The sequence below is a fragment of the Quercus suber genome, unplaced genomic scaffold (assembly GCF_002906115.3).
Source record: "Quercus suber isolate HL8 unplaced genomic scaffold, Cork oak 2.0 scaffold_183, whole genome shotgun sequence".
In the NCBI taxonomy this organism is placed as follows: Eukaryota; Viridiplantae; Streptophyta; class Magnoliopsida; order Fagales; family Fagaceae; genus Quercus; species Quercus suber.
In genome coordinates, this window is record NW_027069641.1 from 746,429 (window position 1) to 883,570 (window position 137,142).

A 137,142-nucleotide genomic window follows, 5' to 3' on the forward strand; every position below is an offset into this window, starting at 1 on the left:
CACCATAGATCATGTCTTTCTTCCTCCTGTGAAATTGGAGGAGGAAGAGATCAGAGGCCTAAAGTTTGAAGTCCAAACTATTCTCACCTTAACTCGTTCACTTCCACCTCTTCGTGAGGTGCTGAAGTCTACTCGATTTTCAGCTTTTGTAGTCGATCCTTTTGGGATTGATGCACTAGATATTGCTAAAGAACTCAACATCTCACCCTACATTTTCTTCCCCACTAATGCTTTCGCGTTGTCTTTGATTTTTCATTTGCCAAAGCTGGACAAGACAGTTTCATGCGAGTATAGAGACCTACCAGAACCATTGAAGCTTCCGGGATGCATACCTATTCACGGTCGAGATCTTTCAGAACCGGTTCAAGATCGAACGAGTGAGTTGTACAAAATGTTTCTTCGCAACGCAAAACGGTTCCGATTAGCTGAAGGAATTATCGTTAATACCTTCATGGAATTGGAAAGAAGTGCCATAAAAGCTTTGTTAGATGAAGAAGCTAAAAATCTCCCACTTTATCCAATTGGACCAATCCAAAGTGGTTCAAGCAATCAGGTTGACAAATCAGAGTCAGACTGTTTAAGATGGTTGGAAAATCAACCACATGGTTCTGTCTTATTTGTTTGTTTTGGGAGTGGTGGGACTCTCTCATATGATCAAACAAATGAGCTAGCCTTGGGATTGGAACTGAGTGGCCAAAAGTTCTTATGGGTTGTAAGAACCCCAAATAATGAATCAGCTGATGCTGCATACCTTAGCGATCAAACTCTCGACAACAACCCCCTTGCTTTCCTACCAAAAGGGTTCGTAGAGAGGACTGAAGGGCAGGGTCTAGCGGTGCCCTCTTGGGCACCACAAGCCCAAGTGCTTAGCCATGGCTCTACGGGTGGGTTCTTAACTCATTGTGGTTGGAATTCGATCCTAGAGAGTGTCATGCAAGGCATTCCATTGATTGCTTGGCCGCTTTACGCAGAACAAAAAATGAATGCAGTATTATTAGCTGAGGATCTAAAAGTGGCACTGAGACCAAAAACTAACAAAAATGGTCTAATTGATCGAGAGGAAATTGCAAAAGTTGTGAAGGGTCTCATGGTTGGAGAAGAAGGGAAGAAAGTTCGTAATCGTATGAAAGATATAAAGATCGCTGCTGTGAAAGCATTAAGTGCAGACGGATCTTCTACAAAGGCACTCTCTGAATTAGCATCCCAATGGAAAAATCATCCTGGCTTTTAGTACATGATACTTTTCTTTTAAGTTGTTTGTTCTTAATTTCTTATTTTGTAACTTTATCGTGTATTGCATATTTGACTATACCATGCCTTTATAATTAGAAATTGATTCAAGTTATTCTTGGTGTAACTTTTTAAGAATTACACATTTTTTAAGTTATAAATTTCCAAAAGATCTAACGGTTAAAAAGAAAACATCACATTCTTTATATCATTAAATACTTATCTAATTAATAGTATCCTCATTATCTCTCTCCTTATTAAATATTTCTTTCTCTTTTTTTTTTTTTTTTTTTTTTCTCTCCACTTTCAATGCTTTGTCCTTTTTTTCTTTTTTCTTTTTTTCACCTCAATAAAACTTTTATCACTTTCCTCATCTTTTTTTAGGAAGATATTCACAAGTCTTTTGGCTAAAAATTGTAAAAAAAACAGAGTTTATTGGTGTTATAGATACTGTTCAAAGTAATTTGGCAAAATGAGGAGAAAGACTGAATTTCGGCAACAGCGTTGCTGAAATTGCAAGAAAAAATATAATGTGTCGGGGAGAGAGAAAATTGAATTACCAAAATTTTTGTCATACCCATAATGCCCGAAATGGAAACCACTTATGGCAATAGCATTGTTGAAAATGGTGGGAAAAAAAAAAAAAAAAGAATTGTGGCAACTAAGTTGCCGAAAATGGAGGGGGAAAAGAAAAAAAAAATGCTACGTTTATAACATTTTTCACAACAAATGGTTAGTTGTTATTGGTTCAAATTTGAATCTAACACTAAGATTATTTTTTTACCCCAATAATAACAATCAGCAACAACTTGCTACTTAGGATTTATTGTTAAAATATTGTGAAAATATTGTAGACGTATCATTTCTAAAAAAAAAAAAAATTGTGGTGCTAAAATAGAAGGAAAAAAAAAGTGGCAAATTGATTTTTTTTTTCCCTCTATTTCGGCAATGCCATTGTTACAAAACAATTTGTCACTTTTTTTTTCCCCTTCCCTTTCGGCACCACAATTTTTTCTTTTTTTTGAAGAAATGATACGTCCACAACATTTTCACAATATTTTTATAACAAATCCTAAGTGGCAGGTTGTTACTGATTGTTATATTTGGGGCAAAAAAGTAATCTTAGTGTTAGGTTCAAATTTGAACTAATAACAACTAACCACCTGTAATTTGTTGTGAAAAATGTTGTGGACGTAGCATCTCTTTTTTTTCACATCCATTTTCGGCAACTTAGTTGCCACAATTCTTCTTCTTCTTCTTCTTCTTCTTCTTCTTCTTTTCTCCCATTTTTGGCAATGCCATTGCCACAATTGGTTTCCATTTCGGGCAATGCGGGCAGGACAGGACAAGAATTTCGATAATCTCATTACCGAAATTCAATTTTCTCTCTCCTTACTTTTTCTTGCAATTTCGACAATACCATTGCCGAAATTCAGTCTCTTTCCTCATTTTGTCAAATAACTTTGAATAGTATCTATAACACTAATAAACTTCATTTTTTGCAAGTTTTAGCCAAAAGACTCAGATATTCACCATGAGCTGCAAATCATTCATTATTTACTCTGTATGTTTTTTTTTTTTTGGGGTTCATACAAAGTGCGAGTTCATTATTTCTTCTATCCATCTAAATTGAATTTTTTTATTATTTCATTTCATTTGATCCTCTACTCGTACATACACCATAAAAACAAAATAGAACAAAACAAACCAACATTTTAAAACTACCATTTGCAGAAGCAAAAAGAGTATCCAACCACACTTTTTTCTTTCCATCACCTCAGTCCGAGCAATTCTTCAAAATTCACGCAAACCTTTTTTACTTTCTTTGATTTCATTGTTCTCGATTGGATTGAATTCAAATTCAATTCTTATGATCACAAAACAACAACAACAGCAACACACAACGCGGAAAAAAAAAAAGAAAAAGAAAAAAAGAAAAAGAAAAAAAAAAGGCATAAGCAACAACCATGCTTAGAGCATTTGCAACAGTGGAGCTAAATAACTATAATGCTATTTTAGTTCCACCAAAATACCAAAAAAGCCATGCAGCAGTGGAGGCATTCTTATAATTTTTAGCTGAATTGCTACAGTGCACATCTATTTATAGATGTCATTGTAGCAGACATTTAAAAAAAAAAAAATTTTATTCATCCCGGATAAAAATAACACTACTTGGTTTTTTTTTTTTTTCATTTCTTTTATTCTTATCTCACTGTGCTCTCTCTCAGTGTCACTCTCAAGCTCCCATATGAAATTTCTCTTAAGCTCTCACCTCTTTGTTACTGCTGCCGGCTCTCCCCACCATCTCACCTGAAACTCAAGCTCTCACTCCGTTCCCCTCTCTCTCTCTCAGCCTCTCAACTCTCATCCTCTCCCAAGACTCTCTCAATCTCACACCGATCGCTTCACCATCACTCTCTCAAGCTCCCTCATTCACCATTGCCGACACAAGGCTTTCCACTGGTCAAAGTGTTGTAATTCAAGAGTCCAGTTTTTTAATAAGGGTCATTTTAACTGTAAGTTTGGGTAGTGGGTGGTTAATCATTTATTTTAGAAATTTTTAACCTCATTTTTATAAAAAATAAAAAAAAATTATCAAAATATTAATTTTTTTTTCATAAAAATTTTCTTTAAATAAATTATTAACTATTACTTTAAGTGTATTCATTAGCATTTTATTTTTAATAAAAGTGTTTTTGTTTGGTCTTTTGTTCAATAAAAGCATCAACGTAACATTCTTCTTCTTTTTATTTTTTCACAAAAAATTTATTTACGTAACTTTATTAATCATTTAAAAAAAGATTGATAACAAAGATGTTGGAGAAGGTCAGCCCATTATTCTTTTTTTTATAAAAAATGGTNATAACAACTATACCCCTTTTCTTTAAATTGTCCGCTGTCAGAACCCTACCCAAGACCGCACACCAAGATAAGAAAGCCATTCTAGGTGGGACGCAAACTCTCCAAATACACTTCTAAGAAAATTCTGTAACCCCCCCCCCCCCTCCCCCCCCCCTTTTTTTTTGGGGGCTTATGCCCATCAAGTCTGATGGGCTATTGTTCATTCTTCAAATATATTTTTTCTATTATAATAATGATGTGTTAAATAAAAAAATGTTGGAAGATGTATAGTTGTTAAAAAAAGAATAAATAATGAATGAAAAAAATAATATTTAAATGAGATAGAGAATGAGATAGAGAATCTATTGGAATATGTATTTGAAAAAGTAGGTAGATAAAAGTAAAAGTCACTATTCATTCTCCAAACAGTACAAAAATTTGATTAATCTGTTGAAAATACTCCTACCATCTATCAACCACCTCACACTAAAAAAGGGATCTCTCTCTCTCTCTCTCTCTCTCTCTCTCTATATATATATATATAGAGAGAGAGAGAGAGAGAGAGAGAGAGGTAAAGATAGTAGATAATTTTGGACAAAACTTAAATACAGTATCTTAGATACCTCTTTTAATTTTTTGACCTCTGTCTAATTAAATAAGAAAACTAATAGACGTTAACACCGTCTCTTTTCTATTTTTCTATTCTTTTATTATTATTTTTTTTCACCATCTCTTTCAGTAAGAAACCTAATAGTTTCATAACTCTTAGGATTTTCACCATTTCACGCACAATCTCAGAAGAACCCAGGTGGCTATTAGGATTCTCACACCCAAACTCTTAAGTTCTAATCAAAATCAAGCAAAGAAGGACAAAGGGGCTGGTTCGTGCACTTCATATCATCAACAAAACTCTTGGATTTCTAATGCACAATTTCAGAAGATCTCGTTGGCTTTTGTAAATTGAGAAACCTTCAACAGCAGCGGGCTTCTCACACTCAAACTCTGAAATTTCTTATTGAAATCAAGCAAAGAAGGATAAAGGGGTGATTTTCTCCATTAAGCCCATTATTTTCATTTTAAAACAAGTCGATTTGTTCCTATGCTTGGTTCACACAAGATCAATGAATGATTGGCCTTGGTTCGTGAGGTTCCATTCTTCTCCATTATATTCTTTATTTACATTTGAACTCATACTGTGTGTTTAGCCAAAAAAAAAAAACTCAACCTATGTGTATAAAAATCAGTTTTGCTCTCTATAGAATTCTAGGTTCCAAATAATCTACTCTTTGAAACCTTTATTGAAGCTAGATCTCATCTTGTTTGAGTGTAAAAAGTAGGAGAAGTTGGGGTTCAAGGGTTTTCTTGTGGGTTTTATAAATGGATTTTAACGCATTTGTGAGAAGTTTGATAGATCTGAAAGAGATGATGAACCAGAAAAAGAAAAAAAAGAAAATCGAAAAGAGATAGCGTTAACACCGTTAGTTGGCTTATTTAATTAGACATATGTCAAAAAATTAAAAGGAGTACCTAAGGAATAGTACCTAAAGTATTGTACCTAAGTTTTGCCCGATAATTTTGATATGATAACTATAATTGTCAATATCATACAATTAGCAATAGGCGAAAACCATATTTTCGTCCCTACATTTTCACATGATTCCCACTTTAGTCCCTAATTTTTATTTCCACCACTTTTAGTCCATATCCTAAAAAACACGTCTTGTTTTTGTCCCTGCCGTTACATCAGAAACGAAAAATATACACGTGACAAACGTAGTGCACTGTTGGCATACTAAAAGCTGACGTGGCCATTAAAATAATAATATTAAATGTTATTTGGCATTAAAAAATGCCACGTCAGCATCTAAATTAAAAAAAAATTAATTTAATAATTTTAACTAAATAAAAAAAATTAAAAACAGAATTAAAAACTAAAAATCACATGAATTGAGATCTAAGTGTGTCTTGAACAAAAACAACAAGAACACAAACCCAGATTTAAGAACACAAACTGATAAATTAAAAAAAAAAAAAAAAACTCTTTTACTTTATTTTCACTTTCTCGGCAACCAAATGGAGATTTACCTAGGGTTTTGGCATTTCAGAACAACCTTTTTGAAGAAAACCCATTTCAGAACAATGGGTTTCAATCCAAATTTGCAGTTACACATAGAAAAACAGAAAAGTCAAAGAAAACCCAGATGAGAAAAATTGTTTGAATCCAAAAATCACAACCAGAGATTGCAAAATGAGACTTAAAAACCTTTGCTGGCACTAATGAGAAAGAACCCATCCAGAGTGGTTGGACTGCAGAACAAGTCAACGATAGGTCGTGAATGGCCATGGCACACAAGCAGTACCGCCTTCTTCTTCTTCTCCATCTCTTTTAGTGTCTCAAAAACAAAGTTCAACAATCCCCGAAACGTTACAGAATATTTTAACCCACAAAAAAAAATAGAAAAACACAATCTTCTTGCTAATAAAAACAATGGGTTCCAATTCAAGAACTCTAAAGGAAACGAGAATCACAAATTCACAGCTTAGCTACACAAAAAATTTGTCTAAAGCTGTATTGAAATTTGAAGAAAAGGGTATTCTTTATTTTCTTTTATTTTAAATTTTTTTTTGGGGTTTTTTGAAGTGTAATGGTGTTTTATTTATTTATTTATTTTTTTTATAATTTCTGGGTTTGTGTTCTTGTTGTTCTTGTTCAAGACACACTTAGATCTCAATTCATATAATTTTCGGTTTTTAATTCTGTTTTTAATTTTTTTATTTAGTTAAAATTAATATATATTTTTTTTAATTTAGATGCTGACGTGACATTTTTTAATGCCAAATAACATTTATTATTATTATTTTAATAGCCACGTTAGCTTTTAGTGTGCCATCAATGCACTTCATTTGCCACGTGTGCATTTTCTGTCTCTGATGTAACGACAAGATAAAAAACGAGACGCATTTTTAAGGATAGGGAATAAAGCGGTGGAAATAAAAGTTAGGGACCAAAGTGGGAATCGCGTGAAAATATAGGGATGAAAATGTGGTCTTCGCCTTAGCAATATGTATTGTGTACAAAAAGTTTCGTATTATTAAGATATATTGGCAGTGCTCATGAATAGTACGATACATAAGTGTGTATCATATGATTCATATCATATTGTAAAATCATACAATACATGAACATATGGGTTTAAAATAAGTTTTTTTTTTTTTTTTTTTTTTGGGGGTTGAAATTTGTACTGTTTTTAGAGTTTAACAAGTTGTTAGACTTGTTTTAACAAAAAATTAATTGGCTACTTGATTGAGCCCAATAAAATAACATGTTTAGGAGTTTTTTTTTCAACAAAATTTGTATTGCACACTTGACACTTCATTTTTATATTTGTAAATTTCTTTTATATACTATGATTAAGGTATTAAATGACAATATAATTTTTTTATATAATATTGTTATAAGTCTAATGAGCTAGAATGCCAAAATGAAATATAAAGATAAAAATGATTAAAATAAAAAGAATGATAAGAGGCGGTTAATGTTGATCACAACGAAGAAAATGTTAAAGAAAAAATTATTTTACAAGATGATAAACATTTTGATAGTACTGGCTTAGATGGAGTTGATTAGGTAAGATGGTAATTGTATGATGAAAATAAATTATTATTTTGCCTCATATGTTATATATTATCACTTTTAAATTTAATCAATTTGAATGTATATGTTATAAACATATTTTATTTATTTATTAATCTTGTTAAATATTATTAAATAAATTAATAATTAAATTATTCATTACACTAAAACATTGGTGTACATTTATATGCCATCATTTAAACATTTTTTTTGGAGTTTTAAGTTTGTAGTTACCTCACACTAGCATATGAAAGTATTTTAAGGCCATTATTTAATTTAAATAATTTATAATAACAACAAAATTAAGAAAGGCTTGTTGATATTATTATAACACTAGTTAGGGCTACATGTGCAGCCCTTTGAGTGAGAAAATTTAAGATAGATAATTTTTTTGAAGTAGTATGAAATTATGTACTTAAATTTAGAATAGTTATTTAACATATGACTCTCTATTTAGAGCACTTGTAGCAGTGGAGTTAAAAAGATAAAAAGTTATTTTAGCTCCACCAAAACACAAAAAAACCCATGTAGTAGTGGAGCTAAACCTATTTTTTTTAGCTTCATTGCTACAATGCACATCTATCTATAGATGTGCACTGTAGCTTAGAGCTTAAAAAAAAAAAAAAATTTATTCCCCAACCAAATTAAAATAATATTTGTTCCTCACCATGTGTCTCTCTGTCTTTTATCCTCACAGTGCGTCTCTCTATCTCACCTTCTCTCAAAACTCTCTCAAGCTCACTCTCTCAAACTCTCACCTCTTTGTCTCACCGGTGGTGGTTGTGTGGGTAAGTCAACGTTGGTAGGTGGTTGGGTTCGTCAACATCGGTGGGCTGTGGTGTGGTTGAATAGTCGCTGGGTTGTGGTGGGTAGATCGGCGTCACTGGGCTTGTGGGTAGATCAGCATTGCTGCATTGTGGTGGGTAGATCGGCGTCGTTAGGCTTGTGGGTAGACTGGAATTGCTAGGCTGTGGTGGATAGATTGGCGTTGTTTGGCGTTATTTATGGTTTCCACCAATACTAAAGGAAAAACTTAACAAATCATTCATCCCAAAGAATTTCTAGTTTTGAGCATAATCTTTCTCCAAATTTTTGATTCTATAAGCGAACTAAAATCTCCATAATTTGACAAGGTTTCCAATAAATGACCACAAAAAAAATCTTTTTCACTTCTGCAATTTTGCATTCATATAAAACTTTGTAATTCTTTTGGATGTCTCACTTGCAATAGCCATTGTCTCCGTTGACACTCCAAAATTGTAACTTCTTTGTGTCTAACCTGAGGAATTGCACAAGGATATTAATTTAGTAGAAACAACATAGGCAATTTGGTTGTAACATATAAATGTATGGATCATAACTTGAGAAGTTGGTTGAATTCGATGCGCTTCTTCACATTGGGGTGCTAGCTGACTTTGTGTTGTGGCTTTTCCTTTCCTAGTCTAAAATATGTAATAACTTTGTGTTGTATTAAACTCCATAGAAATAGGTGGTTTCTTGTTTTCATATGAGACTAAATAATATGAATATGTACTTGTTTTCATTTGAGGCAATAACTCACAGGTAGTTTTTCATTATGTTGGTTTGCATGTGCTTCATGGCTTGTTTGTGATGGATGTGTTGCCTCATTAGTAGGTTCTACATGGCTTGAAGATGCAACATGATCTTGGTCTTCCAAACTCTGAGTTGTTACATTTGGATCTCTTACTTGTAAATGTTATATCACAACTAAGTAGTGCATTGTCAACAAGGGAAAAAAAATTCTAACTATTTCAAGTCTTACTCTTTGTTGTTTGTTAGCTTGAGTTGCTGATTTATTCGTAGCAGGATTGCACCTCCTCTTGTTATGGCCTACTTTCCCACATTGGCTGCATTTAACATGGCCAATTCTCCTCTTCATCTTATATGGATTGTTTAGCTCACCAAGTTCCTTTTTTCTCTTCTTTTTAGGCCTACCCCCTTGTCTTATTTTTTTAGGAGGGAGTATGGTTTCTCTACCACTTTGTGGCCACAACTTGGGACCATTAATAGGGTATACACATGGCCCATATGTTTGGGCTAAGGACTCCATACTATAGCAATGATGCACATAATCTTCAATCGTGTGACCCATATATCCCAATGTAGCTATAGAATGTGCATAAGGAATCCCAGTTAGGTCCCATGATCCACATGAGCATGTATGCTGCTTTATGTCAACTACATACTTGTCAAGCAATTTTGATACTTCAAACTTTGACTCATTGCTATCCCCACACCAAATTGGAACCAAATTTGTACTATTAATTTTTTCTGTCTCTACTTGTTCTGGATTCTAGGACATATAGGACCATGATACTTGCCATTTTCTCCTTCTTCTTAATATAATAAGCCATTAGATGCAATCTAATCTCCTCCAACATAGCGATTATTGGTTTATCCCTATACTTCAATATTTGAGAATTAAAATTTTCACATCCATTGTTGGTTAATGCATCACACCTAGGATACCTTCTAAAAGCTGCTCTTGTCCAAAACCTAGGTTCCTTTCCTACCAACCATTCCCATGCCTTTGTGTTTAACTTCTTGATCTTCCCCATTTCAAACTAAAACTCAGACATGTTAGTGGCCTTAGCAGCTGCCCACATGCGATCCTTTAGTAGCTTACTTTTATAATCCTTACTAAAGTTATTATATAAATGTCAAACACAAAATCGATGGTCCACACTTGGCATGAGTTTATGAAACATTTGTGTTAATCCCTACAACAAAGACATAAAATACAAAATTATTGGATGTATTAGAATACATTTAATTTGGTGTGAATTTATAGCAAGGTACATCATCCAAATCTAAAGAATAAAATAAAATGAAATTTCAATTCACCTTTTGTTGGTCAGACATGAAGGTTTACCTTTCATCCCTTAAACTTCCAGTATCATCAAGCAACCTTTTCATGAACCATGTCCATGAGTCCCTTGTTTCTGCCTCAACCATGGTAAATGCAATTGGGTAAAACACCATTATTGCCATTCTTGCCAATTGCTGTCATGATTTGTCCTGGATACTCACCCTTCAAATGACATCCATCAACACCAATGAAAGGCCTACAAGCAACTAAAAAGCCTCTCTTACAAGCATCCAAACATACATATAATCTCTCAAATTTTGGTTGCAAGTGTAGTTGAGGTCTATTGGTAGAGATTAGTATAGTAGACCCAGGGATGCTTCTCAACAATTCTTCACAGTAATCTCCCAATTGGGCATATTGTTCTGTAAAAGTTCCGTGTACTAATTCTTTAGCCTTACCTTTGGCTCTAGATGCCTGACACCTACTAATATGAACCTTAAACTTATTTACAACTCTGTCTTTGATAATAGACATCTTCACATTTGGGTCACTCCTCACATCATCCACCAGATGCTTCCCAAGCCAATTTGAAGATGCAAATCTATTCCTAAATTGCCTTCCATAATTATGTTCTGGATTCAAATTCTTCACTATCCAAGTATCTTCATCTTTCATCTTTCCACAATACAACTCAAAAGGACATCTATCTGTGCATTTTACTCTAACCCTTACTTTGTCATTTAAAAAAAAAAACTTTACAAGAACCCCTTTGAAAATAGAGTAGAGTTTGATAGCATCCATGACATCCTTTTTGGTGGCAAACTGCATCTCAAGTTCAAAGTGAACCTTAGAAAAGGATTCTGGTGGATGGTATTAAGGATACCTAGGATTAGTTTCATCATCAGATGAACTAACCAGACTTGCAGATGTCTCTTACTCCCACTTATCTTCATCCCTATCAGCTCCAAATGTAACAAGTGCACTTGCACTAGGATTAACCCCACTTGCATCAACCCATGTAGGATCAACACCTCTTGCATCAATCCCACTAGGACCAACACTACTTGCACCAACCTCACTCTGACCAACACTACTAGGATCAACCCTACTACCACCAACCCTACTAGGACTAACCCCACATGCACTAGCCTTTCCTTTTCTCCCCTCTTTGAGTTTCACCTGCTTATCTTTCCTAAGACACAAGGTCTCATCAGGTAAGCCTTTTACTTCGGATGCTATTTCACCACTGCTAATATATTGTGCAAACATATCATCATCATCACTTTCACTGCATCCAAAATGAACCCTATGAGCATTATCCTCTTCACTAACAGCTCCATTTACTTTATCTCCCTCATCAAGATTACCCCCTTCATTATCACCATCTTCCCTATCTCCCTCATTACCAATAGCATTCTCATAATCATCTAAGAACATAAGTACACTTCCACTTCATTATAACCCTTAATACACTTCACCATGTTCATTACATCAACATCATTCTCCAAAGGTTTTAAACCACCTGCAAATGGCATAGTAGGCACTCTATACATAAATACATCATTTTCACCATACCCAAAATTTTTGGCCTTATTCCATATCTCAACAAGTGACATTTCATCAGAATTATTATCTTCATACATCTTTATCTCCCCTGCTTCATATCTGTATGGATTATTCTTAATCTTCCCCTAGTAGTAAAGGGTGATTGTGACCTTAAAGTCATCCATCCCTACAACAAGAGCAAGGAATTTACCATTAAAAATAGACATAGCAAAGGGCTAGATTATTTTTAAAAAGTTACTCTACAATTTGAATACAAATTAAACAATAAAATAAAGAATCATTATTTGAGCTGTAAAGTTATTTTTATGTATGCAGGCCATTCTGTTGGATACTTTAAGGGATAAAAATTGAACCAAATTAAAATTTGCCTCCTAAGTCCTAATATTCACAACTGGTAACACTTTTAGACAAAACCAAATTAGATTTGCCAAGTTATATAGGTATTACTCAAACAAAACCAATAGGTAATATTCTTCTATTAAATTTAACAAGTAAAAATTTGCCTCACGTGCACAATACATTTATACTCAGACAAAACCTATGGTAACATTCACAACTGGTAACGTTTGGATAATTATACTCAAATAACAAATTTACACAATAAAACTAATTCTGTCAGACAGAAAGTTTCAATATTTCAGCACAATATAGAAAAAACAACAAAGCTGCAAAACCTCACACACTTCCTCAAAACAAGTGATTATAATACCCTATTTAGTAGTATTTAAGAAACCAAAAACCATGGAATTCTAACTAATACTATGCACGAATACAACATTTAAACAATAAACAATATGTGGTCCTTCTCCTTGTGTGATATTATTTGACTTATAGACACAAATGGGTCCACCATTACTGAGACGTGGTATTGATATGTATATATTTATTCAAAATAAACTTTTCTGACCTACATAGCACATATAATCACATAAAATAATCTGACACTTTATAATTTCAAAATAAAGAGGAAAAATATAAAATTGTATGCACTTGGTGATAATTTTGTTTGACCTGAAACAGAAAAACACGTGAAGTTTCATATATGGCCTAAATGGGTTGCACAACCATATTTACAAACACATGAAGTTTTATAATTTGGTGATAATTATGCATCCTACATCATAACCAAATTTGTTTCTCATACCATATAATTTTGTATTATGAATCTAACACACAGATACAAACATAGGGGGGGAGAAAAAATTTTTACATGGACCTTAATTGAGGTGAGATGTCATAGGAAAAAGTCTAATACCTGAGATGGGAGGATGAAGGTGTGTTAGTGGTTGTGCGAGAGGAGGAGGGAGGCGGGTCAGTGGCTATCACCGGCGGTTGCTAGGGCTTGTGTTGTCGCTAGCGACAGCTAGGGCTTGGGCTATTGCTGGTGGCAACTAGGGCATGGGATTTCAGGCGGCGGTCAGGGCTTGGTTTCTTCCCTCTCTCCCCGTCTTTCTCGTTGTGGGATTTTACAATAGGAAGAAAATAAATTTTTTTTTTATTTGGTACCAGTGAATATTTTTTCTCACATATAAATTTAGTTTGTAATTTTTTAATTAAAAACAGCCACGCCATTAAAAACAAATACCAAGTCATTATTCTGTTAGCCACGACACGGTTAACAACAGTTAGTAAAAGGACTAATACAACTCAGTTTTAAAACTTAAGGGTCTAATTGTGCTCGCTTCAAACTTGAGGGATAAATTGCGCACACATAGTAAACTTGAGGGAACAATATTATAGTTTCGTCTAAGATTTATTGTGAAAATACTATGTATGGATGTATCATTACTATTATTTTTGTTGAATTCAAATTCTTGTGATTCTCAAGTCATGTTGTTTAACATTTTTATTAGGATGGTCAAAATGAGTTAATATAGTATATAATATATTTTTTTTTGTAAGTATATATACACATTTTTTTTTAAAAGTTTGTTGAGGTCCAAAATTTCACAACAAAGCCCATTCCATAAAAAATAAAGAAGGCCCAATTCGTGCAGCAAGAAGAATCGACATCAAGGCCCTATGTAAGTTCAGATTTTTAGCAAAAAAGGCCACTAAAAAGTCTAGCAAAATCCAGTGAAAGAACTAGGCCAGGATCCCCAGAGGCTGCCAAAGGCTCGGGATCCTCGGGACGTGCAACATAGCTAAAGTGGGATTGAGACAGCTCAAAAGGAGTACCACGATATACAAAAAATGAAGAACAAATATGTCCCTCTCAAACACCCAGTGGTGCAGCAAAGAATTAGAAAGCTTGGAGAGTGACAATTCATGAACAAAAGGCTGGTACCCCGAGGAACCCAGAATGAAGAACTATAAAGGGAAGTGGCTAGGAAAACCTTCAACCCAGCAAGAATGGATTCTGCTCACTTCGGAAAAATGACAGCAAGGAAGACAGCCAAAAAGCTAAGTCTAAGAGGTAAAAGGCCTTGCAAGAAAAGAGGGTAAATGTCAGCTATCCAAAATGGAAAGTCAGTAAGTGGCTTTTAGGAAAACAGGACTAAAAGATGAAAACTATGAGAAACAGAGAAAGAATCAACGGCTAGAATGGTTGGCATAATAGGGGCTCTGGTACCCAAGGAGCCAAAGGGGGAGAATTAATGGTATCCAAACCCTAAAATGACACTATAAAAAGGGGGAAGCAGCCAACATTAAGGGGAATTATGTAGAATAGAAAATCACAACAGAATTATGCAAAAACTTTGTCAAGATTCAAAGAAAGTAGGGAAACAGCTCCTGGTATCCCAAAACAGCCACTATAGAAGGTACTTGGATTCAAAGGGATTCAAATTTTGCAAGTCTTAGAGGCTTAGATAGCCATTTAAGTCTATAATTTTTGATCTTATTTAGACCTTGTATCACATTTTAGTGAGCATATTGTAATCCACAATTTAAGAAAAATAATGAAATACCTCATATTGATTTGAGGATCTCTAACAATTATTTGGTGTATTTCTTCATTACATTGTCTTCCTTTACTGTTTCTTGCTAAAATCCTTCTCACCTAACTATCTTGGAAGGCAAAACCCAAGCAAAGCCACTCGGACTTGAGTTCCAAATCCTATAAGTCTTGTGCAAAAGCACTAAGTCTGTGAGAATTGGGGCCAGGATCCTCGTGGTTGAATCATTCTCATGAAATTCATTTATATATATGTATATGTATTAAAATGTATATCCTAATCTAATAAACTAACAATTATTTGAAAATATGTGTATTGTATAGTGTATTTTGTGTAGCACCTATAGAGGTAAAGGGAAAGGACAAAACTCTATTGCATAATAAACATGGAGAAAGATCATATAGTTCAGAGAACCAGCATTCTGGGTTCTTACAGGCCTAGTACGCCCTGGGATCCCATGACAGTATGCCAGGATCCCACGACAATACGCCCCGGGATACTAAGCGAAGGACCTTTTTTAAATGTTTATACAATAAAAGATAAGCCTTAAATATTATAGTTCAATCTCTTTCTCATTAAGAATATTATAAATACTTATTTTACTTATTTTGTAAACGTAAATGGTCATTTTATGACACTAAAACACTTAGAATAGTATTTTATTGCTTAGGAGGAATCGTATTTTTGCCTTGAGGAGATTTATGTGACTTGCGCACAACTTGGTTCGTAATCAGTCTCCATTTAGCTGCAGTGAACCAAGTCTAGTTCACCAAACAAAAAATATTTGGCTCGGGATCCTTGTTTTCTACTCGGGTCTTTGTGCTAGAAAAACAGCACTCTCACATTTTGGCGACTCTACTGGAGACTGGGAAAAAAGAGAGGAAAGAAGTAGTCCCTTCGTAAGCTTGGCTCCAAAGCTAGGAAACACCAAGAGGAAGGAAAGTTCCTTTTAGTGTATTCAACATCAAGATCCCAAAAATGCGGGTTCTTCCAAACGTCCCACTGAGGGACTCTATATGGAATTTTGGGGAACTTCCCAACACAAGATAAGTTTTATGCATCATTATTTTCTTCATTTTATATTTTGTACATAATGGTTCATTGCTCTACTCTTTATAAAATAGGGGTAAAAGGGGTCGTGTAATAATATTTTAACAATCAAAACATTGTCTCATTGCTAAAAAAAAAAAAAAAAAAGGAGAAGTGAGCAAATAAAAAAAAAAAAGATTGATGGAATGAAGATTGTATGAGCTACATAGTAAAGCAATCGCCTCAAGTTTGGGGGCTGATTTATTTTCTTTAAAAAAAAAAATTCATAATATTGTTTCATTTTTTTTTTAAAGAAAACAAAAAAAAGTAAAAGAAAGAAAGAGAAGTCAGCGAATCAAAGAGGCTTAATGAAATGTAAATTACATAGCAAAGTAATCGCCTTACGTTGTGGGGCTAAATAATTTTGCAGCAACTTGATAATAATATCATATGGTGCAAGTTAACAAAGTGGACAAGTTTCTTTGGCTCCACCCATGGATTTGGCAAAATGGGGTAGTTCCATGATCCTAGCAAAGCCTAGGAGATCCTTGACTCCAGGAAGCAAAGATTGGGAGATCCTTGATCCCAACAAAGTCGAGGAGATCCTTTATTCCAGCAAGGCTGAGTACATCCTCGATTCCAGTAAAGCCTATGAGATCCTTGACTCCAGGAAGCAAAGCCTAGGAGATCATTGATCCCAACAAAGCTGAGGAGATCCTTGATTCCAAATGAGATCCTAGATTCCATAAAAAAAAAAATTAAAAATTAAAAAAAAAATTAAAAAAAAAAACTACTAAGTAGTTCCCTGTGTCTAGACATGAATCCAACAAAAATAGAGTAGCTCCTTGATTTCAAAGAAGCTAAGTAGTTCCTTGGTTCCAGCCACAATTCTAGCAAAATGGAATAGTTCCTTGGTTGCAGAAAAAATTCGAGTTGTTCATTGATGGAATAGTTTTCTGATTCTAGCGAAGTGGAACAATTCTTTGGTTCCAACAAAGTTGAAGTACCTCCATGGATCTAGCAAAGTTAAATGGTTATAAAAAAAATGGAGGCATAAAAAAAATTGATAGATGTTCCACAATAACAATAGAGAAGGTAGATCAAGCATGGTTCAACAACTACCTCATGTCATGGGGGCTAAAGCCTATTGTGTGATGGGCCTTGAATATATTTTGAAGAAAATTAATAGAAACACTATATTGCAAGTTAGCAGCAAAATCAACATTATTGAAAGCTCAACAACTATACAATACATTTATCATTTCTTATAGCTCAACAATTTGGCCCACCCATGGAAATAACAAGATTTGGAGGAGATACAGAGACCACTGAAGGATACCTACAACTAGCTCTAAAGGCCAACCATGACATCACAAGTATTGCCTAATCCTCTCAGTGTACCACTAGTACATGAAAGAGGGATTGAATGGGAAGTCCACAAAAGTCATTGCCAATCCTAGTCCTTTCATCTAGCACAAAGTAAACTTTGTGGAAAATATATTTTATGATGAATCGGCTCCAGCTGAAGAATATCCTATTGTTAGGATCCCGGGGGCTCCTATCTCGAGGATCTCGAGGGGCTCCCATCCCAGAAGAAGGAAACAATACCCATGGTTTGAGGGATCCCTTGGACTGAATAAGATAGAAGGAGGAAGGCTAATATACTGCTTTTGAAGATCCCGGAGAAACTTATGGATATGAAAAGGAAGGCATAAATCCTACCAAAGGAAAAACTAGAAAAGGTGAACTTGGGGGCTAACCCAAGGAACCCGAGGCCTATCATAATCAGCAGTCAGTTATTAGTACAAAAAAGAAAAAAGAAAAAAAAAAGAGAGCAACTAGTGGAGCTATAGAAAAATATGAAGATTTAGTGGTGTGGACTCCTCCAAATTAAATAAGGCACATCCAAAGGATAAATTTCATTTGCCTAACATCGATCTCCTCATAGATCCAACTAAGAAAACAACAATATCAACCATGAAGAGGCATACCACGATCAAGAAACTTAAGAGCTTCTTGGAAAGAGTTTCATACAATAGGAAGTTCACACCAAGACCAACCTTGGTCACTAGTAAACTATCCAAACTGTTGAAAAAAAGAGAATGTTTTCATATGCAGAGTTAAGCAACCAAATGCCTTTCATAAAACTTCAACAGATCATGAGTCATTTGGCTACCTTATAAGTACTAGTCCATGGCAAAATCACTATTGTTGTACTTGGGATCTTGATCCCAAGCATACAGAGCATTGAAGGACACCGAAATGAGGTATCCCAACATAGAAAAGGCGTGTATGGCGGTCATGCATCTCAACAACTGAATCATTACTTTTCATCCTACTAAATCCTATTGGTGACAAGCTCTCATCCAATAAAAGCCCTCATCCATCAGCCCTTGCGATCTTGAAGAGTAGCCCAGTGGTTAATATTAATTTCCCAATATAGTATTGGTCGGAAGGATCCCAGAGCTGTCAAGAGCTAAGCTGTAACAAACTTATTGACCTAGTTCCCCGAAGAAGAGGAGTACCTATCGAGTGAGAAGATCTCTAAAAAAACAGTAGCAGTAGAGATCCTTGTAAAGAAATAGACTATAAGGTTTGTGAAGACAGCCTTCAACGAGCATGCTTAGAGGAAGCCTTCCTCTTCCAGGATCCCTATAAGAGGATCCTCCACTTGAAGAAAACACCATGATAGAATCATCTTGGTGGAGCTCCTGGCCACCAGTTCACCAGTGAGAGCAACTTTAGATGACTCATAAAAGAAGTTTATTTCCATAAAGGATTTGTTCACAGGCAAGAGAGGATATTTTAGAAGATCCTCAGAGAAGGAAACAAACCCTCAACCCTTTAAAGAAAAGAAAAGAAATCAGTTCAGTGAGTCCACTTGAGAACGAGGGGCAACGAAGGAACTTTTTTTGAAAATTGAAAAATTCAATGGTCATGAACAAATTTTCCAAGTGGCATGGTCCAGGACTTGGGAAAGGGAAAATTTTCCATGTACCTAGCCCAGAACTTGATCATAATAGAAATTTTCCAAGTGGCATGGCCTAGGACTTGGGAAGGGGAAAATTTTCCATGTACCTAGCCGAAGACTTGATCATAATAGAAATTTTCCAAGTGGCATGGCTTAGGACTTGGGAAAGGACAAACTTTCCATGTACCTGGCATAGGACTTGACCAAAACAGAATTTTTGAAGTGGCATGGCCTAGGACTTGGGAAAGGGAAAATTTTCCATGTACCTAGCCCAGGACTTGATCAAAACAGAAATTTTCCAAGTGACATGACCTAGGACTTGGAAGAACAAACTTTCCATGTACTTGGCCCAGGACTTGGCCAAAACAAATTCTTTTTCAAGTGACATGGCCTAGAACTTAGGAAGAGTAAACTTTCCATGTACCTAGCTCGAGACTTGGGCTAGAACAAATTTTCTAAATACATGGCTCAGAAATTGGCCAAGAGCAAAAGTTTCCAAATATGACCAAGAAAATGGTCAAAAGCAAAAGTTTATGGGTACAAGCTATAGCATGTACCAACAATAGGTACAAGTGCAGATTGTAAGCATATCCCAATCATGGCTACAACTTGTAGCACGTACCAGTAATGGGTACAAGCTGTAGCATGTACCAGCAATAGGTACAAGCCGTAGTACATCCCAGCAAAGGGTGCAAATTGTAAGCCAGACCCAACAAGGGGTACAAAGAGAAAGAGCCTCAAGTGGGTATGAAAACCCAAAAGTGGGTGTATAAAGTACACAAGATTGACCTCCTTGAAAGGAATTGGTTCAAGAGAACCTAAGGAAGCAAGGAAGGCATAACTAAAATAAAAATTCTAAGAGTACATCACTCGAAGCCGCAAAAGCATGGATACTTTTGCAAGTCGCTATACAAAGAGATTAGTCAATGACATTGCAAACCAGCTAGCGACATTTCCCTCCTCTTACAAGGTGCAAACTCACCAAAGGCTTGGAGGTACTTTGACTCAACAATAGAAAGGTACCCTTTTGGTAAGCCCACTCATTAATACCATGTTTGAATATATCAAAACATTGCAAAATGTTGTGCAAGAGGTATCACCCATACACTAATATTTTATTCATGTAGATTAAAATGAAAATGCTAATATTTTGGTCTTCTTGCTAGACCAATTATCAAAAATCAAAATTTGGAATTCTTGTGTGGTTGAAATCCTCACATGGTTTCATATACATGAAGTAATTTTTATTGCTATATCTTATTTGGCAATTGGCTTTTCCAGTGCATACACTGGGGGCTAAGATAAGATTAAAAATTTTCCTTAGATATATCTTTCACTTGATAAAATTGAGAAGTCTAATGCAAACTTTACTGTGCATAAGTTTAGCCACTGTTATTTTCTTTGGGTCATGAACTATATGGTATGTAGCAATTCAACAACAATATAATTGGTGGCATGATATGTGAATAATTCACTGTAATCTGAAATATTATACAATCTCTCACAATTTGGAAAAAGAATAAGGCAAAGATCAAGAACATCCACAAGAAGAACAAGGTCTTTAGCTAAAGCAAGTCATGGAGATGTTCTTAAGCCTTCTAAGCCATGTCCTCAGGAAAGTTTCTATCTCTTAATACATTTTGAGAAGAATAGCTAGCCTTGATTAGACTTTAAATCAACATGTTTATATGATTCAATGACTTATGATATCATGGTCTCATTGGTAAGTCACTATTCATGGACTAAAAATCTCATGTGGCAAACATCTGGGTGTTATTTACCTTAGCCATAACAAGCATGTACTACAATGCAAAGAATATCTTTGGCAAAGTTCATGGGGGCTGCCCTCACTCAACCTATTTTGTAAAAAAAACAAAATTTTGTTGACAAAGCAATGCTATCTGATATTGAGATTTAATTTTTGTATGCTACTTTCAAAAAGCATATCCTAGAATTACTAGCAAAAAACACTAGTGCTAGAAGTATACTCATGTCATCAAATGCAATACCAATTTAATTTTGGCTATTTATGAATACTTCATTGGCGGCCTGACAAAATTGATTTGTTTTATGGAAAATTAAATACCAATCTACAGATTAATACTAACTTGAAGGTGAATTCTAATCTTTGGCAACACGTTAGTTCATTCCATGAAGGAAGTGTACCAGTTCATTTGAAGTTTTCCTCAAGAATTATTTAATCTCCACATTGGTTCTACAAAGCAGGAAAGTGTCCAAAAACAATTTATTTTCTCGCGCGTGGGCTATAGGTAACCCACGAGCTTGGGGGGCTAATGTTGAGGTCCAAAATTTCACAACAAAGCCCATTCCATAAAAAATAAAGAAGGCCTAATTCGTGCAGCAAGAAGAATTGACATCATGGCCCTATGTAAGTTCAGATTTCCAACAAAAAAGGCCATTAAACTGTCCAGCAAAATCCAGTGAAAGAACTGGGCCGGGATCCCCAGAGGCTGCCAAACGCTCGGGATCCTCGGGACGTGTAGCACAGCTAAAGTGGGATTGAGATAGCTCAAAAAGAGTACCACGAAATATAAGAAATGAAGAACAGATATGTCCCTCTCAAGCACCCAGTGCTATAGCAAAGAATCAAAAAGCTTGGAGAGTGACAATTCATGAGCAAAAGGCTGGTACCCCGAGGAACCCAAAATGAAGAACTATAAAGGGAAGTGGTTGGGAAAACCTTCAACACAGCAGGAATAGGTTCTACTCACTTGGGAAAAATGATAGCAAGGAGGACAGCCAAAAAGCTAAGTCTAAGAGGTAAAAGGCCTTGAAAGAAAAGATGGTAAATGTCAGCCATCCAAAATGGAAAGTCAATAAGTGGCTTTTAGGAAAACAGGACTAAAAGATGAAAACTATGAGAAACAGAGAAAGAATCAATGGTCAGAATGGCTGGCATAACAGGGGCTCTGGTACCTAGGGAGCCAAGGGGGGAGAATCAATGGTATCCAAACCCCAAAATGACACTATAAAAAGGGGGAAGCAGCCAACATTAAGGGGCATTATGCAGAATAGTAAACAGGACTAAAAGATGAAAACTATGAGAAATAGAGAAAGAATCAATGGTTAGAATGGCTGGCATAACAAGGGCTCTGGTACCTAGGGAGCCAAGGGGGAGAATCAATGGTATCCAAACCCTAAAATGACACTATAAAAAGGGGGAAGCAACCAACATTAAGGGGAATTATGCAGAATAGAAAATCACAACAGAATTATGCAGAAAACTCTGTCAAGATTCAAAGAAAGTAGGGAAAACAACTCCCGGTATCCCAGAACAGCCACTATAGAAGGTACTTGGATTTAAAGAGATTCAAACTTTGCAAGTCTTAGAAGCTTAGATAGCCATCTAAGTCTGTAATTTTTGAGCTTATTTGGACCTTGTATCACATCTTAGTGAGCATATTGTAATTCACAATTTAAGAAAAATAATGAAATACCTCATATTGATTTGAGGATCTCTAACAATTATTTGGTGTATTTCTTCATTACATTGTCTTCCTTTACTGTTTCTTGCTAATATCCTTCTCACCTAATTATCTTGGAAGGAAAAGCCCAAGCAAAGCCACTCGGACTTGAATTCCAAATCCCACAAGTCTTATGCAAAAGCACTAAGTCTGTGAGAATTAGGGCCAGGATCCTCGTGGCTGAATCATTCTCATGAAATTCATTTACATATAGGTATATGTATTAAAATGTATATCCTAATCTAATAAACTAACAATTATTTGAAAATATGTGTATTATATAGTGTATTTTATGTAGCACCTATAGAGGTAAAGGGAAAGGACAAAACTCTATTGCATAATAAACATAGAGAAAGATCATATAGTTTAGAGAACCAGCATTTTGGGTTCTTACAGGCCTAGTACGTCCTGGGATCCCACGACAGTACGCCCCGGGGTACCAAGCGAAGGAACTCTTTTAAATGTTTATACAATAAAAGATAAGCCTTAAATATTCTATTTCAATCTCTTTCTCATTGAGAATATTATGTATACTTATTTTACTTATTTCGTAAACGTAAATGGTCATTTTAAGACACTAAAACAGTTATAATAGTATTTTATTGCTTAGGAGGAATCACATTTTTGCCTTGAGGAGATTTATGTGACTTGTGCACAACTTGGTTTGTAATCAGCCTCCATTTAGCTGCGGTAAACCAAGCCCAGTCCACCAAACAACAAATATTTAGCCCGGGATCCTTGTTTTCAACTTGGGCCTGTGTGCTAGAAAAAAAGCACTCTCACAAAGTTAGAGGGACCAACGAATAGATTAATTTAAACTAATTATTTATATATTTTGGCTTTTGGCTTGTTATACAAAAAAACAAAACTTTGAATAAACCAAAAACAGTGTATCTACTAACTATATAAAAAGAGTGAAAAACTCTATCTACAGTATTTTCGTTTATTCAAGTTTTGGATTTTACTCATCGCCGCACACTTTTGATGTGATAATCATGCCATAAGTATATATGTTTGTGGGGTGTAAGAGGTAAGGGTCAGGATATAAGTCTCTAGGGGAGAGAGCTTCACACACGTTATAAAATAAAAAAACAAAAAGTTTTGGTTAGTGAGACAATGTAGTGCTTGAAGAAGAGAGAGGCTAGCAGAGGAGAGAGAAAGAGAGAGGAGGCCTGGTGAGAAAATACAAAAAGAGTGATCTCACTCTCTTCTTAGGACAGATCTGAGAGATAGAGAGTGGGGTGGCTTTGGTGTTTTTACTCAAATCACACTTCAGGTATTTTTTCTCTCTAAAAAATTTATATCTTCTCTATGGTCTGCTTCTTTTCTTCTTTCCATTTATTTTTTTTGGTTTCGTTTCTTAAAATTTTAACTATTGAATTATCATATGAAGAAGATGTAACGGTGGTTTTTTTTTTTTTGGTGTATTGTATTAGGGATTTAAGTTGGGGTTTATATAGATTTAATTTTGGCGTTTGATTTAGAGGCATTATCTGGTAGTTTGATTTGGGCGTTAATTTGGGGTTGCTTTTTTAACAGATTTTTGACATTTTAGTATTCTATGGAGTTAGTGAAATACCAGAATTTGACATTATATCTTTCACATAGACAGACAAATTAATGACTTTCAATTTTCTCTAAATTAGTGAACTAGTTCTCTCTTTGTATGTATGTGTAATTGTATGTGTGGTTGTATATATATAGAATGAGTATTGGATCAACATAGGAAGATCTGGCTGTAAATAATAAGACCCATAAATGTTTTTGTTTCTAGTTTTGTGTTTTTCTACTATTATTTTGAATTTCTTGGAGTTTTCAGAGGTTATGAAGTTAAATAGATCAATTCTGATTTGGATTTTTAAGAAATACAATTTTGCCAAGTGTTCAATTTTTATGCTTGGTATTACTTGTTGGTTCATTCTTGATCTTTTTATGATTCGTTTTCTTTTTCTTCTTCTTTTTTCTTAATGGATTTGTAGAAAGTTTAATTCTTGATGTGTATAACACATTCAGGTGCCAAGCTTTGAAAAGTTCTTAGTTTTTTCTTTGCTTTCAAGGCCTGAGTAAAATTCTGATGGTATTTGGAACTTTGGATGGAGTTAGAAGAACATTCATGGATGTAGACGGATTGAGATGAGTAATTACACTTTATCCTTTCCTCCTTTTAGTTCTATTAGCTGAATCTTACTAATAATTTAAAAAAAAGTTATGATTAATATTTAACTTACAACTTTTTAGTATTCTATATCTCTCTAAATTTCTCTTTGGTCTATACATTTTATAAATCACCGGTGAGTCTTTTACATGAAACAAATACTTTGTATTTTGTCTTTTTAACCAAGAAAATCAATTCTATACCGTACCGGCCGGTATATACCGTAGTGGCCAGTGCACCGGTATAGGTACACCTCTTGTTTTCTACCGAAAAAAATACTGGCCTTCCTGGCAAAATCCGGTTGTTTCAGCCGGTAAAGATGTTTCGGACCGGTACAAACAAGAAGAAAAAAGAAAAAGAAAAGGAAGAAGAAGATGAGAAAAATAAGTCTATGACTCACTGACTTGGTGCCTAATGACTAAGATCTGTGCTCCAAATCTTTCATTTTTTTTCCCTTCTATACCCTTTTCTAGTTTAGATCCCATTCCTCTCCATTGTAGTTGCCACTGTAACTTCTTTATTCTCCTTCTTCTTCTTCTCTTTTCTTGTGTCTTTGGTTTCTTCACTGCTAATGCACTATAACTGTGTGCTTTCAGCTTTGTGTCTTTCAAATTTTCTTATCTAATATTTAGTCAATAATGTCAAATGGTTAGGTGGAAGTGATGTGGCAATTTAATTCACTTACTGTATATTTTTTGCTATTTTAGAGTCATCACGTGTCCATCTTTCTATCTTCTTTTTTTTTTTTTTTTTTTTCATTCACCTTTCTTTCTTTCTTTTATTCATGTTTTCTCTCTTATCTTTTTTCTTTCCCCTGTTTTTTGCTTTCTTTTTATTTTTTCTTCGTGATCCCCTGTTTTTCAATCCTTTGTTCTGGGCATGGCAAGGGTCTTCTTATAGTGCCTGCCATGACCATATTTTACCATTTTGCCCCTTAACCGCCTTTGTCGGGTCTGAGCGTACTTGCCGACCACCAAAGGGTTCGTCTGTGTGCCACCCACCCTCACCAGACAAAGGCAGGTTTGTCTCATTCATTAGTCTGCCGTGGCACCCTTTCTTGCCACGGTGTAAGAGCTTTCTCTCTCTATCCCTCATGGCATACACCTAACGGTTCCGCCCTCAACCTTGCTTTTTTTGGGCAATCTGTCATCCCAGCAAGACGTACCCCCCAAAAGAGCTTGGGCAGGAGCCGCAAAATATGTCTTTTCCCCTCTCCCCACCACCAAACCATACCCCCTTACCTCTTACCTTTGACCCATGACCCCACCACGTCCCATATTGGTTGGGTACAGGCTGGTGGCGCCTGGGCCTTGCGCGTGCTTCCCTTTCATGTATGTCCAAAATTTGTTTGCTGCTCATGCGTTTGCCGCAGTCTGGAGCTGTGTTTGTACAATCTGCCGCTCTTCTTCGTCCTTTTGTGTGGGCCATTTTATAATTCACTGTTCCCTTTAGGGGCTGGGCCTTATTTGATACTGGGCTTCACATTTCTTCCAACCTATTTCTTGATTGCCATCATGTCCTGCCATATTACTTTGTCATTCCTGCTGTATTGACTTGATCCTGTAGGGCCCCTTTTTAGGCCTGCCGTGTGTTCTTTCGCATGACTATGGGTTTTCTTACTTATGGGTTCCTGTGTCCCTTTTTCCCTTGGACATTCTTGGCCCATTTGCTTGACTTGGGCTTCCTCGGCCTTTTTTCCTAACTTTGTGTTCTTATGGGCTTTTACTAACTTCATGGGCTTCCTCGGCCCAATTACCTCATTCTCATCTTTGGGGTTTGTGGACTTGCCATCAATCCCCTACTCTCTTTGTTTAAATTGCTTTCGGCCTGCTGCGGCCCATTTTTACTTTTCCACATCGTATGCTGCCCATGGGTTTGTTATTCGCTATTTCTCTCTTTCCGGGCTCTTTTGAGCTCATTTGCTTTCTCAAGGCCCATTTATTTATTTTATGGACTTGTGATCCATTATTGCTGCTGCTTGGAATTAATGGTTTTTGTTTTCTATCTTTTTTGCCAGCTTTTTTTGGGTCTGTGTTGTTAGGCTTCTTTCTTTCTTTATGATTCTTAAAAAATGGCCCTCAACAGTTCCTAAATATAGTTAATGCTTACTTTTTGTTTTCTTGACCAAAGGTTTTGTTGTGGATTATTGATATGTGAATTGTAATAGTTTTAGGATGCATTGAGAAAGAGTTTGGTAGAATTTTTTAACTAAGAGGGGTAAAAAGAACAACTTTTGATTGGGTTCATGTTTGGGTGTTTTGAATCATTGGTTTTTTTACTGTAATTTTTTAAATTTTGATATTTTTCTCATGTTGGACTTTCGGTTGGTAAAGTTTTTGTTATACCATCATAAAACCAACTATGATTATGATTGTTGGGTTCAATTCAGGTGGCACGGCGTATCACTTGGTAAGATAAGAGATTTATGGTGGTGACAAGTTTTTTGGTGAACTTCAAAATCAAACATTCAAAATTAATCCTTTTAAAAAGAAATATTGGATCAACTTTAGCGTGCAAGGACAAACTGGAGAGAACTATAGTGCTTTGCTGTTATCATTAAGAATCTCTTGGGTCAGTTTATTGAAGGAATATATAATGTTATTATCATGTTGGGAACCATTTTTTGTTGGAGCTTCTTAATGATAGATGTAGTAAGTAGAAGTTGTTACCTTTTGTATAAAAATATTAATATGTGGGGTAGAGCTTTCGTCAGTGTATGGTATAAATATGTTAATAGGGAGGCTGTTGGATGGAGTTTATGGGTTTCCTTGGGAATAAACTACAACATTAATGTATTTTGAAATGGTTCTTACTAAACTTATTTTGTATCTATGCTTAGTAATTTTTTTTTTAGTATTATTTTATTTTTAAAAGACAATAAAGGAAAGGCTAGATATCATAGTTCTTATTCATGGGTAAACCTTAAAGTCATAAGTTGGGATTTAAACAAGTGAATTGCCTTATGTTGCTATTGCATTAATTTCTTGGGAGTTTTTTTTTTTTTTTTTGGTGTCCAGTTGAGTCATTTCATTTCTCAGGAGTTGGTCAAGCTCTTGCAATATAATGGGTTGGGAAGGCTGTACACGACTGGCAGAAATAGAAATATATTGAATATATGTATCCGCAAAAGTATATTACTTTGTATTATCTTCAAAGTATGAAATAGACATTTTGAAATGGTTCAAAACATACTTCATCCAAATGCAATGTTCTCAAATTTGAAACACATTGTTTCGCCCAAAAAAAAAAAAAAACTTTGAAACACATTTAAGCTACATTGGGTGTAATTATATTAAACCGATTACTATTATTATTATTATTATTTGTGTGTGAACAATTTATCAATATTTCTTTAAACATTGTGTTGAATGGTTTGACTAATATGGCATATCACAAGTTGTTAGGATATGTTAGTAATTCTCATTAACAAAATAATTTAAGAAATTTGGAGTATAATAATTTTTAATAAAAACTTTGATAACATGTGCTTTAAAAAAAATAGATTTCATTAGAAATTAAGCTAAATGAGCATGTCAGTCAAACTTACAAGTTACAACGTAAAGGCATTATGAAAAGATCATAATTTATAACAAAATTTTCATTGTGCATGATTTTAAGTATTTGAATAAGAAATTTCAACCAAAGCATAGCACAATGTTTTTTGTGAATTTAATTATTGTTTTCTAATTCAGAGCCAAATTATGGTTTTTGTTATAATTTTTGGAAGTTTTTAGAGAGTGATTAGGTTATACCTTTACATTGAATAGCTCTAAAAAGATAACTTAATTATATGATGGCGAAAACACTATTTTAGTCTCTACATTTTGGGGTTACGGTCAATTTGGTCCCTACCTTTTAGTAGCACTTAATTTGGTCTATGTTATTTTCAACTTATAGTTAATTTAGTTCCTACCATTAATTCACTAACGGAAAATGCTTGCATGGCAAACGGTTTACCTTATTGGCATACATGTGGCTAATATAATAATATAAAATCAATTAATTAAATATTATAAAAGCCACATCAACATTTTAATAATAAAAGAAATCCATGTCAGACAAAAAAATTCTGAAAATATTAATTAAAAGAAAAAAAATAAAGAAAATGAATTTTTAAAAGAATCCTCACTTTCTTTTATTTTCTTTAGAATTCCTGCACTTTCTCATTTTCCAAACACAATATACCCAGCAACACCCAACACCCAGCAACACCACAATATGAAATCAAATCCCAATACCGAGTGTTTAGCCAAAAAAATCCCAGTGCCTAGCAAGGAAGGAAGAGATGATCTAAATCCCCTTCTTCTAAGTGACACAAGACACACACCTTAATTATCTATGACAATATACCTTTTCTCGATACACAATATAATTGGAAGAGAATTATTCAGAAATTTCCACAAAAGGATAATAAGTACAAATGGAATTTTCAACCTCCATAAATTCTTCCAAATCCATTCACTGTTTATACTTGTGTGAATATTATGTTAAGTGCCTTCTGCAAGAAGCTGATATCCGCTTTTAACTTTAGAAACTCCCCTATTATATAGAGGCCAAATGAGCATATCTTCCCCACATTCCCTACTCTCCATTTAGCCTGTATCAGAGGGGAATTCAGACATGAGCAGATACTCTTCCAAATCCAGGAGTCTTGGGATTTGAATTGTCCCTCAAAGGGAGATAATGGGTATTTAAAGAATTAAACTTAATTTTAAATTCATTCTAAAGTGCTTATTTAGTGTTGATGTCGATATTGGGATTTTTTTTGGCTAAACACTCGGTATTGGGATTTGATTTCATATTGTGGTGTTGCCGAGTGTTGGACGTTTCTGGGTATATTGTGTTTGGAAAATAAGAAAGTGCAAGAATTCTAAAGAAAATAAAAGAAAGTGAGGATTTTTATAAAAATTCATTTTCTTTATTTTTTTTCTTTTAATTAATCTTTTCAGAATTTTTTTGTCTGACATGGATTTCTTTTTTTATTAAAATGCTGATGTGGCTTTTATAATATTTAATTAATTGATTTTATATTATTATGTTAGCCACATGTGCGCCAACAAGGCAAACTATTTGCCGCGTAAGCATTTTTTGTTAGTGAGTTAACGGTAGAGACTAAATTGACTACAAGTTAAAAATAATAGAGACTAAATTTTTTTTTTTTTTTTTTTTTGATAAGAACAGAGACTAAATTGACTATTACTAAAATGTAGAGATCAAATTGATCGTAACCCCAAAATATAGGGACTGGTGTTTTCACCTTATATGAATATATCCATATCTTACATAGTTATTCTGACCATGTAGAAAAGTTTATTAAGATTAAGAAATTAGTATTACCTATGCATACAATTTTTAGTGCAAAATTTTGTCGTTTTGTGTTATCTAAGGAAAAATATAATTTTTTTAGTGAAACAAAAAAATTTTGACAACACTTTTCCCAATCAAGTTTTGACTTTGAAGGATATTTTAGAGCAATCTCTTACGTGGTCCTAGAATCTTCTCAAAGATTTTTTTTTTTTTTTTTTTTTTTGAGAAACAATCTTCTCACATATTTGGGCATTGATACTTTATTTTTTTTTTTTTTTTTTTTTTTTTTTTGAGAAACAATCTTCTCACATATTTGGGCATTGATACTTTACACTTTTTATTTTTTTATTTTTTATTTTTTTTGACTTAGGAGTAACCAAAGAGAGAATCTTTTTGATCTGGCAGTTAGAGCATCCACAATGGTTTATGTCATTTTATCATATTTTATCATCTCAAAAAACTATTTTATCAATTATACTACACCATTTTAGAATACTCCCAACATCTCAACTTTTATTTTCTTATACAATACATTAAAATAATATATTTACACAATAAAATATATTTATGCCTCTCTCTCTCTCTTTCTCTCTCTCTCTCTCTCTAACACTCATCACCTCTATCACCACTGTGAAGACCCAAAACCCCAGCATAGAAACTTAACCAACCATCAAAATTTCCACCCACCGATCCACCCAAAATTTCCAATCACCACCCATCGATCCATCATCAACAACACCATCACCCACTGATCCACCATCAATAACAACTAACAACCACCACCCACCATCAATAACACAACCAACAACCACCACATCATAGAGCCACCACGGGAAACACCAAGCAAACCCACTTGACCACATCAATCCCACGGCCCACCACTTGACCACACCGAAACTCAACCCCAAACCCACGGCCAAAACCTATGAACAAACTCGCGCCAGAACAAACCCACACCGAAACAAACTCAACCTCAAACCCACAGAAGCCCATGAAGAAACCCAAGCCGGAAACCTATGAACAAACTCAACCCCAAACCCACAGAAACCCATGAACAAACCCATGCCAGAAATCTATGAACAAACTCATGACCTCCACACCTCCACCGCAGAAGATGATCGAGCCTCCAACACCCTTGCCTCCATGTCAATCTGAGAGAGAGGAAGGCAGAGGTTTTCGGTTTAAAGAAGAGAGAGTAGAAAGAAAGAGAGAGAAATATAATGAAAATTATGAAATAATGAGAGAGGAGAGAGAAGAACCAAACCGATTAAAAAATAATTTTTGTTTATACCATTGTGCTACAATGCAGTCCTACCTTTAGGATGGTATTGTAGCACTATGGCAAAATTTTTTACAAGTTTACATGTTTAGCCGTTCCATTATTGAGAGTTATTGGGCTTGAATGCTAAAATAAACTTACATTTGGCATATAGCCTTTCCGTTGTTGATGCCCTTACGGGTCTGTTTGGAAATGATTGTAGTCAATTATAGGTGGGGTTGTTTGTATATGCTGTCCCACATGTAGTTTTCAGACACTCTAAATAATCTAAATACAAATCCTAAGTTCAAACACTATATAAGCTATATAAACCATCCATCTTTCCAAAGTCTCAATCATAAAAATTGTTGGGTTAAAATGAATTGACTCCTTGCCAATTAATTAATTACCCAAGTTAATTAATTAGTCAAATTACATGCAATAATGTGGTAGCACAAACAAATCACCAAATAACTAAATACAGCAGAAATTAAATTTGACACAAGTGATTTGTTTATGAATGGGAAAAACCACCGCGACAAAACCCTACCGGGTGAATTTAAGGTCACCACTCCCGAGAATCTACTATTATCAATCACAAGCGGTTACAAGTATAAACAATCTTACCAAACCCTTTCGCCTATTCCAAAATACTAACCTACAGTTGAACCCTTATCTCAATGCCTAATTGGACTTATATTGTAGCGACAATCTCTCCGTTCAATGCACGAATCCTAGTACGTGACTAATCAATGATGCACGGATCCCAGTACGTGACTAACTCAGCAACTTGAAGAAGATGTTGGCTGCAAAGTTCTTCAGTTCATCAATAATGAAGATTAGGAAGCTCCTTAGTCACAAAACCCTTTGCATAAAGGCGTAGTAGCTTCTATAGAGAGAATGATGAACTAGAGCAATTTCTGCCTCCGGTCACACAATGCATGTATTATTCTTTTGCATCACTTTGTGACGGCTCTTAAAATAATCCCTATATATGTCTAGGGTTGTGAGAAAAGAAACCCTACACAAATACATAGGAATATGCGTGTAATCAGATCTAGAAAATCTGATTTCGTAATTCTCGACAGATACAACTTTTGTTAAGCTTCTGTCGAGCTTTAACATTAAATCTCGATAGAAGTCTTTCTGTCAAGATTGCTGTCGAGTTTTAAAGAGTAGTACTTCCTTCACTTGTTTCTTGGTCAGACTTGCATGGCTTCAATAGTTAAACACTTGTTTTTTGAAATATTAAACTCATCCTAGATCTACCTAATTACAAGTAAAGTGCGTTTTGTCAAATGATTAGCCAATTACATAAATACGTTCCTAACAAAAATCATACTATTCTCTCTCAAAACCCATCTCTTCAAAACATTATTGACTTCTATATTGTCCAAATGGAACAAAAACCACACATTGCTATTCTACCAAGTCCAGGGATGGGACATCTCATCCCTCTTGTCTAGTTTGCCAAGCTACTTATCATCACCACGACTTCAACATCACATGTATCATTCCCGGACTTGGGTCTCCATCCAAAGCCATGAAAGCAGTTCTACAATCCCTTCCCACCGCCATAGATCATGTCTTTCTTCCTCTTGTGATATTGGATGAGGAAGAGATCAAAGACCTAAAGTTTGAAGTCCAAACTATTCTCACCTTAACTCGTTCACTACCACCTCTTCGCGATGTGTTAAAGTCTACTCAATTTTCTGCTTTTGTAGTCGATCCTTTTGGTATTGATGCACTAGATATTGCTAAGGAACTCAAAATCTCTCCCTACATTTTCTTCCATACAAATGCTTTCACGTTGTCTTTGGTTTTTCATTTGCCAAAGCTGGACGAGACAGTTTCATGCCACTATAGAGACCTACCAGAACCATTGAAACTTCCGGGGTGCATCTATTCACGGCCGAGATCTTATGGAACCAGTTCAAGATCGAACAAGTGAGTTGTACAAAATGATTCTTCACAGCGCAAAACAGTTCCGATTAGCTGAAGGTATTATCTTTAATACCTTCATGGAGTTGGAAGGAAGTGCCATAAAAGCTTTGTTAGATGAAGAAGCTAAAAATCTCTCACTTTATCCAATTGGACCAATCCAAAGTGGTTCAAGCAATCAGTTTGACAAGTCAGAGTCAGACCGTTTAAGATGGTTGGACAATCAACCACATAGTTGTGTCTTCTTTGTTTGTTTTAGGAGTGGTGGGACTCTCTCATATGATTGGCCTAGGGATTGGAATTAAGTGGCCAAAAGTTCTCATGGGTTGTAAGAACCCCAAATGATGAATCAGCTGATGCCACATACCTTAGTGACCAAACTCTATACAACAACCCTCTTGCTTCCTTACCAAAAGGGTTTGTAGACAGGACTAAATGGCAAGGTCTAGTATTTATTAAGTAGTTGCAAACTGACTACAGCTAGCAACCACGACTTACAAAGTTACAATTATATATATACAACACTTCTTCTCTATTACTTCTACTACCGTTGCTCTTTACAAACTCTTCTTCCTCAAGCTAAGGTATCTTTTTAATTGAAACTCTTCTTCTTCCTCGAGCTAAAGGTATCTTTACAAACTCTTTTTCCTCACAATTTTTCACTTGATTATTATTTTTTAAAGAGGTTAAATTTTATAAGAACGTGATGTAAAACTCATGTTTTACCCCTCCAATCTCAACATGCCACATTATTTTATCACATATTTAAGAATAAACACAATCACACTCAATCAATTCTAATACCCATATATAAATCCACCTAAATTGGGAATCTATCGAGATATTATTAGGTGTGGTAGAATGTATTAAATTTTAAGTAAAATACTGATGTGGCAATCACTTATTGGATGATGTAAAACATGAGTTTTACACCCCATCCTTATAGAATTTAATCCCTTTTTTAAATTGACTTATTTTCCTTTATTATTTGTTTAAAGACTCGATCTAAATTATTTCTCCAAAAACCCTAAACCTAATGCATCAAGCTTCTTCCCTGTGTCTCCAGTACAATCTCTCCTCAAACAACGTATCTAATGTGTTGAATATGTCACAAACGTTTAAATTGTCATCATCATTAGTTTTAAATTATATATATTTTTTGTGATCTTATATTGAGTTTACTTGAGTTGCTAATCTATGTTTTGATTTTGTATAGGCCTTGAGTCACTAAAAAAAAGTATTAGTCAAGTATTTATTTATAGGGTACTTATATTACATGAATTTTAATACATTCTAATACCATAATTTTGCAAATAATTTTTTTTTTTTTTCAGATCTCACTTTTAATAGTTTTGCCGTGCATTGCACGTGTTAGCTACTATTAGCTACTAGTCAAATAAAAAATAGAAGCTAAACCGAAAGTACTGAAAAAGGGTGAAATTATCATCAAAGAAGGGAATCCTGTTTGTTTATTGGCCAGTGAGAGAGGTAGAGCTAGCTTACCCGACTAGTTGTTTTGACTTTTGAGAGAGGTATTGGGTCATAGTCGGCCCATCATTTTTATTTATAACCATTAGGCCCATCAACTACATTCATCAAACCGAACATACTCTCGAGCCATAGACAACATTCATCAAACCCAACTCACTCTAAATTTGTAAATACAACAACAACGGCCCAACTCAGTCACTTTAAGCCAACCTTTCCACCTTGTCGGCTCACACAAAACAACAACCAGCCCAATCCAAAATTGATGTACCCAATTGAACTTCTTAAGGGTATAGTAAGCACCTTTAGAAGCCCACAACTGTCGAACTTTTTGGTCAAACAAGTGAAGGTAAGGAAATTAATAAAACCAATGCAATCTTTGGTCAGAAATTAGGATCATTTAAGGTGCACTTACAAATTTCTTACAGAACTTGAGGTATACTCATTTTGGCTGCCTAAATAGCACCTGGACAAAATTATTATTTTCCCTTTATATTTCTTTCTCAACCGCATCAAGCCCTTTGGCCACTCTAGTGAGATTAAACTAATTTCAGCTCATTCTATCACATATTGAGAAAGGTAAATTCCATGTCAGCGGTGCAAGGGGCTCAAGACAAAGTAAAGGTTCACTGTCCTCAAAATGCCCATATTACTTCAGGAAAAAAATCTGAACTTTAGACTGAGGAGTAATTACATTACACTTGGATTGAAAGAAAATGTTGTTGAGGTGTATAAAACACCTAGGTCCAGCCCACAAGGTGAAGGCTCAATTGTATGGAAGTGTCCTTGTAAGTGTAATTTTGGAATTCTATTTCAAATAAAACTAGTTGTAATTTTGGAAAATTTTTGCGTACATTTATAATATTATAATTATTATGTTTGTCTTAAACTGAAACAAATAAAATTTATTTATATAGACTTCCTACCTTCATTATTTATACTAACTAAAAAATTGGTAGTCAAGAAAAATCATAAAATGTTGGCTTAAAAGAGGATTAATATGGTTTCTCAAAAAATAAATAAATAAATAAAAAGAAGAGAGGATTAATATGCTAAGCATTACTCTTTTATTTGTTTATAAACATATGCAATGCATTAATTGTTTCAAATCTATATGTATATACTAGACTCATCACATATGCTTTACGCGTGTAATAATTTTCTTTTTTATTTATTTGTTTTATAGTTATCAAAGTGTTACACTGACATATAACAATACAGCATGATAGTTTAACTCCAAGAACATATCATTCGCCCAAGAACAATTCTAGTTAAAACAGCAGCCTTGAGTAAGAGCATATAAAAGAAATCGGTTATCCTTCCCCTAAACAAGTTCTCTTCATGGAGCTTTTAGAATCAATGTTTTCTAACATCAAAGCCTATTTGCCTTCCATATTTTAGCCAAAATTCCCATGTAGCTTCTGATGTATCAAATTCCATACCAACTCTAGGATTCAAATTTGCATTGGTATCCATGTTTTGAGAGAATTCTCTCGCCAACCTATGCAATGGATTAAGGACTACTCCTGTAATTAATAAACAAATGTACAAAATATCTACTATTATAAATATAGAAGAATGAATGTTTTTCATTGAAAATAAAAGCTGAAAATTTGTGTACCAATGTTGTGCTTATCATGTATAAGAATTACAACAAACCAATATATGATCATGCGAGATGATGACCCAATTGATAAAGGACAATTTCAAGTTAAATTTTTTTAAGAAACTGTTAAAGTGTATCATACCTATACAAAGACACATTCAATTATCAAAATTTTATTCCTCAAAAAGTATTATCTAAATTTTCTATCCCTATGACAATAAATTTTTATTACTAAATTCTGACTGCAAACTTGAAAGGCAAAGACTAAAACACTACAGTTTAAACATAAACAAGATCTAAAAGCATAGAATCCAACCAATGTAACATCTAATTAAGTAAAATAGGGGTCTTATCTACATCCCTATATCACTGACCATCCATTTCTTTAATTTTTCTAAACCATATTTCACATATCAATTTGAAAACGTGCAAAATTCAAGTTGCAACAAAAAAAAACTACCCAAAAATATTCCTTAAAACAAAAACTAAATAAGGATTCAATGGTGAAATATATATCACTAGTAGAACTAAAATCAAACCCCAACTATCTTGGGGATTTTTAGACGATACAATGGCCCAGTAGCATCAGAACCATCGATTTGGCCAGTGGCTGCGTCGCTTCAGAGAGACCTTCACTCCATGAGAGTTGAGACAGCTTCACACACTTGGTGACAGAGAAAGAGGGAGAGTGTGTGTTTGGTTTCAGTTTTTTCTTCGCTTTTGCTAATAGGTATGAGTTGGGGCTGCTGTGACAATGAGTTGAAGGAGAGGCAGAGAACGAGGAGGAGGACAGTTGTGCAGGAGAGAGAGAGAAATTTGATTTTATGAACTTAGTGGCAGATAAAAGATTTTGCCAAAAATGGCTGCTCTGTCTTCTTTAGTTTTTGGCTTACCTGGCATTGCTTGATTCGTGAGAGAGAGAGTTAATTAAAATGGGTGACGTTGTTTGGATTTGATTTTTGATTTTGTGAGATAAAGGATTTAGACTCTAGTTTGAGAGAGTTGGGAGGAGCTGAGTGGTGGAGATTGAGTTAGTTAAAGTATCACATTTTTTATTAGGATTGAGATCCTGTGTAGCACCTAGGGTAGGTATTACACAGTGTTCAATAGCACAAATTCCATCCCTTCATTTAATCTAATGACTCAAAACTTTTACACCTCAGCAAATAAGAAAAAGACTACTTCACCCTTATTTTTCAAAGCCCCCCATTGTTTATTCTTACCTGATGGGTCTGAGTTCATAATTTCATAAAATCAAATTTCTCTCTCTCTCCTGTGCAGTTGCCCTCCTCCTTGCTCTCTAGCTCTCCTTCAACCCATTGTCACGGCAGCCCCAACTCACACCCATCAGCAAAAGAGAAGAAAAAACTGAAACTTACCATTAAAAACCAAACACTCACACTCTCCCTCTTTCTGTGTCTCCAAGTGTGTGAAGCTGTCTCAACTCAACTCTCATGGAGTGAAGGTCTCTCTAAAGCGACGCAACCACTGGCCAGATCGATGGTTCCAACGCTACTTGGCCATATTCATCGGAAAATCCCCAAAATGATAAAATTAGAATATGTACCTTCTGTTTAAAGTTGAAGAGTGGTGGCAATGGGCGATTATTTGGTAGGCAAGCGTTAGGTTCTCGGAGTTCATCAAAGAAAGGGTGTGCACATGCTTCAAGCTGCAATAACAAAGGTAATCCTAGTAAGAAAGGAGTGCAATCATAGACACATGCTTGCGCACATGTACACACACTATATAAAAAATATCCACAAACACTTGCATATATGAACAAATTTACATTAAAAACACAAAATAGCATAATAGCAATACTCTTGACACCAAATAATCCATTGGCATGTGAGTATTGACAAACTAACTTCACATGATTATTGGCTACACCAAACACAAGTTGTAATCATATACCGATATTAAAATAGCACAAACTAGTGGCAGAAATGAACTTATCGCTGTGCAGTGAAGATTAGGAGAGTATTGAAGCAGTCGTGAAGCCAGATCAATTGCTTCCAGAGGAGGCATTCTTTTGTGGAAAACTTAAATCTAGAAACTTAAAACTTAGCTAAAATGTATTTGCCAACTTCTTTTTTTAAAAAAAAAAAATTTACAAGTGAGGTGTATTGCTGACTATGATAAAGGACTAATATAATTGGTATTAGAATAATCAAGTTAATGTTTGCATCATCAAGAGCCTTACGTTTACTAGGTGAGCTTTTATCTGTGGAAACCTAAAATCACTATAATTGGGATTCATACAACGGGTTTCTTCACGAGTAGGTGTACCAAGAACTTGTACAAATAATAACATTAGAAGTTAACACATGATCACTAGAATTGCATGCATTGAAGCATTGACAATCAAATCAAACCTTGATAATTTCTACTAGCTGGTCCACCGCATTTTCTCTAGGAAACAGTGGCTACAAAAATTATAAAAGAAATAGGTCAGATATAAGACAACTTACAATAGAGAAAAACTTACATTGCAAAGACTGCTGGAAAGTTAAAATTGGGAAGGGGGGAAAAACCTAACCTGCCCTAGAAGAAGCTCAGCAAGGACACAACACGCTGACCAGATATCTATCAAGGTTGTATATTCTGTGGCACCAAATATAAGTTCTAAAGCCCGATAGAATCGAGAACATATGTATGACATGTTTGTTTCACCTTTCACCTGATCACACAAGTAAAAGTTATGGTGAATAATAGAAAACAGACTAAATAATAAAAATTATATTTGGTAACATAAAATAATAAGCAGTCACACAAATCATCTCTCCAAATACAGAAGTCAAAAATTTTCCAACTATAGTCAGAAAACCCAAAAATCGCCCTTCATTTGAAACCCAAAAATCCAAACCAAAGCTATAACCACAACACATATTTACACGAAGGACACACACAAGCTCACCATTAAACAGAAATTCAATCACAGCACATTCACCCATACCCAAAACCTCCCATTTTTCAAACCCAAGCAAAATCATACAGCTTTAGTCATCAAAATAATTAAAACTGCAATAAAAAGAAAAATAAAAGAGAAAATAAATTTGAGAGGGGAGACCCGATAGCCACCAGTGGTGGTGACAACGGTAATAAGCACCGCCAACGGCAGTGGTGTGGGTGCAATGAGAAGAGAGAGCTACGAGAAAACCTTGAGAGATGAGAAGACTAGACTGGGAAGCATCAGCGGTGGTGGTGGTTATGTGGGACGAGCTGAAGCCCATCGAGATTCGGCCATGGATTTACAGTCTCCAAGAGTGAGAGTGTTTTTCTGACTTCCAAATTTGGGGAAGCTGAAAATTGCTGAAGTGAAAAGAGAAGAGTCTAGAGATAGGAGAGAAATTGAAGCACACGGATTGCCAACATGGAAATATGATGTGACACTTTTCTAACCATTAGATTTAATCCATGGCTGATATTAAAGCTATTGAACCTGTGCAATACCCTAGGTATTGCACGGGATCTCAATTCATAGTTTCTGAGTCTTGCTAATAGGGATCCATATCCCGTGCAATACCTAGGGTATTGCACGATGTGCAATTAGTAAATTCTTAGCCATAGATTTAATCTAATGGTTTAAATCATTGACAGGCGGGTACTCAACCCGAAGGCTTTTAGGCAGGTTGAATGGAAGCTCGAGTTGGGTTTAGGCCAAATGTTCGAGTCTCGGGTCCAACCTAACCCACTCAATTAAGAAAAAAATAAAGAAAAGAAGAAGAAGAAGAAGAAAAGAAAACCTAAAAAAAAAGCCAACCTAGCATGGATATGTTAAGCAAATTTATGAGCTTGGATACTAACTAATAAGTTTTTGGGTTAGAGTTAATAGAGAGAGAGAGAGGGGTTAAGGAAAAAAAAGCACAAAGTGGAACGAAAAGAGTCCTTCTTGTTCTTCTCCTTCTTCCTTCTCCAATTCCTATGTTTTGCTTTGCTTTCTCATGAAAGTTTGATTGAGTGAAACAAATGGATCTTAAAAATGAGTGGGAGATGAAGAGGTAGAATCTTGGTATGTAAATGTCATGCAATAAATTTAATTATGACTATAAAACTCTTAAAATGAACAATAAAAAGAGAGTAATTTGATATAGGAATGAGTGAAATTTAAAAAGTCATTAATTTTTAAATGCTCATAATTATTGGATTTAGTTTCTCTCATTAATGTCAATCACTAAACTAGTAAAATAGCCAAAAAAAAAAAAAAAATTGTTTAATCACATTCAATCATTAACTTGATAAAGAAAAAAGACATTAATATTTGTTACCATAAAGGGTGGAGATCCTTCAAAAGCATGGGAATTTGAAAATAATGACATCTATTAAAGGGAAAGTTTCAAAACAGAGACTTGAATATATATATATATATATATATATAGAGAGAGAGAGAGAGAGAGAGAGAGAGAGAGAGAGAGAGAGAGAGAGAGAGAGAGAGAACGAGACTTAGGTACAGTACTTAGGTTCCCCTTTTAAGATTTTGTCATGTGGATTTTTTCTCATGTGGTGGAAGTGTATTTTTAAGTTAAGTAGTCACATAGCTGAATCTTAAGAAAGGAACCTAAAGAACAGCACCTAAGGTACTATACCTAAGTTTTGTGTGTGTATATATATATATATATACACACTTTAAAAAAGATTCTTTCATATTCTATTCTCTATTTCTGAGACCCAAACAAGTTGTAAAAGGCATCATTACTTTTTTTGATACAAGATAAAAACTCTCCTCTAGTTTAATCTAAGTTTATATATGTGTGAAACTTCTTTTTGGAGACTTAAACTCTAGCCCTTACCCCCCACATCTCGCAAGCATTACTATTATAACTCTTCGCAATCTCTCATATAATCTAGATCAAATAATGCTATAGTCACAAACTATTTTACAATATTTTTATAAACTATTGATGTGTCCAACTTCTTATTAGTTTTCATCTAGGATCACCATTGGCATCACTTTTTCATTTACTAATAACTACTCACCACATCAGCAATTTGTAAAAAAAATGTATAAAAAAGTTTGTATCTCTAGCGTTACTTAATTTAGATTGTCTTTATATAGGCTTGATATAGACTTACAACTCATGCATAGGCATCTACATAACTTAAATCCACACAAAAATTCATTTAATCAGGGGTATTACTTACAAAACTAAGGGTCTGTTTGGAATCCGCTTATTTTGCTAAAACTGAAAACTTTTTGCTAAAAGTACTATAGATAAAGGTAAAAGTTAACTAAAATAATACAGTGGGACTCAAGAATAATACCAAAAGTACAGTAGGGCTTATAAATAGTAGCAAAATAAGTTGAATAGTAAAATAAACTGGAAAAAAAATAAGCTATCCAAGTGTACACCGAACGTGTGAAGATACTATTAAGAGAAATTTGTTTGTTAATTGGTATTAAAATGACATGGTACACTTAAACCTTAAATACCGTAAGAAAGAGAAATTCAAATTTGCTCTAATATGCGGAGAAATTCATGAGGATAGTCAAAAGTCAATGCATTAGCTGGGCAGTACTAAAGCCTAGCTTTTATCCTTGAGACTAGTTTACGGCCATATATGATCACACCAACATAATTGTGCCCAGTCCATCCAATTTGGCTCCCCTAAGAGCATTCACATCAGCATATGGATAATCATGTATAATACAAAATTTTCCTCATTTTACACATTTTGGCCAAAAATCCTCCCACATCAGATTGTGTAAAACCGTGTAAATTCATCTAAAAATTTCCATGAGCTACAGTAACCGTGTATATATACACGGTTACTGTAGCTCATGTATAGATTATTTTAATATTTTAATTTCGCTCTTTTTTTCTCTCTCTTCTCCATCNAAACATTATAATGAATCAAGGCTTAAGATGAGATTTATTACTGGCAAAAGTGACAAGAAATGAGATGGTGTTGGGATAAGTTTTAGGTTCAAAATCATGCTAAGAAAAAAGATAGAGGAATGTTCTACTTGACTTTGCTAGTGAAGATTAGAGATTGGTGGGAGGAGTGCTTTGGTTTGTAATTAAAAATGGTCAATTCAAATAGGGCCATCCTGATTCCTGATCCTCTCTTTTAAGGCAATCTACATCTCTCATGCCTTTCGTGAAAAATAATAATAATATGGGCAAGGAGTTATTTGATCAATAATTATGCACTTTGAAGGAAGAGTGTGATGGCTTCATAAAGGATCATCAGCCTTCATTTGTAATAAAGTCAGCTGCCCTTTTGGGACATCCAATGTGAGGAATAAACCTAAGCAAGGACTTTAAAAGCCCAATCATGATTTTCCTTATCAAGGCCTATTTCGGGTTTCAATTTGGGCCTCAATACCAAAGGAGTCTTTGATTCGACAGAATGGCCACATTGATCAAGGCCCGACCAAAACCACTAATCCACGCCTACTGAATACATCTTCAATGCATGGCATTATATGTAAGTACACCTTGCATATTAATTAGTTTACGGTATTAAAGTATAATTTTTCTTATTTTTAAATGGATGGGAATTTTGAAATATTTATTCTCTATGCTTGCCTAATTTCGAAATGATCAAAGATTAATAGCTAGATAAACATAGTTAACACTTCAAGTCTTTTAACAGGATAGTCTAAGACTTTAGGAGCTCGTCTGGATTGAGGGAGGAAAGAGGGAGAGTGGAGTAGAGTTTGCTAAAAATAGACTAATTTTGAGTCAAAACTACTCTGCTCACCCTCCCTCCCCCTCAATCCAAATGGATCATAAGGTAATCAAAAGACAACTCACGAAAATGACTAACCATAATTTAACTAGGACTAAGTACATAATGAAAGGCTAATTCAAATTAAATTGTTATTTGCAATGAGTATCTTTTTTTCTTTTATAGGTTCTTCTTGCCAATGTATTAACCAGGTTTAGTTCAATAAAGGAAGTGGCTGTTACCGTACTTAGAGCATTCACATCAGTCCGTGTATTTTACACGCCCATTTTTACACTAAAAACCTACTTTTTCTATTTTACACATCCTCTTTTACAAATTACCCACATCAATTCATCTATTTTATCACCACTTTTATTTAAATAATCAATTTCCTCCATTTTTTTATTATTTCCTCAACTACCTTCTATAAGGCGCGCGCTCTCTCACTCTCAGCTCATTTTTTTCTCAACCATCATTTTTTCTGATTTTTTTTTTTCTCTCTCTCTCTCTCTCTCTCTCTCTCTCTCAGCCCATCTCCCTACCCATAACCCATCTCAATACCCATGAGCTCCGCTGCGCAGCTCCGATCCGAGCTCCGCTGCGCAGCTCCGATCCGCAGCTCCGCAGCTCCGATCCAAGCTCCCACAAGCTCCGCGGCGCAGCTCCGATCCGCAGCTCCGCAGCTCCGATCCAAGCTCCACAAGCTCCGCTGCGCAGCTCTGATCCAAGCTCCGCTGCGCAGCTCCGATCCAAGCTCCGCTGCGCAGCTCCGATCCAAGCTCCCACGAGCTCCGATCCAAAGCTCCGCTCCGCAGCTCCGATCCGAGCTCCCATGAGCTCCGATCCGCAACTCCGCACCACCACTCCGCTCCGCAGCTCCGATCCAAGCTCCCACAAGCGCCGATCCAAGCATGCCGATCGGTTTGGATTTTGTCTGTGGGTTATTTTGTAGTGTCTGTGGGTTATTTTGTTGTTGGTTTTGTGGTGGTTGATTTTTTATTTTGTCTGTGGAAGTGTGTATCGGAGGAAGAAGATGATGAGGGGTTGGTTGAGCAGATGGAGAAGAGAGAGAAAAAAAGAGCTTTTTTTTTTTTTTTTTTAATGATATGCATGGCATTTTCTTAATAAGTACAATAAAGAACTGAAAGAAACATTGAATTAAAAGGAAAGAGAAGCTTCTCTTTTCTCTCAGTTTTTTGGAGCAAGTTGTCCTGCATGCACACAATCACCAAAAAAAGATAGGTCTTTGAAGTAAAATATTGTTAAATATAATAAACTACTGAGGCTTTGTTACTGGTTTTTTTGGAGCAAGTTCTCCTCCATGCATACACTCACCAATTGAACCTAATATTCGAATTTTATCAAAATTAATTTGGAAATATTTTACCCATATAAGGACTTATTAGTTCTATACTTCTATTGCACACAGAAAAATTGTATTTCCTCTTCTAACATTCATTTCTATCACAAATTTAATGAAAATAGAGTTTACTATGAATGTGAAAGTGCGAAACACTACTCTCCACATTTCCATGTCAGCACCGGATTTGATTTTTGTACCAACCCAAATTTACTTTCAGCAAAAGTGATTAGGCCCGTGAATCAAATAGTTACCAGGACAAACATTATCATCTCAACCTTATCTCCTTGTATTAGAATTATTGAAGCTTTTCACTATTTCATATTAGTCCTACTTTTGACAAATTGGATTCGATCCACTTTTCTAGAATGAATCAGACAACTTAGCATTTATATATCCTTGTTGGCGGTATTCGGAAATTATTGCCGACATGTCACTATATCAAGAATGACTCAAGTTACTGTTCATCAAACATTATTTTGGATGTATCAGGAAATAATTGCCAATAGTCACTGCCCTGGATTGAGATGCAATTAACCTCCTCTCTCACACACTATTTTTTTTTTTTTACCAATCCTACTTTTTTTACTTTCACTTTTTCATTTCTTTTACTCAATGTTTGAGATTTAAAATTGCAACTTTAAATCTCAGCCACTCACACCAATTGTATCAAGTACAATATTTATTGCAACTGATCTCAATCTATCCAATCACACAAAATAAAAGAAAAAAAGAAAAAGAAAAAAGGTGAACATTATATGTGGTTTGGTCAGCATCAACAAAGCACAAAACCAAGAATTCCACAACAGCTAGCCTCAATAATTATGCCCAAAGAAAACATTTTTTTTTATTGTAAAACTTTAGATTGCTTTTTCTCTTTTTCTCTTGCTAGGGTCGTGTCAATATTATAGTATTTACAAAGTGGAAGTGGGGAACTTTGGGTCCATTTGATAAAGTTGTTCTAGTAACGTTGTTTGTAAATTTTGAAAATACCTATGGGTAAAAAGTGTGTAAAAATACGTGTAATCTATATATATATATATATATATATATAAAACCGAAGCTTTTGAAGCTTCCACAATTTTCCACATCAGCACAATATTAAAAAAATAATAATAATTAAAAAACCTTCCTTTAAAAACTCCAAAAAAAACCCTATTCAAGCTTGACAATAAATAGGTTAAAACTTCTCTCTATAAGTTTATCGAATCCTTCTTCTCTCTATACGTTCTCATGCCTCCACCCCAAGCCAATCCCTTCCCCATGAATTAGAGTCCCAAGTGAAGAAAGAGATGTGAGTCTCTAAGAATAAAGGTTGTTGCTTTCCCTCTCAACTCTCTATATGTTCTCTGCCTCCAACCCAAGCCAATCCCTTCACCATAAATTAGAGTCCCAATTGGACAGCTTTTGCTATGTTGCTTTGTCCTGAACCACACAATTTGCAACCAGCGGCTGTATCTCCATCTGAAGCAGCATATCTGAAGCAGCATTATTGCTAAAAGTGTGTCCTCTGATGATCGCTCCACTCTTGCACAGACATACAACCTAACTTCTGATAAATGAGAGCTTCTTTTAACGCAATAGACCAAACTAGACGTGGTAACTCATGATATTGATAGTTATCTTTATATATATCCTTTTGGAGCAACATTATTGACGTTATTGGAAACTCATAATACCGATAGTTCTTTTCAAGAATATTATGGTATACTGATAGTTCTCTTCAACAAGATTATGGTTCTGATCATAGGATTTGTTATTAGTGCAGTGAAGGTTGATCTCTATTGAGTAGTCACATATTTTGTTTTGTTTTGTTTTGTTTCAATAAATTCTAGGATTATAATCTTCTAATTCGTTATGCCTTTTGGAACTTCCAACAGTCATGGATTATTCTTTTGAGGGTATCTTCACCTACAACCATCGGCTTAAAAAATTTACACCTTATTATAATTTATTTTATTTTTTAAGTTCTTTAATTAGAGTGCAATATTAGGAGTTATTAGAGAGACTCATGTTAGGATTAGGATTTATTAGAGAGACTCAAGTTAGAATTACGATTTCTGTTATTTAGGTTATCAGTTTAGAATTGTCTTTTTTTTTTTTTTTGGTTTAATAAATTTGAATTTAGGATCTAGATGATGATGATGATGATATACATGTGTGTGTGTGTGTGTGTGTGTGTGTGTGTGTGAATGTATTGGTTGATCTAGGGTTTGGTTTGAATTCTGGGTTTTTTGCTACTGCAATTCACTCGAAATTTTTACTATATTTTCACTAGGGGTGACCAATCTTTTTGTTATATTCTATATTGTGAAGTTCTATATTCTTTTGTTTTGTTTCAATAATTTCTAGGCTTTGAATCATCTAATTTATTATTATTATTTTTGAACTTTTGGAAATTTTAACGTCTGATTCTTTGATTTCTCACTTCTTCCTTTTTTGCAAGATCTGAAATTGTCTAACAGATTTCAATAACTATATCCACAAATTATTCTTTTGAAGGTAACTCATCTTTCTCTGTGTAATTACATAGATATATATATTTTGTTTTGTTTCAAAAAAAATTTTGGCTCAAAATATTCAAATTCTTTAATTTTTTTTGGCATTTTGAAAGTTTTAACATTTGAATTTTTGGGTTATTTTTTGCAATAATTGAATTTGTCAACTATATAGCCATGGATTAGTCTTTTGAGTGTAGCCACAACTTTCTTTTATATTTCTCTATTGTGTGATCAAATATTTTCATTATGCTTTAATAATTTCAGCTTTGAATCTCATACATGATACATTATACATTTATGCAAAATTTTCCCGTGCATTGCACGGATTAGCGACTAGTATTATTTAAACACTCAAAACTATTGCTCAAAATATCATACCGCCCCGAGTATTTACTACTATTTAGTATTTACAGGTCATAGTGACTAACAGCCCAATCTCTGTAACTGAAAAAGGCCCAGCCCACTCGTCAGCAATGGGGGCCCACTGGGGTTGGTGTTTTTTTCTCCAAATGTCGTTTTTTGTGGGCTTGGAAAGAGTGGTGATTTGATCAAACCAACTGAATTGATTTGCTGTGAACTTTATTGCTGTTTAAGTAAACAAGTGTTATTATCTCTTTCTGTCCCTTTTTATTTGCAACTTTAGTGTGCTAGGAATTTTTCTAAATAAATATAAGGATCTTTTTGAAATATTATATAATTTATGTTATGAGTGATCTTCAACCAAAAAAATAAAAATAAAAAATAAAAACGTAATGTTTTATGAGTGATCCATGGGTTTTATTATTATTATTATTATTATTATTATTATTATTTGAGAAATTCGTGAGTTTTAATTAGCTCAACAATTTAAAATCTATTATCATTGTTTATTTGTTATCATTGAAGGAACTTCATAAATTTAAATCTATCATATCTAACCAAAAACAATTACAAGTGATAAAGTTTGATTAAAATTTTATTTCATTTCAAAAATAATAATAATGGGTAAAATAAGGAATTAAATTTTATACTACGGTCCATTGAGTCCACTGCGGCCCATTTGGTCTATATATAAAAAGATGGGTTACACCAAAGTTAGGAGGGCTATTTAGAATCAAGACACCCCACCCACCAGGGAAAATATACTATTTGCGTCGACGATGTGCTAAAAATGGGTTGTGTAGTTGTGTGCAAGACAATGAGACAGTCCTCACATTGTGGCAAGGTCCTTCATCAAGGGGAGGGTAGGTGGTAGGCCCAATAAAAGTACACAAAAGATGACAAAATACCCATAAAATATTTTTAAACTGTATTTGATAATGAGGTTGGGAACTGCAACCAAGAAAAGTTGGAGAGGATTGTTGTTCTTGCATGGCAGCTTTGGTAGTTGATACCATTGAATCACACTTACACATGGGGTTAGTGAAGTGCCAACATCTATAGGATGTAACCAGATTCTATGATGATTACAAAGCTCATTCCTCGACAATAACCTAGATACATAGTCATTCTCAAGAAAATGGGTTCCGATGTAGTCTGATAGGTACATAATCAATTATTGTATTAAATGGAAAAGGAAGAGAGAACACACAGTAAAAAAGAGACATACATCAATAGATCATCTTTTCCCTCCCTCTTGGCAAACCTATTCACTAGAATCCCATAAGTGGTAACAAATAGCCATTTAGGCTCATTTTCCAAAATGCACAATTTTGATGGCAGAAACCTATGACAAGGTTGTTCAAATTGGAGTTCAGGTTCCTTTTGGGTTTACTTTCTGCGGAAAGATTTGACACGACTTCGATTGCAAATACATATAATCTCACTCGTTAGAAACCATATTTGCTGTATAAGTTGTTCTACCGTGACATCTTTTATTATATTTGTTGTATTAGTTGTTCTGCGGTGACATCTTTTAGTATATTTTCTGTGTTAGTTGTTCTGCCATGGCATTTTTTATCATATTCGCTATATCAATTGTTCTGTCATGGCATTCTTTATCATATTTGTTGTATTAGTTGTTCTGCCCTGGCATCTTTTATTATATTTGCTGTGTTAGGTGGTCTACCGTGGCACCCCTTTTTATATTTGCTGTATCAGTTGTTTTGTTGTGTCAAAAATTTTTGCCACTTTACTTTCTTCTGTTGTAGCTGGCCCACCTAACCATAGTCCAACTCGCTGCTTTTTGTGCTTTGTTGTCTACGCCCTTGGAACACTCGGCTTACGCACAAACTGGCCTATAGCATGGTCCTGCTAAGGTATTAGGCCAGCCCCAACTTCCTGGCCTGACCCACGACTTAAAGGGTTTGAACATAGCAAAACGAGCCCAACCTATTCACACAAAAAGGCATCAACAATTAGATATCCCTAAAATAGTACAATTCTTTTTTCTTGTTTCTTGTCTATTTAGTACATATACTACAGCCAGCAGAATGTTTGTACATGCATCTCATGTAAAGATCTTAATCTTAGGAGAAACTCACATTTGCCATATTCTTTTCTAGAATGTCCTCTAACTGTGTTAGAGCTTTCTTCTAATACTTCCGGTCTTTTAATCCTACTTGCAACATGAGAATGGAAAAAACAAAACTCAGGTAAAGGGTTCTTATAACTAAGTTTTGAAAAGAAACCAAAAAAGCAGAGAGAGAAAGAGAAGGGTTACTGTAACTCTGTAATGGGAGAGGCTCACCTCTAGTTTAAAAATATCCAACTTCCTCCCATTTTTATATAAACTAGTTGCAGACTCATGTGATGTGCGGGAAAATTTGATATGATTATTTTTTATTGGATAATTATTGAATTAATATATTAGATTGTATGTTTTCAAAAATTCATTATGTATTATTTGAAATTATGTTTTAAATTAGAAGTTTTTTTGTAGTATAACAAAATACATTTTTGCATTCCAGCTGAGGAGAGGAAATGGAATTATTGTCCAAACTCCAAAGATGATTACTTTAATAGAAGCTGAGTAAGTGATTTGGAAGGAAAACAAAGCCAAGTACCTAAGTAAATGATTCATTAAGAGAGCACAAAAGAGGCATAACCCAACTACACTAGTACAAAAGAAGTATACAAGAGATTCACCAACAGATATCGGAGAAAATTGCAAAGATCGTGCTACTCAAAGATACTGCCCATGTCTGCCATCCATTCAAACAAAGATCCAAGGAATGAGAGTTTCAAGTCAAAACTGAAGTTTCCACATTTCGAAACTCTGAGCATTTCTCTCTCCAAATACCCACTTGAGATAATGAGGGATTGCATTCCAAATGCCTACACTGCAATTTCAGCTAAACCAACCCTACCAACAAGCTAATAAATCAAGTCAAATCTCAATTTTCAGCTCTTTAGAGTAGATATCCAAGGGTAGTCTGCCTGGTTTTATCCACAGTCATCAATCGGCAAAAATATGAAGAAAAACTGAGTACAAATAATGATAATGATGGTTGTGATGACAACAATAATAATGAAAACAATGATAATGAGCATAGCACCAAAAATAAGTCATGTGGGTTTCAGTTTCCTAGCAGTATGGATATGTATCAACTCCAAACCACAGTCCAAGTTATTTCTAGCATGTCAGTTGACAAACAATGAAGGGATACTTTAGGTTAAAGAAAACGCACACAAAATGAAGACAACAATGAAGGGCTGGTCTTTTACCTCAATAGTCTAGTATGTATCCATTATGTGTTTCTCACGTATATGCATCAGTTTCGTCCTAAAATTGTTCTGATGCTTTAATCCTGGTGTAGATGATGCAAAGGAAACTTTTGGGGAACTTGTAATGCAATTAGTGTGGCGTGCATCTTTTCTTCCTGCATGACACACAAATCAGTCAGAGGTCATGCCATTAATGCACAATAGCATTATCTACCATATGAGATGTTCCTCAACAGAACCTTTTCCCTGGCCCCATATATAATATGTATGCAGTTTGTATTAGATTTTTTTTTTTTTTTTTTTTGAAAAGTTGAGAGTCCAAGCAGTCAAAGTTCATCTCTTGCCATATGGGACTTTTCTGTTATTTTGGTGGAACAAAAAGGAAGGGGAGATACACATTCAGATTGAGTTGGATCAAAATGCAGGAATCAACCATCCCAGAAATGGTCATTATTTCATTTCATAATCAAGGAGCAAAGTCAAAGTGGCATAGACCTGAACTCAACTTACGTAGTCTTAAATCAGGTTGGTCTCGTTTGTAGGCAGAAGTGCTTTATTCTATTTTTCATTTGTGTGTGTCGAATTAAACCTGGTACTTTTTTGTGAGGGAGCTTTTATAAAGGTGGATATTTTAAACATATACTAACTTACAATATCCCTTAATAAAAGGAAATGATGCCTTTAATTTATGATGGTCATAACTCATCATCATTCTAGTTAAATCTTCCACAATTACACTTGGAGAAACTGATGAGAGAAGCAACATGAAAACAAAGGATTTTAATTCATAATTTCTTGACCACAAAGAAGCTCATGAGAAAGAAATAAGAAAAAGAACAACAAATATTTTCACTAACTAAATTTAGTTGCACAAAAGCATCTTCTAACACAATACTGATATGAAGTTATCAAAGTTAACTTAGATAGGAGAAACATGAAAATTAATGAGTGAAAACCTAGTATGGTGGCAAATAAGGTAGATTTCAATCCACTCTGGGATTAGTAAAATGTTAATTGACCCATTTATGTAGAATGTTAGCAAAACCATCAATCTGCTACTCAAGAAATTATCAGCCACACATTTTTCTTAATTTACATATTATCAGCATTGGATTTAAAAAAAAAAAAAAAAAAAGTGAAATTTCTGTCCGCATTTGAACATAAAATCCATATCACACATTGATGAAGAAATAGTTTGCCTACAATTCTGTGGGTTAGGAGTTATGAATTTAAAGGTTTGTCATGACAAGTGTACCTTCTAGGTCCAAAATATCTGGTTTAGAACAAATCGCATTCATTTTATTTAGTCTAGTACTTCACACACTTTATAGATCTTATAAAATTTTCAAGATAGTTGCATTGGCAACATCAAAAAAAGACTACAGATATAATAGTCTAGCAAAGACAAAACCAAGCAATATCCATAGACAACAAAAAATCTTACTATTCTACCACTTCATTGCCCTGCAAAGCTGCAAAGTGTGCAAGTCAAAATATTTCATTGAAATTGTTTTGACTAATTGCCTCTTTATCAAATATGGCATCAGATAATACAACTTCAGATGCTCCTTGGGTGATATATTTTCTGACTAAATCTGTATAAGATTAGAAAACAGATAACATCACACTGCACGCAGAAAATAAGAATGTAAAACATATCAACTTCACAAATATTTCTGATGATAATTTCTCTTTAAGTTCTCCAAAAACACATGTTCTAAGAATACTGCAAGTTTGAATTTTAATCTATGAAAAGTACACATGAATTAAGAAATATTATTTTATGCATGATTTTCATTTATTGAAGGGCTGATACATGCATTTAAAACATAATAATAACTTAAAAAAGTTTAAAGGCACTCCCAATAATGGAGAGTTAAGAATACAATTCCCAGATGAAAAATCATATTTTCTTTCTTAGTTTGGATAATAAATAGCAGAAGGGTGGAATTTTGAATCTTTCTTACTTTTGAGCATGAACGCAAAAAATTAAACTAGTGAGGCCTTACAAGCTACAGGACAGACACAAAGTGAACAACCTATTATTATGCCCTGAGAAGCAACCATTGAGATGTGATGAAAAGGCCTCTTGCACAACTGGTGGAAACAGGATAATCAAATAAATAATTATCTTCGCATTAATATCCATTTGTCTATGAAACATGGAATGCATATGGAATGGGACAATGACTACCATATGAACTGCCCCATCTTCAACATCATTGAACATGTCAAGACTTGCCTTTACAATTTTGGCACCAGAGTCATATGCAGACAATATCTGTAAATCACAATCAGGTTTTAAGTTTTCTTTCCAAGGAATATAGCTCAAAAGTTTCGAATCTCAAACAGAACGCTAGAAAACAAATCACTCTGAATAGAAGTGCCCAACAAGATAAACATTATAAGAAGTCAAGTGCTTAAAGAAAAATTCTAAAAAAAATCTGTAAAAGCTTAGAAATGAAAGAAAGCTTAAGTTTTAAAAGATGCCCTTACTTCTGTTGGGGTCATTACACCAGGTATGTACAAAACTTCACCACATTGGGCATCAACCATAATGTCCCAACAGCCAATGAGCACGTTTAGAGTAAACAGAAGAAAGGGTACTAATGATGTCTCCTAACAGGTTTGTTTAGGTTTTAATTCAAGATAGAAAGCTACAAGAACAGCATAGAATTGATAAAGTAGGTTTTAATGTATAGAATTGAAAAATAGAAGATGTGATGAATGGTAAATTGTAAAATGATATGTTAAAATTGATAAAGTAGGTTTTGATGCGTTAAAATAGCATTTGGCGCAGCATAGCTGATGAGAATGCTCTTAGTTCCACCTGATTTATCACCATTATATTCTGACAGGTGTTAGAAGAAGAAGCATAGCACGAAGAAAATGGATATGTTAGCGAACACAAATTTAGAAAGTAAAACACCTTTGATAGAGGCTGGTCATGGTGAAGAAGAAACTAAGAAAAGGTGGTGGCAGAAAGTGTTGGACGTGGAAGAGGCCAAGAAACAAGTCTTGTTTTCCCTACCAATGATTCTTACAAACGTTTTCTATTACTTGATCACCTTGGTATCTGTCATGACCTTGGTGTCTGTCATGTTTGCCGGCCACCTTGGTGAGCTTGAGCTTGCTGGAGCCACTCTTGCAAACTCTTGCGCAACTGTCACCGGCTTTGCTTTCATGGCAACTCTTATCTGTTATTGTAGTTATGTGATGAATATCTAAACCTTCTTTTTCCTCCTATGTTACCCTTTAGTCTTTAAAGAACATATGATTAAAAAAAAGGCAGCAAGAAAATATTAGTATATAAAGGATATCAAGGTACAAGTAAATACGATTTGGTATTTTATATGATCATTGATATTGTTAAACTTTCTTTTAGTACTTTTTTTTTTCCGGGGGGGGAAGGTAGATATGGATAAGCACGGCCACAATTTTTTTTTTTTTTCCAAACTGTTTTTTTATATGAATGAAAATCAAGTTAGTCTGTGGATAAGCACTGCAACATAATCATTGCTGGGAGGGAAAAACGGTTATGCTATCTAGTAAGGAGTACAAAGGATATCAAGGTACAAGTAATCTAAAATATGACAGTTGGGTCTATTTGGGTTTTGGCTGGGTTTAATTGGTGTAGGTTGCATGAGGTTTTTGAGTTTTTGTGGAGTGTTTTTTAGGTTTAGATTAACGCGGATGGGTCGGTTTCATGAGGTTTTTGGCTTTCTGTGGAGTGGTTGCTAGGTTTTGTGGGTTTAGGTGGCAGTGGCGGCGTTGTGGACCTGCAATTTATAGTAGTATCTAACATCACTCTTTCAATAACCGACACAAGCTCTCTCTTCAAAATTTTGATGTTAGGAGTTAGGACGCATAAGTTAATGCAAGTAACATTGCGTTAGTAGAGAATTCAAAGAAAATCTTAATGCAAATATCAGCCCAAAAGCATCAATATCCAAGCACCAATACCACCACATTAATTTATTCTTTACTTTCCAAAACTCCATTCATTCTCACTCTTCTCACCCCCAAAGTCCTACCTTTTTTCTCTCTCTAAACTCACCTTTTTTCTCTACGCTGACCCTGTCAACACCTAGGTTGCGTGGGCCATAAGTATCTGGATTTTTGGCAAGGCAAAGAGTTGTTGTCACCTTTTTTTTACTCCACACTCCACAAATCTTTCTCCTTTGGCCCCTTCTTGATTCTCGAATCAATCCATTTTAAAAAGGCGTAAATTTACCTTTAATCCCTACATTTTGAACCTTTTTAAAATGTGCTAAATCATCCACCATCACCTTATCAATGTGGTGACATGAATAATATTCATCATTGTTAAATTCACCAAAACTTGCAATAACGCCACCATCCACCTCATCTATCCTTAATACCCAACCGGAAAAGTTGATTCAAAGCTGGTTCTACAACTATTCCGTTCTGTCTCCATCTCATTGAATTTTGTTTTGACAAGAATAAAAATATTGGGATGTTGGTCCCTCACAATGTTGGGAGCTTCTTATAACAAAGGTTAACCCACACCGGATTACCCGAACCAATCTTCCAGTTATCCAAAGTAACTTGAACAAAAGGAGGATGTGGACTTAGAAACTAAGCCTACTAACCAAGCTACTTCATTTATAGCATCTCCTTTTACCGCCCACCAGCAATGTTGGAAAATGCCACAGTAATATCCATTCATTCTAGGGGCTTTATCTCCCCTCATCTCCTTAAGAGCTTTGACTATCTCATCCTTTTCAAAATCCTGTTCCAGCACCAATTTATCTGCCTCAGCTATGAAAGAAAAAGCCAACCCATCTTCTGTTGGCCTCCAAAACTCAAGTCTTTTTGTAAAGGAATTCATAAAGATTAACTATCTAGTTCCTTCCCTCAGAATCCTCCTAATAAACTGTTCCATTCACCTCATTGACCAATTGTCCTAATAACTTTTTAAAGCAAAAAATAAGATAGATCTCTTCATGCCTATAACTTATCCGTTTTGAAAACACTTTGTTGGACACAAGTTTCTTCCTGTACATCAACATCAAATTTTTCTAGAATTGGGAAATTCACAATAAATAAACAAAGCCTCAATTCTTATATTTAAGGGTAAAATACAGTTTACTCCATTGTAGCTCTACTTCATTTCAATTTAACACACTGACTTTCAATTGTTGCAAACCATTTTCTTTCAAATTATGGCGTCTGTGAGCTAAACCTTTAATGTCCCTGCCCAATTTGGTTCTGAGTCACCAGTTACTTCAGCTTTTGCAACTCCAATTTCCGTTCTTCACACTCTTTCTGCAGTTCCAGTAAAGAGTGTTTCTTCTTGTTCCACCATCTGTGAGAATTTTAAAACAGTGGAAGAAATTAAAATTCAGCTCCGGCTAAATTTTTTTAAATAATCTGTAGAGAAAAGCACAAAATAAGAAAGATCACTTCAAGCCTATGAGTTATCCTTTTCAGTGAACCCAATGACACAAACTTTCAATTGCTACAGTTGAACCACTAAGTTTGGATTAAAATGAAATTGTTAGGATTTCATCCAAATTAATGGATTTTTCATTTTGTTGGTAAGTAATTTACCCCCTTATGTTTTGATCCACTCACAATTCAATATCACAGATGTTTTTAATTGCTATGTTTTAACTCCTAAGGTTTGAACTGGAATGAAGTCATTAAGGTTATATATGTTGGATTGAATTCTAACAATTTTGTTTTAGTCCAAAATTTAAGGAGTCAATATAACAATTGAAAATTTGTGTAATAAAATTGTGGAAGGACTAAACCACAAGAAAGTAATTGTGAAAGGACTAACCCAGCAACCAGTTCCACAAAAAAACCCAAAACACTTCATTGTTTTCTTGAACTTTTCACAGACCAGAGTAACTCTCTTCACTCCCAAGCCCCAACTCAACTTTCTGTGGTTTCTCTCTGGTTTCTTCATTTCCCAAATTTCTCTCATTTTCACAAGCGAATCATGTCGATTGTCGCGGAGGCTGTTGCGGGGGCTGCTTCATCTACTTTCTTTGATGTGCTGTTTGACAACTCAAGCTCCCCTGATTTGTTGAAGATCTTTCGGCAAAAGAACGTTGATGCTGATCTCAAGAAGTGGAAGAGAACGTTGCTGAAAATCCATGCTGTAGAGGCAGATGACAAGCAGGTTGGTGAAGATTTGGCTGGATGAGCTGGAAGACTTGGTTTATGATGTGGACGACATCTTGGACGAGTTTGAAAGCATGGGTTTGCTTGTCTGTGATATTGAATTGTGACAGTGGATCAAAACATAAGGGGGTTTCTACGATAAAGAAAGAGAGAAAAGGAAAAGTGGTTTACCAGGTAGAACTGTGATGCTTCTTCTGCTTGCTCTCTCTCTAGTCTCTACTGTATTGTATTCAGCTCTCTAGTAGATACCCATTTGTGAAAGAGGTTAAAGGGGCGGGTGAAAACCTTTTTCTAATATCTATAGCCTTTTGAACCTAAAAAGTAACTTGTCAATAAAATTTAAATTTTTTAAAAGTTTTATTTTAAGGTATTGATAATTCAAAACATTGTATTATTTAAATAAGTTATATAACTTATTAAAAAAATTAGAAAAAAGTTATAACTTTATTTTTCCGCATCATAATCTGAAATAAGTTGTATAACTTTTGTTTTTATTGTAATTATTTATGTATAATAATAGTTTTTTGGAATTCATGGTCATCTTATTATGTCACTACTTGCATCAATTCATAATTTTTTTTTAAAAGTAAAAGTTAATAAAATCTCATACAAAAAATGCAGTCTGAAATTTCGTAAGAATGAACAAATTTTAGATAAAATGGTCAAAATTAGGCTGATATGTCCTGAATTTGCATTGAAACAAAATTAAGGGATGTGATTGTTATACCGGTTTATGTATAGGAACAGAAAATTCATGCCATTCCAATCAAAACATAACCACTTTCAAAACTTTAATATTAATTTTTTTTTAAAGAAGATAATCTTGAACTCTTAATTATAATTTACAACACTTCCACATCAATTTTAATTTGGATTGTCATCAAGGCATCCAAGTCAACATAGATTTCAGAATAAAATGGTGAATTTGGAAGCGAGATCTATATTTTCTAATAATTTTGGATTTAAAATAAATGCTCTCAATCCAAACTTGTCTTTTCTTATTCTTAAATAAATGCATCGAAATAAACCGAAATGCAATGTTGATGTGACTCAACATGAGCATAATAACAATAGATGTAAGACTTTGCTTTTAGATATTATATACATAGATTACATTTGATCTAAAAAATATAAGTAGTCATTCTTTTTTCTTGATCTAAGGGTGTTCATTATGGGCAATTGTGAGGTGAATGGAACAGTTTATTAGGAGGATTTTGAAGTGTTTTTTTGTGGAACAGTTTATTCGGACAATTGTATGATGTTTTTGGGTTTTTGTGGAACTAGTTGCTAGGTTTTGTTCAGGAATGGTTGGCTGTGGTGCAGTGATGGTTGAATGATTTGGTTTGGTGGTGGCTAGTTATGGTGCGGTGGTGGCTAACTGAATGGCTCAATCGTGGTTGATTGTGCTAAGAGGATAGTGAAAAAATAAATATTTATATGAAGTAAGAAAGTATTGAGTTTGATGCATATATATAAAAAAACACGGATAGCTAAACTGGAAAAAATAGTATTTTTTAGGTTAGTTTAACTAAAAATTTTAGTAGTCTGACTTGAATGCTCGCTTCTAGCAAGTTTAGGCTATCTATTAAAAAGTTGAACTCAAATACATTTATGTGTTTGTAAACAAGTCCACCCATTTCATAGTAAATAGTTTTTAACAATTTGATCAATCGTGGTTGACTGTGCTAAGAGGATAGTGAAAAAATAAATATTTAAATGAAGTAAGAAAGTATTGAGTTTGATGCATATATATAAAAAAACACGGATAGCTAAACTAGAAAAAATAGTATTTTTTAGGTTAGTTTAACTAAAAATTTTAGTAGCTTGACTTGAATGCTCGCTCCTAGCAAGTTTAGACTATCTATTAAAAAGTTGAACTCAAATACATTAATGTGTTTGTAAACAAGTCCACCCATTTCATAGTAAATAATTTTTAACAATTTGATCAATTGTGGTTGATTGTGCTAAAAGGATAGTGAAAAAATAAATATTTAAATGAAGTAAGAAAGTATTGAGTTTGATGCATATATATAAAAAACACGGATAGCTAAACTAGAAAAAATAGTATTTTTTAGGTTAGTTTAACTAAAAATTTTAGTAGTCTGACTTGAATGCTCGCTTCTAGCAAGTTTAGACTATCTATTAAAAAGTTGAACTCAAATACATTAATGTGTTTGTAAACAAGTCCACCCATTTCATAGTAAATAATTTTTAACAATTTGATCAACCTAATTTTTATATATTTATAAATACAAATTATTTTGTTTGAGTAATTCAAATAATATAATTTTAATTATAATTTAGTTTTTATTTATTTGCTTGATTTGTGAAGGAATAAAAAAAAATTAGTCATAATATTTACCATATACAAAAAAGAATAAGTCAATCAAGTAGTTTGTAAACAAGTTCAATAAGTATTAATCGTATAAGGTTATCTATATTATATGACGCCTCTCTAGAGAGAGAGAGAGAGAGAGAGAGAGAAGAGAGAGAGAGAGAGAGAGAGAGAGAGAGAGAGAGAGAGATTTGGTGGTCTTCATAAAAATGATGAATAGGATCAACCAAGCCCGATTCTCCCAACACCAAAATCCAAATCTTCTGTACCCATCATATCCAAAAAGACATATTATACCCTATATATCATCGTGAGGAACAATCCAAAATTTCCCACACATTCAGTACCTTTCTTCTATGTCTCAATCCATTTTATTGTCATATGGATCTCAAAGTCTCAATGATATAGAACAGACAGCACATGCATTCCTTGAACAGCAGGGGCGCAGGAAGTCACAACGCAAGATCAAAGGGGGTACCAGTAGGGGGCATCGGGGTAACAGTGTCGGAATTGCATGAAATTTGGCAGGTTAAAGGGAAACGACGATCTGATCCAGACTCATGTCATGAACGTCACCAAAATTTAGGCGAATTCCTTCATTAAGGCCCGATAACAGCGTTTTTGCTATTTATAGTAATATTTGTTTTTCCTTAATAACTTTTAGTTTAAAAGTCAGAATAAGGTCCCGTCTATTTTGGGACGACCCTTAAGGTCAGTAGTTTATGATTCTGTAGTTAACTCAATTTTGCCATTTTTGGTAAAATTCGGTAATTTTGTCCCCTAATCGCTTAATTAGCGCGAATTAGGGTTTTAAACGTTTTTTCTTAGTATTTATATGTTTTGTAGCCGTCAGAGGCAAATTAGACTATTATCAATAAACACAGACTTTTGTCAAATTTTCTTCTGGTGGATTCCAGTTTTATCTCCTTGTGGATTCAGGGAAACCCCTCGTGGATTCGAGGTTTACTACCAGAAACTAACAGTTTAGTTTCTGTTTCATCAAGAGAGCATCGTGTATGTTTCTCTTCAGGCTTCCACGACATCACTCAACCTGAATTTCAATGCTATAGAGCTGGCTTCTATTCTATTGAGCTAAATGTGTAACATTCTTTGTATGAATCACCTAGTGCTTTTGGCACTACGTCCACTCCTACGTACCTCTGTGTACTTCTGTGTCTCATAATCTTTCTCCTCTTTCTAACGAAATTTTTTTATCACTTATCAAAACAACAAGGGTCCAGTTAATGGCATATATTAATCATCTATATTAGAAAAGTTTTTATGGGAAATTGAAATAAATATTAAAACAATTAATTATTTTTTCATAAAAAATTTCCTAAAATAGTTTACTAATGACATATGTTAGCAAAACCCAAACAACGATAAGTCCTTGTCTTGTTACCTTTGAGAGCTTGAATTCTTGGCCAAAACAAGGTCAGCTTAGAAACGCCGTAGAGTGTAGACACCAACTTACAGCTTTATAATTTTTCAAATAATTTTTTTTTTCTATGAACTACTTTACAAATTAAACACAATTTTTGTCATCATTTCTTCCATTTATGATTGAACCTGTACTTTACAGAGGATGCAAATATTTTCCTTATTCTGGATAATGTAGAATAACTTAAAATTAGTATTGCAGAAAAAGTTTTTAGCATTATTTTTGCATTCCAGCTGAGGTGAAGAAATGGAATTATTGTCCGAACTCCAAAGATAATTACTTTAATAGAAGCTGAGTAAGTGGTGTAAAATTAGTGATTTAGAAGGAAAACAAAGCCAAGTAACCAAGTAAATGATTCATTAAGAGAGCACAAAAGAAGCATAACCCAACTACCCTAGTACAAAAGAAGTATACAAGAGATTCACCAACAGATATCAGAGAAAATTGCAAAGATCATGCTACTCAAAGGTACTGCCCATTTCTGCCATCCACTCAAACAAAGATCCAAGGAATGAGAGTTTCAAGTCAAAACTGAAGTTTCCACATTTCGAAACTCCGAGCATTTCTCTCTCCAAATACACCACTTGAGAGAATGGGGGATTGCATTCCTAATGCCTACACTGTAATGAAGACTAAACCGACCTTACCAACAAGCTAATAAATCAGTTCAAGGCTCAATTTTCTGCTCTTCAAAGTAGATATCGCATGGTTTATTCATAGTCATCAATCTGCAAAGATATGAAGAAAACTGAGTACAAATAATGATAATGATGGCTGTGATGACAACAATAATAATGAAAACAATGACAATGAGCATAGCACCAAAAATATTTCAAAAGTCATGTGGGTCTCAGTTTCCTAGCAGAATGGATATGTATCTACTCCAAACCACAGTCCATGTTATTTCTAGCCTGTCAGTTGACAAACAATGAAGGGATACTTTAGGTTAAAGAAAACGCACACAAAATGAAGACAACAATGAAGGACTGGTCTTTTACCTCAATAGTCTAGTATGTATCCATTATGTATTTCTAGCGTATATGCATCAGTTTTGTCCTAAAATTGTTCGGATGCTTTAATCCTGGTGTAGGTGACGCAAAGGAAACTTTTGGGGAACTTGTAATGCAATTAGTTTAGCGTGCACCTTTTCTTCCTGCATGACACAAATCAGTCAGAGGTCATGCCATTAATGCACAATAGCATTATCTACCATATGAGATGTTCCTCAACAGAACCTTTTCCCTGGCCCCATATATGATATGTATGCAATTTGTATTAGATTTTTTTTTTTTGGGAAAGTTGAGAGTCTAAGCTGTCAAAGTTCATCTCCTGCCATATGGGACTTTTTTGTTGTTATTTTGGTGGAACAAAAAGGAAGGGGAGATTCACATTCAGATTGAGTTGGATCAAAATGCAGGAATCAACCATCCCAGAAATGGTCATTATTTCATTTCATAGTCAAGGAGCAAAGTCAAAGTGGCATAGACCTGAACTGAACCAACCTAGTCTTAAATCAGGTTGGTCTCGTTCGTAGGCTGAAGTGCTTTATTCTATTTTTCATTTGTGCGTGTTAAATTAAACCTGGTACTTTTTTGTGAGGGAGCTTTTATCAAGATGGACAATTTAAACATATACTAACTTACAACATCCCTTAATAAAAGGAAATGATGCCTTTAATTTATGATGGTCATAACTCATCATCATTCTAGTTAAATCTTCCACAATTACACTTGGAGAAACTAATGAGAGAGGCAACATGAAAGCAAAGGATTTTAATTCATGGTTTCTTGACCAACGACGCCACGTTATGGTCAGGGTGTTCTAGGAACACCTTGACCTGAATATATATATATATATATATAATAATTAATTTTTTTTATTTGTTTACCCTTAAAAAGGGGGGGGGGGGGGGGGGGGGGGGGGGGGGGGGGGGGGGGGGTTGTGTTAGTGAATTCCTCAAATAGGAATTTATGGGGAGCCACAACTTAAATGTGCTCATTGCTACTTCGTCGTTTCTTCTGCCTATATTGTTATACAACTCCCAAAATTGATCATAGTAAGCACAAAGGGTTTCCCCCTTGCACATTGAATCGATATGAGAGAATAGATGGGCTGTGGAACTCAGTTGCAGGTCACGAAACTCAGTTGCAGGTCACGAATTTGGCCCCAAAAGCCTATGTGAGCTCCTCAAAACTATGGATAGAACCATTCTCCAGTCTATCAAACCATCTCATAGCTGTCGACCCTAGGCTCAATGGAAAGATCTTGCACATTAACTGTTCGTTTCTAGAATACAAAGCCATACTTTGATTGAAATAACTTACATGCTCCACAAAATCAGTCCAACCATAGTAGATCATGAACGTAGGCCTGACAAAGTGGTGCGGGACCCTCATCCTCCCTATCTTCTTGGAAAAAGGGGAATGTGAAATCTGCCATAGAGCTCGGCTCACTGCATCCAAGGACATCGGCCCAAAATTGGTCTAGACCAAATGTCATCCACCCACAATATATATACACACAAATTTATATGACATTTTTACAATTATCATGCATATGAAATATTTATAAGATTTATTTGTCTAGTGTAAAATGCTAAAGTTGATGCAAATATAGTGACCCCATGACTTTTATCCCTCCTAAAAAAAAAAATTGAAGTTAATATTAAATCCTAAAAAAAAAGACCAAAATCTTGATGTTGATTCACTCAATTTTTTCTAGCTCAGTTCATTTATCATTGTTCTCTTTCCCTCTCTCTCTCTTGTATTTTACACTTACGCATAGGAAATTTAGAGTCTATTTGGGAACAGCTTATTTAGCTGAAACTGAAATTTTTTTTGTTAAAAGTACTGTAAATAAATGTAAAAGTTAACTAAAATAGTACAGTGAGACCTATGAATAGTACTAAAAAGTGCATTAGGACCCCTGAGTAGTACCAAAAATAAGTTAAATAGTAGCAAGAATAAACTAAATAGTAAAATAAGTTGACTTAAAACTCTAATCCCAAATGCAACCTTAGTATCCACTAATTAAGGGTTTCTAATACAGGTACACAATGGCATTCATTGTGATCATTTTAATTCTAGCTGGGATCACCACATCCGCTTCCACCACCACCACAACCAACTCCACCAAGCTAGAGCTGCTACATAGAGAGAGAAATGGCAATTATAGCCATTGGTTTCAACAAAGAATGAAACGTGATGCCAAAAGGGTTGCGTACCTTATGAATCACATATCACTCCAGAAATGGAAAGACACTGATGGCATAACTATTGTGTTGGGTTGGCTAAAACAAGTATCAAACAAATCCACTCCGAGTGCTCGAGGGATGTCTATGGTTTGTGCAATAAAAGCATCATGGAATGCTTCATAAGCTACTTTTGGAAATCCACTCATGGTGGTCCCCGAGTCCATGATCACTCCTCCATCACCTGATTCTGTTAGATGAAAAATATCTTCGAAAATAGGCAGCCGAATGCCTTCGACTCCAAGCCCTATCATCTAAACATAGTAAAAACTTGGGTTATTTATGCTGGAAAGCAAAGGAACCCATACAGAACCTGTTGAGATAGCTTATCTTCCTATCACAAGTGATCCAGACACCTGGCTATCTCTGCTGGGCAAACAGTAGCTGAAAAATCCACCAACTGGAATCTCATACACAAGGGATAAGGGTCCAGCTCCGAATCCCATAGTCCCAGCTTGATGACTAAATGTGCCCTTCTTCGTATAACCACACCCTATAGCCATGTTTAGGATTCTAACATCCCCAAACACTATAGTTTTAAACACAAGGGTTCCTTTGGACTCAGACCGATCACCATATGATGCTCGGTATGAGCAACTACCCTTATGATCACAATCCTTCTTTCCATTGAGTCCATCACAAGCTGAAGATTCACATGGTATTTCTGTGTAACTAGAAGATCGTGTTGGATCAAAAATAGGGTCAAATTGGCTATGGCATTGCTGGCACTTTTGGCTTTGTACCCAAATTAGGTCACTCCCAGTGTCCATGATTACATGTTGGACTATTGGTGGGGAACCTATCTCTATCGAAATGATGTACTCACCAACTCCTTCGTTGATTTTGTGGGAGAAGTTGTGTCTGGTGTGAACAAAGGAGTTGGTGAGTACATCATTTCGATAGAGATAGGTTCCCCACCAATAGTCCAACATGTAATCATGGACACTGGGAGTGACCTAATTTGGGTACAATGCCAAAAGTGCCAGCAATGCCATAGCCAATTTGACCCTATTTTTGATCCAACACGATCTTCTAGTTACACAGAAATACCATGTGAATCTTCAGCTTGTGATGGACTCAATGGAAAGAAGGATTGTGATCATAAGTGTAGTTGCTCATGCCAAGCATCATATGGTGATCGGTCTGAGTCCAAAGGAACCCTTGTGTTTGAAACTATAGAGTTTGGGGATGTTAGAATCCTAAACATGGCTATATGGTGTGGTTATACGAACAAGGGCACATTTGGTCATCAGGCTGGGATTATGGGATTGGGAGCTGGACCCTTATCCCTTGTGTATAAGATTCCAGTTGGTGGATTTTTCAGCTACTGTTTGCCCAGCAGGGATAGCCAGGTGTCTAGATCACTTGTGATAGGAAGAGAAGCTATCTCAACAGGTTCTGTATGGGTTCCTTTGCTTTCCAGCATAAAGAACCCAAGTTTTTACAATGTTCGGATGATAGGGCTTGGAGTCGGAGGCATTCGGCTGCCTATTTCCGAAGATATTTTTCATCTAACAGAATCAGGTGATGGAGGAGTGATCATGGACTCGGGGACCACCATGAGTAGATTTCCAAAAGTAGCTTATAAAGCATTCCGTGATGCTTTTATTGCACAAACCATAGACATCCCTCGAGCACCCGGAGTGGATTTGTTTGATACTTGTTTTAGCCGACCCAACACAATAGTTATGCCATCAGTGTCTTTCCATTTCTGGAGTGATATGTGATTCATAAGGTACACAACCCTTTTGGCATCACGTTTCATTCTTTGTTGAAACCAATGGCTATACTTGTCATTTCTCTCTCTATGTAACAGCTCTAGCTTGGTGGAGTTGGTTGTGGTGGTGGTGGAAGCGGATGTGGTGATCCCAGCTAGAATTAAAATGATCACAATGAATGCCATTGTGTACCTGTATTAGAAACCCTTAATTAGTGTATACTAAGGTTGCATTTGGGATTAGAGTTTTAAGTCAACTTATTTTACTATTTAGTTTATTCTTGCTACTATTCAACTTTTTTTGGTACTATTCAGGGGTCCTAATGCACTTTTTGGTACTATTCATGGGTCTCACTGTACTATTTTAGTTAACTTTTACATTTATTTACAGTACTTTTAACAAAAAAATTTCAGTTTCAGCTACATAAGCAGTTTCCAAATAAACCCTAAATTTCCTATGCATAAATGTAAAATACAAGAGAGAGAGAGGGAAAGAGAACAATGATAAATGAACCGAGCTAGAAAAAATTGAGTGAATCAACATCAAGATTTTGGTCTTTTTTTTTTAGGATTTGAAATCAACTTCAAATTTATTTTTTAGGAGGGATAAAAGTCATAGGGTCACTATATTTGCATCAACTTTAGCATTTACACTAGACAAATAAATCTTATAAATATTTCATATGCATGATAATTGTAAAAATGTCGTATAAATTCGTGTGTATATATATTGTGGGTGGATGATATTTGGTCTAGACCAATTTTGGGCCAATGTCCTTGGATGCAATGAGCCGAGCTCTATGGCAGATTTCACATTTCCCTTTTTCCAAGAAGATAGGGAGGATGAGGGTCTCGCGCCACTTTGTCAGGCCTACGTTCATGATCTACTATGGTTGGACTGATTTTGTGGAGCATGTAAGTTATTTCAATCAGAGTATGGCTTTGTATTCTAGAAACGAACAGTTAAGGTGCAAGATCTTTCCGTTGAGCCTAGGGTCGACAGCTATGAGATAGTTTGATAGACTGGAGAATGGTTCTATCCATAGTATTAAGGAGCTCACATAGGCTTTTGGGTCCAAATTTGTGACCTGCAACTGAGTTCCACAGCCCATCTATTCTCTTTTATCGATTCAATGTGCAAGGGGGAAACCCTTTGTGCTTACTATGATCGATTTTGGGAGTTGTATAACAATATAGGCAGAAGAAACGAAGAATTAGCAATGAGCACATTTAAGTTGTGGCTCCCCATAAATTCCTATTTGAGGAATTCACTAACACAACCCCCCCCCCCTCCTCACGCACCCCCGAAGACATGCAATAGCTCATGGAATAGATAGAAGAATATAAGAGGCTCAATGACAACCAGCTCCAAGTAAGGGGGAAGGGTCATGTCGTTGTGCTTGACAGAAGGGAGACTAGGACAGAAAATTTTCCTCCAATGCAAAGAAAAGATCCCAGATTTTAGAATCCTAATCCTTGGGAGGAGGTTGTGAACTTAGCTTTCAAGGAGCTGATGCATAAAATCTTGGAGACGATAAAGCATGAGACTTTCCTTCGTTGGCCTAGTAAGATGAGCGGTGACCCTTCAAGAAGAAATCAGAATCTTTATTGCACTTACCACAAAGACAAGAGCCATATCATCGAGCAATGCCAAACTTTCTGAGATCACTTAGAGTAGTTGGCCAAAGCCGGGCTCTTGAAGTAATTCATGATGACTGAAGGGGTTGGACCTTCGAAATCCAATTCGGGTAGTCGAGAAAGGCTCGTGCCACCTTTCCTGGGAATCATTGAGGTCATTCATATTGTGCCGATGAGTGGCAACCATGGTAATGGGTGCTGAGGGATCTTGACTAATACCCCTCAACAAGATTAGGACATTAGAGCTTGGCAGGAAAAGAGACGAAGGTCGACGGAGGAAATGATCGGGTTCAATGATAAAAATCTGAGGGGAGACTCAAAGGTAACCTAACCTCTCCCTTTAAAATTGCTATTAACGAGATGAACACATTTTTTGGTCTCCTCCTAAGCGATATGTCACTCTCTTGATGGTATTCTATCCCTACGTCGTTAGGATCCCCATATTTAGTCTTAAAGGCACTAAGACTTTTAGGATTATTGAGCAAATGGGCAAACCCACCCATAACTAAACTAGAAAGTAAGGAAGCAAACAATGGGAAGAAGATACTTACAGAGAGAGTGAACGAATAGTTTCGGGAGGCAACTCTTTATATAAGGGAAATAAATGGAGGAAAATGGGGATTAGAGCCTCCAAAAAGCATTTATGAAGATAGAATGAGCAGGAAAATTCGTTGCCTCCTTTACCCTTTAAAATTTGCACCCCTTAGGAACCAAAAGACAATCAATCATAATTGTCGATATTGGACAAGTGTTAAGAGGTGAGTGAAAACTGAAAGGTCGAATCCAACGCAATTAATTCCTAACAACTAACATCATTAAGGATTGACAACTATGACAAAACATGATCCAATGTGCCAAGAATTAAACCACGATCCCACCATCAGACACAACGAAAGTGGAATCGTGGGGAACTATTGTGGGTGGATGATATTTGGCCCAGACTGAATTTGGGCCAATGTCCTAGAGGCGGCCCAACAGGTGACGTATAAAAAGTCCCGAACAAATCCATAACACAAAAAATCGTGTTGAAGGCCCACCAACCTCACTATCCCTACTAAGGAATGAAGAGATATGACGCATTGGATGAGTCCACCATCTGGGCACAGGTTTCAATGCATGGCACAAGTTACAAGGAAATTGCTACAATGGTGGTATTAGGAGGGCCCACCTTCTAATTACAAATTAGATATGTTGGAACAGTAGACCAGACCCAGATGGCCACCTAGATTCTAAAAAATGGTAGGAACAATGCAAAGGTAGAAGATTCCCATTATTACCGACCGCTAACTCAAGAGTATAAAAGAGGGGAAATTCAAAGGGGAAAGAATGAAACATTTTTGGGGAGAGAAATAGTGGAGAAACAAGGTTTTTTGGGATAGTTGGAAACACAAAACCTATTCTAGCCCATGCACGCATCTCCAAAAATCAAAGAACCACCTCGTGGGGCTTGATAAATAGGTCTTAATAGTCTTAGGAACTGATCCATCCGTCGATCCATCATTTTAACCCTTTCTAGGGTTTCCCGTTGCTCTGCACCCTCAATTTAACCTACAACTTAGTCGTGGTACCTGTCTAGAGAAAGTATTATGGATTTGGTCCTCCACACACACCCAAATATATATAGGGCTTAGGTTCATACATTTCTCTTATATAATATCTAATTCTAATGATTTATCTGAGAATGCATACGTCATCTTTTGCAATTTTTTTTATTTTGTTTTTAATGCATGCACAAAGATTCAAGACATTGTGAGATACTAAGATTCAGTTTTAAAATATAACAAAAAGTTGTGTCCCACTAAAAAAGGTTCCCTTTTTCTATACTGCCATTTTAGTTTGGTGTTAAAGCAATTAATATTATATCATGAAAATACCAAATAAAATAGAATTTGCACTTGTACATATTGAAAGAGTAAAAATTTCTTGTCCAAATAATGACACCTAGAGTAATGACAAAATAAATTAAACATGTATATTATGTCTATCTCTTACGTATATCCTCTTATGGCAAAAATTATACTAGTAGAAGAGCTGAATTTAAATATTGAATAAATAAACAAATTACAAATCACTATAAAAACTAATTGATAAATACTGAGATTCCAATTGCTTGCAACTATATATGGTTCAGCACAAAAAATCGATTTTTCTATGCAGGCTGCTGTTTTTGTACTTTCTGACTGACTTTGACCATCATTGACACAATTTAATTAATTAATTAGGTAGAAAGACAAGAAAAGAAGATAGACCATACATAAAATGTCCAACCTATTACATACTAGCATATAACCCACACTATGTGCAGGGCTTGTATATATATTTTTTTGATAAACATACTAGAATTTTCATTAAATCAAAGCACAAGATACATCATGAAGAAAAGCTTGTTCAATAAAACAAAGGATTCTCTTCAATCCAAGCTAAATAGTCATAAATGCCTAAAACATATTTTGCTAAAAGATGAGCAGGCCTATTGCCTTGCCGATGAACATGAGAGAAATGAACATTGCGAAAGTCAAGACTTGCAGCTAATATTCCATACACCACAGGTGCCACTGAAGATGGAGCCGAAACATTCTCACACAAAGATTGAACAATATAAAAGAGTCACCCTCCAAAACAAAGTCCAAAATACCAACTTTCTTTGCAAACAGCAAACCCAATTCAAATGCTTTAGCCTCAACTTCAATAGCTCCCAACAGTGCCTGAATTTTTTTACATAAACCAACAATGAACTTATCTTCATGATCTTGGATAACAACCCCTATCCCAGTAGCTTTTTGAGAAGAAAAAATATCCTTGCTTAAAACCACATTGACCACAGACCCACACCATCCAATCTCTATCTGATTTTGTGTCCATGAGGAAGGCAATTTTGGGCTTCTCTATCCTAGCTACCTTCTTCAAGGCATTAACTTTACGAGGGTTCCCAGCCATCCGACAATTCCAACTTAAAAGACTCATTGTTCCTAGTGGGGTTGCTTAGCAACCTTTGCCGATCCCAAATGTGTAGCTAAAAGAACACTAAGCTTTTTAGTTTCCTCAACAAACTTCACCTTCTTATCTGTAGATGAAGAGGACACACTCCCAGTGAGTTTTCTATTTGAACTCACTTGAACTTTGGAATTCTAGTCCAAGTCCAAAGTTTACCAATACGAGTTTTCCTAACCTTATCCTGCTTCTCACAGCCCATATTAAAATAAACTCCACTATTAGCCAACTCATGCAAAGGAATGTGCTTATTTAAATGACTCTCCAAATCTTGTATAACCACCATATTCTCGATAGGCTCTTTATCCATCTTTTCTGGCATGCTAATAGATGATAAACTACCAACAACTTCCACTTCTGACTCACCAACATTTAAATTTGAATTTAGGCCCCAAAACCTTCGGATAATTCATTATCAATCTCTCTCAGAGTATTCTCAAAATATATTAATTCATTAGTAGGCTACTAATAGTCATTTTTTTGGGGTGAATTAGTAGGCATTAAGCCACCCTACTACAAATTAACTAAAATACAGTCAAACTGTATTGTTCAGGGGTAAAATAAAAGAAGCTATAATCCAAGGTCTAGAGACTCTAGACCACTTCTGTTGTTTAGGTTTAGTGTTCTATACTTCTACTACGATTGTACTAGCTTTTACTACATATGGTATTGTATTTATATGCTATTAGACCTAGATTTTTTTTATAGCAAAATTAGGCCTAGAACTTTTGGGCTTATGTATAGGCTACTATATGTATAGTTTATACGCACAGTTCCATTACTATAGAATGTCTTGTTTTTTAATTGAGAGACAACACTAGGAAATAGTGTTTATTTTAATCCTGAAACAAAAATGAAAGGCAGGGGTGAAAAAAAAAAACAAGTAGGTTGGAAGTTGTGCATATTCAACTTGTCAAATTCCATGGCAATGGCAGCTATGTATCTGCTTCAATTTTTGTTGATCTTGCTGTTGTTTAAGGTTTGTTTATGTGAGAGAGATAGGCAGATGGGGTTTGTGGGTTTGGGTTCAAGTTTACAGATTTGGGGGATTTAAAGTTTCAAACTTTGAAATTAAGAGATTGTAATTGTGCGTGCCAGGCCAATAAAAATTGGGTTTTTTTTTTTGTGTGTTTTTGTTGACGGGATGGGAGTGACAACAAAGATTGCTGCAAGAGGAGGATGAGATGGAGAAAATGATAAATGATATCAGATTCTCTGAAGGATTTTTTTTTTTTTTTTTTTTTTTTTTTTTGAGAATGAGAGAGAAGGAAGGTTGAGGTGTCGTTTCTCAAAAGAGGGGTTGCTGGGTTGGATAAATTATTGATTGATGGGGTCATGGGTCATGAAGTTGAAGTAGGTGGTACCGTGGAGGCGAGGAAGGTCCAGCATATTCAACTTCTTTCTAGTCACTATTTTAGGAAACCAAAAATTGGTAACACAAAATCATAAATAAAACCCTAATCAATTATACACTAATCAAGTCTAGGGTTCATGGAAAAATTGAATGCTATTTCAAACAAAATTAGGGTTTTTACAACAACCTAGTCTAAGTATAAGAGAGAGATCAGAAATGCGGAGGAGTGAGCTTTAAGAGAGAGAGATATTTTGATTTACCTGCAGATCGGAACAACTGAAAGCTTTGATCGTTCACTGTTTCTTTCTGGGTGAAAGTTTGTTGAATAGCTTCGCGCTCTCTCTCTCTGTCTCTCTGTCTCTCTCTCAGCCTTCTCTGCTCAAATAAATCTTCTTTCTTTTCTCTCTCAATCTGCCTATAAAAAGAGAACTGATAGCTGCTTCTTTCTCAAGAAATCTGCACATAATAAATAAACGCTCATCTGCTTCTTCGGCCTCTGCTTTCCCTTATTCTTTTTCTTTTTCTTTTCTCTTTTTCTTTTTCCTTTCCTTTTTCCTTTTCCTTTTTCCAATTGTAGTATGAAAACCTTTTCTCTTACTTTTTCCATTTGCAGTAAGCTAAAACGGTGTCTGATCACTGGGTTGAAGAGGTGGATGTGTTTTAGTTGAAAAGTTGAGTCTCCACTCCATACAGTGCGAGTGAGATACTAAGATTCCAGTTGCATGCAACTATATATGGTTCAGTACAAAAAAACAAAAACAAAAATCGATTTTTCCATACAGCTGCTGTTTTTGTACTTTTTAATTGACTTTGACTATCATTCATACAATTTAGACACAAATATTTTTACAATTTTATCATAAATTTTATTAATGTGTGCTTAAGGACACACATTAATTTTTATTTTTTTTAAAAAAAAAATTCAAAAATTAAAAAAATATTGATAATTTTTTCAATTTTTGAAAAAACGTTTTTAAAAATAAAAAGTTTAATGTATGCCTTTAGAGCACATATTAACCGAACATTTTATCATAATTTTGCTATGTTTTGATTTATGATTATTATAAATAAAATAATAAATTTATGTAAATTTATAATTTTTTCACTCATAAGTCATAGCAAAGTTATGGATAAAAGTGTAGAAAAAATTGTAACATTAGACTTGCTCGTGCATAAAAAGTACAACCTATTACGTATTCTTCCATTGTACGGCCTAAAGTTCTGGCACAGCTACAAATGTAAGTCTAAGTGTAAGGGGAGATTCCAAAGTTGAAGGGTAAAAGGTTACTCAAGGTTCGTGAGAGAAAATTATACTATTTTATTCAGGGAAAGAGAAAATCCAGAAGGGAGTGGGCCATTAAAGGAAGAGAGACAAAAGTTATATTATGATCTTGAGAAAATGTCGACATGATCTGATTCAAAATATTCGATCAGGTTGGTGTTTGGGTCCGGTTAATATGTGCTCTAAAGGCACACATTAAACTTTCCATTTTTGAAAATTTTTTCTTGAGAATTGAAAAAGCTGTCAATACTTTTTCAATTCTTGAAAAAAAAATTTCCAAAAATGAAAATTAATGTGTGCTCTAAGGGCACATATTAGTAAAATCCAAAGAGAAAAGCCTACATACATTTCCATCTCAGGTAGAAAGAGAACACTGTCCCACATGTGGCCACAGCCTTAAGGATTTGGATCCTCTCCATTTCTCTTTGAAATGGAGAGTGTCCATTTCACAGGATCTCTTTGAAATAAATCAATGATCTAAGAAATGCCACGTCAATTAAAATACAAATACCTAACTCAACAAATGCAACTGTAGTTAACCATACAGTTTACTTGGCAAACCCATTTTTTCTGAAAATTTCAAAATCTCTCTCGTCTCCAACTCATCTCCAAGCTTCACTCTCTCTCTTAACCCTGCCCTTGCCGCTGCCACCATGACCCCTTGTGCCTAGCCACCGTTATCGCGCAGGCCAAGTCTCACACTAGTCCAGCCTCGCCGGACTGCTCCGTCGGCGTAGAAATTGCCTAGTAAATTTTCCCTCTCTATGATTTTTTTTACTAAAAAGCTTTGTTTGGTTGCTGAAAAAAAAAAAAAAAAAAAAAAAAAAAAAAAAAAAAAAAAAAACTATGATACTGCTATATATATATTTTTTAATGGTGCTGAATTTGGTTTCTCTTTTGTGTGGTTTTATTAGTTGTTGGTTTGAGCTTCGGGATTAAAATTTGTCAGAAACTCAGAATGCTCTGCCATGGAATGATTAAGTTTGGCTCTACTTTGCCTAATTTCAAACTCTTGCTGCTCATTATCATTACAAATCTTTCATCATCAAAATCTCATTTCCTTTTATCATTTTAGCTTTTAGGCTAAGTTAAACCTTTGCTTTCATTGACAAATATGGTTGATTTGATGCAAAAGGTGCTTCTTTGAATTTCTGTCCAATTCCTGGCTGAACCACTTGAATTTTGTGCAATAACAATTCTTTTTAAGTTTTACTTACCTTGCAGAAATTTCTGTCCTCAATAGTACTTGTGTATCAGTAGTATTTTGTAGAATTGTCAACCAAATTTGTATCATAACATTTTTTGCAGCTTGGCATCATATTTCTACATTGCACCATATGCCCAGTGTATCATAGCTATCTAGTGCTTGACTTTTTAATTAACATATTACCTATCCATTTCGGTCTACTTTATATGATTTCAATTGATCTTGTAATGTTTGTATGCATCACATTATTAAATGGGCTTTTGAGTTGATAGGTCAAAATGCTTGTGTGAAGAGGGTTTGAAACATTGAACATTTGGCTTTCTACATATAAAAGCAGAAATATGTGTCATCTAAATTTTTATTATTAAATGGCCTTTTTCATTTTGTAAGTTTCAATAAATACTATAATTTTAAAAACTTTTATTGGATCTCAAGGCTCAGGCTTGATGCAATGTGCATGAAGGAACAAGCCTTTTTGAACTCATGTTCTTTTTACACAAAAGTGTCTGGAATTTTGCTTAGCTACTTACCCTATTCCCTTTCAAATAGAAGGTATGTTTGATAGAAGATATTGCTTTTGTTCTTATGTTGGTTCAGTTTTTCAAATAGAAGGTATGTTTAATAGAAGATAATGCTTTTGTTCTTATGTTAGTTCAGTTTCATGACTAAGAATATGGACCACTTGAAGTTTGTCAGTGTATTTGCTAAAAAAATGTAGAGCTTTTGACTTGATGGTATGGATTTTTGAGAAATTTTTCTTTGTGGATTTTTTTCCCTTCTGATGTACATAATTATCGCATTATGAATTCAGGTTCTGTTTTCAACAGTAATCTTGGTCAGCAAATTGCTTAGTTCTTGAACTTCAATAGTAATGAATAGGTTAACTGTTAACTGTTTAGTTGGATTATAACAACTGATTGTGTATAACTGCTATAGCCTATTTATCCAGAGTTACCTTGGTACGTGACTTGGGTCAGGCATCTAGTCTTACATTGGCTTAAAAGTTGCATTTAAAAGTTCTAGCATGTGATGGTGGCTGAGTTAAGAATAAATTTGAAAAATATATAATTGAAGCATATAATACAAACGCTAGTTAATTAATGTGACACCTCCATTCTTGTAGCCAATTAGCTAGGAATCAATGCTTTGTCGAGTTGAGTCAAACCTTTGTCCAAAGTTACATTTTTGGACATAATTATTCCATGTACAAAGAGTATTGATGATGTTGTTGTTGCTCAAATGAGGTTTTAAAGAGGTCCAATGTCAAGTAAACTAAATTAGCATAACAGATTCCGATATCAAGATAATTGTATAAGAGTTTTGAGTATCAGTTGTAGCATTTTTACAAAAAAGTTGAACAAATTGACACTATATAGTCATTATTGATATTGGATAAACCACAACATTTCAATAAGGTTTTATTTCTGTTGTGGAAAAAGATATGTTCCCATAATATCACAAATTCTTAAGCACTTATGCAGTATCTACCAACTATAAGCTAGCATTAGGTTGGTGTCTGATCAAACCTACATTTAATATAATTTATGCATTTTTTAAGCTCTAAGGACTATCAAACACCTTGTCATTGCTTTATTTGTTGGACTATACGAAAATGTATCTTTGTTGCTAACACCTTGAGTTTACAGGTTGTCGAGAATTTTCCCCAGGAAGGTCTTTCTACTAAACCATGCACTTTTGACTCTAAAAGCAAATCTCCAGATAACCCCTCTAAAATGGATAGTTGTCCTGGAATTGAGGCAATTTCTAATTGACGCAATCTCCAGATAATGCATTTGATTTTTCTTTTTGTAGAAAATGAGTTGGAGCAGCCTAACCTTGAAAAAGGTCTAAAGACGGGTACAAGTGTTGTTCAAGAAATCAAGTGCAAGCTTTATGCAATGTTCCATGCACTAATTTTTGCCCATTTGTTTTGAAGAAAAGGCTTTGAAGTATCCCATGAGTCATGACTGATTGAAAAAAAATGTATCTTGAAGTTAGCAATGCAAAATTCGCTAATTTTCAGTTTAACTAAAGATTGAGATTTGATATATTCTAGCTTGTAGGGCAACTCAGACAATTATTTGTGAAGTTTGTAGCAAATTTTTGATATTTTTTGTAATTGGCTTAGAAGACAGTTAAAGATGTTGGTTTTGTGTGTACGTGTTTGAGTATTTTTTTAGTTGAACAGTGATCATATATGTGATATATTATTATCATTATGAAAATACGTTTAATGAATTTCTATTTTATGTGTAATTTCTTAGTAGTATCGTTTGAGGATGGTTGGGCCATTTTTAACTCTATATTTCGGCAAATTTTTCATTTCTCCGTAAAGGTAATTCCATATCTTGTAGAGTAATAGTATAAAAAATAGAAACATAGACATATATAATAAGAGTTTTATTGTAATATACACTTGATTACAAAGGTCATAATATAATGATAATTCTGCACTTGGTGTGTCTCCTACTTCTTGACTACACATTCCCGCCATAGTCTGCGATCCAATTTTCAGTCATAGACTCACAGCTTGATCACTTTGACTTGTCTCATGATATTCAACTTGCCCCACCCTTTCCTAGTATGATGTCTCTTCATTATATAAGTCCTTTTGATATCAAAACTCTAGAATCTGAAGTTTCGTGACACATGAAATGCAGTCCCCTAGAATACCTGACACTTCGACAGTCTTTCCCCTCAAGTAATTGATGATTCAAAATAACACAGGAAGTATACCAAGGATTGATGAAACCTACAGGCAATATCCAAAAAATGCCAATCCTGCATATTATAAACTTCCCCATTATTTCCAACTAGTTGAACTATAATAATTAAGTAAAACAAAGAGCTTGTATTTTGATGATTGCTCACAACCCAATAACATGTTTTAAGGGGGTAAAAGAAAGAAAATAGTTAACAACAGATTGAAAGCCAAATTGAACATTCACAGTATCTTACATCTAAGTCTATGCATCCTTAAGCCAATATAATTCACCTTATAACTGACAACACTCTAAGCTTTTAAGGTGAATTAGTGCATTCATGCTTGCTTACTAGATAAAATTGTCAAATTTTTCCTTTTCTTTACCCCTTAACCGATTAAAAATCAGATTAAACGTCTGCAAAAAACTTAATGAATAGTTATGATAACATAACAAATTGGAAGATGAGGCACGATAAAAGGAGAGTTTTCCCTAGTATATGCATAAACACTGATGATACTTCCTCCCTTGTAATTATTTTTCATAATAATACAAGGCTAATCGTACTAGGTGCTTAAAAAATCACTCATGCCTTTCTTTTATGTGGTCATTTTCACGTCTTTTTTCTTAACTTATGCAAAGCATATGGAGTATTTTGCAATAATTATTTCTTCACTCATCCTTTATCTTAAACTTGCTTTGCTTCAGCTGTTTATTCTTAAAAAAAAAAAAAAAAAAAAACTTTGCTTATGGTTTTCCTTTTTTGTGTTTCAACCTAGTCTCAAGAAACTTGGGCGTGGTATCAAAAATATAACCCATAAATCCCATCGTTTTAAGAACAAATTCAGATAAAAAAAAAATCCATAAATCCCCCAAAAATCTGAAACATCCCACCAAGCTTAAAACCAAAAGCTTAAAAAAATTTAAAAAAAAAAAAAAAAAAAAAAAAGAAACCATTCTATCAAAAAAAAAAAAAAAAACCAAATTCAGCACCAACAAATCAATCAAAAAATAGCGGTATCATAGTTTTTTTTCCCTTCATTTTTCCAGCAACCAAACAGAGCTTATCAATAAAAAAAAAAATCAGAGAGAGAAACTTACTGGGTAGTGGCTGTTCCAGCAAAGCAGTTTGATGATGCTGGGCTATGAGATGTGGCCACCGTGACAAAGGTGGTTTGGAATGAGGGTCATGGTTGCAGCGGCAATGGCAGGGTTGAGAAAGAGTGGAGCTTGGAGATGGGTTGGAGAAGGACAGAGATTTAGAAAAAAATTGTTTAGGCCGGGTGGGTTTATTGAGTAAAGGTTAACCATAGGTGAGTTTGAGCATTTTTGGTTTTAATTGACATGACACTTTTTAGACCGTTGATTTATTTTAAAGAGATCTTGTCCATGAAATGGACGCTCTCCATTTCTCTTTGAAATGGAGAGGATCCAGATCCGAATTCTCTTCTTTACTTTTTCGCTTTTTCTTTTTCTTTGTCTTTATTCAGTCAAAAAAGCAATCATTGAAGGTGATTGGGCTCGAAGGAAAAGGAATGGGGGACAGGACAACACTTGCATACGCATCAACATAACTTATTATTATGGGATATTACAAAACTAAACGCGTGAAGATAGATTGTTTGTGAATTCAATTGGTATTAAGCTGGCAAACAAAAAGTATATCAACTTGTAAGTAGACATGGCAAAATGGGTTAGAATTTTCTGACCCGACCCGAAAATACTCAATTCAAACTAGATTTTTTTTACTTGAAGCAAAAATGAGTTACCCATGACTTGACACGAGTGTTTTGCGAGTCAACCCGACCTGACCCGTGACCCAAATTGAACCATTTTTTTTAAAACTTTTTTTTTATACAAAAAATAGTAAAATTAAGACAATATTGGTTTAATTGTTTATTGTAAGTTTTATGGAAACAATTGATACATTTACATAACTACATACAAATTAATTAAAAGATAAATGCACGTGGTTGAGCATTCTGTAATAAGTAAAGATTTTTAGATATCAAATAACAAAATACATGCCAAGATAATCTGTAGAGTTAAAAACATAGATTTAAAATTGTAAATATGTGTGAGAAATATTCACAAGTGTGAAAATAGTGAAGCTAAAGTATCAAATTAGTATAAATTATAAATGCTTAGACCTATTTTTTAACAATTTATGTCCAAAATAAATAGTTTTTCAATATAAATTATAATATTTCCTAGAGTATGTATTACTTAACAATGATATGATATTCATAAAAAATACTATGTATAAATAAATAAGCAATCAAACTTTAATGTATATCTCAAATTGAAATAGAGTATCAACCAGAATTGATAATAGATTATAAAATTAATTTTCAAGATTGTAAATTTCTTATATGTTTTTATTTTTTATCAAATGAGTTATCCAATAAGTCGTTTGTAATTTTATGTTTTAGGATATTGATATTGTATAGAAATAAAATTTGTGTATTTGTTTTACTTATCTTTGTGTTATTTTGTTTTAGATAGTAATGTTAGGATTTATATAATTTTAAAATTATTGAATAAGTATTAATAAGTTTAACTAAATTTATTCTTGATATAAGTGGTGAATTAATGCATTTTACATCAAGTAATTTGTTGCATAACTTTCCAAATGGCAAATACATGTTTTCTTTATTAAAAAAAATTCATGTGAAATATACGGATCAACCCAACCCGACCCGCAATCCGATTGACCCGACCCGAACTCAACCCGCCACGCCCGTTTTGCCATATCTGCAAGTTCATTGCCAAAATATCTGTGCTACAAAAAATATATCACCAAAAGACAAAAAGATCCTATACTATTGCAAGCCCAAATCTGCAGCACTGATTCTTGAACTTGTTGAGCTGCAACATGAAAAATGAACATATCAAACTCAATCCCATATTTGTTATGCTCCAAAACAAGACATGTGAAGAAACACTAATTCAAGATTTCTAATGGCTTACCAGTACTCTCCACAGCATCATTTTATAAAGCCCCAATTGAAAATTCAATGGCTGGTTGCTAAAGCAGTCACCAAAAGACCAAGCACAAGAAATGGCTGGGCACTTGCCTGAAACATACACATAGGACAAACATATGCTGATCAGAATTAGACATGGAAGATTATCCAAAAAGAATCAGACATGGAAGTTCACCTATAAAGCACCATTATGACATACTAAACCGCAAAGTTATACAATTGTGCTAGTTGATCCCGTCAACTAATCGACTAAATAGTCATATCCTTTATGAAATTGCTTTTTGACAAGTTTAAATTTCAGAAAAATCCTTATAAAGCTGTAATTCAATAAATGAAAATACCTGGTACTTCACGTCATACTTAACAGGGTCTTCAAGGAAATACTGAAACTGCAGTGCACAAGAATTGGCATTAGCAGAGTACTTTTCAAAAAAAGAAAAGAAAAAGAATTGGCAAAGCATAATCTAATTGAGTTAATAATCAAACTTATCAGCTCTTTAGGTAGGTAAATGCTTCTCTTTCTAATGTCTAAGAAATATGTTTTGTTTTCTCAATTTCATAATTGAAAAGAGATAGATAATGTTACTACTGGAAAAAAACAATACCTAGTACTAAACACAGCTATAAAATGTATCTTCAAATGTCAGTTGACAGTTTAAACGGGAAATAAAGGTTGAAGAGAAAATTGAGCATGAAACCAGATAAAATAATTGACTCAAACACAACTACCACACACACACACACATATATATATATATATATTTATGAATAATTTTATTGAAATGAGACAAGGCATTACAAACAGAAGCACACCACAATAATCAGCAGACATAAATCACCACAAAAAAAAAGGGTGCTTTGGAGTTCAACCCGTTATTCTGAAGCATAGAAGAATGCAATTGTGTCTTACATACTACAGTGTGACTACCAACTAAACAAATAACTGTCAAGATGTCTTCTACATCAAATTATGTATGGCCAGGGCAACATAAAAAATAAAAAAATAAAAAAGGCAATTTATAGATTCAAGGAGCTAAAGGCATTAAAGAGAGGCCTAAATATAATATCGGTCTAAAAAGAAAGAAAAGCATAATCATAAAAAATATAACAAAATATGGCCCTAAATAGGGCTGATTGGAGAAGAAGGATTTATGTAGCCAACCAAAAATAAAAGCACCATACATTGTCCAAAGAGTATATAGCGTACACTGACTCAAACATACTAGTTGAATTATGAACACTTCCTACAAAAATCTAATATTATACAATGTAGATTCTATATGATACTAAAGACATCTATGAATACTGTCTTCTTCTTCTTCTTTTTTGATAGTCATGAATACTATCTATATAGATATGTAAACTAAATGACACTTTTTTTTAATAAGTAAGACTTAACTGAAGAATACAAATTTTAGATGCAAAGTTCCCTTGTTAAATGTATAGCCAAATAATAAGAGAAGAAAGTGCATAACTTTTGTCCATGAGTAGTTAATTTGCAAAAAGTACCTATCATTTGCTAGATTCCAAGCTTCCAGCCTCAGTTCTGGAGGTGTTTTGAGGATGGCAAGGTAGTTTAGATATGAATGCATGAGGATGTTCAACATGACAAACAAATCCCATCTCTTTGAATATATGTCTTTCTGCTCTGCTCAAGTCCGTCTTGAGGTCAGGATATTTCTGTTAGAAAAGTAATAGGATAAACAAGGAAACCATGAGAATTTATTGCATTTTTAGAGAAAAATAGGAGGACTATATAGGTGCAAAGACACCTGAAGTGCTAAAATTAACCACCTATTCAGACAAAGCCATTATACTCGGTGGTTGCCAAAAAGAAAAAAAGAAGAAAGATTAAATTCTTGTGCCAATGAAGAAAATGATAAGCAGATAATTCCATGGAAAAGAAGGTGGGTGCATAACCTGTGAACGAATCTCCAAATGCTCTATTGGTAAGTTCTCCATCCTACATTCTATTTTGTGGAAAACATTAAGGACCTGTCTTGCTTTCCTTGGGCTTTCCTCCAGCTTTGATGCAAGCCACAAGTAGTTTGCAGCAACTTTCTGCAAAAAATTAACATATCCCGGAAAATTAATGGATGAGTTACATGGGCATAGAAGTTTTATGCTGTTCCAAGTTTGTGACACAACTATTACTTATTGGTTGCTAAGAAAATGTAAGAATAAAAATACATTCTGGAAAACAAGGACCTTACTTCAATGAAGCTCAAGGCAACTGTTGGACTTGGTAGAGGTGAATTACAGATACATTTTTTAATTTTATACATAGAAAGCAAACCCATTAAACTTCTCAGAATAGAATGGCCAATAGAGGTAGAATTTTAACAGGCAACAGCCAAACACGCCCAAATCAACCATTTTCAAAACAAAATGGAAAAGGAACTCAATAAAGAGAAGATGAACCAAGCAAGCAATATTTCCAATCCATTACATAAACAAAACAAAACAAACACTCACATAGAGGAAGAGAGGCAGAGATCCTATAGAGGTTACTATTAGCAGAGTCCAAAACCAAAAGCTCTCCACCAGGCAACATCTCAACTGAGTAAGGCTCAATACCAAGCTTGCTTCCATCAAACACAGTCTCCACAGTATACCCACTTTCAAACTTCATCATTGGACGGCCAGAAATTGCTGCACACATTAAAGTCCCATGAAACCCACCATTTCAGATTACCATCAAACAAAAACAGAAATACCCACATTACAAAAACAAAGAAAAATGTGCCTAGTACCAGAGATCTATGCCACACCTGTTTTGGTGGTTGATTTGAGTGACCACAACCATTTCATAAAGAAAGACACAGCATTTGAGAAAATCCCATTAATAATCTCTGCACCCACAACAGAAAAAATAAATAAAGAGAAAAGGAGAGAGAAAGAGAAGGGAAAAAATTAAAAGAGAGAAAAAGAGAAAGGGGAAAAGCAAGTGTGGCTGAGTGGGGACAGTGCTTATAGGGACTAGTGAGTGAGTCTAAGAGAGTAAGAGAGTGTGAGAGAGTGAGAGTATCAAATGCTGTGAGCAACATTTTTCACATTTCAAACACACTTACACACATTTCCACACACTTTTTCACCCACACGTATATCAAAAACACTCAAACAACATTACTCAAACTCCTCTACCAAACACCCCCTATCCTCTTATTCATAGATCTCAAGTTAAAACAACACATGTTACTAAAAACCTGATTAGGTTCCATTGTTTCGTTTGCAAGAAAGCTTAATGAGTTCTCTATATCTGTCTGCTTCATAAAACTGACAAAAACAAAAAAAAAAAAAAACAAAAAAAAAAAAAAAAAAAAAAAAAACTGATGGCGAGCAATGGCAGTAGCAAACTAGGAAGTGCCCTTCTTTTATGGATTCAACTTTATATTTAATTGGAAAGTGATATATATACCACAAGGTACAGACAGCCTTAAATCGTATATTAAAACCTCTAATTAAATGAGCATTACTGCCTGTGTACTAAATTCACATGACATTTATTTCTTGTGATTATACTTTTCAATTATCACATGTGATGTGATTATAATCATTGCAAGCACTAATATGTAGGCTATAAATATCTGGCAGTCCTGCCAAGTTTCCCTCTTTATGGTTGGTATGGTGCACCTGATCACTTTCAGTTCTTAGTGTATATATATAAAACAATCACAATGCTATGAGTTTCAAATCTCATAGTGTATATATATAAAACAAACACCCAAAGCAAATCTATTTCAAACACATTAAGCCATCAGGATATACAATGTATGCTAGTATATTATGAACAGCACATATAACAACTTTATGGAGCATGAAAAATTACACAATTTTGTAAAATATTCACTACAAAACAATTATGGTTGCATTTCAAATCTAGTCTGGTGGCCAAGTACAAGGCCATGGCACGTATGTCATGTGAGCTTATGTGATTAAGTACCTTATCACAGAATTAGGTTTGATGTGCAATTGCCTATAGCTATAGACCTTTACTTCGGGAATATCTGTTCAGTTATTCCTATTTGGCTCTAGTAAACGGGGCAGCTTTGGTTCAACACCCCACACACACACACACACATAGGTGCATTGTCATCTTGTTTGAGAAAAGAGCAGAAAGTGGTGTAATTCCCAACCATATGTGATGAGATAGATTGTAAGGGACAACGTAAATTTTAAGCTTTATGATGAAATACAATTCACATGGAATTCTAATGATAAAGCATTTAAATATATCATGCAGTAATAGAATTACAAAGATAAACTATGTAGGGCATGATCCATGCAAAATTAGAAGGAAAATACACCAAAAAATATATAATAAAAACCTTCAAATGTGATCATACCTTTGCAAACTCTAGGAAACCCTTGCAAGTGTCTTCAAAATTAAACTATATATGAAAAAGAGGGGGGGGGGGGGGGTGGGGATGAAGATCTTTATACAGGAGCTCAAGTCAACTACCAAAATAAAAACAAGAAATAAATAATAAATACACTAGCTGTCATTCTTTTTTGATAGTAAACACTAGCTGCTCATCTTTCTAATCAAACTTTCACACTACCTATTAAGAAAGCATGTACATATTTCTCTCTCATACATATAAATATATAAATATATATATATATATATATAAGATTTCAAGTGTACAAATCTCAAAGAAAGCAAGGTAGATATTGTATAACTTAATTACGACACACAGTTGCAGCTGTGGTAAATATGCAAGACATAAAACCATCAACAAGAGGGGCCTACAAACAGAACTGTTTCAGATATTGAAATTAAGCAAAATTTGCTCAACAATGTCAATAGGATAAATGAATTTGCTATGTTAATAATTAAACTCAATAATAATAAAATACTCAGTTAGGTGAACAAATGTAATAGAAGCAAGTAGTTTCAAAATGGTTTAAAATTACCGTGCTTAACAAGGAAACATATGTATCAACAAAGCTAATAACAACACATTAGAAGTCCCAAAGGGACCAAATGTGATAATAGCTCACAAAGCCAGACAGAATTTATCTTGAAATAACCTTTTTCCGGGTGTCAAATTACATTAAAAAATCCAAACTTCCAATATCCCCACCAACATTAAGATGAGGTCAAATTTTCACCATTAATTTTTTTTTTTTTGATAAGTAAGAATGATATATATACGAAAGGCTACTCTATACATGAAGAACATAGAGCAAACCCAGAAAATACAAGAAGAAGAAAACAGAGAAAAAACATAAAAGAAAACCAAACAACAGAATAATTACAAAAGAGAAAGGGAGCAAAGAAAAGAAGGGAGGGAATCACTAGACGTGAGTCCCCAAGCCCGAAACCAATCAAAAAGGGTTACACTAAAAGAAGCAAGCATCTGATCACTGGAGCTATCCAAATCTTCAAAAGTCCTTCGATTCCATTCCTTCCAAATACACCATAGGATGCACAACGGGACTAAGTTCCAAATCTGAGACGAATGCTTCCCCAGCCAAGTATACTATATGACTAGGTTCCAATATCCTCAACAGTCACCACTATTTCAAATGAGGCCAAAATTCCATTTGCCATTTTAAAAATGAGACTAAATATTGCCATCGGAACCCAAATGGATCAAAACAAATTTTGATATGCTTAAATTCAAGTCTAAAGAAAAAAGTGACAGGTAGGAGCAATAACTTCACAAGCATACTCTATAGAATTTAGAAATACACAATAATTAACCTACAAATTCCAAAATGAGAAAAGCATGATTCATTAACTTCAACTAGGAGTCTAGGAATACAAAGGCACATAGGTGAAACAAATTAAGTGCAGCTTTTTTTTTTTCCTTATATTTTTTGGTAAGTTATACGGTGGTATTGAATCTATGAGTACACCCTCCACCTTTCTTTTTTAAGGGATAAGGAGTGTCATTTGAGATATAACTCATTAACAAGTGTGGCTTCTGCTAACAAAAAATGAACTTAGATGATGTATTTGATTTATTTACTTTGGAGTTTTGATACAACTCTTTATCATAAAATAAAATAAATAAAATTGATACAGCTCTATATATAACATGAGAAGAGTTTGAGCAAATCCAATAATCCATGAACCACTATCAATAGGATAAGAAATAATGCAACTAATTCTCACATAGTAAGGGATAGCACCTAAGGTACTGTACATAAGGTTTGTTCTTTAACTAAGCTAAGAATCCTAGGTATCTAGTTTGGCCATGCCACCATGCCCATAGTAGGTTTTTCTTAACAATAAGGTAATCCTAAATCCTAATCCTGCTTTCCCCACATCTTCATGAGAAAAATAATAACAAAAATAAAGTGGTAAACCTAATCCTAACCATTTATTAATTCAAAGGAACCGGCCTCACTTGTCAACGCCACTAAACCTAATTTGTGATTGTTACTGCCATTACCATTGGCCCATTGCCAATTCTTGTAGCCAATCTAATCCTATTGCATGGATGGCCCATCAACAAAGAGGCCTAAGTTGTGAAACAAGTTTGACCCATTTGATGTAGTTCAAACAAAAACTACATTACAGTAACATAAGCATGGCTGAAATTAATATCAACTTTGCATGAATTTTGCATGTAGAAACGAAAAAGGTGTGCATGATTTGTATCAACAGAATGTAAGTCTACTTGTAAAAGCCGAAAACAAATTTGATATGGGTACCCGAGAGTTTGGCAATGTAGTGCGTCGAAAGAAGCAACTACTGGAGGAGTTGAAAACATTAGACGCTAAGGAAGGGGATTTTGGTCTCTCTGATGGGGAGAAATATCATAGGACAGATTTGAGGTCCCAGGTGGAGCATCTTCTTTCCTTGGAAGAAATTTCCTGGAAACAAAAATCTAGGATGTTATGTATCAAGGAAGGGGATAATAACACCAAGTTTTTCCACAAAATGGCTAACTCCCATAGAAGGTTTAATCATCTGAGGACCTTGGAGGTGGATGGGGTGGTTTTTGAGGAGGATTCCGAGGTAACAAATCAAGTTGTACAATTTTATAAAAACTTGTACAAGGAGACTGAGGGGTTGAGGCCTTCTGTGGAGGGTTTGGAATTTGATCATATTGGGAATATGGAGAGGGTTTGGCTTGAAAGGAAGTTTGAGAGAGAGGAGATTCTTCAAGTTGTAAGTGACTTGGATGGAGACAAAGCTCCTGGTCCGGATGGGTTTACTATGGTGTTCTATCATCATTGTTGGAGGGTAGTGGAGAAAGACATCTTAGCGGTCTTTGAAGAGTTTTTTCATCATTGTAAGTTCAAAAAAATCCCTTAATGCTACCTTCATTGCATTGATTCCTAAAAAGAATGATGCCTCTAATATTAGAGATTTCCAACCTATTAGCTTGGTGGAGAGTGGGTATAAAATCTTGGCTAAGGTCTTGACAAATCGTTTGAGAGTGGTTTTAGATCAGTTGATCTCTGAGAATCAGAATAGCTTTGTGGGTGGGAGACAAATCCTTGACTCGGTTCTTATTGTGAATGAGTGTGTGGATAGTCAAGGGAAGAGTAGGGTTCCTAGAGTCATTTGTAAGCTTGATATGGAGAAAGCCTACAATCATGTGAATTGGGAGGCTTTGCTGTTTTTGTTGAATAGGATGGGCTTTGGAGTGAAGAGGTGTAAGTAGATCTGCACTTGCATATCCACAATTCAGTTCTCTGTTTTGATTAATGGGTCTCCAACTGATTTCTTTGGTAGTTCTAGGGGTTTAAGACAAGGAGATCCGCTATCTCCCATGCTGTTTTTGATCATGATGGAGGTGTTTAGTAGAATGTTGAGAAGAGTGGAGGGAGCTAGTTTGATCCGTGGTTTTAATCTTGAGGGCAGGAGGGATGGTGGGGAACGTGTTTCTCATCTTTTGTTTGCAGATGATACTATCCTATTTTGTGATGTAGATGTGGAGCAAATTCTTCATATTCGATTGTTGTTACTTAGCTTTCAGCCAGTAACAGGCTTGAAGGTCAATGTGCATAAGAGTGAAATGGTTCCAATAGGAGAAGTTGTTGATGTGCATGCCCTAGCTGAAATTTTGGGCTGCAGAGTTGAAACTTTACCTATGTCGTATCTTGGCATGACGTTGGGGGCTTCACGTAATTCCTCTTCAATTTGGAATCCAATTTTGGAAAAAATTGAGCGAAAATTAGCCGGGTGGAAGAAGTTGTATTTGTCTAAGGGGGGTCGATTGATGTTACTCAAGAGCACGTTATCTAGTCTTCCGACTTACTTTCTATCGTTATTCACAATTCTAACTCACGCGGCTAATAAAATTAAAAAGTTGCAAAGGGATTTTCTATGAAGTGATAGCAAGATTCATCTGGTAGGATGGGATAAAGTTTGTGCGCCTATAGCCAATGGTGGCTTGGAGATAAGGAAACTTACTACTTTCAATAAGGCCTTATTAGGGAAATGATTGTGGCGGTTTGGGAAGGAAGAGGATCGGTTATGGAGGAGGATGGTAGCTTCAAAATATGGGGAAGAATGGGGGGGATGGACCTCAAAGCTGGGTAGGAGAGTTCATGGATGTGGTTTGTAAAGAGGTATTCGCATGGGATGGGAGGATTTCAGCAAAAACTGTCAGTTTGTTGTTCGGTTGGGTAATAGAGTGAGGTTTTGGCAGGATGGGTGGTATGGGGATCAACCTTTTCAATTGGCATTTTCAAGGTTGTATGGTATCACCATTGATAAGGAGGTTTCTGTAGAATCTTCTTTGCCAAGGCAGGGGGCGAAGAAGAGAAGAATTTGGGATGTTCGTTTTATTAGAGATTTTAATGATTGGGAGATAGATGAAGGGCTGCATTTTCTTCATATACTAGGAGCCAATACTCCTCCTATGGATGCTGGAGACTAGATGAGATGGAAATTGAAGCCTAATGAGGCTTTTGACATCCGGTCGTATTATAACAAATTAAGGGAAATTGAAGCCTAATGAGGCTTCCTCCGTACCTTAGGTTCTAATTTGCCTCGTTCTGAGCTTGGAGACCGTATGAGGTGGATGTTGACAAAGAAGGGGGTTTTTGATATTCGCTCTTTCTACAACAAGCTTCGTTGTCCTTTGCCTATTATCTTTCCTTGGAAAGGTATTTGGAAGGTTAAGGCTCCTCCGCGCGTCTCTTTCTTTGTTTGGACTGCGACTTAGGAGAAGATTCGTACAGGAGACATTCTGAGGCGTAGAGGAGTAGCTTTTGTTGACCGGTGCATTATGTGTCGTAGTAATGGGGAGACAGTGAATCATCTACTTCTTCATTGTGAAAAAGCTTATCTGCTGTGGAGCTTGGTTTTTAGAACCTTTGGGATCTCATGGGTTTTGCCAAGATCGGTTGCAGATACGCTTTTTGGTTGGTGGAATTGGTTTGGAAAGCATTCTTCTAGCATTTGGAATTTAGCTCCTTTGTGCCTTATGTGGTGTATCTGGAGGGAGCGGAATTGGAGAACTTTTGAGGATACGGACAAATCCAATAATCAGTTGCTCGCTTTCTTTAGTGGTTCTCATTATGTGGTGTATCTGGAGGGAGCGGAATTGGAGAACTTTTGAGGATACGGACAAATCCAATAATCAGTTGCTCGCTTTCTTTAGTGGTTCTCTTTTTGATTGGTCTAGGGCTTGGGGAATCACCTCTAGTGACTCTCTCCCTTTGTTCCTTAATTCTCTGCTTAGTACTTAGTTCTTATGTTGGCTTTTGTTTGTTTTGTTGTATTTTCTTGTTGTTTGTTTCCTTCTCTGTAATCCTTGCTCTACCTTTTGTTTTTCATGAGGTAGCTCTTTGAATATACATCTTCTTACTTATCAAAAAAAAAAAATAACAAATTAAGGGATTCTCCCTCAACTGTCTTTTCTTGGAAAGCTATTTGGAGAGCAAAGGCCCCTAGGCATGTTTCTTTTTTTGTTTGGTGTGTTGCTTGGAATAAGATCCTAACGGGAGATAACTTGAGATTGAGGAGATTGGATTTTGTGGATTGGTGCATTATGTGCCGTCATTATGGAGAGACGGTAGACCACTTACTTCTTCATTGCGAGATGGCCTATCGATTATGGAGCTTTGTCTTTATAACTTTTGGCTTGTCTTGGGATATACCTAGATTGATACCAGACTTGCTTTTTGGCTAGTGGAATTGGCTGGGGAAGCATTTGTCTCAGATTTGGAACTTAGTCCTGTTATGCATCCTATGGTGTATTTGGAAGGAACGGAATCGAAGGACTTTTAAGGATTTGGATAGGTCCGATGATCAAATGCTTGCTTCTTTTAGTGGAACTCTTTTTGATTAGTCTCAGGCTTGGAGACTCACGTCTAGTGATTCCATTCCTTCTTTTCTTTGCTCCCTTTCTCTTTTGTAATTATTCTGTTGTTTAGTTTTCTTTTATGTTTTTTCTCTATTTTCTTCTTCTTGTACTTTCTGGGTTTGGGCTATGTTCTTCATGCATAGAGTAGACTTTCGTATATATATCATTCTTACTTATCAAAAAAAAAAAAAAATTTGTGCCTTCCAATCTCAATGTCGAAATTCAAGTGCCATGCACACAAAGAACCAAATTAATCTATAAGTGGACAAACATTGGCGTCTAAAGATACGTGTATAACAAAAATATCCAATTAGGGTTGCAAACATCATGTATGAGACATTACACAAGCTTAGCACATTGGCTTTCAAAATAAGAAAAAAAGACTCTTGATGAGACAATTTTGCATTAATATAATTAAATACTTCTTTTCCTATCTGTGTGTATCTTGGGAGAGTACATGGGTTTTTGTACTCATTAATTCTTTGTAACAAAATAAGCTGTCTGTTATCATCATATTTAGATACAATATTAAATCAATACACAAATTTTAAGAAATTTCCATCCATGATAATGTAGTGTATGACACAATCTTTTTTACATCACATCCCAAGTTTCCAACTAGTATGACTGCAGTAGTGCCAACATCAGACATAGATTATGATGGTTTAAAGTTTACTATGTCACATTCCCTATCAAAACATGACTTAAATACAAAGCCTCAGCAATATGCCTCCTTATCTCAACAATAACATGCTATTTATTAGTCAATGTTCAAATCCCTAATTGTTGTAGGAAGTACAAGTAAAACTATGAAATTGAAAGATGGCAAGAACTGAAGGAAGATTGTGCATATCATGACTATTATGACTTGGTGGCATCCTTACCAATTTCTCTTCTTGACTCCAGTACCTAAACTCTCTCTAGAAATCTCTATATCTTGTTGTGCCATTCCAACTTTTAAATGACCATTCCGCGCATAGTCAACAAAATGTCAAGTTATCTAGAGTCCCCTCCCCCCCGGGCGGAGAGAGCATTAAAACTTATCCTCCAATGTAATAAACTATATAAAAATTAAGAAATTAAAAAACCAACCAAAAAAAAAAAAAAAGAGCCAATCATCTTAAACTTGTCATACCTCCTCAACTTTTATTTCCAACTTCAATTTCATACGTTCTGCATCTCTTCCTCCAGTAGCCGCTTGTCTAAGAACTTTCCTATTAGAGAATCCCAAATAATCATTAAGAAACATGCTTTCGAAAGCAAGCAATATCAATCGAATTGCAATTCATTAGAAAGGCAACACTGAAAAAATGACTTATATCCCAAACCATCAAAGTCTATTCATACAAGCAATTGACAAGCCTATTTTCCATAAGAGCAAAAGTCATATTCAGGAGAGAGAGAGAGAGAGAGAGAAAAAAAAAAAAAAAAAGTTTTTTTTTTTTCATTTATCACTTTTTAAGTGAGTAGTTAACCTTGTCGAGAACCAACTTGACTATTGGCTCTCTGAGCTGAAGTTCTGCTGTCTGAAGGTCTTTCAGCAACCCTGAAATGAATATGTGCACATAAGAACCATACCAGAACAACAAGAAGTTATAAATAAAAAGACATAAATAACTGCAGAAACTGAAAGTACCATCATAATGCATTAACATTCAAATTTATTTCATTTATAATGAAGCCAAGGAAGTACTAAAAAACACTTGATTTTACTTGAGAAACACATGATTTTACAAAGGATGCTACCTAAAACAGTCAACCACTCATATGAAGACTGGAAAAAAATAACTTAATTACACAAATAGGCCTCTCAACACCATCAAAATTTCTACCATTCGTCTCTCACGAAACAATCCACAACACACAAAAGGGAGTAGCATTCCAAACCCAAAAATCGACAATATTTTGAGTAAATTTCTAAAGATAAGGATTATCAGGGGAAAAAAAACAAATGACCAGAACTAGAGACGACAGATAAGGAATCTAAAAATAAAAAACGGAGACAAAATAGGTGCACACTCAGCACAGAAAAACAGAAACTGAAAGGCACAGTCATAGACCATTATTGCAAAATAGCAAAATAGGTAGCCACCGGAGCCTAAAAAAAAAAAAAGTTCAAAAAGCCTAACCACAACACCGACCCATAGATTTGAGCCTAGGCACTAATAGTAGTAATCAAACTCTCAGATTTCCAACTGTTATTTCAAGGTCATCTTATCAAGCTCAATTTATCATAATGCAAAATTGTTTCAGTTTTGTGAGTCGAAAGCTAGTGGCAGTCCTATGTTCTGTGAACTTGGGATCTCATTCTCTTCTAAAGTCTCATTTGCCATAGGCCCATAGCACAGTACCCACATAGTTTTTATTTTTATTTTTATATAAGATAGAAATTCTACTATAGCCTAAGTTAAGTGTACATGTGTGTGAAACTTATTCCTGAAGACTTATACCTTGCTTTTATCCCATACACCCTACAGGCATTTATACTTGTGAAGTGACTATCGCAATAAAGGTGTGCGGTGGTCCAAATAGTATTGCCTAATTAGACGTTTTATAAGCAATATACAAATATTTAAAATTTATCATATCTACATATTTATTAACGGTACACTTTAAAGTTTAAAGAATATCAAATATTTAAGGTAAAATTATAAATTACATCCTTTAACTTCACACAAAATTTAATTCAATCTTGTAATTTTGATTTTTTATTTTGATTTTTTAATTTCAGTCCTCTAAGTTTCTTTCTTGTCAATTCATTCCTCCCATCTACTCTATTAAATGGGTTGCCGACTTGCGTTAAGTGCCCTTAAAAGTCATCATTTTAGTATTTTTAAAATTAAAAAAATTAAAAAATCCAAAAAAATAAGAGAAAAATTAATTTCCAGAAAAATCAATAGAATTATATTTTTTATTTTTATTTTTATATTCAAATTAAGGAATGAAAGAGACGAGAAAACAATTTTTTTTAGTGGAATTAGAATTTTTTTCATAGTGCCCACATTTTTAAAGATCTTTTCTTATAGAATTTGTTTGTTCTTAATTTGAAATTGACAAAGCTTATATTTATGGTAAGTAAAATAATTTTTTTACATAAAAAAAAAAAAAAAAAAAAAAATCCTCCATTAACAAATATTTCTATCTGAAATACAACATTTTTTTTAGTAAGACTCTTACCTACATTTTAAAAGATCTTTTCCTGTAGAAATGAATTCCTGTTTTGAGACTGACAAAGCTCAAACTTAAGAGGGGGAAAAACCAAACTCCTCAATTTGAAAATTCTTCTTTTTTTTTTTCCAAAATTTTTTAATAAGTATTCTAGATTTTGTTTAATTTAAAAGATTACAATACCAAAACTACGACTATTTGGGGCATCAAGCGATGCAATTTGGATGAATGGTGACAAAAGGACTTCATTGAACACGAATAAAATGTATAAGGCTAAAATGAGCAAAAAGATCAAATTGAATTTTGGACAACGTTAATTTACATATTTTCGAGGCACTTCTAAGTTCTAACCACAACAATTAATAATAATAAAAATAAAAATAAAAATAAAAATAGAAGAAGAAGAAGAAGATATAGAGAGGGAGAGAGAAGAGATGTGGGTGTTTAAAAAGTCTTTCCTAGCTTTTAAGAAACTTGTGACCATTTGAAAATTAATGATTATAAACTGATGAAATTGAATTTCATGTAAATGGAAGTAGTAATAATTAAGCGCACACTTTTTAATCTACCATGCAATGAAATTATTGTCAATGGAATCCAAGTAGTTTCAAAATGTACGATTTCGAAGCCCAGGTACGCTAAAGGAGAAGAATTTTCTCAACTGGTGCATAGAAGTCCATGTTCACAACTAAACATTGAATTTACAAGTTCTCTTGCTGATCTCAGGTTTCATTTCAACTTGCTATGCACGGTATTCTTTTTTTCCCTCTTGTGATTAAAGTCATTTTTTTTAAAGTCATTTTTCTCTAAATCATATGATATTAAATTATTGATAAAAATAATTACAGATTACCCACTTGTGGTTAGGTCTGATTTCACTATGTTTACTTGTGATTCGAAAGTCGACACTTTACTTACTTAAGGTAAACTTTGTTAAATTGTCATAACCATAACCCTAACATTTTTATTTGTTTTATGATATGTTTTTGTATTAAAATGTGTTTTTCTAACGAAAAAGTTAGAGGTGGGTTATGTCAATCTAACAAAACTTACCTTAGAGGGATAAAGTGCGGGTAAAATGCCAACTTTTGAACCATGTGTAAATAAGGTGAAATCAAGCCTAACTCTAAGTGGATAATCTGTAATTGTCTCGTACTAATATAATAAAAGTTTGGTTTTAAAAGTCGTGATTGAGCTAAGTGGATGCATGCTGACTCATAGTTAACTAGTACAACATTTACTATGAACTTAATAATTTTTTTATAATATAATATTCACTCTTAATAAGTTTTTCTAACACTATTTGTTCATATAAACTTTTCTTTAATTAAATTATCCTTACCAACTTTTGAGAATAAAAACGTGATACATTAAACATAAAATAAGTTTTTACTTCTTCATATGATTCTATATTTAGAAGAACTTTTTTTATTTATTTAATTTATGAGTTATGACATATACATAAAACTTATAATATATATATATATATATTAATGTAAATATGGTTTTAGATTAAGTTGTGCGTCGCAGTATAATACTAATAGTACAATGAAATTTAAGAATAATCTCAATAGAATTCTAATTAAATACACAAGAGTAAAAATTAAGTGACACGAGCCTTGACAAACAAATGACAAGTACAAATTATACAAGTAAAAACTGATTTTATGTGCTGAAAACCACTGCCAAATTCCACCTTTTTAATCTAATTTTTTCTTTTCGTTTACACAATATTTTAAATTTGTAATCACTTTTTTCCATGCTTGAGTACAGTCGTCCAAATGTAGGCACCAACCGATGGCTATCTTTTTCATGGACTTCCATTCCGAAATGTTTCTTTTTGGGCTTCATTTATTATTTATTTATTGTAAATATGTGCAACTAGTTCTCTTACAGACTGGGCTTAGCTAAGTCTGTTGGAGTTAGAAACTTTGCCTGCAAAAAGCTCTCCCAGCTCCCACATCATGCTACTATTCCACCGGCAGTTAACCAGGTAAGCGAAAAATCGAGATGATATACTTAATAAGGTGTAACCACACATCAAGTAATGGTGACTTTGAGTTATGATGGCATTGAAACTGAAATGAAAATGTTTTTAGGTGGAAATGAACGTGTCATGGCAGCAAGAAAAATTGCGACACTTCTGCAAAGAGAAAGGGATTCAGGTTAGCGCATGGTCTCCACTAGGAGCCAATGGTGCTCTTTGGGGTACTCTTGCTGTGATGGAAAATCCAGTCCTCAAAGAGATTGCAATCACAAAAGAGAAGAGTGTGCCACAGGTGCTAAACAAGATCACTTATTCAATTTTTTGTGTCTAGAGAGTTTTATTTTATTATTATTATTTTTTAATGAAATGTGTTCTAGATTTCAGTATATTCTAAAACATTTTAAGATTTTTTTTATTAGAGAAGTTTAGCACAAACACAGACACACACACCACATGATACATGAATAATAATATGAAAATTCTTCTAATATTAGAACACAACACCATAGAGACACAAGATACATTAAGTAGGTAGGTGAGAAATCATAAATTATGGTTAAAGGGTATGAATAATCATAGATAAAATCCTGAAAAAAGAAGTTGAGGTTAGAAGGATAGGGGATAGAATTATATTAACGAAACTTGTCTTAGGAGAAAAAGAATGCATTCTTTTATGATATTGTAATTAAATACATTTAACTAAGGGTTATGAGTGCCCTTAGGCATTTATTAATGAACCATTATAGGAAAATTTAATACAATTTTCATGGGAAATATAAAAAGTTATCCCAAAACAAAAAGTCAGGTTTTTTTTTTTTTTTCCTTCTTTTCCCATAAAAAGTTTATAAAAATATTCTCTAAACCAATGCTCTTAGGGCATAGCTTTTTCCTTTAACTGATAAGACATAAGAAGCCCAAATGATGGTGGTATAATAAGGAAAGGCCGACTTCACAATTCATGAGATGTAATAGAAAAGTAAACTATTAAACTTTGAAATTTTGGTCAAATTGGAAGCTCATGATAAATATGCAATGTTAAAAGCTAAAATTTTCAGAAGCACAGGCAGGAGCATATCAGCTGGTTGAGTCTCCAATGGCACTATAGGCAAGTGATACCTCTCCTCTTTAAAAGAAGGAACTCTCATGTGTTCATGGAAGGGAGGATTTAGGGATTGGAGCACGGCTAACCCTCAAGGTTAACTTGAGAAAGAACAAAAATGCAGAGTTTAATGACTAGGTGGCTGAGATGGCACAGAGTTAGTTGTGGTTATGGTAGGTCTCAGGTTTAAATCTTACTATCAGAAAACAAGAGGGTACATATTTAGGGGTTTGTTTGTGTCTTTGTGCAAATACATGCTTTGTGATGATGATGATGATCATGAAAAGCAACAAAATTGAAATTCAAATGCTGTAGTGATGACGACAATTGGTTCCAACAATATAAGAGCAACAAAATGGCACCTTAAGCAGACAAGTGATTAAGCTTACCACAAAAAAACAATTCCCCATTCGGACAGAATTTTGACTTCTTTAAGATCTCTAAACAAGCCAAGCTGATTGAGTACAATCCCCCCAAAGAAGAAACCAAGTATCTGCAAAAGATTGGCACTAAAATTTGTCAATAGAGAAATGAGATAATAGACTGATAAGAATTACACACCCGTCTACTTCTACCACACTTGATTAAAATCTTAAGCTTTTTTCAATTGGCACAATTTTGTTGTAGGAAGTAAGCTAATGGTTTTGTATTTTCTATTAATGGATTCAAATATCAGTGCAATATTGACTGACTAAAAGTAAAATAATTAGAATACAGTCACAGAATTATAAGATTTTCAACACAATAATAAGCACAAAAATAACTACTATTGTAAATTAAATCATGTTAGATATCATGCTGATCATTACAAATAAAATCAGTAACAAACAGAAATAAAATTCAATCATAAAGATTTTTTTTGGTATGAGCAACATGCAAAAAAAAAATTGTCATTAATGAACAAAAAAACACTCAATGTTGGCAAGATTTTGTGAAATCTGTAGATTCAAGTTTAGAGATATGAGGTGGATTGACAAATACACTTTCCTTCTCCTACTCCCCCTTTAAAGGGGAACAAAATAGAGTACGAAATGAAGATTTTATTGGAGATTACAAACCCTAACTAAGAGATCAAAATTGACAAACTAATGGCCTTTCAACAGCCCTTCTTCTTCAAACCCAGACCCAAGGCAGCTGTGCTCCTCCTCCACAAATTAAAGCCCAAACCCATACAACCATTCTTGTGCTCCTCCACTATCCCCACTCTGACCCAAAGCTACCACCAATCTAAACCGGAGTAAGAGATGAGACAGACGGCCATAGAACAAAGAGATAAAGAGACAAAGGGACGGAGAGCAAAGAGAGAGAGCTTGAGAAATTAGACTCACCAAGATATATCGGGCTTCAGATCGATGGAGGCTGACGGCGACGTTTGATGATATCGAAACGACGCCGCTGGTTTGGAAGAGAGGGTCGGAGGGAAGGATCTGGTGGAGGAGACAACAAAATCGAAGGAAGATCGGAGGACTGTGATGGGTTGCGATGTATCGGGCTTCAGATCATGGAGGGGCTGTGTGTGATGGCTGTGATGGCTAGGAGCTGTGTGTGACCGGTGGTTTTGAACTTTTAGTGCTTAAGCTAAAAAATAAAATAAAATAAAATAAAACGCAAGTCCTTAGGCCGCGATTTTAAACGGGCCATAGCTAAGGGGCTTGGGCCGCGTTTAAAAACGCGGCTTTAGACTCATTCTATGGCCCCATTTTTAAAGCAGGGCTTAGGCCGTGTTTTAATAAACGCGGCCCAAAAAAATGCGGCCTAATGGGCCTGCGTTTTGTAGTGTGAGATCATAGCTGAGTTATTGAATTGCCAATGAAAATCTAATCACTTTGGTTTCAGGTATTTTAGGTCAGTTTAAAAGTTTCTTGGTATTTTGGTTATTTAGAGGTTTTGGGGGTATTTTGGTCATTATATACGTTTCAGGGTATTTTGGGTCATTATATATGTTTCAGGGGTATTTTGGTCATTTCAATGGTTTTGAGTATTTTTGGTTATTTGATAGGTTTCAAGAGTATTTTGGTTATTTTGGAAGTTTTAAGATATTTTTGGTCATTCTAGAAGTTTCAAAATTATTTTGGTCATTATGGAAGTTTTCAAGGAGTATTTTGGTCATTTCAGAAATTTCAGAAATTTTAGGTTAGTTTAAAATTTTAGGGGGATTTTGGGTCATTTAGAGGTTTTGGGGTATTTTGATCATTTTGAAGCATTTTGGGTAATTTTGGAAGTTTTAGGGTATTTTCGGTCATTTTAGAGGTTTTGGGGTATTTTGGTAATTTTCGTAGAGTTCAAATGTATTTTTGATGTTTTAGGTGTAATTTCGTTATCTTAGGTCTTCCAAGGGTAGTTTGTTGTTCAAGAGAAATTTTAACATTTTTAAGTGTTAAGACTATTTTGAATCAATTTATTAGTATGATAATTTTAATTGTTTCTAAGAATGTTTGTAAATCAAGTATAGGAGTGTTACATTATTGGATTATGATGGGAATCTAATTAATGAACCAAATGCCTTAATCTTATCTTATATTGTTGTAACGTGGTTTCATGTATCAAATATTTCAAGAATTTAACATTGCAATGTAATGTAACATCAAACCAATCAAATGCCCCTTAAGAATTCCCTTAGTAAGGATTCCCAAAAATAAATACATAAATAAGTTTTATGAAAAAGAAAGGTATTCCACATAAACAACCATGTTCTATGTGCTTACTCTCATTTCAATTTACTCAAAAACTTTGAGTCAACCATTCACAAACCATCAATGGTGCACAATTGACCTTAGTAGTGCAAACTAGGTTGGCTACTCTCTAAACTAGCCTCTAATCCCTAACTACCATGCACACATTACATACATCATAGAATCTCTCTCACTTTTTTACCTTGTACGTTGGAATCTCTGTATAACTCTAACTACATGCTTGAGAATCTCTATCACTTTTTTTTTTTTTTTTGTGTGTGTGTGTGATGGGCTTCAGTTACGAGGAGAAATCTCTTCACACAACCTATTACTGAAGATAGATTTAAATAGGTCAATTCTTTCATAGGCTGAATTATTGAATCTCTACAATTTTTTACTATGTTAAGTGCTAGAGCAAATTGAAAACAAATTTCTCTACATGCATGCATCACTTTTTTTTACTATGTTGCATGTGAGTACATGAGCATTTTCAAAACCAATTGCTGAAGGCAAATTCTCTCGGCTTTGTAAAAGCCAAATAGTTTACTTTTACTATCCTAATTCAATATTTTAAACATTGAATTCTCACCCTCTCCTAATTTGGCAATGAAATTATGGAAAATTGATTTTTTTTTTTTTTTTAACTGGCCTCTCTCCTAATTTGATTTTTGAACACCAAATTCTCTCCCATCTCTTCTAATTAGAAACTTTAATTACCAAATTCCATTTGTGCCTTTGTTTTGCATGTAGCCAAGCGTAATTTTTAATAACGTTGTGAGCACAATTTTTTTTAGTAACAATGGTGGAAGAAAATTGGGGAGTTGATGAGTGTCAATTGCCACTTTTTCTCTCTCCTAATTTGTCTATTAGAGCATCTGTATCTGGAAGGCCAAATGGCAAATGTAAGTTACATTTGGCATTTAGGCCCAAAATGTGCTTAGTAGTTGGAAGGCCAAATGGGAAGAATTGTAAAAAATTTTACAATGTTGCTACAGTACCATCCTAAATGTAGGATGGCACTGTAGCACTATTGTATCAGTTTTTTAATAACTTTTATTCTCTCTCTCCTCTGTCTTCTCTTTCACGGTCTGAGATGGTCTCCCTCTTCCTTCATCTCTCTCTTTATAGAACATTTCAAGCGCAACATACAAGCACTCATAGCACAAAACAAAAACAAAGTACATTCTCAAATTTTCTGGTAGCAAAACTTTTTGGTTTGGTGAACTCTCCCCTCATATAGTCAGTCCAATTCAACAAACACCCATTGCACCAAAACTAAAACCCATTTGAGAAATTGAGAGTTTAGGAGAGAGAAAGCTTCAGTTTTAGAGAGAGAGAGAGAGAGAGAGAGAGAGAGAGAGATGGCTCAAGTGAGCAAAATATGCAGTGGTGCTCAAAACACCCAAATCATTCACAAAAATCCCAAAACCCAAAAACCCAAATTTGTGAAGCCATCAATGGTACCGGAGAAGCCACAGTTGAGAAACCATCGGGTTTGTGATTGATGTGGGCGTGGGTTAGGTAGTGCAGCGGCAGCAAGGGCGTGGGTCAGGTGGTGCAGCGGCGGCAAGTTGTGTGGGTTTGTGACTGGTTTGGATTTTGGATTTTGATTTTGCTATGGATTTTGATTGAATTTGCTATGGATTTTGATTTTGATTTTGGCTGGATTTTGTTATGGATTTTGCTCAACGGAGGTGGGTGGTGTGATTGAGATTAGAGAGAAATAGAGATCAGAGAGAGAGAGAAATATTTTTATATTATTTTTATGTATAGGATGGTAAAATAAAAGTTGGGATGATAGATGTATTGTAAAATAGTATTGTATAATTGATAAAGTAGTTTTTTGAGATGGTAAAATAAGATAAGATGGAATTTCCGACTGTGAATGCTCTTATAGAATCAAATTTGCACTCCCATTTATTCTTTGTCTTAATTTGGCTTTCATCAAACGAAATTTGCTCTCATCGTCTCTCTCCACAAACGTGCCTTATGACTAACTTTAGGTTTTGACTTATTGTAGGAAACCATCGAAAAAAAGGAAAAAGAAAGAGTAGCTGAACTTAAACAAACCCGAACCCAGCCCAATGATGCTTTGTGTCCTGGGCCTGGCCCGCTAATATATATAGATTATTCAGAATTGGTTTCTTCTCGCCCGTCAGCTGTAACAAAAATCGGAAGGGAGAGAAAGAGAGAGAGCGTGTTGAGACTGAGGGGAAACTCGGCGCTGGGCAATTGCTGTGGCTTTTGGCTCGCACGCAAAAGCAAAAGCAAAAGTGAGCTTCTTCTTCTTCTTCTTCTTTATTGACACACTCTGTCTTTTCATTTTGTGTGTTGTTCTTCCTTATTTTTCTGGATTCTGAAATTTAGGTTCTTCAATTTCAAGCTTACCTTTTTATTTTATTCATTCATATAGATGAATATGATTTGTGCGTGTGAGAGAGAATATCTAGGGTTTATATAATGTGACAGACAGAGAGGTATTTCATTTTCGTTCTTTGTGGGACAAAATATCAGCCTTTCCCTAACACTTTCAACTTTCAAGTTCAAACCATTACCCATTACCCATACCCATAATTATTTTTATATAAATCGACATTTTCTATTTCTGCAATTCAAATAGAAACAACAACTACAAGATTTTCTTATACAAATTAAGCTTTGATATTTCAACTCCATGCTATTTGTTCGAGCTGTTATTGCCTTGGTTTCCTATATAAATTATTGGACTCGGGTTGATTTTACTAATAGTAAAAAGTATAGATTCATTTGGAAGTGTAGTTGTAATTTGAACCAAGTTTCATGTTAAAATACACATCTGTCTGTGAGTGTATTATTTATTAAACTCTCAAAACCTAAATCTGTCAGGGAGCAGATTTGAGTTTATTAGCTTTAGAGTTTTTTAATAAATCCTAGAGAACTGATCTTTGAGCTGAATTATTTAGTTGTAAATAGTATAGGAAAAAGTTTACCTGCAAACCAGTTTGGAGGAAATTTCCATCGACCCACTACATGGCTATTGGTAAAGCTATCCGTGTATACTTTTACTCACATGAACTATTTAATGAGTCACGTGACTTGGTAAAAATACACGTGGGTAGTTTTATAAGTCACCACGTAATGGGTTGGAGGAGATTCCTCCAAACCAGTTTGGAGAAAAACTTTATTTACTAGTATATTTATGGGAATTCATCCATATATAATTACAACTTATTTTGAGACTTCTAAGGTCATCAAACGAATTTTGCAAGAAGCCTGACCTGCAGGAAATTTAACCTGGCAGTAGCTTGAAAAGGCTGAAAAACTTTGTGCAATTAATTCCAGGTTTTGGTAAATTGGATTGACCTAGAATTTTACATGAGTGCCATGTGGTATTTGAATTTCATGCATGAATTTGGTTATGGCGTGTTCCTATTGTTTGGTATCTGGCAGGCAGAGGGTTGTTACTGTTGCTGCCCCATTTGTGTAATTGTCTGATAAACCTTGAATGATGTAATTTTTTTAATGTTTTGTGAATCTTTGGAGCAAGCGGTGACTGTTTGATGCATGTAAATGTGTTGGAAACTTTTTAGATGGATTAGTAGTTTCTTAAGTTAAGAGAGATTTTTATCTTCTGAGATTCAAGTTTTGAGTTTCTATTGGTTACGAAGTTATTAGTAATAACCTGGGATTTATAAGATAGGCATTGTAAATGCCCAAGTTTGAGCTCTTCCAATTTTATGCTCTCGATTCTTTTAGTTACAGCTAAGGGGCTTGTAATATGAGCTTTTAATAGGCTATAGGAATTTATTAAAAACTTATTATTCATTGAAATGAGATCTAGGTCTCAATTGATACATTTTCATGCGCTTTTGATATATGAATATTATTTTAGTTATGTAAGAATTCTTACATAATTCCTGAAAATAATATTTAAAGAGTTTAGTGGATATTGTGATTTGAATGTTAAATTCAAAAGGTTTTATGGTTGAGTCTTATGGCATGCTCTAACCTCAATTAGTAAGGGGAAAGAGTATTAGCTTATAATGGAAATTTTTGTTTTGGCCGCCAAGTAGTGAGATGCTGCCACATCCCTTGTTTGGTGACATCCAACCAGTGGTGGATGCCAACCACCCTATGATTGATGAAGATTCCAACTTTAAGGGTTGATGATGTCTTATTATGAGATACCCATGAGTAGATGGCATTGTGAGGAGAGTTGGATGCATTACAAATCTTTAGAAACTTATCAGAAAAAGTAACCAAAATATTATTTGATGAATGATTGTGTTATCTTAATCATGAGAGATATATTGTGAAAATTTAGATGAATGGATTATATATATATATATATAATGTAGTGTCATTAACAAAAAAAAAAAGAACAAGGTTTACTGAGTCTGAGATCCCAAAAATTTTTCTAGTATGCACATCGACAAACTATGAAATGCTTCATTATACATATGTTCATATTAAATTCCCATGTCACTTAACCCTTGTGGAGCTTTTTAGCTAGGGATGGTAATTTCTGCCCGTCCTGGCCAGAGGACAGGGCAGAGGTAAGGCTTAATATTAAAACTTGAGGCAGGTATGGGGTGGGGACATGTTTTATTCTCCCCTACCGCACCTTGGGTATGTTACAAATATCATTATATATATATATATATATTTCAAATCAAGGCATATTAAGTTTTCTTTGGATTTTTCTTTTCCCATCTCTTGCCAGCAAAGAAGTTATGAATGATTGATGGCCTAAGGAAGGCTGGATTATTGATGTTATCATTTAAGGCTGAGTCATCGATGGACAGTGTGAAGAAGGCTTTGGATTACTATTTTTTTTTTCTTTTTTTATCGTTTGTGTCTAATTAATTGAATCTATTACATAAATACATTTCTTCATCTTCTTCGTCTTCTTCTTTTCCCTTTAAAATTTCTGAGTTTGTGTGAACCTGGATGATTTCTTCCCAATTATATTTGATTGAAATCAGTGGGAACATTAGTTGAGTTCTTGAGGAGCTTGTTTGGTTTAGACATTCTTACCCTTTTTTTTTTTGGTATGGTTTTGCTCAACTCTCAAGTTGGTATGTATTTGTTAGGAAGTGGGAGCCATGTGCACGGACTACAACCTTTTTATATTTGATGGTTATCAAACCTTTTGAGGAAATTTTAATGTTCTGGATATTAAATAAAGAGTATAGTATTTTGTGTACAAATTTAGTTTAGTTCGTGTTGATATCGAGTATAACTTTAGTAGTAACATGCTGTTCATGCTTGCAAATTTGGATTATAGTTTGGGTCATGACATTTATAGCGCTTATAATATGCTCTCATTAATTTATGTAAAATGTCTATTGAGGAACTTACGATCTGTTCTCTTTTTTTCCAGAAAATTGGTTCATAACCTATCTTGTAGAGGAGTCTCTCATATAGATTTTGGGAGCCTCAAAATGTCAGGTGGCCCTGGACTTGAATCTCTTGTAGATCGTAAGCAAATTTCTGATAAACCCTTTTTATTGCTTCTGTGTTTCATGTATATATAACAATCTACAGGGTGTTTTACCAAATTTTAGTCAAGGTATGAGTCTAGGTGTATTGTGTTGAGGTGTAAGCTTTTCATACTTGTAACTTGGTGCACCTTGGCTTTTGAAGTGTATGCCTAATAGAACTGTTGCTTAAACTTCTAACTTTGGAGCTTCATAGGATCCCCACTTTACTCCTTTAGTTGTGTTTAAAAGCAAGAGGTAAAATCTTTTCAAAACTGGTTAGTAAACTTTGTGTGTGTGCACATGTGCCTGTACCTGTGTAAGACTGGAAAAGAGTGATGTAGACCTGTTCTCAGTGTTTTTTTGTCCCGCACTTTTTGCCCAGATGGTTTGGGGCTTCATTTATTTATTATTCATTTTCTTTACTATATTTTTAAATTATTTCCTGTGTGCAGAAACAATATCAGTTATCACAAATGATGGACGGAACATAGTGGTATGTTACATGATATTAGTCCAATGCTTGCTAAATCTTATGAATGATGTATTAATTGTATTTACAAAGTTGGTTTTTCATTTAGGGAGTCTTAAAAGGCTTTGACCAGGCTACAAATATTATCCTTGATGAATCTCATGAGCGTGTCTACTCCACAAAGGTTTGTATCCTTACTATGATAAGCCTTCAGTTACAGTTTGTTTTACTCCTATGGTGTGTGAGTCAATTGGAGAAGGTTAATTTCAGAATCTAAAACATTTTATATAGTATTTTTTTTTTCCACTGGATTTCTCAACATTTGGCCAACCAGATGGAGAACTTTATTAGCTTCTTTCCAGTAGACATTCTTTTTGCAAGTGTATTCTGCTGAATTTGGAATTTCTATATATAGTTCACTGAATGGAACAAATTACACATTTACTGCCCCTGCTGTGTTGGGTTTGTATATAATCAGGGGTGACAACATGTAATACCTTTGAACTTTGTTTTTATCCATTTTCTTTTTCCCTTAGTGAGGATTCCAACCAGCCCCCACCCCCCCTCCCCCCCTCTAAAACTACATGCTATATTATAATCTAAATTCCTTGAATCTTGTAGAAGCGTAGTTGGGGAGCTCGATGAGGAGCTTGATGCTCATCTTGATTTGTCAAAACTGAGGGCTCATCCTCTCAAGCCTGTCATCCATTAAAAGGCTAAGAAAGGTGCAAAGTTGTTATGACCATGTGAGTGATTATTACCTACAAAGAACATTCAGGGTAGTTTTCAAACGTTCTGAATATTCTATATGCGCATATTTGTAATATTGATAAAAGAGCTTTATGTCAATTTCTCCGAATCAAATGAATCATTTTCCAAGCCCCAATCAGTTCTCTAACATGATCTAGTGGTAAGCCCATTTTGTGGATGCTTTGGAATGCTTTTGTTTTATTGGTAAGGCCCTATTTGTTTTGGGGAAAATGATTGTGAAAAATATTTTTAGCGAAAAGTGCATTTTGAAGAAAATGACTTGTTTTTTGTTTGGTTGTCATTCAAAAAATATTTTTCCAGTGTTTACCTAAAATTTTTCCAACAATGGCGGTTAGGGGGAGGAAGTGGTGGTAGACGGCAAGTGGCAAAGATGGTGGCCAGTGGTGGGTGGCGAGCAGTAGCACCGAGGTCGGGTTGAAAATGACAAACAAGTGGTAGTGGATGTTGTAGATGGCGTAGAGGTGGTAATGATGGCATAAGGTAGAAGGGGTGAGGGTAGTGGGGATGAAATCTTTTTTTTTTTTTTTCCTTCAAAAATGGTTTACGCCTTTAAAATAAGTGTCATTTTGGTGTAATTAGAAATTAATCATGAAATTGAATTAAAAGAAGAAGAAGAAGAAGAAGAAGAAATTGATGAGGAGATACAATTTATATGCTCACTAAATACAGTGGTGAATTCGTTCCCAAACCTTGTACACACTGCCAGTCACATTATGAGAGTGGGCCATGCCTTACAGCCTTTCCTTAACCACGAGGAGGGGATGCCAAGGCAATATTTAAATGAGGTTTGGCTTATCTTTAGTATTTTTTTAACTAGAATCTTCTTTTGTTTTAGGCAAAATGCAAAACTGACCCTCTAACTTTCAACTTTTTTCATTTCAGTCCTTTAACTTTCAGTTTTGTCATTTCAATCCTCTAACTTTCAATTTTTGTCAATTTGGTACTTCGTTAAACGTCAGATATGTCTTGCCGTTAACTGAGCCAAAACGACAACGGTTTTTTTTTTTTTTTAATAATAAAATTCGGAATTAAAAAAAAAAAAATTAATTTGATATTAAAAAAAAAAAAAACATTTAGGCTTAAACGCTCAGACCAGGCGAGAGCACTGCAAACTCACCAAAACTCTCACCGAGCTCCCTATCTCTCACCCTAAACCTAAGCTTTTTCTCTAATCTCTGAAACTCTCTCCAGTCGAGCCTCCATCGAACCTTCATGGCTTGAGCTTGTCATCACAGATTAGCGCTGCCACCACAGGCAGCGGATTGCTCCTCATCTAGAACCCTCTTCGAAGCTCTCTCAAAGTTCTCATCTCCCTCTCCGATCTAAACCTAGGTGGAGCTTCCTTGCTTCACCATGACAAACAACGAACACAACGAGGGTGCTTCTCAATCTCCTTATAGGTCATCCCACTCTGAAAATCACAACTGAAACCCAGCTTTCTTCTAAACTCGAACCAAGGTCTCACCGAGGCTCCTCCACTCTCAAACCCAACAACCACTCTCCGATCTACAAGCTAATAGCACCTTGAATGGCGCGCGAACCACAAAGAGTGGGTGTGGAGGTGAAGGGCCTCACGGGTTTGCCGAACACCAAGACAGTGGTGGCGTGTTGGTATGAGAGATCATGGAATAGTGAGGAGGGAAATGGTTGTTCTAGTAACAGAAGGGGCAAATCTAGATCTTGGTGGCAAAGACGACGCAAGCGTAAGGGTTGAGAATAGAGGCACATGTTTTGCAGCAAAGTGGAGTGTAGGGATGTCAGGGTGAGGGCGGGTTGGAGAAATGGAGGCAGCGAGTGGGATTACACACTTGCTCGCTTCAACCTTCGTTCGTGGCCACACGTTCCAACTCATCCGAACTCCCTCGATTCCCTCTGGATTTGCGTTCGCCATTTTCGACATTTTTTTTTTACAGCTTTTTTTTTAATTTTTTTTTTTTTTTAGTTTTCTTTTAACTATGAATATTATTATTAAAAATATTCAAAACGGTGTAGTTTTGATCACATAACGGAAAAAGATAACAGAGTTCTAANCCCCCCCCCCTCTCTCTCTCTCTCTCTCTCTCTCTCTCAACATAACCTGACTGAACTTCTGACTCGCAGGAAGCTGTTCAACAGCTTGTGTTGGGTTTGTATATAATCAGGGGTGACAACATGTAATACCTTTGAACTTTGTTTTTATCCATTTTCTTTTTCCCTTAGTGATAACGGAAAAAGATAACAGAGTTCTAATGGAAAACTACATTGACAAAAATTGAAACTTAGAGGACTAAAATGACAAAACTGAAAGTTAGAGGACTGAAATGACAAAAGCTGAAAGTTAGAGAGTCAGTTTTGTATTTTTGCCTTTGTTTTAATGAGAAATTGTCATATCACACACTAACTAAATCGAATGTGGAGATTAAAACCCATTACCACTTGCTATTGTGTATTTAAAATGAAAGAACACCTCTAGTTAAAAGAGTACTGGAATGAAGTCAAACAAATATATATATATATATATATATGAAAAACATTTTCGAAAATTATTTTATCCTGAAACAAACAAATTTAAATATGATCTAACTTGATGGAAACAATTTATAACTGTGAGTCTTACACATTTGCTCAGATTTACAAATATCCCATTGAAACTCAATTTCTATCACTCAAAAACTCCAAAAAGTTGTTCTCAATTTTCATAACTCTAACTCAATTTTTTGAGTAATTAGTTACTAAATTGAGAACAAAAGCCCAAACAAATTGTCTTGAGATGGGCCTACAAATTTTGAGAATTGGGTGATGGAAATTGAGTTTTGAGTGTTGATTTTGCCTAAACCAAAAACCTACGTTACAAATGATGCCTTAAATTTTGAATCTAAGAACTACTTTCCATTCCATACTTACATAATCATTATTGTCGTTGTTCTTGTTGTTATGATTAAATAGTTCTACATGAATAGAGGCGATGAATTCATGTAAAGAAAGAAATGAACTCTTTAGCTCAAGTTCTATTATGAAGAACTAAAAACAAGAAACATGATAGAAATCATCACCAAATTGCATTGACCAAAACTAGACGCCCACAAATTCCCACGGGAATTTTTGATAATTCCAATGGATATTGGGATAACGGTCACCTTTCAAATTTTGGAATTTGACCACCTTAAAATTTAAGATTTATAGTTTATCACTAATAATAATAGTAGTAAGGATTAATTACAGTTTACTCGTTTGTGGTTAGGCTCAATTTCATGTTATTTTACCCACTTGAGATTCATTTGCTATCTAGCGGTTACCCACCTCATCACTTTTATAGTTAAAAACATTAAAAAAACAAAAAAAAAAACAAAAAAAAAAAACAAAACAAAACAAAGAAAACAGTATTTGAAAGAAAATTGTTTTAAAGAATGTTTTTTTTTTTTTTTCTCTTATTTAGTACTCCATATCAAGTTAAGTAATGCCGCCTAAGCATTTTGTTAGACACGTAGAATCAAAAGTCAATGGACAAAAATGAAAAGTTTTAAGCCCATTTTAATAATGTCTATTCGTGATTTGAAAAGTGTCACTTAATGCACTTAAGGTGGACTTCATTAGATAGTTGTAATCTATATCTCCCATTGTCATTAGATAAACATCTTTAGTATAAGATACAATAGAAACCTTATCTAAGCAACAAATCTTCAAACCCAAATCTCATATCATGAATCGAATCTCATTCGATCAACTCAAGAATCAGTTCACTCTACTAATTGCAAGCAAGGAGATATACTTTAGGTGGCCAATCTTGTATCTAACAGGTGTGTTTGTGTTTGAAGAACCCAACAATAGAAAGAGAGCAAAAAAAAATCCAATATTTTGGGTTGATTCAATTTTTTTTGGGTTAAGCTTGTTGTCCTATTTCTAGTTGAGCAGCAGACTTTTGCAAGTGCTCCATCAATTGCAAGATTCCGACCTCGTCGAAGCAAGTCCTTGCCTCATCAATGACAAGATTTCAACCTCATCAAAACACATCTAAAAACATCAGACCAAAAGGAAATTCAAACCACAACCCTAAAAAACTTTAAAGCCATAAATCCATTATACCCAAAAAATTCAAATCCACAAATCCAAAAAAACTTGAACCCACAAATCCATTAAACCTAGAAATTAATTGATGGGGTTTGGGGCTCATATCAAGTATAAAAGAATTGGTTTGTGATTGTGGGAATAAAAAAACCCATATCGAGAAAAAGAAAAGAGAGAATAGAGACAAAAAGTTAGATGCCAAAGCATTTTCCTTTGAGGTTAGCAAAACCTTTGATTTCTTTGGCTCTTTCAACCTTTTCTACTCCAAATCGAATTGGATTTTTTTGTTTTTCTTTCTTTAGTGGAAATGGAATCCCACTCAAGCCCTCTCTCTTTGTAATCAGAGCCCTAACCCTAGGAAAAAGGAGAACTTGCATTGAACTTGTTGAAGAAGATGAAGATGGGCAATGGGGTCTGTGAAATTTTGATCTTAGGATTTTAGGATAATTGAGTCTCTTTAGGAGTTCTGGATTCAAATGAGGAGATGGAGTAAAGAGATATACAAGATTATTGAAAAGACATTTTTATTCTTGTTTTTTAATGGTGAAAACGAGAGGTACATTATGACGGTCTAACAAAGGCCACCTCAAATGGGTTAATTGAAATTTTCCAAACTACGGGTAGACATTATTAAAATGGACATAACAATGAATGGATAAACTTCATGTAAGTATTACAATATTTTTGTCAAAAAGAAACATGTTTTTTTTTTTTTTTAAAAAAAGGAAAATCTATGTCTCAAAGAAAAAAAAAAAATTATCAAAAAAACTTGTTTCAAAAAATGTGCTTTTTGATATAAAAAATCTATATATATATATATATTTTTTTTTTTAAGATTACATTTATATCCCGTCGACCGGTACGGCCAATTTGCTTTCTTAAAATAAAAACCCGAAAAAAAAGAAAAAAAAAAGAAATTTGTAAAACCCTAAAATCTAAAACCCTCAGTTCCTCTGTCTGAAAAGTGAAATAGAAAGAGGTAAATGTAGTTGGTGTGGAAGTGGATTTCAAATATGGGAAAGAATCTGATCGCAAGAATAGCAGCAGCAGGAACCCAGTCCTTGAAATTCAACAACCAATCCCGTAACAAAGTAAAAAATATTGATCAGTGGCGTAGAAATTCCCATTCCAATTCCAATGCTGCCTCTGTTCCTGACACTGACAGAGTAGTTCGTACCAGGCTCTCCAAACTTGAACGTCAAGCTATGGTCGAATCCTTTGTTAACAAGTAATTACTCTCTCTTCTCTTTTCTTTCTTTCCATTTTTTCTCTGTAATATTTGTTTGAGTTTATATACGAATTATGATCTAGGTTTATTTATACTATTATAATTAATTAATTAATTAATTAAACCTAATATCGATCGGTTGTGTGATTTCATTTATAATTGCAGGTATAGAGAAATGAATGCTGGAAAATTCCCAACTGCTTCTTTTGCAGTTAAGCAAGTGGGTGGCTCTTATTATACTGTTAGAAAAATCATTCAGGAGCTACAATACAAATCTAAACTGTCTTCCTCGGACACCGGGAAAGGAACTCCATTCTTAAAACCAACTATATCCTTTCCGTCTCAACAAGTCCTTGTAAAGCCTGCAATGCCAGTGAGTAAATTAGTTTTAATTACAAATTATATGGTTTTGGGGGATTTATATGTACATCTTCAGAGTCACACGTCTTACGCTAGATACATAATATTTCTAGTTATCAAGGCGATATTCCTGACGCCATTTCAGATGGGCTATTATGATTAATTTTGGCTTTTTTAAGATGCTAAATGTGTTATAAAATTATAGACAATGCTTGTAGTATCATATCCTGGAAATAAGTTGACCAAGAATGCTCATCTTACCATTTGTTTCTAGATGCCCAAGATCATCACAGTCACAATTATGAAATGAAATGAAATGTTTTCAGAGCAAAGTGCTAGACTTGAAAATCAAGCTGCCATATGTGCATTTTTTCCCCATAAATTTCATATAAATTGGTGCTTCCTAAAACATGTTCTGATATATGTATATATCACTTTCTGTGCTTCCTAAACCTCTTCTATTCTATAGCATCTCTTATTTGCTTGCAGGGTAGTCGCTCTGATATTGATGCAAAACAAAGCGATGTCCTTAAAGGGGATGCTGAAGTTTCTCCTTGCTTAGAGAAACCAGAGGAGGAAGCTCAGCAAAATCATCTGCTAAAAGAAGAAACTGAGGATGTCTCTCTTTTGTGTCTAGAACCATCTGAGAATGTTAATGCTGAAGAAGTTTCTCCCTTATGTTTTGAGAAACCTGCAGATGACAAAAAGGAGGATGCTGAGCACAATGATTTTGATTCTGTTCCATCAGAAACTGAGGATGTTTCCCATTCAAGTCTTGAAATATCAAGCGATATTGAAAATGACGGAGCTCAGGGTGATCATTCTGGCTTTGCTGCAACTGAAAATCATCCGCTAGTTGGGGAAATTGAGGAAGTTTTGCATCCATGCCAGGATGGTAAACAACAGCAAGCTGTTGATCACAACTTGCCAAATGTTGATGGTCTAGGGTCTAAAGCAGAGCAAGATCAAGGATCCATTGAACTAGACAAAAATGTGAAGTAAGGGTTTTTTTCCCTCTCTCTCTCTCTGAATTGTCGTCATCATTAGAAATTCATACTGTTACTTATGTAGTTCCAATTATAAAGTCTGCAGTACTCTCATCAGTAAATTATTGATAACCATATTAGTATAGCTGTATCCCTAGTTAAGGTGCTGCCTTCACAAAAATGTGAAGTAAGGGTTTCTACCTTAATCTTTGCATGATTTACTTGATTTTTGTACTTTCACTGCTAGTTAGTTTAGATATTCTACTGTTTCCATAGCACACTGCCTGTGTGCCTTGTTTTCATTGTATTTTCTCATTTCTTTTTCAATGAAGTTATTTTCTTATCCAAAAAAGAATTTGCTGCTGTGTACATGTCCCTTTTATACTCTTTTCAGAGCAGTTATGTAAGCACACCGTTGAAGCCCTAATGGGTTATTTCTACCTAAAATGGTCTAGCTTCTTTTTATTGTGAACCTGTCTCCTATCTTAGATGTTATTTGCCCTTGAATCTTACACAAGCAAGATTGTTTTTCTGTTCCTGTATTTTTCTTTTTCATGAATTTTTTATCCTTTTACCACTTATGAGTTGGATCTTAAGGCAAGGTGTCATTTTCCATGTTCAGAGATGTTTCTACTAGGCAGAAAAATGATGCAGAAGTTCCTAGGAAATCATCTCTGTGGGGAAATCTGAAGTCATTAGCAGACGGTATCATCAACATTTGGAGAAAAATGTAAATTTTTGTCCAGGTAATGGTTGGAACTTTTAGAATTTTAATCTATTGTCAGGGAGGTGATGATATTGTATATCTAGTTAAAAATATTAGATGTGATAGCTCTCTTTCAGCTATTATTATAACTAGCCTATAATCTGCCCTACGTGTGGATATCTTCTTTTTATTTTCTATTATTGACAATAATTTAGCTATATTTATTTGGCTTTCACCATAATTTTTTGGCTAAAATGCAAAACTGACCCTCTAAGTTTCTTCAGATTTCATTTCAATTCTTTAACTTTGCTTTCGTTGATTTCAGTCTTCTAAGTTTCAGATTTATTCAATTAAGGCATTTTCGTCAACTTTTGTTAAAATTTTTTGAAAAAAAAAATCTAGAAAATATTTTTCAATTATTAATTGAATTTTTTTAATTTAAAAAATTTGAAGAAAAATAACAACAACATATAACAAAAGTTGATGAAAAAACCCTAATTGAATAAACTTAAAAGTTAGAGGACTGAGATGAATGAAAGCAAAATTAGAGGACCGAAATGAAATCTGAAGATAACAAATACTGAATATCAATTGGCCATCAAACACTTTCAAAGAGGTTACTCACCTTACCCAATTGAGATGGTCACCATTAACAATCAAATGTACCAGTCCTGAACTCTAAACACACATGTAGAAAAGATAGCACAATGGAAATGCAACAAAGAAAAGAATAGCCAAGTTGCCAACTAATACAGCTCACAACCTAGCTACACTTGTAGTCTTGTTATATATTTTTAATCTTGATAGAGATTGTACCAAGAAAGGATTCCAAGAAATATTAAATTGGCCCAAAAGGTCAAGAAGAGCACCCAGAAAATTTCCATTGTTTAGATGTTTGGTTAAGCGGCCATTGTACTTCCTTTGGGCAAGTTTTGCTTTATAAGATATAGAGGGAAAAAAAAAAGTATGCTTTTACAAAAGATAGCATAGCAGAAAAGTAGCAAATAAATTAACATCCAAGTTGCCAACTAATACAACTTACAACCCAAGTCCTTTTCTGATATGTCTTTAATCATAATAGAGAGAAAAATAATAATAATAATAATAATAATGTAACCTGTACCAAGATAGGTTTCCAAGAAACATTAAATTGACTGAAAAGATTAAGAAGAGCACTCACACAATTACCACTGTTTAGATGTTTGGTTAATGTGGTAGTTGTACTTCCTTTTATCAAGCTTTGCTTTATAATCTACAGAGATAAAAAAAAAACCGCTGTTCTCTTCATCCATGCTTAATTTCTCACATGCTCTTCTTCTTATGCTTGCTTTCAAATATTAGTTGTCAGTACATGGTTCATCCATTCTTGGCCAATGAAACATGAGAAGTATTGAAAATGTGGAAGTACTAAATTTTTGTCATTAGAACCGGCTACAACATGGATGTTAATTGGAGATTGCCATGCAAATAAAAAAGGTGTATGAGAGAGAGAGAGAGAGAGAGAGAGAGAGAGAGAAGAGGATATATCACAAAGTGGCCTTGTAGGTTTGTTTCATATTTGTCCTAGGATGCTTCTAAGGGTTTCATGTTCACGATCTTGAATGTGTATTCCACCCGCAATTGCCCTGTACCATAGGAAACATGATTGAGCTGAGGTATCTTGGCTTAAGTTGGACATAACTCTGGACAATCCCATCATGTATGGGAAATTTGTTGAAACTTCAAACTATAGATGTGAAGCTTACATGGCGGAAGAGAGTTTGGGCTATTATTTGTGCAAAGTTAGGTCTATAGAAATCTTTTAGTTGTATGATTACTGTAATACAAATATTGTGCAAAATTAGTTATGTCTCCTGGCTTAATATGAGGCACTCAGCTTTCTCTTATATATACGATTTGAGAAAATAGATATCATCTTGAAATTCATATTTGACATAATCATATCTCCCTCCATTTGGTTGTTTATAGTGCTTTGCAGCTGCGAACTTTGAAGGCTGCAGCTGGTAGCTCGATTGTTTTGAACCAATCAAAACGTGATTTTTTTTTTCCCATTCCCATTGACATCGTGGATGTGGAGAGAGAGAGAGAGAGAGAGAGAGAGAATCTGATAATTTGGTGCAGGTAGTAGAGTTTGTGCCATCTTGATGATCTGGTGTAGGTCCTGACTTCACAACAACGATGACTTGAGATATGTTCTAGTGTGCTACAATTGAATTGGAAGCAGAATAGATCAAAGCGTGACAAACTTTCTTTTAGGAAAATTTGGACTGTATATTGTTTCATAGAGGAAATGGAATTTGCGCAGTGTACAGTGGGTTAAAACTTTTATATTATATATATCAACGGGCAGGTGGAGGGTTGGGAAATGTTGAATAGTCAAATCTAACGATGTGTGATTTTCAAGAAAAGATGAATTGATCATACGCGAAAGCATAAACTGAATTTTATCTTTTTTTGTTGTATTTGAATTATTCCTACTATTCAATTGATTTTGATAGTTACTTACATTGTATTATTTTCTAACTTACCACAGGCACTAATAAGCATGTCAGGTGGTGTTTGGTATGGGAAAATCCGCATTATCTTGATGTCTAATGCTTGACAATCTGGATGTTTGTGAATGTAATTATTTTTATGTCTAATTTGCTTTAGAATCTAATAAAATTCATGAGAATATGAAATGCTTATATTTGGTTTATTTTTAAGAACCTTGTAAGAATTATATATTTTTCTCAAAATATCATTTGATTTGTAAATACAATATCATTTTTTTTTTAAATTCTTCCTACAAATAAATTATGAGAAACAAAATATAAACTATAAATCATGAATAATTCAATAGAAATATAGTATAACATTTTTTAAATGATATGTATAATACAAAAATAACTATTTAAATTGTCAATTTATAATAATAATTTTATATATATATTATTTCTATTAGTTAAAGGGGAGGGACGAGGGGTAAAATTGTTAGTCTATACAAAATCTAACTTTATCAAGCATGAGAATGTGGATTCCCATCTTCTAAAATCTACATTTTTTTTTTTTTTTTTTTTTTTTTTTTACAAAAAAAGCATTGAGTGAGAATCCAGATATTCTAGCATCTAATTCTCTTATGTAATTTATAACCAAATGTGGAAATCCTTCAACATTGCCAGAAATTTTAAAACATTATCCTATACTAAACGCCACATAATAGTGAATCATTATTTGACAAATAATGCCCAAAAAGCATTTAAGTACAAAGTTTTACTCTAAATCATATTGGAGGAATTTATTTCAATTCATTAAGTAGTAGTAACCATCTTGGCTTATTAAAGCTGAGTTTCCTAAAACGTTAAAATCTACTTGTAGGCATCAAAAAGTTTATGATGTATTCACAATTGTCCGATTGTTCATAATAAAATATTTGTGATCAAATTAATCTCTAATTGATGATGTGGACGATCAGCAAATGAAATCAAGTCACATGGTGACGTCAAATGAAGAAAGTCATATGACAATGTCAGGAGAAAAGACCAGAAAGTTCTTATTAAATGAAATACCAAATTAAATTCATAATTAATTCTCAATAAATGCTGAGAGAAAATTCCAAATTAAATACTATTAAGTTGCCTATAAATAGAGCTTCTCATATGAGAAAAGGGAGACACTTAGAGAGAAAATCCTACTGACATTGTTCATCAAGGCTTATTCCTACTTATTCAAATCAAAGTGGGGATTCTCCTTTAATTCAATCTGAGATTAAGCCAATGGCCCTCGCATCAAATCAAGCACGTTTAAATATTCATTCAACTTGGAGACATCAAAGCACGATTCACGATCAAGTTTTATAGCCCATTCGGATCGTAAAGATTCTTGGAGATTAAATCAGAGGAATTTATTGTACTCTTTTATTATAAAGATTCATACAGAGGATTGTACTCATATATATACAAATCAATACAAGTTGATAATTTCTTACATTATTTCATGATCGTGTGATTTATCTTCTACGAAAATTGTGTGTACACTACCATTTAAAAAACACAACCTTGCTACTTTCGTGAAGCAAGGTTTTGGCTAAAACACATGTCAAGGCTTTATGAAGAGCCTATCCAAATGGGCTCTAAATCACATGATTCGTTAAATTATTTATCATGTTATATAATTACTCCTATTCTAAATTGTTAGACCTTTTGGATTAAAAAAAAAAAAAATGTTAGACCTTTATCCTATTTTGAGATGCCCCAAAATGAAATCCTCTTTGAAAAGTAAACATATAAATTTCCTGACATACCCTTTACTTTATGTTAAAATTCAATACCCTCTTTCACTAAAGTTTAAATTAATGAGAATAATTTTGAAAATTTGTACCTTCTATGTAAAAGACAATGTATTAAATGGTATTCTTTTAAAAAGTTAGATTTTCTAATAAGACAAAAAAAAAAAAAATGTACTAAGTGAGTATTAAATAGGCTAAATGTGATTTAAAAAAAAAAATTAAAGGTTATATGACTACAAGTATACTAGGATAATCTATTAAGTTATCAAATTGTAGATTATGGTAACTTTCCTCCAAATTAGATTGGATAAAAAATTTGTCCTAATTTGTCTTGTAAATAATTGTAAGACCTAATCTTCTTTTCATTTAAAATTTGTCATGTCACAACGTATTCTTAGCGTACTCTATAAGTATAAATTCTTGTGGGATTGGGGAAAGAGGTGAGGTTCAAGTTTACAAAAGAGAGGATTACACACATATAATTTATATATCAGATTTAAAAATAAATAAATAAAAAAGATTCTCACCTTGCCATGATGAAATAAGTCGTTCATTCATTTATATAATTACATCCAACCATATATAAATGTATACTGAATGTGAATGAACTAGCATTCATTGCCAGACACTGAGCCATGCACTTACAGCCTTTTTGACCGCCATGGTTTATGTCCCACCACTTGAGGTTTTTCAACTTTGCATCATCTATTATGCGATCCTGATTTATGATCCTTGTCAAACTTATATAGCTCATGTTTTAGCAATTGCTTCTACACCAATCCAATCCCAATTGCATTTTGTCTCTTAGAAAAACCCATCCATAAGTTTTGATCTTCACATTTACCTCATGGTCATGGAGCTGTATTATAAAGATTCTTTGGACATATATAGGACCAACTGAACTGAACTTCCTGATTTCTCCCACTCTTCATTCTAATGGCTCAAGAGTCTAGATTTTCAACTAAAATTGATAAATGTCCAGACTTCCATCGCGCAGCTGCACTTCAAAATTCTTGTATAGTTTTGGCTATTCCCTGACATATTTCACCTACATTTCATTTTTATTCAAGTTAGAGAATCCTGATACAAAGTTGCTCCGCGAAGGCCTTAATTTTATTTGATACCCTCGAACCCCCAAGTTAATTCCAAAACCTTATTTCCGTTCCCGAGTTTAAACTTCGTGTTATTTCTTCTCTTATTGTCCATCACCAAATGGCGAACGCTGTTGACCGTAAACACACTCAAGGAATTCTCTATTGTTGATATCAGATTTTGGACCGACCCCCTATTGATATCTGGGTGAATGAAGTTGACATCGATCAAACAAAGTATTTTTAAGTACGATTCGTCACCTAACAAATAGATATTTGTAACTAGTTCAAGGTTAAGGGCATACGAGGTCTCCTCTCCTAAAGGAGGACATAAAATATTTGTGAAATATTGTGTGAGAGATTGCACCCTTAACCCAAACCTTTTTCCAAAGTAAAAAGGGGAAAAGAGGTTTGGCATAATCCACGTGAATGGGTGGAGTCGTGTTGGTGCATTTAGAGACAGTGAATGTTTTATTGATGTTATTATCCATCTTAGGTCAAGAGTTTTACAAGTGAGTTGTCACTTGTTTTAATAGAGAAAATAAGAAACTAAAAAGATACATGATTATTATTGATGAATTGAAATTAAATGTATATCTCTTTGATAATAACAAAATTTTTCATGGCTTTGTTCCTAGATGCAATCTAAAACAAAAGTAAATTGCTTTGATTCCTAGTTACAATCTAGAAAGAGAAAATTAAAAAAAAAAAACACATAATCTACTACCCTTTGATCAAAATTCAGAGACAAAGTTCGGGCGCAACGCGCGGTTGGCCTTTTTGGGGTGTATGCCTTGGCCGAGTGGATTGAGGCAAAGAAAATAAGGAGTCACCACCTAGTTTTATGGCCTAGGAACCATGAATATAGCGCTTTTATGTGGAAGGACTGATCTTACTACTAGAGTATGGGTTCGGAGTTTAGGTACGATTTTGGGAAGGTGTTAGGCACCCAAAACTGCCTGACCTGTGGGTCGGCTTCCACTCATTGTATCCTACGTCTTAATCCTATTAAAGGCACATTCAACATTGCATCTTAACACACACACACACACACACCTAGCATGCGTCTAAGCATATAACATGGCATTTCATCCCAAACCTAACATACATCTATCATGTTGTCACCTCACATCACAAACCCTAGCATTCATCTATCATGCTTATCAACCAACACAAACCCTAACATGTTCTCATCAAAGCCTCTAATAACATATGGCATCATAGCATGGTCAAGGTAGAATATAGGCATGGCAACAAGCAAGCATACATCATATCTAAGGTAAGAAGCACATGAAGATTCATACAAACATGTTATTACAAACCTTACCTATGTTCATCATCCAAAAAAAAAAAAATCATATTCAAATAAATGCATGTTCATGTGAATGCATGTCTTACCTCACTACATCACAGCAACTATGACATCAATGCATGATCATATTAATGCATGTTCATGGTATCAAAGCAAGGAATAAAGAGAAAACCCTAAGCATGTTAAACATAAACAAACAACTAAAAAAAGGAATGGAGACTTAGAAAGCATAAAAAAGAGACCAAATAAAGGCATATGATATGAAAGAAACAAGGAAATTGAAGCAAAAAAACTCTAAAAAGGTAGGGTTTCAGGGCACGAGTATGCGTGCGCATACATAGGCCTGTGTATGCAGGCCAGTTGTATGTGTACGCATACTTCGTGCCTACGTATGCATTTAGGTGCATGCGCATGTAGACATGCCCTAAATCCTAACCTAGAAACACAAAAACGCAGAAAATAGAGCAAAACTTAAATCTAACAACCTACCATGCATAAAATCATAAAGCAAAGAAATCCTAGGCTAAACAAGCATGTTATAATATAAAGAAACAAAGGAAACAAGAAAAACAAAAAGATTTAGCAAGAAAAGGTAAAGCAATGAAAAAGAAGAGCTTAGAACACAATACCTTAAACAAGAAGCTTTTCAAGCTTAATTTTGACCGTTCCCCTTAGTCAATCTATTCACAATCAAATATCAAAGTGATTAGTAATCTTAAACTTGAAAGATCAAGACTAGAAAATGTCTCAATCAAATAAAAGTGAATTGAGGATATTTTGTGAAAAACTACCTCTTTGATTCACAATTTCTTTAGTGAATCTTAGGTTTTCCTTTGGAATTTTCTGTGTGTTTTGAAAAGGTGCCATGTATGGCTTTATATAGTGAGAAAATAGGGATTTGGAACGGCTCCCAGACGATGTGGGATTCGTTCCAAACCTCAACATTAATACATAAAATTTTCCTTTCATAGGTTTTTGAAACCTTAGTTGTGTGCGCAGGTCTGTGCTTGTGTATGCATGCATTAGAATTTTAGCATCATTGGGGAATGGGGGCTCGAGTCGTAAGAGGTACAAAATGCGATGTCTACAAATGCCTCTCTTTTGATTTGTGAGCTTCACTAACGAAATCGAAAGAATAAGAGGCAAGACATTTTGTTTCAATGTACGGCTCAAGCCCAACCCAAGAACACGGCACACAACATGCATACATAGGGCGGGGTGCAACTCCACAGAGCCTATTCTGGTAAGGCTCTTGCTTTGAGGTGTCCTTGGTCTCCGTCTCTACCTCTACCTCTCCCACTGTGCCTACATATTCAATTCCTTCGGGATATGTGCACAAGTTTTGTATGATGTGCCTGCATGTTCAATTTCCAGAGGATATGTGCACAAATTCTATACTCTGACTTTGCTTGACTGGTGTGTGGCCCATGCCTACATATTCAATTCCCGTAGGATATGTGCATAAGTAGCCTTGGTATTTCGACCCACAAGGGAGTCTTAGGCGAAGAATCCATCAGGGATGATGAAAGACTCATTAGGGAGTATGATCTACTGAGAAGTTTTGGTGATCCACAAGGGATCCTTCTTGGTGTGTAGTTTATTAGGGATGGTAACTTCTTGAGAAGCATGTTGGTGATTGTGACCTATGAGGAAGTCTTTGGAAATGTGTGGTCCACTAGGGAAAATTCTTCTTTTTCTTCATGGCTCACTGGGGAACTTGTGTTGATTCTACCCACGGGGGGTCTTGTCTACTCCGTGGGGAAATTTCTTCACAACTCGTGAGGGGGTTGCCTTCATGTCTCGATCCCACGGGATAGTACTTCCATGATACTGTACTTTCCTAAGGATTTGGTTGATGACCTAAACTCACGAGGGAGTTTCCTCAGTAGCTTCTGATCTGCTGAGGGATGTTTTTGATGCTTTCCATTCATTGGGGATGCTTTAGGGGTCTTTGTGTCCTTTACCCAACTGAGGGTATTTTTGTCATTTTGGTGCATTCTTGAATTTTCTTTTCCACCTTCTACCTTTCGAGAACCCACTAGGGACATTTGAAGTTTTTTTTTTTTTTTTTTTTTTCCACTAAACTACATGTAGTTTAGTAGGAGTTTAAACTACATGTAGTTTAGCCACTAGCACATTCCCCCCTTTTTAAATTTTCCCCAACGATTACCAACTGTTTTTCTTTTCTTGTCATTCTCTTCATCTCCCTCATCTTTTCACATTCCAATTCTCTAACTTCCATTTTTTTTTTCTCTCTACAAAACTCTTGGCCTCTCTCTCACTTCCTTTCATAATCTGACTCCTCTCTCTTAAATCTCCTCATTTGAAACTCTTTTCCTCTCCCAGCTCTCTCATTTTCTCCATGGCACCCAAGTCCAAGAAAACCTCCTATGCACTCTTTAGTGATACCTTCAACCTCACATGTTTGAATGGAATGGTGAGGCTGAATGAGTCCCCTCCGTTGACATACAAGCCATAAGATCATCTTTCAAAAGGTGCAAGGACCGGATCAGTAAGTATTTCAAATTTTTCTCATTTTCCTTTGATCTCCCATTTTAATATGTTTTTGGACCTATAAATGCTTAGGTTTTGATGTGGGATGGGTTTAGATGAAAACTTGATACCTTAGAAGGGGTAAGGAACATGTGTTTAGGTTGAGTTTTGATCGAAGCATGCTTAAAAATGTCGAAGAACAACCCACTGTCTATGTTCATGCGTACACGAACTCGAGCTTGCGTACGCGGTTTGTATTCATGCGTGCACGGCCAAGATTCATGCATAAGCAGACCTGTTCATGTGTACACGTATCTATTCTTAAGTTCATGCATACATAATTTCCAACCTGCATATGTGCACCTAGTGTCTATGTACGCAGACATGGGGTTGTGTGCGCATGTTGCTAGTTACGAACCCTATTTTAAATCCCATTTCATCTATTTCTTATCCAAATGCAAATCTAACACCCTTTTTTCATCATTTTGCAGACTTTGCCTCCAGTTTTAGGTAGAGGAAGCACCAACCATGTGGCAGTATGGTATAGGGTCCTTACTGTAGAAACAAAGGCCCACATTCGTGTAGCGGGCTTCGATCCGATTATCCGTTTGCTACCGAAGAGGTCTGCCAGCGCCATTTTGGTGTAGACTTTGGTTGAGAGGTGGTGGGACACTACCCACACCTTCCACATTACTGATAGGGAGATGATTATAACTCCCTATGACTTCCACCACATGACTGGCCTTAGGTGCGATGAGGCTCTCATAAACTTGGAGGGTGTGTTGGGCACTCAATTGGGCATAGACTTGCTCAGGAGGAGGTACACCATTGATACGATCCACTATTTTGACATTGAGGTAGATTACAGGCCTCTCCCACAGGTAACAGCTGATGACTATGCCAAGATGGCTAAGGCCTTCTTGCTATACCTTCTAGGGGCATATCTTTTCACTAGCGAAGGTCATACAGTGTCTTATTAAGGTGGTTGGCATTCTTCTATGACTTTGAGAAGGCTTGGGATGCCAACTGGGGGCAAGCGTGACTTGCCTACTTGTATTTCTCCCTCAGCACACTCAGTCGGGGGACTTTGCACCAGCTAGTAGGGCCTTGGAAGCTCCATGAGGTCAGTTTCTTTTCCCTTTCTTTTGTAGCTCTTGAACTTCTCATTCGTATGTCATTAGGCTAAATTGTGCATCATGTTCTTGCAGATCGTATTCATGTTTCCATCTTACAAACTATCATCTTGCAAACTATTCATACCTATTCATATCTGTATCTTGCAAACTATACCCATTCATCTCGTAAACTGTCATTTTGCAAATTGCTATTTGGCAAACTATCATATTACAAACTGTCATTTTGTAAACTGTATCCATTCTTTTTTCTCCATCGTTGGGCTGTTCAATACGGTCTCATTACCCGTTGTGTGAATGTAGATCTGAAGAGTTTCTCTTCGGTCAGGGCTCATTTCAATGGGCTATCACACCAATTGCTAAGCTTCATGGACGCATTCTTTGGTTACAACCAGATAAAACTAAGTAAGACTGATCAGGAGAAGACTTCATTTGTCACTAGCCAAGGTTTCTTTTGCTACAAAGTGATGTCGTTCGAACTCAAGAACGCGAGTGCCATATACCAAAGGCTGATGAACAGAATGTTCATGCATCAAATTGGAAGGAATATGCAAGTTTATGTGGATGACATGCTGGTAAAAAGCATACGGGAGGATGACCACTTGAGCGACCTCCAAGAGACCTTCGATACCCTTCGGTCGTACAACATGAAGCTAAATCCAAACAAGTGCTTGTTTGGGGTGACGGCAGGAAAGTTTTTAAGATTTATGGTATCCCAAAGAGGTATTAAGGTCAACCCAGAAAAGATAAAGGCCATAATAGAGTTAACTCCGCTAAAGATGGTTAAGGAAGTATAGAGCCTAAATAGCAAGGTAGCTGCATTAAACAGGTTAGTCTCAAGAGAAATGGATAAATTCCTCCTTTCTTCCGCACATTAAGGAAGTCGTTTAAATGGACGACCGAGTGCCAGCAAGCGTTTGAAGATCTAAAGGCATATCTTTCTTCTCCGCTATTACTAAGCCTATCTAAGCCAGGGGAAGAACTGTTCCTATACTTAGCCGCCTCCCCGACCACTTTCAACGCGGCTTTGATGAGAGAAAAGGATGGGGTGTAGAAGCTCGTATACTTCATAAGCCGAGCATTCTGAGGAGCGGAACAGAGGTACCCACAAATGGACAAGCTCACATTTGCTTTAGTAACTGCGGCGCGAAAGTTTAAGCTATATTTTCAGGTACACACTATGATCGTCCTGATGGATAAGCCCCTGTGTAAAGCTATGAGTAGTCTTGAAGCTACAGGACAGATGGCATTATGGGCAATCAAGTTAAGTGAATTCGACATACAGTATCGACCATGCACGCTATAAAAGGGCAATTAGTAACTGACTTCATTGCAGAATTCACTTTTGTGGAAGGCCAGGGGGTAAAAGAGATCCCACAGTAGAGCATCCACATAGACGGATCCTCCAATAGGCAAGCAGGTAGAGCTGGTGTAGTGCTTCACAGCTCGAAAGGAGATAAGATCGAATTCATGGTCTGTCTGGACTTCTTTACGACCAATAAGGAAGCAGAGTATGAATCCTTGATAACAGGGCTGGACCTTGCCAAGGAAGCAGGAGCTGAAAATTCGGTTGTATACTACAATTCCCAAGTAGTAACCAGTCAGGTTAATGGCAACTATGAATGCAAGAATGAATGGATGAAGAAATAACTTAAACAAGTGAAGGGTCAAGTTAGCAACCTCCAAGTAAAGTTTATTCAAATCCCAAGGAAGGGAAACGAGCATGCCGACCTACTTGCTAAAGCTGCATTAGCAGAGCATATGCTTGTCCCTGGTTAGGTATTATCCTTCGTTCAAATTTCATTATTAATAGACGATGCCAGTGTGCAAGAGATAGGTTCTGAGAACCATTGGACAACACTAATAGCCTTCTACCTGAAGGACAGCATGTTACTAGATGATAAGGAAGCTACAAGGAAGTTAAAGGTTTAAGCAGCTCGCTTCATTTTGATTAAAGATGTCCTATATAAGAAGGGCTTCTCCCGACTATACTTGAGGTGCCTCGTCCCCAGAGAGGCAGACTTTGTCATGAGAGAAGTTCGTGAAGAAGTTTGTGGAAACCATTTTAGGTCATAGTCGTTGGTGCATAAATTAATTCAGGCAGGATACTACTGGCCAACCATGTAGAGGGATGCCCATGCATATGTCAAAGCTTGCGACAAGTGTCAGAGATTTGGCAACTTCATAAGGCAACCAACAAAAGAGCTCACCCCAATGACGGCCCCATAGCCGTTCACTTAATTAGGGTTGGATATCATGGGCCCGTTCTTAACAACAGTTAGACAGTTGAAGTTCCTAGTAGTCGGTATAGACTACTTCACCAAATGGATAAAAGCAGAAGCCCTGGCCACCATCACTGAGAAGAATGTGCAAAGTTATGTATGGAAGAACATCATTTGCAGGTATGATATACCTATGGTACTAGTCTCGGACAACGGGAAGCAGTTTGACAATGACGCATTCAGAGACTTTTGCTCACAACTAAGGATTAAGAACCACTACTCATCACTCGCCCACCCGCAGGCCAATGGACAAGTTGAGGTCATGAACCGATCCTTACTCAAAATCATCAAGACTTTCAGCTCGAGGGGGCGTACAAGACAACGGTGAGGATGCTTACAAGGGAAACCCCGTTTCGACTAACATATGGAAGCGAGGCAGTCATCCCAGCTGAAGTGGGACTTACAAGCTATAGGGTAGGGAACCATGACGAAAGTAAGAATGATGAAGCTATGCACTTGCAGCTTAATCTGGTGGATGAAGTAAGAGCAACAGCAAAGCAGAGGTTAGCACGGTACCAGAATCTCATGGCCAAGCACTACAACTCCAAGGTCAGCTACAAAGACTTCCAGGTTAGAGATCTTGTCCTGAGAAAGGTGATGGGCACCACAAAATACACCTTCCAAAGGAAGCTAGGGCCTAACTGGGAAGGACAATACAGAGTTGCATCATGGCATATGAAGGGAACCTACCACCTGGAGACACTGGACAGACAAAAGTTGCATCACCCATGGAACACAGAGCACCTAAAGAAGTACTATTAGTAGATGAGCCACGACACTCCTCATTTCTAGTTTATTTTCTTTTAGTTTAATTTTTATTATCTACAGTTTCTTTTAGGGCCAAGGGCAGGTGTTTTTTTTTTTTTTATTATCTTTTAAAGAACAATTTTTACGCATGAATTTTTTTTTTTTTTTTTTTTTTTTTTTTTTTTTTTTTTTTTTTTTTTTTCTTTTCTTTTAAAAACAATTTTTATGCATGAATTACCATAATAATAAGAGGAGTTATTCAGAAATGCCACATGTTTATATCTACATTCCTACAATATCAAGTCCACAAAGTGGACAAGTTTCAATATTAATTACAAGTCCACAATATGGACGGATTCAAGTTACCAAGTCCATAAAGTGGATGAGTCTCAATCTTAAAGGATGACTAATGATAAGTCCATAAAGTGGAGGGCGATTTGAAGTGTTAAGTCTAATTGGATGGGTTCATCCCAAAGGGGTGATTGGAAATGGTAAGTCCAAAGAAGACGGACTCAACCCAAAAGGGGTAACTTAAATCATTAGTCCAAACAGGATGGACTCCTCCCAATGTGATGATTCAAGATATTAAGTCCATACAGTGGATGGTCTCACCCCAACAGGTGACTTAAATTCTTAAATCCATACCGAGGACGAGGTCATCCCAAAGGGGGGTTTGAATTATTAATTCTGCATGGTAGGAGTAAGTTGAAACATAAAGTTTACCAAGTAGATAGGTTCATAGTAAAAGGATAACTCATATTTATTCCACAAAGTGGACAAGTTACCACTGAAAAATCCATAAAATGGATAGATAACTCATATTCATCAAAAAGGTCAGATTTATTACAAGAATTCATTTGCATACATTAAAATCCCAAATAGACGGATGTGTAGCAAAAGGAATGTAACGAAATAATATAAAGATCCATAAAAGGAAATGTATTCATGCAAAAGGAGAGGCAACAGATAACTAAAGTTAATAAATAAAAAGCCACAAGAGGGCAGGTGTTTCGAATTTAAGAGTAGACCGAAGAAATACAACTTAATCAAAAAATACGATTTACAAGAAAAAAGAAAAACTATGGCTGAACGAGGGGGTTTTCTTCATCCCTCTCTTTCATAATCTGCATGTCTTCAGGTTGACGGGCACCACCTTCGATGGCTTGGATTTGGCCTTCAATTGGAGTAGACTCACCATCACCACGAGGATCATTAGCAAGGATGTCGTCAGCAAATAACTCATCATTGCTCTCAGAGTGGACAATCTAAACTGGGGTCTAGGTCGGGGGATCAATAGAAACATGAGACAGGTCCAGGTCCAGAAAAGAAGTTTTGACTTGATGGAGGCAGTCATCAAAGCTATCAACGTAAGAGCCTCTAAGCTCTACCAGAAGAGCATCAGAATCACAATTCTTCCGTATCGCATCTTTCTTCTCCTAATGGAGCCTATCCTTGGCATCATTGATCTCTTTTTCCTTATCTTCAAGGACTTGCCTCAACATCTCCGTTTGCTTCTCTAGCTCACCCCTTTCTTGCTCTGAGCAAGCAAGCCTCTTCTCCTAGACCGTCTTCCAGGCCTTAAGCTCAGCTAGCTCATCTGCCGTTGACCTTGCCTTCACCCTAACACAATCTAGTGCCATCTCATGGTTTAGGCAGCGGCCCATCAGCCCTTTCATCATTAGCATTGCCTAAAAACAAAAAAGGGGTTAGTGGCTGGACAAGTTAAAGGAAAGAAAGAGAAAGGGGATGGACACAGTTACCCGTGCAATGCTAAAAAGCCCCGTCTCCCCCATGGCTTTAGTTGCGTGGTTGCTGAAGTCCTCATAGTCATCAACTGTGATGATGGACACGAGTTGCTCTAGCACACACTTAGAATCCTCACAGAGGAGGACGGGTGGTTTTTCAATGACGGGGATAGGGCCTGTCATGAGTCCCTTGCCCTTTCCTTGACTAATCGGAGTGACTGTCTTCTTGGTCTCAACCTTTAACCCCACGATAGACTCGGGGATGACTTTGGGCTTTTTTGGAAGACGGTCAGTCTTCTCCAACGGCTTTCTCTTGGTAGATGGGTTGGCTGGATCCATCCCCTTAGAGGGTTGACTCCCTTCTTGTTTTTTCTTCGTAGCAGCTTATTGCTTGATGTAGGCCTTTCTATTGCTATCTTCCATTTCTGCACAAGGGTGAACGGATATCAGGAGTTAAATAATGTAAAAACAAAGAAAAGAAACCAAAGTGTTGGGCGACGAACTTACGTTGACGAACTTGACAATTGTATTGATGGGTAGCTGCTGTGGGTTTTGGTCTGTCACAATACCAATAGAGAGTGTCTAAGTTGACTAACTTAGCCCATGTCCTCTCTGATAGTTGGGTTTTGTTGAAATTTTTTTCCAAAAAGCTCCATTGTTCAAGTGAGACTTATGGATGGGCCCAAGTTGCAAAAGGAGATGGTTAAAGAAACAAGTAAAAGATGAAACAATTAAGAACCTAAATGTGGACTGATGCATTATGCCCCATGTTTTGTCTACGAGTATAAACTCTTGGTCACCAAGGTGACACATCCACTCGTCACCTTCTATAAAAAAAATAGCGGCTCTTTTGGTTCCTGTTGGAGTCGGGGGAATCACACATGAGCCTCAGCAATGGGCTCTTGGGCATAAAACTATACATGCCCTTATACTGAACAATCTCAGTCGGACGATAATAATGAAAAAATTCTTCCATCATCAACCTACGCGCCTCGTTAGACATGGCCCCATACAAGACCTCCACGCCAAGAAAAACCCTCCAAGCATTTAGGGCGATTTGGGTGACGACCAACCCCAAGAATTGAAGGAGGCGATGGTGAAGAGTGCTCAGGGGGAATCTAAGCCTTGCTTTCAGTATTTTCTCTTAGACCCTAACACCCTCGTAGTAACATTTCTCTGATTTGTAGGGTAGACAGAGGAGTATGTGGTCGGGTATCTGATACTTCTCCCTAAGTGTTTTGAAGTGTGACTTTTTGATTGTAGAAATGAAGTCATTGACCGTCCATAAGGGAAGTATTATAAACTCCCTAAGTCCATCAAGACCTATGACGAGTTAGGTTGGGGTTTAGCACCAATTAGGCCAATAGTAGAATCACCCTCTGAACTATCCGTATCCAAATCCTCATCCCTTGTGGAAGGTGAGGTGGCCGACGGATTCCTTTCTTCACTTGAGGTGCTAGGGCTGTTCTGACCTGACAGGAACACCCCATCGTATCCCACCCCCTCGTAGACATATGATTAGTTACTTGACGCATTAGACATCTGTCACCTACACATGACGGGTAAACCCTAAGGCGCTGACGGATCTACATAAACGACCGGTGTGCAAAGTCTAAAGAATGACAATAGAATTCGACAGAAGGTAAAGAGTACTTACCAATTGAAAATGAGTAACAGGAAATGTGTAGATGATGGATGCACCAAGTAGACAGTATGCTGGTTTAACAAGGTAGACGGTAGCACTCTGATTATGAATTCACCATGGAAAGTAAAAAATGAAAAGTAAGAGAGCAGGTTTATATAGAGGGAACTTATGCGGAAGACGAAGGGACACTTTGTTCCAAGAGATTGGCCACTAGGGGAATGACACGTATCCTTATGACATTAATGACCCTAGACTAGCCTGTCAATCTATGCACATTTCTTAGGAGACAAGTCGAACCGTCACTCTATGGGTCTGTCCAAGGGAGGTGACGGACCCATGGAGTGAGGGGGCAACTGAAGAGTATAAAATTAGGGATGACGGATCCATTTAAACAAACCTGACAGTGCTAGATTAATGGACGGTTAGTATTTCTACATGGACGGATCCTAGATACACGGACATGAGGTGGACAGGTCTTAAGGCCATGTGGTATCCACATGACTTAAGTGGCCTCCAAGGAATCCTAAATGGAAACAACTTGCGTCCCAAGAGTAACCCTAGTCAATAGAATCCCAATATTAGAAGGATCCCATAATATACGCACATTTATGATGATATTTTCCCGTAAAGAAACACCTTCTTACGCAAGAAATGGAGGTCAATTCTACACTACTATAAAAACTTAAGGCCTTCAGAAAATAAGGTATGCATAATTTATCACAGCTCTGGCACTCTAGAGTTGTGAAAAAGTTCTCTAACTTAATCATCAAAGGGTCTTTGGCGGGTACCGCACCGGTACCCTTCTAAGGTCTTCTTGTTTTACGTTGTGCATGTGTTGTTTTGAGCGCGTGAGGACTGTGTGACTAACTGACGATTTTCGGCATCATCAAGCTCGACTAGTAACTTGTTTTCCACCATGATTTCTTAGTTACCTTCATTATTACCACTTATGGATCATCAAATTGGTTGCAAATTAAAAATAAGAAGGACCAAGTTAACTGCTACAAAATATAGGGATCAAATTGGCAGTAACCCCAAAATGTGGAGACCAAAATGGTTTTGCTCCCATCAAATATCAATGGTAAAATTTGTTTCTTTATCTTCTTTTTTATTATATCAAACTCACCATTTCATCCCTTCTTTAACTCTCACTTTCGAGTCTTCTTCTTTATAGAAATTGCCAAATTACGCAAAGAATTGGTAAGTCCCTTTGAGGTGATTTTATTTTATTTTCATATTTTCTACTTGATCGATCTTCTTTGATTTGTTTGGTGCAAATTTGATGGTTTGTGGTTGTTTTATTCCATTGGATTGTGGATGCGGTGATTATTTTATTTCATAGTTGTGTTCTACCCATTCAAATTGTTTATGTATAAAGAATTGTTATGCATTTTTTTTAATACATATGGTCATTTGCATCCCATATGTTTGTATAATTTTTGAACAGGTTTGTTACTTTTTCTGATGCTAGTGAAATTCCCTGGGGAACAGAACACACCTACTTCCAAATGAAAACCCTTGAATCCACGAGTAGAATTTCTTTATCCACAAAAATATATTGGAGGAAAAATTCTTTGAAATTTTATTAATCAAATTTTAAATTGCCTTTAAGGCTACATTGTGTTTAAATAGAAAAATAAAACCTAGAAACCCCAACGTGCACCTTGGGCAAATAGGAGATGCCTAAAAACCCTATTTCATGTTAAACACAGAATTAGACTAAAAAATAAGAAATATTACCAAAACAAAAATGCAAAATTGAAAAAATTACAAAATCAAAATCTATAGTCTCTAGGAGACATTTTAAAACAGATGAGACCTTATTATACCTTTTACATTGAAAGTTATAATAAAAGAAAAAATTACCATTAAAAAAAAAAAAAAAACTTTTAAACATCTGAATGGAGGAATTTACTTGAAAAGAAACAATAGATCAATACCATAGGACAATAATTTTTTATTGTTATGAAGATTTCCTTCAAGTCACTAAATTTCACGTGAATATGTCTTTGACTCTGAATATTTCTACTAGTACTTTTCTACTTCATGAAACTTTTATGTGTTAATTTTTTTTTTTTTTTGGCTTCTCTATTTAAGGAAAGTTTATATGTTTATGATATCCATTCTAAATCACTTTAATTTGATTACTAAATAAATATGAGCTAATTATCCTTTAATCCCATCTAAATCTATATTCATTTCTAATCCATAGGTTTATGGTTTTTTTTTTTTTTCCCTTGAATTTGGGATTAGAACTTAGCTTTACATGATTTTTCCATTTATATTTTGACGTCAAAGCACTTCACCTTACCCACCTTTCTCACTCACATTAGATTCCCATTATTATATTACTCAGTGCATGCATTGATGTTCCCATGTTTTCAAAGCAAATGTTTCTATGGAAAAAAACAAAGGAAAAAAATTAGGACTTTTCAATATATATATATATATATATATATAGTTCGTAAAAACATAATGTTTACCATCACCTTTTACTACCAAACCTACCATGGAAACTACCCAACAGAAACTACCCCATGTTGTCTTTGTGACTAATCTAGGGATGGGACACCTCCTCCCAGTTGTTGAGCTCGCCAAGCGACTCGTCCACCACCATGATTTCTTAGTCACCTTTGTAAAGTTGTGATTTACAATTATGTTTTATGTTGGCTTTATTCCATGACAAAAAGTGTTGTAATTGCTTTAATTTTGTTCTTTGTATTTTGTGAGATTTTATTGTATTGGGTTTAGTATTAAGTTAGTGAAGACTCAAGTTGAAATGAAGAATCAGTGGATTTCGCGAGAAGCTCGTGAGAAGCTAACCCACGAAAGAACCATGTGAGGAGCACATGACTGGAAGCTGAAGAGTCATGCCAGGCTATCGTTTTCGAGTGTGTCTCGCGGGTAAGGCCTTCCAGTGAGGTAGTCGTGAAACTCTCTGCTTGAAGGATTTTTAAGAGTGACTTTCTTACCCTTCACCCATACTATATATACCCTCATTACCCATAAAATGTAGGCATGGCTATTCAGAGAGACAAATCCTAAGAGAGGTTTCTACAACACACCCACCTATTAAAGAGAGCTACCCATTCTTAGAGAGAAATCTTTGTAGTCTCTTCTCATTCTCTCTCCTATTGTTATACCTATTGAGAAGAGATTTCTACCTAAACACTATCCACACACATTCAAAGTGTTGAGAGTGTTTTTGGTGCTGCTGGGAAGCATTGGAAGATGCAAAGGATGGCGGATGCAACATAGAGCTTGTTGTGGGATCCAGATAGATAGACAAGACACGGTTCCAAGAAACCTTGTTGGAGTAATAGCTTGGAGGGCTTAGGTACATCGGGTAGATTAGGCTTGGAGGATCTCTTTCTAACCCATGTATCCTAATTAATTGTCTAGTGGATCGATTACCACTTAGAGGGCGGCAGAGAATTCTTTGGTTCCTTCTTTGATAACACATTGGCGTGTTATCTTGTATTTGCATTCTTCTTCTTTACTCTTTTACCTTTCATTTTACTATTGTGCTATAATGATTAGGGGTTAGAGTAGCTTGTTTGTTTATCCGCTCGTATTTACTCTATTCCGCACTTAGTATTAAGTTAGAGTAAAATCAATTGAGCCGAAACTTTGATTTGGGGGTCTAAACAGCTCTTGTGTTTTTAATACATTTTCAAACTTTCAACCTTCATCATCATTACCACTGATGGGTCATCCATAAAACCTTAAAAAGCTATCCTTGAAGCCCTTCCCAGTTCCATATCCTCCATCTTTCTTCCTCTTGTGAACTTTAATGACCTCCCCGAGGAGGTTAGAATGGAGACGCAGATCACACTCACTGTTACTCGGTCCCTCCTTGCTCTACGAGATTCATTCAAGGTCTTAGCTGAGACAACTCGGCTGGTGGCCTTGGTGGCTAATCTATTTGGTATTGATGCTTTTGATGTGGCTAAAGAATTTGGTATTTTGTCCTTCTTTTGTTTCCCTACAATTGCGATGGTTTTGTCTTTGACCTTTGATTTATGTAAACTTGATGAAAAATTCTCTTGCGAGTATAGAGACTTACTTCATGGATTTGGAGCCTGGTGCTTTTGAAGATTTGAAGAAAGGAGGAAAGGGCAAGCCACAGGTTTACTTCGTTGGACCACTAATTCGATCCATTTCAGATCATGGGGCTGATGAGTCTGAGTGTTTGAGGTGGTTGGATAAACAACCAAATGGGTCAGTGTTATATGTTTCATTTGGCAGTGGTCGAACTCTTTCAAATCAGCAGCTAAATGAATTGGCATTAGGACTTGAAATGAGTGGGCAAAGATTTCTTTGGGTTGTTAAGAGTCCACATGAAACAGCAGCCAATGCCTCTTATTTTAGTGTCCAGAGCATAAAGACCCTTTGATTTTCTTCCCAAGGGATTCTTGGAGAGGACCAAAGAGGTGGGTCTAGTGGTGCCCTCTTGGGCTCCTCAAATCCAGGTCCTAAGTCATGGCTCGATTGGGGGGTTCTTGACCCATGGTCGCTTGAACTCAATCCTAGAGAGCATTATGCATGGTGTGCCCATGATTGCATGGCCACTTTTTGCAGAGCAAAGGGTGAACAGTGTATTGCTAGCTGATTGATGATTTGAAAGTTGCATTGAGGATCAAAGTGAATGATAAGGGCCTGGTGGAACACAAAGATATTGCAAACTATGCAAGAGGCTTAATTGAGGGAGAAGAAGGGAAATTGCTACTAGGAATGGCAACGAGACGAGTTGGGCTGTATTTTTTCATACCTGGACTTGACCTGTGGGCCAAGAAGCTCGGACCCGGCCTGTTTATTAAACGAATTTTTTTTCCCAGGTCCTAGACCCGTCCTGCGGGCCCCGTTAAGCCCTGTCAGATTTGGACCCAATCTGCGGCCCAAATCGTGGCCCAACCAGGAAAAAAAAATGAAGCCCAAATTTGTTTTTGCCTAGATTCAAGTGTGCGTATTCAAGCCTAGATAACGTGGCCCAAATGCCAAATCAGCTCAAATCATAGGCTACTAATCATAAATCAATAAATCAACTGTTAATTATAAATCTATAAATCAATAAACTAATATTATAAATCAATATATCATAGCTAAGATTATAAAATCAATAAATCACCTAGCTAAGACAACCATTTATTCATAAATCATAGCTAAAATCACCTACTAAACATAAAAATAAAATAAATCCAACAAGTCCAAGAAATAAGTATCACAAGTCCAAGAAATTAAAAAGTTACAAAATAAATCCCACAAGTGACAAGTTTAGAATAAGTACAACCAACAAATTAATCCAAGAAGTCTAAGAAATTAAAAAGGCTACTAAATTAATACAAAATGTCTAATCCTCCATAGCTGCGACACAACTCCCATCCTCGATCTTCATTAGGCTCCCCATCATCAAGAATTGATTGAATATCTCCAGGCATAGTTGAAGAACCTACAACAACAATAAATTAAAAAATGAAATAAACTTCATCAAATTATAACTAGCAAATAAAAAAAATTGATTTTATAAATACAAATTAGTCAATTGCTAACCGTTGATTTCACTCCATAACCAATTCTGAGCACACATCATTGCCTCTATAGTCTTGGGATGAAGCCTACTACGGTGTGGACTTAACAATCTCTCACTAGTGCTAAAGGTAGATTCTAAAGCAATAGCTGTGATAGAAATAGCTAAAATATCTCTTGCAATCCTTTGTAAAGTAGGATACTTGAGATTATTACTTTTCCACCATGCCAAAAATATCAAAGTCTTCACTCCTCTTCAACACTCCCTCATTAATGAAATGATCAAATTCCATTCTAGCACTTCCATGTTTCTTTGAACTGCTTAAATTATTGTTCACAAAGAAATCAAAAGATGACATTGCCCCACTCAACCTAAATTTCATTTGTGCCACTTGATTTGAAGTACTTGCAGACATACGAGAACTTCCTTCATTATCTACGAGGGGCTCGTCTACATCTCCATACTCATCAAGCAAATCATAACAAAGATTCTTAATTTTTTCAATCTCCAAATCAAAATTATCACCATAAATGTTAGGATAATAAAACTCCAATAACTTCATCTTATATATTGGATCCAAGACAGCAGCAGCAGCCATAATAACATTGACATTAGCCCCATAAGAATTAAATTTAGCAAGCATGCTTTCTGCCATTGTACTTATCATTTCTTTTGAAAACAAACTCCATTCATTTATTGCAATTTTCAATTCACACACCAAAGTAAAATATACCAAAGTAAAATACATATTAGTTGGGGGATACTTATGACCAAAGAAAAATTCAGTCACACTATGAAACAACTCCAACTCCCAATCATAGTCATGTGGCAAACAAGTATAAGATGTTTCACGTTTAGCCAAACAAGAGAAAACATTTTTATAAATCAATGTAGTAAAAAGCATTAAGTAAGTTGAATTCCAACGTGTCTTACAATCTAAGACCAACTCTTTGGTGCATTGAACATGCAATTGACATGCATTTTCATCAAATTTCTGCCTCATTTTTGGTGATCTAGTCCAATAAATCACACTTTCACAGATCCTTTCAATACCATCACCAATAAGAGACAACCCATCTTGAACAATCAAATTCAAAATATGTACAGCACACCTCATATGCAACATAAAGCCATCCAACATAAGAGAACTAGTATCAAGCTTATTCAAAAAAAGTCTTATCTTGGCATCATTAGTACTACAATTATCAACAATTATTGTGGACAACTTACTATCAATGTTTCACTCTAAAAAACAATCAACAAGGACTTTAACAAGGACATCTGTCGTGTGTGGAGAAGGAATATAAACAAACCTAGAAAAATAATATGAATAATTATATCATAACTCAATAAACATTCAATTTAACATAACTCAATAAACATTCTATTTAACATAAAATCTAAGTTTGATCAATAAACTCAATTCATAAATAAATAATAGATTTAACACTCATAGATTAAAAAATTACCTTAAAACCCAATTTTGCAACGTCCAAGTTTGATCAATAAAGTGAGCGGTAATGACCATGAATCCTCTCTTTTTGTTACTCGAAGTCTACATTTCAGTTGTAATTGCCATCTTACTTCCATTCCCATCTATTATCTTCAAAGCTTTCTCCCTCTCATTATCATAAATTTTAAGAATGTCACTCTTTAAAGTATTTCTTGAGATAAGCTTAAACAAAGGTTGAAGAGACTTCACAAATTCTCTAAACCCAATGTGATCAACTATTGAAAGTGGGTATTCATGTAGGATGACCATACGGGCAAGATTATTCCTCACTATGTTCTAATCAAACTAGTAAGCATTTAAACCCATCTTTCCATTCACCTTATTTTGTTGTCTAATTAACACTTGTCGCATATCCCTTATATCTTTAAACTTTAACCGTGGACATCTTGCTAAATGATTACGCAAATGGGTTATACCTTGGCTAGAGTCACCCAAGTAAAGCTTGCTACAATGATAGCATTGGGCTTTAAATTTTCCATCAGCTTTCTTCATTGTAAAATGCTCCCAAACATCTGAGGTAGTCTTTCTTTTTCTACTTGTATCCTCATCATCATCCTCATTTGTACCCTTTGCTCTCCCTCTTCCCCTATCCCTTGACTCTCTTATTGTTCCTCTACCTTTAAGTCCTCTCCCACTAAGTCCACCATTGGGGATTTCTGACTCCTAATTGGCTCAAAAGTTTGGG

General features: G+C 35.1%; 6 protein-coding genes, 7 long non-coding RNA genes and 1 pseudogene across 23 annotated transcripts in view; 6 read left to right on the forward strand and 8 right to left on the reverse strand.

The window, feature by feature from the left end:
- Positions 1–1,343, forward strand: part of LOC112026096 (hydroquinone glucosyltransferase) — a 1,661-nt gene extending 318 nt beyond the window's left edge. Inside the window, exon 1 of the mRNA XM_024058781.2 lies at positions 1–1,343. This exon is cut by the window's left edge and continues 318 nt beyond it. Within this exon, the coding sequence (XP_023914549.1) occupies positions 1–1,231 (1,231 nt within the window). The 3' untranslated portion in view covers positions 1,232–1,343.
- Positions 1,344–30,438: 29,095 nt separating this feature from the next.
- LOC111992186 (shaggy-related protein kinase eta) lies at positions 30,439–39,615 on the reverse strand. 4 transcript variants are annotated; one of them, XM_024024021.2, is made up of 5 exons: positions 39,399–39,615; positions 38,778–38,918; positions 38,614–38,664; positions 37,806–37,907; positions 30,439–31,096 (listed from the first exon to the last, which is right to left on the reverse strand). In XM_024024021.2, exons 1-5 carry the CDS (start codon positions 39,429–39,431, stop codon positions 31,031–31,033), a joined length of 393 nt encoding a protein of 130 aa, XP_023879789.2. In that variant the 5' UTR covers positions 39,432–39,615; the 3' UTR covers positions 30,439–31,030. The 4 variants fall into 4 exon arrangements, with proteins under 4 accessions (XP_023879789.2, XP_023879790.1, XP_065634540.1 ...); XM_024024022.2 differs by lacking the exon at positions 30,439–31,096 and adding an exon at positions 35,783–36,133 and having other exon boundaries at positions 39,399–39,609; XM_065778468.1 differs by lacking the exon at positions 30,439–31,096 and adding an exon at positions 35,783–36,152 and having other exon boundaries at positions 39,399–39,609.
- Positions 39,616–45,443: 5,828 nt separating this feature from the next.
- LOC136069690 (uncharacterized) lies at positions 45,444–53,636 on the forward strand. Its single transcript, XR_010630909.1, has 3 exons — positions 45,444–45,869; positions 49,660–50,941; positions 53,275–53,636. It is a non-coding gene; the product is annotated as an uncharacterized LOC136069690 (long non-coding RNA).
- LOC136061285 (uncharacterized) lies at positions 51,860–53,301 on the reverse strand. Its single transcript, XR_010630910.1, has 2 exons — positions 52,913–53,301; positions 51,860–52,697 (listed from the first exon to the last, which is right to left on the reverse strand). It is a non-coding gene; the product is annotated as an uncharacterized LOC136061285 (long non-coding RNA).
- A 1,731-nt stretch (positions 53,637–55,367) lies between the features above and the next one.
- LOC136069691 (uncharacterized) lies at positions 55,368–56,841 on the reverse strand. Of its 2 annotated transcripts, XR_010630912.1 has the most exons (3): positions 56,741–56,841; positions 56,223–56,657; positions 55,368–55,745 (listed from the first exon to the last, which is right to left on the reverse strand). It is a non-coding gene; the product is annotated as an uncharacterized LOC136069691 (long non-coding RNA). The 2 variants fall into 2 exon arrangements; XR_010630911.1 differs by having other exon boundaries at positions 56,223–56,841.
- Positions 56,842–60,625: 3,784 nt separating this feature from the next.
- On the reverse strand, positions 60,626–61,504 carry LOC136069662 (uncharacterized). The gene is made up of 2 exons (XR_010630895.1): positions 61,344–61,504; positions 60,626–61,073 (listed from the first exon to the last, which is right to left on the reverse strand). It is a non-coding gene; the product is annotated as an uncharacterized LOC136069662 (long non-coding RNA).
- A 2,072-nt stretch (positions 61,505–63,576) lies between these two features.
- LOC111992168 (protein ASPARTIC PROTEASE IN GUARD CELL 2) lies at positions 63,577–64,365 on the reverse strand. Its single transcript, XM_065778433.1, has 2 exons — positions 63,952–64,365; positions 63,577–63,849 (listed from the first exon to the last, which is right to left on the reverse strand). Exons 1-2 carry the CDS (start codon positions 64,363–64,365, stop codon positions 63,577–63,579), a joined length of 687 nt encoding a protein of 228 aa, XP_065634505.1.
- A 6-nt stretch (positions 64,366–64,371) lies between these two features.
- Positions 64,372–65,322, forward strand: LOC111992167 (protein ASPARTIC PROTEASE IN GUARD CELL 2). Its single transcript, XM_065778434.1, has one exon. The coding sequence runs from the start codon at positions 64,372–64,374 to the stop codon at positions 65,320–65,322; it is 951 nt and encodes a 316-aa protein (XP_065634506.1).
- A 10,826-nt stretch (positions 65,323–76,148) lies between these two features.
- LOC136069663 (uncharacterized) lies at positions 76,149–78,523 on the reverse strand. The gene is made up of 2 exons (XR_010630896.1): positions 77,588–78,523; positions 76,149–76,565 (listed from the first exon to the last, which is right to left on the reverse strand). It is a non-coding gene; the product is annotated as an uncharacterized LOC136069663 (long non-coding RNA).
- A 584-nt stretch (positions 78,524–79,107) lies between these two features.
- Positions 79,108–91,159, reverse strand: LOC111992177 (uncharacterized). Of its 6 annotated transcripts, XR_010630916.1 has the most exons (10): positions 90,886–91,159; positions 90,635–90,810; positions 83,820–83,864; positions 82,245–82,325; positions 81,949–82,125; positions 81,394–81,534; positions 80,983–81,153; positions 79,815–79,862; positions 79,457–79,563; positions 79,108–79,354 (listed from the first exon to the last, which is right to left on the reverse strand). It is a non-coding gene; the product is annotated as an uncharacterized LOC111992177 (long non-coding RNA). The 6 variants fall into 6 exon arrangements; XR_010630915.1 differs by lacking the exon at positions 83,820–83,864; XR_010630917.1 differs by lacking the exon at positions 83,820–83,864 and having other exon boundaries at positions 90,635–90,750; positions 90,886–91,158.
- Positions 91,160–91,221: 62 nt separating this feature from the next.
- On the reverse strand, positions 91,222–97,589 carry LOC112010468 (uncharacterized). The gene is made up of 3 exons (XR_010630919.1): positions 97,333–97,589; positions 96,394–96,497; positions 91,222–91,296 (listed from the first exon to the last, which is right to left on the reverse strand). It is a non-coding gene; the product is annotated as an uncharacterized LOC112010468 (long non-coding RNA).
- A 3,227-nt stretch (positions 97,590–100,816) lies between these two features.
- LOC112010467 (sm-like protein LSM8) lies at positions 100,817–105,493 on the forward strand. Its single transcript, XM_065778435.1, has 6 exons — positions 100,817–100,949; positions 104,039–104,136; positions 104,591–104,631; positions 104,717–104,844; positions 105,023–105,097; positions 105,229–105,493. Exons 2-6 carry the CDS (start codon positions 104,100–104,102, stop codon positions 105,317–105,319), a joined length of 372 nt encoding a protein of 123 aa, XP_065634507.1. The 5' UTR covers positions 100,817–100,949; positions 104,039–104,099; the 3' UTR covers positions 105,320–105,493.
- Positions 105,494–110,306: 4,813 nt separating this feature from the next.
- LOC112010465 (uncharacterized) lies at positions 110,307–115,463 on the forward strand. 2 transcript variants are annotated; one of them, XM_024042809.2, is made up of 5 exons: positions 110,307–110,650; positions 110,816–111,023; positions 111,500–112,008; positions 112,619–112,742; positions 115,236–115,463. In XM_024042809.2, exons 1-4 carry the CDS (start codon positions 110,436–110,438, stop codon positions 112,728–112,730), a joined length of 1,044 nt encoding a protein of 347 aa, XP_023898577.1. In that variant the 5' UTR covers positions 110,307–110,435; the 3' UTR covers positions 112,731–112,742; positions 115,236–115,463. The 2 variants fall into 2 exon arrangements, with proteins under 2 accessions (XP_023898577.1, XP_023898576.1); XM_024042808.2 differs by lacking the exon at positions 115,236–115,463 and adding an exon at positions 114,671–115,203.
- Positions 115,464–131,926: 16,463 nt separating this feature from the next.
- LOC112011147 (hydroquinone glucosyltransferase-like) lies at positions 131,927–134,262 on the forward strand (annotated as a pseudogene).
- Positions 134,263–137,142: the final 2,880 nt, after the last annotated feature.

Bases quoted from the DNA above. Each gene is read 5' to 3' on its own strand.
- LOC111992167 (XM_065778434.1), top strand. From the start codon at position 64,372: ATGTTGGACTATTGGTGGGGAACCTATCTCTATCGAAATGATGTACTC.
- LOC112010465 (XM_024042809.2), top strand. From the start codon at position 110,436: ATGGGAAAGAATCTGATCGCAAGAATAGCAGCAGCAGGAACCCAGTCC. The intron at 111,024-111,499 runs GTGAGTAAATTA...ATTTGCTTGCAG, and splicing joins TTGTAAAGCCTGCAATGCCA to GGTAGTCGCTCTGATATTGA. The intron at 112,009-112,618 runs GTAAGGGTTTTT...TTCCATGTTCAG, and splicing joins GAACTAGACAAAAATGTGAA to AGATGTTTCTACTAGGCAGA.
- LOC111992168 (XM_065778433.1), bottom strand. From the start codon at position 64,365: ATGGACACTGGGAGTGACCTAATTTGGGTACAAAGCCAAAAGTGCCAG. The intron at 63,850-63,951 runs GTGTCTGGATCA...TACTATGTTTAG, and splicing joins TGCCCAGCAGAGATAGCCAG to ATGATAGGGCTTGGAGTCGA.
- LOC112010467 (XM_065778435.1), top strand. From the start codon at position 104,100: ATGTCAGGTGGCCCTGGACTTGAATCTCTTGTAGATC. The intron at 104,632-104,716 runs GTATGTTACATG...TTTTTCATTTAG, and splicing joins ATGATGGACGGAACATAGTG to GGAGTCTTAAAAGGCTTTGA. The intron at 105,098-105,228 runs GTAATACCTTTG...TGAATCTTGTAG, and splicing joins ATAATCAGGGGTGACAACAT to AAGCGTAGTTGGGGAGCTCG.
- LOC111992186 (XM_024024021.2), bottom strand. From the start codon at position 39,431: ATGCTTCCCAGTCTAGTCTTCTCATCTCTCAAG. The intron at 38,665-38,777 runs GTTAGGTTTTTC...TAATTTTTGTAG, and splicing joins CTGAGCTTCTTCTAGGGCAG to CCACTGTTTCCTAGAGAAAA. The intron at 31,097-37,805 runs GTACATATTCTA...CCTCTCTCTCAG, and splicing joins TCTTCAACTTTAAACAGAAG to ATTGACATGGAGGCAAGGGT.